This window comes from Mobula hypostoma, chromosome 5 (assembly GCF_963921235.1).
Source record: "Mobula hypostoma chromosome 5, sMobHyp1.1, whole genome shotgun sequence".
Classification (NCBI taxonomy): domain Eukaryota; kingdom Metazoa; phylum Chordata; class Chondrichthyes; order Myliobatiformes; family Myliobatidae; genus Mobula; species Mobula hypostoma.
In genome coordinates, this window is record NC_086101.1 from 29,690,330 (window position 1) to 29,834,508 (window position 144,179).

At 44.0% G+C, this 144,179-nt stretch overlaps 2 protein-coding genes across 2 annotated transcripts; one reads left to right on the top strand and one right to left on the bottom strand.

The window, feature by feature from the left end:
- Positions 1–5,523: 5,523 nt before the first annotated feature.
- Positions 5,524–95,633, bottom strand: LOC134347303 (nuclear factor 7, brain-like). The gene is made up of 14 exons (XM_063049702.1): positions 95,537–95,633; positions 93,550–93,619; positions 68,058–68,511; positions 66,003–66,098; positions 63,652–63,885; positions 57,703–57,725; positions 56,837–56,952; positions 53,241–53,782; positions 37,961–38,425; positions 30,025–30,120; positions 17,095–17,325; positions 12,428–12,450; positions 10,881–10,999; positions 5,524–8,336 (listed from the first exon to the last, which is right to left on the bottom strand). The coding sequence occupies exons 3-14, from the start codon at positions 68,469–68,471 to the stop codon at positions 7,813–7,815; spliced, it is 2,883 nt and encodes a 960-aa protein (XP_062905772.1). The 5' UTR covers positions 68,472–68,511; positions 93,550–93,619; positions 95,537–95,633; the 3' UTR covers positions 5,524–7,812.
- Positions 95,271–113,154, top strand: LOC134346718 (nuclear factor 7, ovary-like). The gene is made up of 6 exons (XM_063048278.1): positions 95,271–95,974; positions 97,120–97,215; positions 105,916–106,149; positions 106,240–106,262; positions 106,340–106,461; positions 111,486–113,154. The coding sequence occupies exons 1-6, from the start codon at positions 95,540–95,542 to the stop codon at positions 111,509–111,511; spliced, it is 936 nt and encodes a 311-aa protein (XP_062904348.1). The 5' UTR covers positions 95,271–95,539; the 3' UTR covers positions 111,512–113,154.
- The last annotated feature ends 31,025 nt before the right edge of the window (positions 113,155–144,179 follow it).

The following is a 144,179-nucleotide window of genomic DNA, read 5'->3' on the forward strand; positions in this document are numbered from 1 at the left end:
TTGGCGAGGAGACGGAGACGGACTCATGTGGAGCGTCTGGTCGACCACCGTTGTTGGTCCCAGGCGGCCGGTCGAGGTGGTCCGAGGGGTCGCAGGTGAAGAAGAAGGGTCCTGAGCTCCAACTGTTTGTGCACGAAGAGATTGAACTTTGATAAGTGTGGCGCCTTATATTTTCCTTTTATATTTTATTCTCTATTAATTATATAGTTCCAGTAATATCTATAAACTGTAAATCATTTAATTGTATCTGGTGTATTGTCTGTTATTTGGGTGGGGTGGAGTACATCACACAGCAGCCACACAAACTAATTATTCAGTTAGGCGGGGCTGAGGGCTGTTTCCCTGGACGACGGCGAGCCGAGCGACCCTAAGGTTGGCCAGGGGGCGGGGGGGGGGGGCTATACAGGCAAATGTCCTTGAGAAATATCAATAACCTGTGAGCAGTCTTCATCTCTCTCTCTCTTTTAAAAACAAACTATTGGTGTTAAATAACTCTCTCTCTCTCTCTCTCTCTCTCTCTCTCTCTCTTTCTCTCTCTTTTCAAATGCACAGTTAATAGGGGTAATTCAGGATCCCGTCAACCCAGGCTTGCACCCTGAAGAGGACACAGTCCACCACAGGCGCAAACCCATGATCCCCTTCGATCGACGGCTGCCTATTACTACAAAGTGACGTCAGTATATCTGCTTCCACCAGGCTCTGAGGCAAGGCTGTCCAGATATTTATTTAATTAATTTATTTAGGGATACAAAACCAAATATGTTTTTCCGGCATTTGGAGTCTTATAGGCCATCAGGTCACTGATTTAACCCTACACAACTTACAATGACTAAGTAATCTAGTAACCGGCAAGTCTTTGGACTGCGGCAGAAAACTGAAGCACCCGGAGGAAACAGGCATGCATACGGGAAGGGGCGTAGAAACTTGCTTATTCAAGATAATTATACTGCACACCGACGCCCGAGCTGCAATGGTGTCGTGCTACCGGGGCACTCCAATTTATTGATATCAACTTATCAATGGGTGAAATAAATATTCTCCAATCTACTTAAAATCTAACTCCCGCTTCAGGCCTGTCTTCTGCTCATGAAAACTCTGACAACTGCCAGCTCTTATCACAGCACTTACTCATTTGTATACTTTAACCAGGTCCTGTCATTCTGTCAGCTAAATCAAAAAGAACCCCAGCCTGTCCTACTCTCCTCAGTGATGATCCAATCCAGCTGGTGTTACATCATGGCGAAACTCCGATGCTTCAGGTGAAATGCCATTTTCCATAAAATTGCGGGGACTAGAACTTGACTCAGAGGGTTGGCCGGCCTCACGCTCTGTATTTCTGTACCATGACCTCGATACACTCATATTCTGTGGCCCGTTTAATAAAGCCAAGCAACACACACAAAAAAAAATGCTGGTGAACGCAGCAGGCCAGAAGCAGCATCTACAGGAAGAGGTACAGTCGACGTTCCAGGCCGAGCCCTTTCCTGAGGTCGCCAACTACTCTGTCTTGTCTTTTTCTAATTTATCTAAATGTGCTGCCACTTCATTTACGTTTCTTGCTGATTTCAGGGATCCCTGGACATTTACACCAACTCCCGTTGCTTCCTAACGCTGTAATTTGCTATTCCTTGCGTTTTTCTTACTCACTATGTTTGCCTTAATAGATTTTTTGAATTGCGGCACCGCTCACAGGGTGGGATTAAACTAAAAGCAATATCCGCATGTCCGATACAACACTGATATTTGTCTGCTCCAGATAGCTATTAAATACAGAAAGACCACGGGCGTTGATGAAAGAAAATTTATCAACATCTTTCCCTGCATGGAAAAGAAAATAAAACTCGCATACCCCAAATTTCCTACTCAGCCGCAGAAAAAGCAGCCACAATATTCATCACCGACCCCCTCCCCGCCCCCCACACACACACATAACGATCCCTGATCCCCGACCACCTCGTCAAAAAGAACAACGTCAGTGGCACCAACCCCCATTTTGCTAATAGTCTTTTGACTAGTCCTTATTCATATCCTCCCACACTAAACCAAGGTTATCTATACACCATAGGGGACCCTACCTCGAAAGTTGAAAAAATAAGGTTCATGAGTCGCCCCTTAATTTTTTGCCAACCTAGGGTGACTCCTTTGATCAGCTTATACCTATCTAGGTGTTCAGTCAATGGAATAAGAGATTGTGACAGCTGTCGTAAATTGACAATAATGTCATCATTTATGTTTATTTCTCCTACCTATTTTAACATGCGGAATAATAGCGAAAAGCGTCCAGTTCGAGGATATCAAAAACCTTTCAGAACACCACCCCCACCTCCAGTACACACACACACACACACACACACACACACACACACACACACACACACACAATCTCCTCAGCAGAGATGTTAATGTTCAGTAGAAGAAAATCATCAAATTCTGGTGCTTGAATAGCCCTGGTATCATTATTTTAAAACTGAACTAAATTTAGTTGTTTTTTCATCCTCTTAATTTACTTCTAAATTTCTTCATTTCTTCGGCAGATTGTCTGCATTTATTTCAGCAACAGTCAAAGATAAAACTGATTTGTCGATTCTGATTTTCACATAGAATATCAAGAGTGATGAAAGTGTGAGTTTGTGTCTACTTTCAATGCAACACCTGTTACACTTGCAGGCTTGTTCTTGTATCGCTATTTAGTAGATTTATCTTATGTTCATTTATTTCTCAGGACATATTTCATGCCTATTCCTAATAATCTTGGAAATGTAACGTTGAGCCGGCTTCACATACCGTTCCAATCCATCCGCTGAAATTACAGTCACGTTATTGCGAGCAAATTCCTGATGAAGGTTCAACCAAGAAACAATTCAGAATAAATGCCCTTTCACTCTGGATGTGTATGAAGACAGTAGATTCTTGAATCAAGGGAACCAATCACCTTAGATTTCATGGTAATCGATGACAATACCCGAATCAACATTCCAACAGTAATAGGACATCTAGCCTATTGTGTCTAAAACATGATTGTGTCAAAGAAAGAAATATTGCTCATTATATAAGGATTCATATTGAGTAGAACTACTAAACAAGCTTCTTCACTCTGTGACATATAAATTGCTGTTTTACAGTTACAGACGACAGTACTATAACAGATCCCTCTACCACTTCATACTCACTGTCAAAGACACCAGCAGTGTGCTGGATGTTGAAGGTTGTGAGGGAAGGGAAGTGAGTGTAGTTACTATTATAGGCGGCAAGGTGCTCAAAAAGCTGAAAGACCAAAGAGTACTTAAGTCACCTGGACCAGATGAGTGGCACTCTGGGGTAACGGTAGAGATTGTGAGGGCATTAGTAATGATCCTTCAAAAATCATTGGATTCTGGCATAGTGCCAGGCAACTGGAAAATGGAAAATGTCACTCCACTCTTTAAGAATGGAGGAAGTCAGCAGAGAGGAAATTATAGGCCAGTTAGCCTGACGTCAGTGGTTGGGAAGATGTTGGAGTCAATTGTTAAGGATGAGGTTATGGAATACTTGGTAACAAAGGACAAGTTAGGACAAAATCAGCATTGTTTCCTTCAGAGAACATCTTGCCCGGTGAAAACGATTTGAGGTTACACATAGGACGGATAAAGGGAAAGCAGTAGATGTTGCATATTTGGACTTTCAGAGGGCATTTGACAAAGTGGCACACATGAAGTGGCTTACCAAGTTAAGAGCCCATGGAATTACAGGGAAATTACTGGCATGGTTAGAACATTGGTTGATTGGCAGGAGACAGTGACTGGGAGTAAAAGAATCTTTTATTGGTTGACTGCCTAGTGGTGTTCTGCAGGGGTCGATGTTGCGACTGCTTCTTTATCTGTTGTATATCAATGTTGGAAAATGCATGTTACACACTTTGGCAGTAGAAATAAATGTGCAGATTATTTTCTAAACGGGGAGAAAAATCCAAAAATCTGAGATGCATAGGGACCTGGGAGTCCTTGTGCAGAACACCCTAAATGTTAACTTGCAGGTAGAGCTGGTGGTGAGGAGGGCAAATATAATATTAGCATTCATTTCAAGAAGTCTAGTATACAAGAGGAAGTATGCCATGTTGAGGCTTTATAAAGCACTGGTGAGGCCTCACCTTGAGGACTGTAAACATCTTTGGGCATTTCATCTAAGAAAGGGTATGCTGGCATTGGAGATGGTTCAGAGGAGGTCCACAAGCATAATTTTGTGAATTTTATCATAGAAGAGACATGTGATAGCTCTGGGTCTGTACTCGCTGAAACGTAGAAGGATGAGTGGGGATCTCATTGAAACCTTTCGAATGTTGAAAGGCCTAGACAAAGTAGACGTGCAAAGAATGTTTCTCATGGTGGGAAGTCTAGGACAAGAGGGTACATCCTCTGAAAGAGGGGTGTCCATTTAAAACAGAGATGTGGAAAAATGTCTTTAGCCAGAAGTTGGTGACTGCAGAATTTATTACCACAGCTAGCTGTGAAGGTTAGGTCGCTGGGTGCATTTAAGGCAGATCTTCAGAGGTTCTCGACTGGACACGGCATCAAAGGTTTCGGAGAAAAGACCAGGAAGTGTGGCTGAGGAGGGGAAAAAAGGATCCCCCATGATTAAGTGGCGGAGCAGTCTTGATGGGCTAGATGGCCTAATTCTGCTTCCATGTCTTATGGTCCTGTTCAATAACACAGCCCAGAGCCCTTTCATTCACTGCGTACAATCTCATCTGGTTAAGCAAAATGCACCACTTCACACTCTTCTGTGTTAATTTCCAACAGCCATCCCTGGCCAACTTACCGAATTTATCCATATCCCATCGTACTCTCAGACACAGTTCTGCGCTGTCAACTACCCTACCATTTGGTGTCTTCTGCAGCATACTGAACCATTAAAATACATGATAAACAATAAAGGACAAACACTCCCACTGACTAGATGCCTATCATGCAACTGCTGAAGAAAAATATACATTCAAATTATTTAAATCAGAGAAAATGAAAAAAAGTTATACATGTGTTTCAAAAAAAGTCCATAAAATAGACATGCAATAAGATACATTGCTAACAATTGACAGGGCCTGGGCTACACACACCAAATGCTGGTGGACCTCAGCAGGTGAGGCAGCATCAATGGAGAGGAAGAAACAATCAATGTTTTGGGCTGAAATGCATCATGAAAGATCTCAGCTGAAAATGTTGACTGTTTATTCCTCTCCATAGATGCGGCCTGACCTGCTGAGCTCCTCCAGCATTTTGAGAATTTCTCTGGATTTCAGCATTTAATACAAGTGTGTGTGTGTGTGTGTGTGTGTGTGTGTGTGTGTCTGTGTCTGTGTCTATATATATATATATATATACATGAATGTAGGCATTGTGAACCTGTGGTGTCCACTGAGACTAGAAGTTACCACCTTACTACTGCTGGTAAATGAAGCACATCACTACGTCAGTGTGTTTTGATTTGAGCATATCAACTACACAAATTGTTAATAGATCAAACACCATTGGAGCCAATAATACAGATACAGCATAAATTTATTTGATTAACACCTACATGCAGAGGTCACACTGACTACACTCGAACATTTTATATATTTTATCATGCCCAGTCCCCATCCCATCCAGCTGACTGTACTTTATCCTCATTCCCTGGGTTACATGACTATATTCATTTAATATTACATCAGTGATATTATACATTGGCTGCTATATCCAGTTCAAGTTCAAGTTTATTGTCATTCAACCACACATGAATACAGCCAAACAGGGTTACTTCTGGGGCCAAGGTGTAAAACACAGTACTAACAGTCATACACAGCAGAAGGCACATATAAGATAGTAGTAAAATACAGTCACACAAAGAAATATAGTCGAAGTCCCAGAGTCCATGAATGATGCAGCTGTCCGCAGCCTTCTGCTGAGTGAATACTGTGGGTTGCAGGGTATCATGAACTCCAGGATGGATACCACGCCACACTGCCTGCAGCACTCTAGTGCAGCACTCAACTCCTTTGCCTTTCCCTGGGTAGCTGCAAACAGGCTGCACTGTGGCTTGTGGCTTAGACCTTGCTATGATTGAGGCCACATCGCTCCCCCGCCACTCGCCAATAAACCAATGAATTGGACTTACAGCGTTCCACAACACCAATATACAACGGGGTCTTGCAATAACAAGAAAAGTGACTGAAATGATCATTCACTGTTAGACTGCAATCTTCAACTAGATGTCCCAAACTCTTGAAACATTTGCTGAAATTCATCCTGTATCCCAACATTTCTTAAGATACATTCAAGGCATTTCTAGTGTACAAAATTAAAGTGAAGCATAATCAAATGACTGTTTACATACTCAAATCATCAACAAACCTAGTTTCCAAAGAAGACTATTAGGTGCTGGTGCATAGGGTTAGCATTCTCGAAAAGACCTACTTCTCTAACGAAGTACATCCAACAGTGCTTGAGGCAACAAGGCAACCAGCTCTGGATGGCATGCTGAGTCAAGCCAGTCAACTTTGCAGAAGAACTGGTCACCTTCCTTCTAAACCTTTGGAATAACAAGTGGCGTGACAGAGAGAGTCAATGAAGAAATGCTTTGGATTTGGAACTTTTGGGCTTCTGAAAGCCACTAAATAAGGCACACAAGTCTGCCATCAATATTCAAAGCTCTGAAATTAAGGAAGCAGTTGCAATATGGATAGAAAATTGGCTTGGTAACACAATACCAAGTATTCAAGACTTTTTAGAATGAAGTTACCTAGAGAATCTACACTAGGATCAGTGCTTTCTTATTTTATTTAATGACTTGGATGTTGGTGTGTCTGATACAATTTCTATATTTGAAGATGATACAAAAGTGGCAGTGTGGCGAAATCTGAGGAGGATAGTAACCCATCAAGAACACCAATAGACAGGGAGAGAAGGATTACAAACAAGAGAAAATTTGCAGATGCTGGAAATGCACGCAACGCACACAAAATGTTAGAGGAACGCAGCACGCCAGGCAGCATCTATGGAAAGGAGTACAGAGGACGTTTTGGGCATAGACCCTTCATCAGGATTATTCAATATATATGGAACATAGCATACAGAATGTAATGTGTTATATTACTGCAAGGTGAATAGAGTGAGGCAATATCAAATAAAGAATAATTCTAACCGGAGCAGATAAACAGGAAGGTATAAGGATATGTGTACAAAATTCACCAAGAGCAGGTTGGGTATGTAATTAAAAAGACAAAATCATGGGCAAACTAAAATTACAAAAAAAACCTCTTCAAATGCTGGAAATCTGAAAAAAGCAAAAAATACTGAGACACTGAGGCCCCTTCCTATCCCCTCACTGGTTTAGCATTCCAAAACACCTATGAAATCACTGTTTGAAAGGATGTTACAGTCCTGGTTTATAACCAGGAAGTCATAGGTTACAGAATAGCTACACATACCACATAACACATTATGCTAAAGGATGGTTGCACACTCCATTGCCAATTGCAGAGTGTTTAGGAACAAAGCATTGAAAATCAGTCTGTCTGACCAGTGTGCGAACTTTTAGCATTTAATACACATTTAAGTTGGAAAAATAGAAGTAAATGAAGTTGGATCAAATACTTAATGTTAATTGATCCGATACATGTTAGAAAAACACAATAGAGAGATTTGAGACATGGATTTCAACAGATAAGGATCTTGGCATCTAATAATGTAATTAATATTGCTTACACTAGCTCACAATGTGGGAATCTGTTCAACACTGAAACATTGCTTATCCTCGGAGGTGGATCAGTTTCAAGTGACTCCCTGTAAAAGCTAAATAAACCTAAATGTTTAAGTTGAATATTTGCAATGGATCAATATTACAACCTGTTAAGAAGAAAGGGTAGAGTTTCTCAGTGAACTTGTCCTTGAAAGTGTACAGATGTGACATGTCATCAGCATTGTACAGTGATAGTTGGCCTGCTTCATAGTCCAGATAAACTCCCAGCCTACTGGGCTTTACTTTCACAGGGAGTGCAGTACGAGGTGAAATCATAGTGGTGTATTCCTCTCCCAGGCGCCACAAGGCCCAGACTCCAGCTTTAGGCTCAGGTGAGAATTCCTTCTTCCTTGGCACAGACTCCTTCACCACGCCCACGCTCCACATGCTGTTCTTTCCCACCTCCAGTTCCCAGTAGTGCCTCCCTGTTGTGAAGCTCTGCTGAGCCAAAACACTATGCCAATTTGTGAATCGCTCTGCTTTGTCAGGGACCTTCTGCTTATCACCGAGTCTCATGGCTGTCTGGTCGCTGGAAAGGACAAGTTTTGGATGCGCAGTATTGGGATTCAGCTTCAGAGCAAATGGAACTAAAGAAGACAAATGTTAGCATTCTCATGAGGACAGCTGATACAAGTTGACATCAAACATTTTGACAACATTCAGTGGCTGCTTAGACAGTACCAGCACAGCTAATGAAATTTTAAAAAAAACTGCTGTTGCTAGAAATCTGAAATAGAAACAGAAAATGCTCGGTGAATCAGCTTCTCTCTTTTCAGTTCTAACCTGGAATGTTGATTGTTTTCTTTTCTCTCTAAGGATGCTGCCTGACATGCTGAGTGTTTTCAGCATTTTCTGTTTCTAATGCATGCCTCCCAGTACACAGTGGGTATTTTTTTTATATATTAGCAGTGATTCCCTTGTGTAATTTAATAATATTCAAACCGCCATAAGCACATGTTCTCTGTCTGTTCAGCTTTCCCTGCCAAGTGTCAAAACCACTCCCCAGTTCTTACCAGGATAGCACTGGCATGCTTCTCCTGCAGGATGTGGGAGATCAGGAAAAAGTCCAGTGACCCTGAGGACTAAATGTGTGGGAAATGCATACAGCTGTAGCTCTTCACCAACTGTGCCAAAAAACTGATGCTGGATACACTTAACAACATCTGGGATGCTGACAGCATCAAAAAGGAGTCTACTTGATGTGGTTACAAAGCTACTCATTGTTAATGGAAGAATTCCTAACAGTGTGGAAGTACAGAAGGATTTTGGGGTTCAACTCCATGGACCCCTCAATGCTGCCACACAAATGCAGAAGGTATTTTGTGTACTACCATTAATTAAATGAGAGATTGATTTCAAGAGCCACAAGGTAATGTTGCAGCTGTATGAAACTGTGGTTAGATCACAATTTGAATATTGTGTTCATTTCTGGTCACCTCATTGTAGGAAGGTGTGCAACCTTTAGAGAAGATTTACTTACATGCTGCCTACATTCGAGAACAGGGCTTATGTGGAAAGTTTAAGTGAGCTATGGCTTTTTTTAATTTAAAGTGGAGGATACGAGGTGACTTGATAGAGGTGTAGTGCATAAGGTTATAAGAGGTATAGATAGAGTGGACAGCCAGCAGCTTTCTCCCAGAGAGGCAATAGCTAATACCTGATGACATTCTTTCAAGGCGAGTGGAAGAAAGTTGAGGGAAGATGTCAGAAATAGTTCTTTTTATACAGAGAAGTGCATGGAATGCTCCGTGTGGGATGATGGTTGAGGTTGGTACATTAAGGATATTTAAGAGATAGGCATATGGAGGGTTATGGGCTATGTAGGAGGGAAGGATTCAAGTGGTTCCCCTCCCTCCCTCCTAACTCAGAAGGAGCATGTTTAAATAGCTGACACAACATCATTGGCTTAAGGGCCCACACCGTGCTGTTCTATTCTATGCTTTATGTTTAAGGTATTGGCTTCAGGTAATTGGGTCAGAGAACACTACAGCACAGAAACAGACCTTTCAGGCCACGTAGTTCATGCTGAGCTGTTATTCTGCTTAGTCCCATCTATGTATCTGAATCATAGCCCTCTATTCCCTCCCCTCATCCTTGCACTTATCTGGACTTATCATAAATATTGCAATTGAACCCACACCCAGTGCTTCCACTGGCAGCTCGTTCTTCACCCACAACTCCCTGACCAATCAGGAAAGATAGAAAGGGTAGGCAGGTAGTGCAAGATTCCCCTGTGGCCATTCCCCTCAAACACAAGTATACTATTTTGGATACTGTTGGGCAGTGGGGATGAGGAATAACTGATCAAGAGAAAGCAACATCAGAGCCAGATCTGTGACACCAAGACTAGCTCTGAGGTTCAGTGGGAAAATGAAAAGGCAGACTGGAGGTAATTGAAAGGAGACTTGTTGGACAGGGTGGCTGACAGAAGGTTCTGTGGTTGCCGCAGGGGTCGGGGTTGTGTGTTGCCTTTCTCATGCCAGAATCAAAGATAAATCAAAGGGGTTGTGGAATATTCGAAGAAAGTTAAGTAAGAGGTTAAAAAGCAGGACCACAAGGGTAGTAATCTCTGGATTACTCTCGGTGCCATGAGGAAGTCACCTGTATTAGAGAACGTTTGCTATAAAGAGAAGACAGACAAACTAGGTTTGTTTTCTCTGGAGAGTTGGAAACTGAGAGTTGACCTGATTAAAGTTATTAGAGGCATAGATAGGGTAGACAGTCAGAGCCTATTTCCCAGGAGAGAAATGCCAAATATTAGTGGGTATAGCTTTAAGGTAAGGGGCAAAATTTAAAGGAGATTTACATAGCCAGTGTTTTTCACACAGACTGTATCTGGTGTCTGGAATGTGGTGCCAGGGCAACTGGTGGAATCAGTAATAGTAGCAACATTTAAGAAGCATTTAGACAGATGTATGAGCGGGCAGGGTATGAGGGAGGACTGACCATGTGCAGGCATATGGGATTAATTTGGATTGGCATCATGCTTGGCACAGATGTCAGTCAAAGGGCCTGTGTTGGTACTTTGGCATAGTCAGTCACAGCTCTGCCTATTATTTAATTCTTCCACCAAAATCCCATTCATTATCTCAATGCCATAATCCCTTATCAATACTAGAAGATATTTTTACCTGGATTAATCACCTTTAGCATCCGCTTCCACATGCTGTATTGAATAGGGCCACTGAAATCACCTTGGCAGAGGTCAACAGAAACTCTCTGGGGTTTTTTGAACTGCAGATCAGAACACCTGCATTTGAAATAAAGAATATCACTGTGATGCTAAAAATCGATTAGCCTTATAAAGATTACTCAGGGCATCAGTAAATCAGCACTAAATCACTAGTTTCTTCACCTCAGAACATTGTTGGGATGCTCACAGACTCTACACAGAATTCTCCAACATTTAAGCACCACAATTTAAGGAGAAAATATTCACACTGGGAAAAATGGACATAAAATAATGCCTCTCATCACTGTCCAACAAAGTAACTTTGCACAGAGCTGAAAATGTGGATTTGGAAATGATAACATTAAAAGGAGAAAATGTTGTAAATATGTAACAGATGTCATGTGCACATAACGCTTTACTGCAAGGAACTGTTATTAGATATCAACTTTTACTGGCTGAGCAGTTTTACTATTTCCTATCAATATACAGATTTCAGAAAGTTTACATAGAGAAACATATGGGAAGATATAGAAAACAAATATTTCTGCCTTACAGAGAAATTGGCTTATGGACAATTCTCAGGATGGAACAATCAGCTGGAGGAACTCCGGTGGCTGAGCTTAATTTGTGGGAGGAAAGTAAGTGTCAGTGCTTTGGCTGAAACCCTGCATCAGAACCAAGGATCAGGATCAATAACCTGATGCAGGGTTTTGATCCCAAACACCAATGTCCTTTTCTCTCAAAGCTGCTGCTTGACACAATGTGTTCCACCCGCTGTTTATCTGCTGCTCCAGGTTCCAGCTTCTGCAGTCTCTTGTGTTTCAGAAATGGTGAAATTCTGTAACATGACAACCGAACATATTTTTCTGAAGAGAAGTCTGAGGGGAGATTCAATAGAAGTATGTGAAATTATGAGCTATCTGGACAGAGTTAATGGCAAGTAGGAGATACGTTGGTGATGGGGTTGAAGATGGAAAGTGACGGATATAAAATAAAGTGGAAAAAAACTAAGGATCGCAGAAGGAAAAGTTATTGAACTTCTGTTATAGATGGCATGTTGCTGGAACATGGAACAGATGTGATACAGGTATCTTTTACTGTGGCGTTCGAGGGGCACTTGGATAAACATATGCTGGAAGAAACTTTGTAAAGGTATGGATAAACAGCCAGCAGGTGGAACTAGTTGCTCTGGTACAGAGACAATGCAGATGATGAACCTCCTTCTGTGCTGTGCTGTTACAAAAAACACAAGACATGCTGAAACCCATCAGAAAGACAGGCAACATCCATGGAGAGACAAAGAGGAATTTTCCTAATCTGTTCCAGTTTTTATGAAGGGCCATTGACCTGAATTGTTGAACCTGTTTCCTTCTGCTTGGTCTGCTGAATTCTTCAAACAATTTCTGGTTTGACTTGGGGTACTCATTCACTTTGTATGTCCTGCCACATACAACAATATAAAGGACAACTAATTTTTACCCAAATATGGTCAAACAGAGCACTTACCTGCCAAGAGTGGATTTAAGATCCTGAAAGAGAAAATAAAAGCTGTTACAAAGATATGTCAAATACTTAAACAGTGATGAGAATGATTCACCAATTTAGTCACTCTAAAACTGAGATTTAACTTTTAGTTGGGACACAATATATGTTTAAATGCTCAGCAAGGACCTGGACTCATTGCAATTTGCCTATCGCCACAAAAGGTCAACGGCAGATGCAATCTCAATGGCTCTTTACACAGCTTCAGATCACCTGGACAACACAAACACCTCTGTCAGGATGTTGTTCATTTACTATAGCTTAGCATTTAGTACCATCATTCCCACAATCCTCTTTGAGAAGTTACCAGACCTGGGCCTCTATACCTCCCTCTGCAATTGGATCCTCAGCTTCCTAACCAGAAGACCATAGTCTGTGTGGATTGGTGATAACATCTCCTCCTCGCTGACGATCAATACTGGTGCACAACAGGGATGTGTGCTTAGCCCACTGCTCTCTATACACATGACTGTGTGGCTAGGCATAACTCAAATATGATTGATAAATTTGATAGAACCATTGTTGGTAGAATCTCAGGTGACGTCGAGTGGGTGTGAGATATGTCAACTAGTGGAGTGGTGCCGCAGCAACAACCAGGCTCTGAAAGTCAGTAAGACAAAAGAGCTGATTGTGGACATCAGGAAGGGTTAGACGAAGGAACACATACCAATTCTCATCGAGGGATCAGAAGTGGAGAGAGTGAGCAGTTTCAAGTTTCTGGGTGTCAAGATCTCTGAAGATCTAACCTGATCCCAACATATCGATATAGTTATAAAGAGGGCAAGACAGTGCATATTCTTCATGTGGAGTTTAAAAAGCTTTGGCATGTCAACAAATACACTCAAAAACTTCTATAGATGTACCATGGAGAGCATTCTGAAAGGCAGTATCGCTATCTGTTATAGAGGGGCTACTGCACAGGACCAAAAGAATCTGCAGAAGGTTGTAAACCTAGTCAGCTCCATCTTGGGTACTAGCTACAAAATACCCAGGACATCTTCAAGGTACGGTGGCTCAGAAAGGCAGCATCCATTATTAAGGACCTCCAGCACCCAATGCATGCCCTTTTGTCACAGTTACCATCAGGTAGGATACAGAAGCCTGAATGCACACTCAGAGATTCAGGAACAGCATCTTCCCCTCTGCCACCCAGTTCCTAAATGGACATTGAACACTACCTCACTTATTTAATGTATATGTATTATATCTGATTTTTGCATGATTTTTAATCTATTAAATATACATATATCATAATTGATTTACTTATTTAAGTTTTATTATTTATTATTATTATTATTTTTTCTCTTCTATATTATGTATTGCATTGCAATGACACAGCTGAGTACACAAATGTCACATCACATGCCGGTGATAATAAACCCGATGCTGATTTTGAATCTCTGGAATACTCTACCTTGGTGAGTGTTCAAGCTGGATTATTATAAGCATCTAAAGTGGAGGAGGTTAAAAGTTTGATGAATTGAGTAACCTCTGGAGAAGTAGCACAGAAGAAGATGTAATATTATCATAGGTAAGCCATAATTATATTGAACGGACTGGACCTACTTCTATTTTCTTGCATATTCAGTAAATACTGTTTTGATACAGAATTCCTTTTATTATACTACCCAACAGATTTTATCCAACTGGATTTACAATTTTTTGGGGAATATATTTCAGGCTTCCTCATGGTGACTTTTGATGAAGTCAATGCAAAGACTCAAATTTCATTGGGAGATTGATTAGGAGCTGGGTGGGATTAGATTAAAGCTAAGTGAAAGAAGTTTGAAATGAAAAAGAAAATCTACAGATGCTGTAAATCTAATATCAAAAACTGGAAAATAATTTAAGTGCTGAGTAGATCAGGCAGCATCTGTGGGGAGAAAAACTGTTAATATTTCATCAGAATTGGGAAGGATAGAAAACAAGCTGGTTCTACTTTGCAGAGGAAGTAGAGGAGGGATGAGTAGAAAAAATGGAAATCAATCTCTCTGACAGGGTGAGACAAGGCAACATGTGCAATCAAGTAGCCACTTGGATTGGATTATGCTTTTTGTAGAGAGCTACTAATGGTAAGGCTATGAGACATATACAACTGGCCACATTATACAAATATAACAAGAAAAACTGGGTTAAAGTGATATAAAAAATGACCAGTTATGATGGAAAGAGAAAAAAAACAGTGAACAACTTACCTAAAGATTGAGAATTCAATATTAAATCTGAAAGGCTGCATTATTCCCAGATGGAAGATAGGTGGATTTCCTCAACTAGTATTAAACCCTGATCTAATATAGCAGATATTCATAGATAGAAGGGTCAAACTTGGCATGAAGACTGAGGATTCAAGTGACAGGGAACAAGAAGCTCAGTGTCATTCCTACAGATCATACTCAGGAGACTTTGTAAAGTGATCACTTAGTCTGCATTTGATTACTCCAGTGTAGAGGAGACCCTATTGTGAACATTGTGTTGTTAGAAGTGTAAGTGAATCATTGCTTCACCTGGAAAAGACTGGGTTTCTAAATGTTGGTAAGGAAAGACGGGGGAAAAGCAGGATCTGCACCTTATTGAGTTGTGGGAATGTGGGCTGGGGGAGTGGAAATGTAGCATGACAGGAAGTGGTAAGTGTGGAACAGAAGAGATTTACCAAAAGTTTCATGGGGAAGAAATGGACATTTAATGTTGCAATTTGTCTAAGGTACTGTCTGAAAAGAGTGGTAGGATGCGTTTCAATGCAAACTTTCAAAGCAGAATTGGATACATGTCTGAAAGAAATGTACAATCAGGTACAAAAAATAGAATAGAACAATAAACAGGCTCTTCAGCCCACAGTGTCTGTGCTGAACAGGATGCCAAATTGCTGAAAATGATGCTCAATTAAACTGCAGGCAGCTGCACAAGAACAAACAAGAGAAAATCTGCAGGTGCTGGAAATCCAAGCAACACACAAGTGCCCGAGTAACTCAGCAAGCCCGGCAGCATATATGGAACAAAAGTATACTCGATGTTTTGGGCTGAGACCCTTCAGCAGGACTGGAGGGAAAGAACCTGAGGAGTTGGTTTAAAAGGTTGGGGAAGGGAGAGAGAAACACTAGGTGATAGGTGAAACCTGAAGGGTGAGAGATGAAGTAGAGAGCAGGAAAGTTGATTGTTGAAAGAGGTACAGGGCTGGAGAAGAGGGAGTGTTCAGATTTCACCTATCAGCTTGTGCTTCTCTCTCCTCTCCACCCCTACCACCTTTAAAATCTACTCCTCAGCCTTTTTTCTCCAGTCCTCTGAAGGGTCTTGGTCCAAAACGCTGACGGTACTTTTTTTCCATATATGCTGTCTAGCCTGCTGAGTTCCTCCAGCATTTTGTGTGTTGCAAGAGAACAAATCTGGAAGAAAAGACTTCCAGCTAAGCTGTTAGATTTTGAACTTAATTAACCAGCCTGCATGATGGGAAGTGGATAACTTCAGCTTGGTTACCAGCTGAACTGACAAGCAAATTAGAAAAAAGTGATTGGCAGGTCAACTTTTTTTGGAACTGCACTTCCAAAATGTGCAATTCAATCCCTAAAACTATTCGGGATATAAACTTAGTTCGTAATTTCAAACACCACCTCAAAATCTATTTATTTAGCCTAGCTTTTAATGAACACCTTTTTTGTCTTTTATTTTCATTTACTTATTTTTATCTTATTTTCATGTACAGCAGTTTGAACTACATTGTCCATATGAAAAGTTCTCTGTAAATAAGTTATTATTAATATAATTTTATTTTATCTCAGCTCAAGCTGGTAAAAGCTGAAGTACAGGCATAGCCAAGCACACTTATTTCTCAATTCACAGCTTGAATGACTCGTGAGGAAGGTGAATGTAATGTTGATGTTCATTTCAAGAGGACTAGAATATAAAAGCAAGGATGTAATGCTGAGGCTCTTGTGAGGCCTCACTTGGTGTATTGTGAGCAGTTTTAGCTCCTTATCTAAGCAAGTATGTACTGACATTGGAGAGGGTTCAGAGGAGGTTCATAAGAATAATCCCAGATATGAAAGGTTTATCATATGAGCAGCAATTGATGGTTTGTGGCCTGTACTCACTGGAATTTTGAAGAATGAAGGTGAATCACATTGAAACCCATCGAATACTGTAAGCCCTAAATAGAGTGAATGTGAAGAAGATGATTCCTTGGTGGTGGTGTCTAAGATTAGAGGATATAGCACCAAAATAGAGGGATTTCAATTTAGATCAGAGATGAGGAGGAATTTCTTTAGCCATATGGTGGTGAATCTGTGGAATTTATTCCTACAGGTGGTTGTGGAGGGCTGGTCACTGGATGCATTTAGGGCAGATGTTGATGAGTTCTTGGTTAGTCGGGGTGTGAAAGGTTTAAGAAGGTGGCCGGAGAATGGATCTGAGAGGGAAACGGATCAGCTATGATGTAATGGCAGAGCAGACGCGATGCTCCTATGACCTATGGTCTATAGTTCTTTGGTTTTTAAAATGTGTTGGAGTAATTGCCAACGGTCTGGAAAGTCTATCAGTCTGGCCCTGCAAAAGCTCTGAACATTGTCGACTAATATAGTTTTACTGTTTAAAGGACTTCAGAAATAGCAGTTAATTTACTAACTAACAGTAGGATATACCTGCAAAAATTCTGCATCTTCCAGACTCAGTTTTCCTTGCATATCTGAAACTGCTCGTTTAAAGGAACTGTGCTGTTCAGAGATTCTCTTCAAGTTTTCCTTCTTTTGTTCCAATATGGTGTTCGCCTTTTGCTCCAATTTTGTCTTTAAGCTCTTTTCCTCCTGATGCAGAAACTCGTGCAGTTGCTCGAACTTGGACGTAATGTTCTGCTGCAGTTTCACAGATTGTTTCTGATGGAATAAACAACACTCATTTATCCATTGAAAGACAAATTGTTCAGTGGTTGAATGCGAAGAATGTCTGATGCAATAAGTATGCATGGTGGAGTGCAGGAAATTAGAAATGCACAGTACGTCAGGACTGGAAGAGTGCACAAGTATATGAAACTGGAAGGGATTTCTAATGTTTGGTAACATTTGAACACAAAGGAGATTTACAGGGAGGTGGGAAACAGGGGTGATAGTGCTGAAGATGAGGTGGTTGGTTTTTCTCACAGAGTCAATGTGTAGTTGGAGTCCCAGCAAGGACAGGCTGATCATAGGGTAAAAATACAGTCAACAGGATGAATTGCAGTGTAAAAGGTGGACAAAATCAAAAAGGGTGAATACAGGAGCGAAGGTGTTATATCTGAATGTGCAGTGTACGGAATAAGGTCGATGGACTTGTAGCACAGTTACAGATTGGAAATCTTGATGTTGTAGACATCACTGGATCATGGCCAAAAGAAGATCTTAGCTGGGAGCTTACTGTCCAAGGATACACATTATATTGGAAGGACAGGCAGGAAGGCAGATGGGGTGGCGTGGTTCTGTTGGTAAAAAAATGAATTAAATTATCAGAAAGAGATGATATATGGTTGCAAGTTGTTGAATCATTGTGGCTAGAACTAAGACACTGCAAGGGTAAAAGCCCTCTGATAGGAGTTATAAATAAACCCCAAACAGTAGTAAGGATGTGGCCTACAAGTTACAATGGGAGCTAGAAAAAGCATGCCGAAAGGACATTGTTACAATAGTCATGGGGAATTCCAATATGTCGGCACAATGGATGGTACAGAATTTCAAGAAGAGGAAGTTCTAGAATGCCTACAAGATAGTTTGTTAAGAGCAGTTTGTGATTGAGCCCACTAGATTATTAGCTATTCTGGATTGGATGTTGTGCAATGAACTGGAAATAATTAGGGAGCTTAAGGTAAAAGTACCCTTAGGGGCAGGTGATCATAATATAATTGAATTCACTCTAAAGTTTGAGAAGAAGAAGCTAAAGTTAGATGCATCAGTATTACAGTGGAGTAAGGGAAATTACAGAGGCATGAGAGAGCAGATTGGAAAGGAACACAGGCAGGGTTGATGGCAGCACTGCAATGGTTGGAATTTTTGGAAGCAACTCAGAAGGCACAGGATATATACATCGTAAAGAGGAAGAGGTATTCAAAAGGCAAGATTACACAATCTTGGCTAATAAGGGAAGTCAAAGCCAAAATAAAAGCCAAAGAGAAGGTATATAATAGAGCAAAAATTAGTGAGAAGTTAGAGGATTGGGAAGCTTAAAAACCAAATGAAGGCAACTAAAAAAGTTAATAAAAAGGTAAAGATTGAAGACAAAAGTAAGCTAGGCAATAATATTTTAGAGGATACTCAAAGTTTCTTCAGATAAAATAAGCCCTAGTCAGCATGGATTCTTCAAGGGAAACACTTACTTGGCAAATCCGTTGGAGGCTCTGCTGCGCATGAAGGCAAGAAAAAGAATGGCGGAGCTCTTGTAGTAGGGGACTCCATGGTAAGGGGAATAGAAAGCAGCTTCTGTGGCTGCAAACAGCAGGACTTCCGTGTGGTATGTTGCCTCCTGGGTGCAAGGGTCAGAGATGACTTGAAGGGGCTGCAGGGCATTCTGAAAGGGGAGGGTGAGCATCCAGCTGTCGTGGTGCATGAAGGTACTAACGATATAGGAAGATAGTGGGATGAGGTCCCGCAAGCTGAGTTTAGGAAGTTAGGAGATAAATTAAAGAGTAGGACTTCAAAGGTAATAATCTCAGGATTATTACAGGTGCCACATGCTCACCATTGTTGGAATAGCAGGATAGCTAGAAAGAATATGTGGCTTGAGTGGTGGTACAGGAGGGAGGGTTTCAGATTCTTGGGCCATTGGAACCGTTTCTGAGGGAGGTGGGACCAGTATCGTCCGGATGGTCAATGTCTGGGCAGGGCCAGGATCAATGTCCTAGGGAGATTGTTTGCTGGTGCTGTTGGGGAGGTTTTAAACTAATATGGGAGCGGGATGGGAACCCACACAGAAAAGAAGAGGGAAGCGATGCAGTGACCAAAGCTAGAGTTAGTGAAGAAGAAAATAAGAGTAGAGTGCATGAAAGTAAAAAGCAAAAATCGTATAGGTTACTAGACTCTAAAAGGACAATGCGTCTAAGGGCACTTTATCTAAATGCCCGTACTTTTAGAAACAAGGTTAGCAAACTTGTGGCACAGATCAGTAACAAGGCATATGATTTAGTGGCTATTACAGAAACCTGGTTGCAAGGTGGAGATGACTGGGAATTAAATATCCAAGGGTATCAGGTAATATGGAAAGATAGGCAGGAAGGCAAAGGAGGTGGGGTGGCACTCTTAATTAAGGATGAGATCAGGGTGATTGTGAGAGATGATATAAGATCTACAGAGCAGAATGTTGAGTCCATCTGGGTAGAGATTAAGAATATTAAAGGAAAAAAATCACTGGTGTGAGTTGTGTATAGGCCATCTAATAAAAATATTGCAGTGGCAGAGGTGATTAACCAAGAAATAACTGGGGCTTGTAAGAATGGAACGGCAGTTGTCATGGGAGATTCTAACTTCCACATAGATTGGGTGAATCAGGTTGATCAAGGAAATCTTGAGGAGGACTTCATAGATTTGAATCCGTGATGGCTTTTTTGAGCAGCGCATTAGTGAAAATGCTATCTTAGAACTAGTCCTGTGCAATGAGACAGGTAAGATTAACGATCTTATAGTCAGGGATCCTCTTGGAAAGAGTGATCATAGAATGATTGAGTTTCACATACAGATGGAGGATCAAATAGTTAGATCTAAAACTAGTGTATTATACTTGAACAAGGAAGACTACAACAGGATGAGGGAGGAGTTGGCTAATGTAGATCGGGAGCACAGGCTATTTGGTAGGACAGTTGAGGAACAATGGAATACTTCCAAAGATATTTTTCACAGTGCTCAACAAAAGTATATTCCAGTCAAAAGTAAGGACAGTAAGTGTGGGGAGAGCCAGCCTTGGATAGCTAAGGAAATAAAAGATAGTATCAAATTAAAAGCTCATGTGTACAAAGTCGCAAAGAGTAGTGGGAGACTGGAGGATTGGGAAAACTTTAAAAAGCAACAGAGAGCAACTAAATAAGAAATAAGGAAAGGGAAGATAGAGTATGAAAGTAAATTAGCACAAAATATTAAAACCGATAGCAAAAGTTTTTATAAATATATAAAGCAGAAGAGGGTGGTTAAAGTCAACGTAGGTCCCTTGGAAGACAAGAAGGGGAAATTAGTGTTGGGTGATAAGGAAATGGCTGAGGAATTGAGCGACTATTTTGTGTCGCTCTTTACGGTGGAGGACCGTCTAATATGCCAAAGAATGATGTTATGGAAGAAATGTGAGGTGAGGACTTGATAAAATCAGTGTCACTAAAGAGATAGTGATGAGCAAGCTAGAGGGCCTGAAGATAGATTAGTCCCCTGGTCCTGATGGGATGCATCTCAAGGTGCTGAGGGAATTGGCGGAGGTTATAGTAGATGCATTGGTAATCACTTACCAAAACTCTCTAGATTCTGGGCAAGTCCCAGTGGATTGGAAGACAGCAAGTGTCATGCCAGTTTTTAAAAAAAAGAGGTAGGCAAAAGACGGGCAACGATAGGCCAGTTAGCTTAACATCTGTAGTTGGAGAAATGCTTGAGGCTGTCATTAAGGAAGAAATAGCAAAACATTTAGAAAGAAGTGGTTCCATTAGACAGATGCAGCATGGATTCAGAAAGGGCAGGTCCTGTTTGACAAACTTACTGGAGTTCTTTGAGGATATAATGAGTGTAGTGGATAGAGGGTAACAGGTGGATGTCATATACTTGGATTTCCAGAAGGCGTTCAATAAGATGCTGCACAAGAGACATACGGATGAATGGAGCTGGAGGAAGTGTATTGGCATGGATGGTGGATTGGTTAACCAATAGAAGGCAGTGTGTTGGTATAAATGGGTGTTTTTCCGGTTGGCAGTCAGTAGTGAGTGGGGTGCCACAGGGGTCAGTGCTGGGCCCGCAGCTGTTTACCATTTACATTGATGATTTGGAAGAGGGGACTGAGTGTAGGACAGTAAAATTTTCTGATGACACTAAATTGAATGGAAAAGCAAATTGTACAGAGGACGTGGAGAGTCTGCAGAGGGATATAGATAGATTAAGTGAGTGGACCAAGATCTGGCAGATGGCATACAACATTGGTATATGCGAGATCATCCACTTTGGAAGGAATAATAGAAGATCAGATTATTATTTAAATGGTGAAAGATTGTAGCATGCTGCTGTGCAGAGGGGCTTCGGAGTGCTTGTTTATGAATCGCAAAAAGTTGCCTTGCAGGTATAACAGGTTATTAAGAAGGCAAACGGAATGTTGGCCTTCATTGCTAGAGGGATTGAATTCAAGAGCAGGGAGGTCATACTGCAACTATGCAGGGTACTAGTGATGCCTCACCTGGAGTACTGTGTGCAGTTCTGATCTTCATATTTGAGGAAGGATATATTGGCTTTGGAGGCAGTGCACAGAATGTTCACCAGGTTGATTCCAGAGATGAAGGGGTTAACCTATGAGGAGACATTGAGTCACCTGGGACTATACTCTCCGGAATTCAGAAGCATGAGAGGGGATCTTATAGAAACATATAAAATTTTGAAAGGGACAGATAAGATAGAATAGGAAAGTTGTTTCCATTGGTAGGTGAGACTAGAACTAGGGAACATTGCCTCAAGATTCAGGGGAGAAGATTTAGGATGGAGATGAGGAGAAATTGCTTTTCCCAGAGAGTGGTGAATCTGTGGAATTCTCTGCCCAGGGAAGCAGTTGAGGCGTCTTTACTAAACATATTTAAGATACAGTTGGATAGATTTTTACATAGTAGGGGAATTAAGGGTTATGGGGAAAAGACAAGTAGATGGAGCTGAGTTTACGGACAGATCAGCTATGATCTTATTGAATGGCAGGGCAGGCTCGATGGGCCAGATGGCTTACTCCTGCTCCTATTTCTTATGTTCTTTGAAGAAATAACAAGAAGGATAGACAAAGGAAAATCAGTAAATGTTGAGTCCATGATTTTCAGAAGGCCTTTGATAAGGTTCCACACATGAGGCTGCTTAATAATCTACAAACCTGTGCTATTACAGGAAATATTTCAGCATGGATAAATCATTGGCTAATTGGCAGGAGAAAAAGAGTGGGAATAAAGGGAGACCTTGCTGGTTGGCTGTCGGTGACTAGTGGTGATCCATATGAGTCTGTCTTGGGACCAATTCTTTTCACATTGTATGTCAAGGATTTGGATGATGGAATTGATGGCTTTGTTGCAAAATTTGTAGATGATTTGAATATAACTGGAGGGGCAGGTAATTCTGAGAAAGTAGAGAGGCTACAAAAGGACAGACAGATTAGGAGAATGGGCAAAGAAGTGGCAGATGGAATACATTGTTGGGAAATTGTATGGTCATTCACTTTGGTAGAGGAAATGAAAGGGTTAACTATTTTCTAAATGGAGAGAAAATACAAAAATTTGAGGTGCAAAGGGATTTGGGTGTTCTTGTGCAGGATTCCCTAAAGGTTAACTTGCAGGTTGAGTCTATGGTGAGGAAGGTAAATGTAATGTTAGCATTCATTTCCAGAGGACTAGAATATAAAAACAAGGAAATAATGCTGAGACTTTATAAAACACTGCTGAGGCCTTACGGTGTATTGTTAGCAGTTTTGGGACTTTTATCTTAGAAAGTATGTGCTGAATCTGGACCGGGTTCAAAGGAGGCTCCCGAAAATGAATCCAGGATTAAACAGCTTATCATATGAGGAGCATCTGAAGGCTCTGGGCATGTATTCACTGGAATTCAGAAAAATGAGGGGTGATCTGATTGAAACCTATTGACTGGTGAAGGCCTTAATAGAGTAGATGTGGAGAAGATATTTCCTATGGTGGAAGTGTCTTAGTCCAGAGGACACAGCCTCAGAATAGAGAGGCATCCTTTAAGAATGGAGATGAGCAGAATTCCTTTAGCCATAGAGTGGTGAATCTGTGGAATTCTTTGCCACAGGCAGCTGTGGAGGTCAAGTCTTTATGTATATTTAAGGCAGACGTTAATAGCTTCTTGACTGGTCAGGACATGATGGGATACAGGGGAAGGCAGGAGATTGAGGCTGAGAGGAAAAATGGATCAGCCCTGGTGAAATGGTGGAGCAGACTATATGGCCCAAATGGCCTAATTCTGCTCCTATATCTTATGGTGTTATGATCTTATGGGTTTGGAGTTACGTACACAGAAATTCATCGGAGCTGTAATGCAACATGTCTAGCAACTTGTTATTTACAGCATTATGTACAGAGTTCCATTCCTGTCAATAGAATTCAAAAACTTTTGCTGAAACGAATGGAAAAGCAATTCAGCATATTCTAAATCGCATCATTGTCTCTCAAATTGAATGAAGCAACAACCTGATGTCTTTTCAAAACTATAATGTTACAAAAGTCTTACTTCACTCTATGTATGCACAGTGCATGCAGGACAGATGGATAAAGTAGATAAGAAAACAGATTAAGAATAATTAGATTGGGAAGAATTTATTAAGGTCAGCTAGTATTAAAGAGAAGTTTGTTCAGAAGGTAAACCTCAGACTCTGTCCACAAAAAGAGATGTTTGTGTACTCGGAATACAGACACTGTACAGTAGCTGGAATACATATACTAGAACCTCGCAAGGCATTGATGATTTCACAACTGGAGTCTCCAACACAGTTACAGCATCTTTGTTTAAGGAGTGATATCGTGGACATAAAGGCAATGCAGAAAATGTGAACTAGATGCATTTTAAATTGTTACATTATTTGGGAAGATTAAGCACATTGGGCCTTAGAATTTTGAAGCATGGGAGGAGGTTAACGCATGATTTTATGGGGAGATGCCAACAGGGTGTTTTCTCTCATGGTGACAATCGAGAACAGGGGACAGACTTTCAATCCAAGGGGTCACCAAGTGAAGAAGATAACGAAGAGTTTTATTCCCCTTGAAGGGCTGTCATTTTTTTGAATTCTGTAGTCTAGAGAGCTGTTGATTTTGTTTCTATGAACTCTGTATCTCACAATCCATCTGTTTGCGACTCTGACATCTGACAGCCTACCTGCACTGCAGTTTCTGCGTTCTTTGTACCACCTTGATGCACTAATATTTCGAAATGATCAGGATGGATGGCACGAAAAAAAATGTTTTGTATTGTGGTAAACATGACATTAGTACACCAAGTTCCAACGGGATCCTGTACCGTTAAGTACATTCAAGACTGAGATAGATGGAATCATGTATTACTGGCAGTCAAAAATTTATGAACAGTGTACAGCAATTGGAGCTGAACAAAATGTTACACTGGCTGCATTCTTTTAGAAGAGTGAGGCACTATCAATGGACCACATGGCCCATTTCTATAAATGCCCTATGACAAGGGTCCCCAAACTTTTTTTGCAGTGCGGACCGGTTTAATATTGACAATATTCTTGCGGACCGGCCGACTGGGGGGAGGGAGTGTGTTCAAGTTGGGTTAAACTCACCTCAACATGTCTTTTACAGTTAGGGTTGCCTACTTTCTCACTCCCAAATAAGTGACAAAAGTAGCTGTCAAATATGGGACACTTGTGTTTACCCCGAGAAAGACTACCATGACCACGAAGCCTTGCACAGGCACCTGTGTGCACATGCATGACGTGTGCGTATGTGACGTGCACATGCGCGTACATGCCTATTTTTTTCCCACAGATTGGTTTTGGCTGAATCTTCCTGACTACACTGTGCGTACATTATTTCTACTATATATAGGCTGTGTATTTATCATATCCTTCCTGCTTTTACTATATGTTAATGTTATTTCAGGTTTTATGTGTTATTTGGTATGATTTGGTAGGTTATTTTTTGGGTCTGGGAACACTCAAACATTTTTCCCGTATAAATTAATGGTAATTGCTTCTTTGCCTTATGCCATTTCGGCATGAAAGGTTTCATAGCAACGCTCTACCTTAGCGGGGGAAATACGGGACAAGGGCAGTCCCGAATGGGACAAACCAATTTAATCCAATATACGGGATGTCCCGGCAAATACGGGACAATTGGCAACTGTTCTGGTTAACAACAGATGGTGCAATCCGGGTCATATTACGATCGAGGAACGTGTTTGTAGACCAGATATTGAACTTTTTACTGTTGGACTTCGGCCATATTCCACCGAGATACAACACTGGGAGTTCGTTCCTGTCTGTGGCCATCGAACTTGCAGCTCCTCCCATGGAGGGTCAGACACACTGAGCCAATAGACTGGTCCTGGACTTATTTTCCATCTGGCATAGTTTGCATTTTTTTGTTTGATTGTTTGTGGTTTTTGTATTGCCATATTTATGCTCTATTCTTGGTTGGTGTGGCTGTAACAAAATCCAATTTCCCTCGGGATCAATAAAGTATATCTATCTATCTAACTAACCCTATGTTCAAGTTTAACAGTGCGTGACAGGGAATGAGGAAAGGTGCAGCTGACACATATCGTTTCCTCGCGGCCCGGTAGCACATACTTTGCGGCCCGGTGGTTGGGGACCGCTGCCCTATGATTCCCAAGTTGTGTGGTTGGAATTGGTGTTTCTAATTTGATTAAAGCAAAACAGTTGTGTAGATACAACATGACCAGCAAGCACCACATACCAGATTAATAGTAGTGATGATAGTAAAATCCTGACCTCCGGAACTGTCTTTGTGGAGATACTGCATGTTCTCCCTTTGAACTGGGTTCCCCTGGGTGCTCTGTTTCTCCCCCTTATCCCAATGATGTTTAGATAGATAAGGTAACAGAAATTACACAAGTAAATATTATTAAGTAACAGAAGAAATTGACAAGGCTGTAACTGAGAAGTCTGTGATAGGGAGCAGGGGAGATTAATGACAGTAAACTCAGTGATAAAGTATTAAATTTCTTGGCATAATTATTGAACCAAACAGTTCCCTTTACAGTAGACGGTGCTTGTATAAATTTAATACAGGCTTTGAAAATGTTTAAATGTTTTTGGTTGCATGAGCAGGTTAACATTATTTGGCAAAGCAGCTGGAAGTACCAAGGAATTTAAATTGAGAGTGAGTTCTTTTGTTCTAGAATGTTTTCCCAAAATCAAGGAGAAGTTGATGCATTAACAAAAGGGCAAGGCAGCATAGTGCTACATCCTTACAGCTCAAGTAACTCAAGTACAGTGCTGCATGTGTTTGCATATTCTCCTTTTCATCATATGGGTTTCTGTTGGGTGCAAAGGTTTCTTCCTACACCCACAGACATACTAGAGCATTAATTGCAAGTGGGGACGTTATGAAAATCAAAAAAACAAAACTTGGCCATGGAATTCTGAGATAAAAATGGAAAATGGTGGACGGACTCAGGCAGCATCTGCAGAGAGATGAACAAGCTGGAGGCATTGTGAAAGAATTACAAAATTGGAGACAAGTGGATGGTGCTGTAACACAGCAAATAGCATTGGTGCCTCAATTCTCCAGAGACTCATGTTCAATTCTGACCTCCATTTGCATATTCTTCCAGTGTCAAGTGGGATTTCACTTCGTGTTCCAGTCTCCCCCCACAAAATCAATGGTACACAGGCTCATGGGTTGATTGGTCACTGCAACTTGCCTCTGGTGTGTAGCGGTATGGTAGAATCTGGAGGGGAGTTGATCGGAGTTGGGGAAGAATGGTGGGATGTTATATATGGGTGTTCAATGACAGCATGGTAATAGTGAGCTGCAAGGTCTGTTTCTGTGATGTACATCCCAATGATTCTGTTTAGGTCAAGTGAAGAAATGGTGGGGAAGGGTGGATAGGAAAACTGGAATATCCCTGATAGGGTGACACCAGCTTTTTTGTGGGGATCAGACATTGATGAGGTAACCAGACTGTGGGCATTACAAAGATACAACATTAACAAAGGCACTCAAAATTTATGAGATGAGGGAAAATAATAAAATAACAAGGAATGTTAAACCTTAAATACAAAATTATAGGAAGTAATAATCAAGTCAGGCCACATCAATGGACAGAGACGAACTGAATTATTATTCCAGATAGAAGCCTTTGGCAAGCTTTTCTATCTGGTCTCGATATAAACAGAACAAAGATGCCTGAAGCTGTTGAATTTGATACTAAAGCTATATATCATAGTAGTCATAGTCATAGTCATACTTTATTGATCCCGGGGGAAATTGGTTTTCCTTACAGTTGCACCATAAATAATTAAATAGTAATAAAACCATAACTAGTTAAATAGTAATATATAATTATGCCAGGAAATAAGTCCAGGACCAGCCTATTGCTCAGGGTGTCTGACCCTCCAAGGGAGGAGTTGTAAAGTTTGATGGCCACAGGCAGGAATGACTTCCTATGATGCTCTGTGTCGCATCTCGGTGGAATGAGTCTCTGGCTGAATGTACTCCTGTGCCCAACCAGTACATTATGTAGTGGATGGGAGACATTGTCCAAGATGGCATGCAATTTGGACAGCATCCTCTTTTCAGACACCACTGTCAGAGAGTCCAGTTCCATCCCCACAACATCACTGGCCTTACGAATGAATTTGTTGATTCTGTTGGTGTCTGCTACCCTCAGCCTGCTGCCCCAGCACACAACAGCAAACATGATAGCACAGGCCACCACAGACTCATAGAACATCCTCAGCATCGTCCGGCAGATGTTAAAGGACCTCAGTCTCCTCAGGAAATAGAGATGGCTCTAACCCTTCTTGTAGACAGCCTCAGTGTTCTTTGACCAGTCCAGTTTATTGTCAATTCGTATCCCCAGGTATTTGTAATCCTCCACCATGTCCACACTGACCCCTGGATGGAAACAGGGGTCACCGGTACCTTAGCTCTCCTCAGGTCTACCACCAGCTCCTTAGTCTTTTTCACATTAAGCTGCAGATAATTCTGCTCACACCATGTGACAAAGTTTCCTACTGTAGCCCTGTACTCAGCCTCATCCCCCCTGCTGATGCATCCAACTATGGCAGAGTCATCAGAAAACTTCTGAAGATGACAAGACTCTGTGCAGTAGTTGAAGTCCGAGGTGTAAATGGTGAAGAGAAAGGGAGACAAGACAGTCCCCTGTGGAGCCCCTGTGTTGCTGATCACTCTGTCAGACACACAGTGTTGCAAGCACACGTACTGTGGTCTGCCAGTCAGGTAATCAAGAATCCATGACACCAGGAAAGCACCCACCTGCATCACTGTCAGCTTCTCCCCCAGCAGAGCAGGGTGGATAGTATTGAATGCACTGGAGAAGTCAAAAAACATGACCCTCACAGTGCTCACTGGCTTGTCCAGATGGGTGTAGACACGGTTCAGCAGGTAGACGATGGCATCCTCACCTCCTAGTTGGGGCTGGTAGGCGAACTGGAGGGGAATCTAAGTGTGGCCTGACCATGGGCCGTAGCAGCTCCAGAACAATTCTCCCCATGGTCTTCATGATGTGGGAGGTCAATGCCACCAGTCTGTAGTCATTGACGCCACTGCGGCGCAGCGTCTTCAGCACAGGGACGAGGCAGGATGTCTTCCAAAGCACGGGAACCCTCTGGAGCCTCAGGCTCAGGTTGAGGACATGGCGAAGTACTCCACATAGCTGAGGGGCACAGGTTTTGAGCACCCTGGTACTGACACCATCAGGTCCTGCAGCCTTGCTTGGGTTGAGACGTTTCAGCTGTCTTCTCACCTGTTCAGCTGTGAAGCCCACCGTGGTGGTTTTGCGTGGGGAAGGGGTATAGTCATGAGAGCAGGGTGGGGGACTGTGAGGAGGGGTAGGAGAAGAGAGTGGAATATGTGCGATGGAATGTAAGGTTTTGTTCCTGAAGCTTACATTGGGGCTTAATCTAGCAATTGAGAAGGCCACAGATAATTTGGTCAAAGTGGGAATGGTTGGGGAATTAATTTATTAGGTGAAAGAAAACTCAGAATTGGCCCTGTGAACTGGGTATGGGCTCCCACAACATGGCCATTTAACTGCGGTTGTGCCTCTAGCATAGAGTGAGCCCTACTGTAAAAAAACACACTGCATGAGATCAGAAGGAATCAGGTGAGCTGCATTTTAAGTCTCTGAAAGGTGAGAAAGTGAGTAAAGACATGTTCTGCATCTCATGCATGTCATGAACAAAGAAACTTGTAACTGTTAGATGAGGGTAAAGAGATTGTAATGCAAATGTTAGAGAGGAGAAGTTGTTGAACTACAGAAAATGGAAATAAGGGAGTAGGGTAAATGAGTTTGCTCTTCTGCTCGGCGGTGCAAACAATGACCTCCTTCTCAGTCACTTTAAATAAATAAAGACAGAATAAGGGACAAAAAAACAGCACTGTCACAATGAGCCAAATGGTCACCTCTAACATGGTAATCCATGGCTTGAGCTCTATCCAGTTTACGTATTGACTGGCCATTGTTACCGTGGACATGAAAATAATGCATTTAAATAGGCTACAATGGATTAAATGTAAAATGGGCTGCAAGAGAAATCAAACTGATAAAGAAAAATAAACATTTACCTATTTCTAGACTGAGTCAATAATCTCTCACACAGACCATTAGACAACACAGTACTGGTTTTATTTTAATAGTTTAGCTTCTCATTTTTTTTCTTACCTTCAGATTATTTACGTCTGTTTCTTCTTCATCCAGACTTCTACAAATCTCCTGTAATTGTTCATTGAGTAAATCTATCTCCTTCCGCAGAATTCCCTGGTAGAAGAGATGTTTGGAGAAAATCACCACTCTTCGGACAGACTGAATATTTTAATACACACAGCACTTATGGAAAAGAGTAAACAGTTGACATTTCGATCCGAGACTGAATGTCGACTACTTACTCTTTTCTATAGGTGCTGCCTGGCTTGCTGAGTTCCTCCAGCATCTTGTGCATGTTGCATAGATTTTTAGCACCTTCAACATCTATTTTCCATGATCTCAAAGATCTTCCCCAATGATTATGTGGAGCAGCTAGTAACGGAAATTAGAACAACTTCAGCAACCAGGCTCAATCCTGACTTTTGGATTCAATTGTGGAGAGCTCTACTTGTGAGCAGGTGGGAGTTCCCTCATTTGTCCAAGTTTTCCTTCACATCCCAAAAAGAGTTTTGGTTGGTGGGTTAATTGGTGTTTGGGTGAGTGGTTGAATCTGGAGGGAGCTGATGGGTGTGTGGGGAGAAAAGATTATGAGAAAACTGAGTGGGGAAAGGGATAGCTCTCTGTGCTGGGATAAACTCAGTAGACTGAAAAGGTTTCCTCCTACGTTGTAAGGGGAGATGGAATTTCCAGTGGTAATTAGAACAAAATGATCAGAAAATTGATGAAGAAAAAGGGTTAGGAAGATCTAAGAATGTAAGACACAGGACCTGGTGTAGGTAACATGACTCCTTGAATCCAGCCTGCTATTCCATAAGATCACGACTGTTCCGATCTTGGCCTGAGCACCAGTTCTGATCTGGCCCATCGAGTCTGCTACGCCATTCAATCATGGCTGATCCTTTTTTTCTATCTCCTCCTCAACACCAGTTCCTGACCTTCTCCTCGTAACCTTTGATGCTATGTCCAATCAAAAACCTATCAATCTCTGCCTTAAATACACCCAACGACCTGGCCTCCACAGCAGCATGTGGCAACAAATTCCACAATTCACCACCCTTTGGCTAAAGAAATTTCTCTGCATCTCTGTTTTGAAAGGGTGCCCCTTTATCCTTAGGCTGTGCCCTCTTGTCCAAGACTCTCCCACCATGGGAACTATCCTTTCCACATCTACTGTCAAGGCCTTTCAACATTCAAAAGGTTTCAGAGATCCCCCCCTCATCCTTCTGAATTCCAGTGAGTACAGACTCAGAGCCATCAAGTGTTCCTCATATGATAACCCTGTCATTCCTGGAATCATCCTTGTGAACGTTCTCTGGGCCCTCTCCAATGCCAGCACATCTTTTCTAAGAGGAGGGGCCCAAAACTGTTTATAATACTCAAGGTGCATCCTTCCTTTCTAGATTCCTATCATCCATGCCTCTCCTTAAAACTAAAATCTCTCTTGCACATATTATATAACCTTTGCTCTCTGTAGTCATGAATTCCAAAGTCATGACCTTACCTGCTTTAATAAAGTCACCTCTCACTCTCCCACTTGCGTAGTACTAGAGATTCAAATCAATTCAACTATTACTCAGAAGACAACTGCTTTCATGCAGTAATTTAACAAACAAATATTACTTAAACTGCCTTCACTGCAAGTATATTACCTCTTTAAACGTGACCACAACAATTGTACAGAGTACTCCCAGTGTGGTCTTACTACAGATCATGGGGCACATAAGAGATAAAAAGTTGCAGGGCGACAGGAAAATAAGGAGAGAGGGAATGAGACAAATGGATTGCTGAGTTGGGAGTTTTATAGACACAGTGGTTTGAATGGAAATCTTTTATTTCAAACTAAGCCATTGAAACAATCACTAATACTCTGCCCTCTCAGCTTCTGGTTTGCAAAGTTTCCTTTTGTGTATGAAGTCACTCTGATCTCTCGCTATAACAATCTCTTTCCTTTAAAACAATGTTTGTCATTTTTCTATTTTTCTGACTAAATGTTCTCACTTTACCCTGCATTATTTTGCATCTATCAAATTTTATTCCCTTGCCTATTAGCTACTTCTCAGAGGAAGTTAAGTAGGTACAGAGATGTTGGGGCAAGATTTTTACGCAGAGTGGTGAGTGCGTGGAATGGGCTGCTGATGAAGGTGGGTACGATAGGGGTCCTTTAAGAGACTCCTGGATAGGTACATGGAGCTTAGGAAAGTAGAGGGCTGTGTGAACCCCAGGTAATTTCTGAGGTAAGGACATGTTCAGCTTTTTGGGCCGAAGGGCCTGTATTGTGCTGTAGGTTTTCTATGTTTCTATGTTAACTTCTGATGAAAGGGACCAGACCTTTTCTTTTAGCATAAGCTCCAATACCAATTTCTATTATGTACAGTGGAACTTTCTGACTGGTTGCATCACAGCTTGATATGAGGCTCCAATGCACATGATCACAAGAGGCTGTGGAGGGTTGTAGTCTCAATCAGTTTCATCATGGGCACAACCCTCCCTACCACGTAAAGCGCTGCGCTAACCACTACACCCCACCAAAGCGGCACATGGGATGTTCTCCTTTCATTGAAGCATTGAGTTCAAGAGTCAGGAAGTTATAAAAATTTGATTAGGTCACATCTGGAGTATTACATTTAGTTCTGGTCACCCCATTAAAGTAAGAAGCAGGAGGTTTGGAGAGGGTGCAGAAAGGGGTTTCAAGGATGCTGCATGGATTAGAGGACATGTGCTATGAGGAGATATTGGACAAGCTTGTTTTCTCTGGTGAAGGCTGTATAATGAATGTCTCTGCTAGAGTAGACAGATGGTAGCTCTGATGTTTGAAATATCTAACACTGCAGGGTATGTCTTTAAGGTTAGAGGATAAGTTCAAAGGAAATGTATGGGGCAAGGTTTGTTTAACGGTACAGTGGTGAGTTCCAGGCATGTGCTGCCAGAAGAGTTGTTCAAACATGGTGTAGGTTTCAGATTTAAATTCTGATTTATTTATCACATTTGCATCGAAATATATAGTGAAATACATTGTTTGTGTTAGCAACGAACACACTCAAGGATGTGCAGTGGGAGGGTGGCAACGTGGAAACATCACCACACATGATTAAAAAGGTGTTTAAGAAGGAGATCCTTAAGAAGCTCTCAGATAGGCACATAAATGTACAGGAAATGGAGGAATACAGACAACTTGAGGCAGAAAGGATTAATTTAGTCAGGCATTTAATTACGTCATGGGCCAAAGGGCATGTCCCTATGCTGTAATCTTCTATATTGCATGTACAAGATTTGCAGGGGAAAAACTCAGAATTCAAACCCATCAAAAAGAATAAAATCCTATGATCCCTTTTGAATTGTTCTCCAAAATACACCAGGAGGTGCCATTATGTAACAATAAGGTATATTCTAATAATGCTGTTCTGTTGAACCATTGTTATCCAAAAGTAAAAATGCTGCAGATGCTGGGAATACAAGGGAAAATCAGAGAAAACAAGAAGTATTCAGCAGCTCAAGCAATATCTGTGAAGAAGGAAAATAACTTAAAGGTAGGGATGAGTTTGACTTTTCTCAGTTTAAAAAAACATAGATAAAATGCAGTGATGCAAGTGAAGTGAACTAAAGAAATTTATTTTCTAGAGTGGAGACTCAGCATGACTGAATGACACAAATTGATGATGCTGGCTAAATGAGGTTGCTGAAGTTCTGTAAATAAGAAAAATTGTATCTGTAAACTTGTCATCAGGACAAGATGACTGAAATCACCAAAGGAGGTAAGACCATAAAACATAGGACCAAAATTAAACCATTCGGCCCATTGAGTCTGCTCTGACATTTGATCAGGGCTGATTTATTTTCCCTTTCAACATCATTCTACTGCTTTCTCCCACGGTTCATTCATTTATCCTTCCTACAGCTCCCACTTTCATTCTTACAGGGAACAATAACCTCAGAATGTTTGTTGAGGCTCAAGTTCAAGTTTCCTCCTGCACTATCTCTACATTCCTTGAGCTGCCTCATTCACATTGACACCCTCTTGCCCTGGCCACAAACCAGATTTGAAGTAGTTATTCTAATGTGTGCGACACCTTCTTGAAACACAGTGCCCTAGTAACACTCTCCCTCCCTGATGCATGGCCGTGTTTGAAGCTCGGATTCCAGGTCTCCAACTTCGAGCCAGAGTTCCTTGCGCAAACAACATGAGCATAAGACCACAAGACATACAAGCAGAATTAGGCCATTTGGCCCATCAAGTCTGCTCCACCATTCAGTCATTACTGATCAATTTTCCCCTCCTCAACTCCTTCCCCTGTGCTGTAGATGAGATAATCAGAAACTCTAATGGCATCCACCAGTTCCCAAATCACACAACACTACAACACATCACCTGATCCCGTACCACTGCTTTACTTAAAGGGGAAATACATAATAGTGAAGCTCTGATACTGAAGCCTAGAAGTCTAGAAATCATAATCTAAGCTTATGATTTATGACAAGGTGGCTCTTGACCTCACTCTGTTTTGTTCCAGGCTTCGCTCTATTGTCTGCTTGCTCTGCACTTCTCTTTAATTATAACAATATTGTCTGTATTTTGTTAATGTACGACCTTAATGCACTGTTGTGTATAAATGGATTGTATACAGTATATGACAGATGCAACCTCCCTGACTCACCACTCTGCTTGGAGAATCTAGATAGATGGCTGCAGTTTATCAATTGCAGCTTGGCATTCAACATCATCATCCCCACAGTACTATTAACCTAGCCTTAAAACCTTGCTCTGTACCTTACTCTGCAAATGGATCCTTAACATCCTCAAAGTTCAAAGTTAACATGCAACCCTGCAAATCGTTAGCATGAGGGCATATTCAGTTAAGTCAAGAAACATAATAGAATCAATGAAAGTCTGCACCCAACAGGATTAACACATGACCAATGTGCTAAGGACAAGAAACTGTGCAAATATTAAAAAAGAGGAAATAATAGTCATCAATCTGTCTGAGTTCTGAGGCCTTCGTCAGTCAGAGTTGACCATCTATATTGCATCCAAGCTGTCTAGATATGCAAGCCTGGGCAATACGATATGGAGAGCAAGCTGTTGCCCATGTAGCAAGCTCCCCCTTTCCACACATCTGATGAATTCAAAGCAGAGTCCAATACAGTTTGGTATCAGATTAATCACAGAAATTGTCAGTCAGTGTTGAACTCAATGTAGGACTGCCTTAGGGACTCCAGCTCTGGAGTTTTCCCTCAGGGTTTACTCCCGAAGCCTTCCCCATAAGTGGGTATAACCACAGTAAGCAATAAATATCGAAGCATGAGATGAAGAATCCTTGGAAGTGAGTCCATAGGTTATGGGAATAATTCAGTGATGGGGCAAGTGGCAAGTGAAGTTATTCCCACTGGTTCAGAGCCTGATGTTTGAGTGTAATAGCTGTTCCAGAACCTGGTGGCATAGGTCCTGAGGCTCCTATACTTTCTACTTGACGACATCAGTAAGAAGAGAGCATGGGCGAGGTAGTGGTGGTCCCTGATGATGGATGGTGCCTTCTTGCGACAACACTCTGTATAAATTTGTTCAGTGAAGGGGATGACTTTACCTGTGATGGACTCGGCTGTATGTACTACATTTGTAAGATTTTCCATTCAATGGCATTATTGTTATCATACAATGTCATGATGCAACCATGGTGCTCTCCACCCTACATCTATAGAAGTTTATCAAAGTTTTAGATGTTATTCCTCATATTCACAAACTTCTAAGGAAGTAGAGGCTTTCTTTGTAAATGCACATACACATTGCCAGCTGGTGGTGTAGCGGCATCAGTGCTGGACTTCGGAGCGAAGGCTCCCGAGTTCGAATCCAGCCAGCTCCCTTGCACGCTTTCCGTCCGTGCTGGGTTGAGGGTCGAGCTAGCAACTCGACCTCGTAAAAGTAACAAAGCCTGCTAAATAAACACTATCATCACGGTGTCCCAATGACTCCACTCGGAGCTAAGGGCTTTCTTCTTCTTCTACACATACGTGTTGAGCCATAGAGAACACAAGGTACTCCACCTTTGATCCCCTAATGAGGACTGGCTGGTGGGTCTCTGGTTTCCTCCTCCTGAAGTCAATAATCAGCTCCTTGGTCTTGCTGACAATGAGTGAGAGGTTGTTGTTGTGCCTCCACTAGGCCACGTTTTCAATTTCCATCCTATATGCTGATCTGTCACCTTTGATTCGGCCAGCCACAGTCGTGTTACCAGTGAACTAAATATAGCTTTGGAGCTGTGCTTAGCCTTACAGCCATAAGTATAAAGCAAGTAAAGCAGGGGCTAACTACTCAGCCATGTGGTGGACCTGAGTATATGGAGATTGTGGAGGAGATATTTCTGCCAATCTGAACTGACAGGCGTCTGCAAGTGAGGAAATCAAGGATCCATTTGCACAAGAGGTATTGAGGCCAAGGTCTTAGAGCTTATTGATTCGATCTGAGGGGATAATTTTATGGAATGCCGAACTGCCTCAGAGACTGAAAACACAGGGTCATCAGGGGCTGTGGGAGTTCACATCAGGAAATCATGATAGGTATTGATCAGTAATATCTCATCCCCACTGATGATCAACACAGGCAAACATCACATTGAGTGATTAGCCCACTAGTCTACTTCCTCTGTACTCATGACTCTATGGGTAGGAACAGCTCAAGCACTACAAGTTTGCTGATGATATTACTGTTTTTGGCAATGAGTCAGTGTGTACAAGTGAGACAGGATTGAGTGACGTCAGAACAGCAATCTCACCCTTAGCACCTAGAAGGCCAAGGAAATGATTGTGGACTACAGCAAGGTGAAATTGGGAAAACAAACATCAGATCTCATTGAGGGTTCAGCAGAGGGAAGGCAATCAGATTCAATTTCCTGGGCATCAGCATCTCAGAGGATCTATCCTGGGCCCAAAACATTGATGCAATCATGAAAAGGGCACATGTGGCTGTATTTCATTATCAGTTTGAGGCACTTTGGCATGTTACCCAAGAGTCTTCTAAATTTCTACAGATGAACAGTGGACAGCATACTGGCTGGTTGCATCACAGAGTGGTATGGAGCGTCCAGTGCGCAGGACCGTAAGAAGCCATTGAGAGTGTTATACTCAGCCAGCTCTGTCATAGGCACAGCACTCCTCACCACTGAGACAGCGCCTCAGTAAGGTGGCATCTGTTACTAAGAACTGACACATTCAGGATATGTCCTCTGCTCATTACTGCCATCAAGGTGGTAGAACAGGAGCCTGATGACCCATGCTCAGCAATTCAGGAACAGCTTCTTCCCTTCCACTGTCAGATTTCTAAATGGTCACAAACTCATGAACTCTGCCCTAGTATTCCATTTATTTATTTTTGTAAGTTATAGTAATTTTATGACTTGCACTGTACTGCGACTAACAAATTTCATATCAATGATAAAAAATCTGAATCTAAAGTTTTTCACTTTACTTTGGTACATGTGACAATAATAATCCAATATACCACACCAGTCTCTCCATTAGAAGCCAAATTTTGCTCAGGACTATATGCTTTTGTAGATTGAAGTCGAGTTTATTGTCAGATGGTCAAATATCGTGAGGTAGAGAAACCACTTGCCCCAGCATCACAGGAAAGCGAGTTTTCCACTGTACCTGTACTACACCTTACTTGTGCTTATGAAAATAAACAACTTGAATTGCCGTGGATTGGAAAATTAAATGACCACTGTACTATTTCCGCTGTGTGTAGTAAAGGGGAACAACTGAAGGGGGAATAAATAAAAGAAACGCCCAGTTCACCTTTGCTTCACAGATGCTGCTGAATATTTTTGCTCCAAATATATATTCCTCCAATTTTGTTTTTGCTCCTGATTCCGGCGGCAGGAGAATAAAACGGGATCAGCGCAGGATCCATGTGTAGGTTTTGCTGCGGACTGGCTCGCTAGGAAATTTTATCATGTATCCTCACCTTGTAGTGTTCGGCGATCTCGCCAACGGGACCGGTGTGGTGACCCTGGTGATTTCTGGAGGTCACGCACACCACGCAGATCAGCTTCTGGTCATCACTGCAGTACAGCTTCAGCCTTTCGTCGTGCTCCTGGCAACGGAGCTCCGGCTGTGCCGACACCTCCTCTAGCTTCAGCTTCATGACGTTTTCCACGATATTGGACACGAACCGGTTCGGTCTGAGTGTTTTCTGGGGCAGCTGAGCCCGGCATTGGGGGCAAGAGGCCGGCCCTCTGTTGGATCCCCAGTGCCCTAAGATGCAGGCCCGGCAAAAGTTGTGACCGCAGTCTACTGTCACCGGCTCAGCGAAGTACTCCAGACATATAGGACAAATCGCTTCATCTTGCATCGACTTCAGCACGTCCAAATTCGCCATTTCTACGTCCGACTCCGGGATCGGGGAATTGTTGCTTTTACTTTCGTTGTACTAGGAAGTCAGCTGCTTCCGGGTACGATTCACTGCACAGATCTGAAAACAAAAAAAAAGTCCCAAAGAAAGAGGGAGCAAGTAAACATCTATAAATGTTGTGTGGGTGACAGATGGAGTACGAGAAACTTGGAGAGAACAAAGGGTGGATTGGTGTAAATGTTAGTAAGGAAGCCAAAATATGTTTCAGTGTTATGTGACTGCGCCTTTGCACTGCACCAAGGGCACTGAAACCTCGTCCGGCCACGTTGCTAATCAGTGAGTCAGTCAGCACGAGAGAGAGCATGACCTTTCCGTCTATGCTGGCCAACATCCCTTTAAATTACCTTTTCTATCCATCCACCTTGTCAGAGGTCTTCAAACATTGTGATTGCACCTGCCTATAACGTTTCCTCTGGCAAATCGTTCCATTCGCTCACTATCAAACATTACCCCTTAGGTCCCTTATTTTCCCTCTCTCACATTCGTCCTTCCCGCCTCGCCCAGTATTTGACTTCCTTACTCCACGATAAAGGATAAGAATGTGACTTTAACTCCACTAATTTTTATTTTTGCCCCTCATGTAAGATCGCTCCTCGGCCTCTGACACTCCAGGGAAAACAGTCCTAGCCTATCCAGCCTTTCCTTATGACTCCAGTCGCAGTAACGTTCTCATGACCTGATCGCAAATTCGGTTCCACATTCCTGTCTACAGCGCCCTCGCTCCTGTCTCTTGATAATCGCTTGCGACCGTACCCTTTGCGAGAGAGGTCCAAGAAGTCACAGTCTTCTTAAGAGAAAAATAAAATCATCTGCACCGGAATAGTTTTAAACAGCGATTCTTGGGTTCTGGTTCCTCAAGGGAGACCGTGGGCTAAGGGACACGGTAGAAAGAGGTTCCGGGGACTGAGGGGAGATAGAGGTTCCGAAGGGTGGGGGGAAGAGACAGAAGTTCCGAGCGATGAGGTCGAGGGGAGTCAGAGTACCCAGGGGCAGAGGTGGGGTGGGGAAGAGAGGTCCCGTGGGTTGAGGCTAAAACGAATGATGCTGAGCCAGTTTTCACTCCCACAAGATGATTCCCCGTCATCATTTAATTAACCGTGCACTAGGACCCAGCGGCTGACCGTCAGTGCACCGGTAGTCGGCACTGCATCAGGAAGTGGGCGGGGGAACTAATATTCGACTCTGATTGGGGAGGCACGGCTGGTATTGCTTGTCAGTGGGAGAGGCGAATACGATCAGGGTCGGACTTTGAAGAGAGGAAGAGTCGGAGGCCAGTTACTCAGGGCGGGCGGGGGTGGAGAGAGCGGTGAGAGGGTGGGGGAGGGTGAGTTCAGGGTGGAGGGGAGGGGACGGGTGAGGGTGATGTGAGGGATGAAGGTGAGGAAATGGGGAGGGGTGAGGGCAGTGAGGGGTGAGGGGAGGGAGGAGTGAGGGGTGAGGGGAGGGAGGAGTGAGGGGTGAGGGGAGTGAGGGGTGAGGGGAGGGAGGGGTGAGGGGTGAGGGGAGGGAGGGGTGAGGGGTGAGGGGAGGGAGGGGTGAGGGGAGGGAGGGGTGAGGGGTGAGGGGAGGGAGGGGGGAGGGGTGAGGGGTGAGGGGGGAGGGGTGAGGGGTGAGGGGAGGGGTGAGGGGAGGGGTGAGGGGAGAGGGGAGAGGGGAGAGGGGAGGGCGGGGTGAGGGGTGAGGGGAGAGGGGAGGGCGGGGTGAGGGGAGAGGGGAGGGCGGGGTGAGGGGTGAGGGGAGAGGGGAGGGTGGGGTGAGGGGTGAGGGGAGAGGGGAGGGAGGGGTGAGGGGAGAGGGGAGGGAGGGGTGAGGGGAGGGAGGGGTGAGGGGAGGGGTGAGGGGAGAGGTGAGGGGAGAGCGGTGGGGAGGGGGTGAGGGGAGGGGGTGAGGGGAGGGGAGGGGTGAGGGGAGGGTAAGGGGTGAGAGAGAAGGGTGAGGGGTGATGGGGAGGGGAGGGGTGAGGGTGATGTGAGGGATGAAGGTGATGAGATGGGGAGGCGAGGGATGAAGGTGATGAGATGGGGGGGCGAGGGGTGAGGGGAAGTGGAAGGGGAGGGGGGAAGTGGGAGGGGAGGGGGAGAATGGGGAGCAGACAGGGAGGATGGGGAGGGGAGGAGAGGGGGTAGGTGGGGGGAGTGTGGAGGGGTGAGAGGAAGGGGAGGGGTGAAAGGAAGAGGGAAGAGTGATAGTGAGGAGAAGTGAAGGGTGAAGGGTGAGGGGGAGGGAATGTTCGGGGAGGAGGAGAGGAGGGATGAAGGGGAGGAGCAGGGAAGGTAGAGGGAGTGGAGCAGGAGAGTGGGGGTTGAAGGGGATGAGGAGTGGGAGGAGGGGAGTGGGGTAGGGTGTGAAGGGGGAATATAGAGGGGAAGTGTGGAGCAGAATGTGGAGGGGTGAGGGGGAGTGGAGGAGTGAGGGGATGGGAGGGATGAAGGTGAAGAGATGGGGAGAGGGGGAGGGGAGGAGAAGGATTAAGGGAGGGGTGAGGGGTGAAGGTGAGGGAAAGTAGGGGCAAGAGGTAAAAGGAGGGTTAGGGGTGAGGGGAGTGGGGATGAAGAGAGGAAGGGTGAAGGGAAGTGGGAGGTGAGTGGTGAGAGGGGAAGGGGTAAGGGTAGGGGAAGGGCAAGTCAAGGGGAAGGGGAGAGCTGGGGTAAGGGGAGGAGATGGGAGGGGGAATGGGCTGAGGGTAAGTGGAGGAGGAGCAGTGGAGGGGTGAAAGGAAGGGGAGGGTAAGGGAAGGGAAGGGCGGAGGTGAGGGGAGGGGAAGAGGAAGGTAAGGTGGAGGGAGGGGAGAGTGGGCGGTAAGGGGGAAGGGAAGGGGACGGGAGTGGGGAGGTTAGAGGGTGAAGGGGGAGGGTGGAGATGTGAGGGGATGGGAGGGATGAAGGTGAGGAGATGGGGAGAGGGGGAGGGGAGGAGAAGGATTAAGGGAGGGGTGAGGGGTGAAGGTGAGGGAAAGTAGGGGCAAGAGGTAAAAGGAGGGTTAGGGGTGAGGGGAGTGGGGATGAAGAGGGGAAGGGTGAAGGGAAGTGGGAGGTGAGTGGTGAGAGGGGAAGGGGTAAGGGTAGGGGAAGGGCAAGTCAAGGGGAAGGGGAGAGCTGGGGTAAGGGGAGGAGATGGGAGGGGGAGTGGGCTGAGGGTAAGTGGAGGAGGAGCAGTGGAGGGGTGAAAGGGAGGGTAAGGGAAGGGAAGGGCGGAGGTGAGGGGAGGGGAAGAGGAAGGTAAGGTGGAGGGAGGGGAGAGTGGGCGGTAAGGGGGAAGGGAAGGGCCGGGAATGGGGAGGTTAGAGGGTGAAGGGGGAGGGTGGAGATGTGAGTGTGGAGTGCAGTGTGTATGGGTGAGGGGGAGGGGAGGGGTGAGGGAAGGTGTGAGGGTGTGGGGACAGGGAGGGGAAGGAAAGGGGGAAGGGTGAGGAGCAGTGGGGCGGAGGCTGGATGGGGAGGGTGTAGTGGGGAGCGGTGAAGGGAGGGAGAGGGGAGGGGGAGTGTAGAGCTGTGTTTTTACTGGATCAGCTGATTGATTCTTCCCAAGTTTTCTTTTGTCTGTTGACTCTATTTGGCAGTTGTACACCGCAATATGGGAAAAGTGGAAATGTTCTTTTGGGGCAAAAAAAGGGGAGGGGAGTGCAGAGGAGTGAGGGGAAGGAGGGGGAGTGGGGATGGGGATGGGAAGGGGGAGTATAGGGTCAAGGGAGAGGGGAGGGGAGCAGAGTGGAGAAGGGGGAAGTGAGTGCTGTAGTGGGAGGGGGCAGTGGGCAGAACAAAAAGAGGATGGGGAGTGGGGAGGAAGAAAGGGGTGGGGAGGGAGGAGGGGAGGGAGTTTTGATGGGGAGAGGAGAGGGGAGTGGGGATGTGAGGGGGGCAGTAAGGGGAGGGGTGGTAGGGGAGGAGGAGTGGGGATGGGAGGGGGAGTAAGGGGAGGACGAGGTGGGGATTGGGGGAGTAAGGGTAGGGGAGGAGGAGGGGATGGGGGAGTAAGGGAAGGAGGAGGTGAGGGTGAGGGGTAGTAGAGAGGTGAAGGGGAGTGAAGAGGGAATGGAGTGGTGAAGGGAGAAGGCAGTGCAGCAGTGTGAGGGGCAGAGGGGAGGGGGAAGGGACGATGGAGAAGGAGGGAGGAGAGGTGGAGAAGAGGGGGTTAGAGGGGAGAAGGGGATGGGGAGATGGCAGGGTTGAGTGGAGGAGGGGAGGCGGATGGAATGGGGGAGAGGGGGATGGTGAGTGGGTGGAGGTCAGGCAGGAAGGTGGAGGGTAGGGGGTAGAGGGGGGATGTGAGAGGGGTGGGAAAGGGGGAAGGGGAGAGTGAGGGGAAGGGCAAGGTGTAGGGGTGGGGAGGGGATGGGAGGGAATGGATGGGGAATGGGCAAGTATGGGAGGAGAGGGGGAATAGGAGGGGAAGGGTGTAGGTGGAGAGAGGAGAGGTGGGTGCTGGTGAAGGTTTGTGGGGATGGGTCCATGGAGGGGTGTTGGAGGTTAGGGTTAGGGATAGGGTATAGATGGAGGTGAGGGGTTGGAGGGGAGAGAATTGTGGATGTTAGGTTTGGAGATCTAGGCAAAGGGCTGGAGGAGAGACGGTTGTGGAGGTTAATATTCGGGGTAGGGTTGGGAAATGGTGATGGGTGGGGAGAGAGGATGGGGGTCCTGGTGGGCAGAGGGGGTTCTTGCTGTGGATGGTCTTTGCCTGGTCTGCTTGAGGAACAGTTGTTCTGGAGCACCATACTACTGTACATCTACCTGTAGGATAGTGTGGGGTGCTCCTTGCGTTGGTCTACCTTGTGGGGTGTGTGGATCTGTTATGAGGGATGTATGCGGCTGTACATGACTTCAAAGAAGACGTACCTTCTCTGCTTTGTGTCGTTTTCAGTGATCTATTTTGTACTATGGTGCAGTGGTACTCACATCTATGGTGATGAAACACTTTTGAGAGGTTGGTTCTGCCCAAGCAACGACCTGGAACCCCCACTATAATAGATCTACAGTGGATATGATCTCACTGGCTCTTCACATGATCTTCGATGTCCAGGACAATACTAATACTTTTGTCAGGCTGCTGTTTATTGATTGCAGTTTAGTGTTTAACACAATCATTCGTACATTTCTGATCAAAAAGCTTCAAAACCTGGGCCTCCGTACTTCCCTCAGCATCTCAATCCTCGACTTCTTTACTGGAAGACCTCAGTCTGTGCGGATCAGAAATAACATCTCCACCTCGGTGACAATCAGCACATGCATATCTCAATAATGTGTGCTTAGTCCACAGCTCTACTCTCTCTACACTTATGACCGTGTGGCGAGGCACAGCTCAAATGCCACCTATAAATTTGCTGATGACACTAAAATTATTGGCAGAATTTCTGATGTTGACAAGAATGTGGACAGGAGCAAAATAGATCAACTGGTTGAGTGGTGTCACAGCAACAGCCTTGCATTCGAAGTCAGTAAAACCAAAGTATTGATTGTGGACTTCAGAAAGATTAAGATAAGGGAACACACTCAGGTCCTTATTGAGGGATCAGAAGTGGAAAAAGTGAGTAATGTCAAGATCCTGGGGTCAATATCTCTGAGGATCTATCCTGGGCTCAACATATCAATGCAATTACGAGAAAAAGCACAACAACTGTTATATTTAATTAGGAGTTTGGAGAAATTTGTTACGTTACCAAAGACACAAGACGCTTGGAAATTTCTACAGATGTACCGTGGAGAGCATTCTAACTGGCTGCATCACTGTCTGGTATGGAGGGGGGGGGTGGGTGTGCGCTGCACAGGATCAAAAAAAGCTGAAGGAAGTTGTGAACTCAGCTCCATCGTGGGCACTTTTGGCCCTAGCGTCCAGGGCATCTTTAAGGAGCAATGCCTCAGAAAGGTGGCATTTACCACTGAGGATCTCCACCACCCTGGAAATGCCCTCTTTTCATTGCAAGCATCAGGAAGTCCATAAGACATGAGAGCAGAATTACACCATGCAGCCCATTGAGTCTGCTCCATCATTCCATCATGGCTTATCCCGGAATCCACTCAACCCCAAACACCTGCCTTCTCGCCATATCCTTTGCTGCCCTGACCAAACAGGAAACAATCAACTTCTGCCTTAAATATATGCACAAACATGGCCTCCAGCTCAGTCTATGGCAGAGCAATCCACAGATTTAATGCTCTCTGGTTAAAAAAAGTAAAAATTCCTCCTTGCCTCTGCTCTAAACAGTCGCTCCTCAATCTTGAGACTGTATCCTCTAATTCTAGATACCCCCACCATAGGAAACATCCTCCACATCCACCCTATCTAATCCCAGAACAATCCTCATGAACTTCGTCCGGACTCTCTCCACCAACAACATGTCCTTTCTGAGATGTGGGGTCCAAAACTGTTGAAAATACTCCAGGTGTGGCCTGACTAATGTCTCATTCAGGATCGGCATTATATCCTTGCTTTTTTTTTCTATTACCCTTGAAATAAATGCCAACATTGCATTTGCCTTCTTTACCACAGATTCAACCTGTAAATTAGCCCTTCTGAGAGTCTTCTGATGTTTGAACCTTCTCCCCATTTAGATAATGGTCTGCACTATTATTCCTTTTACCAAAATGCATTATCATACATTTCTTAACACTGTATTCCATCTGCTACTTTTTTTGCCCATTTTTTTCAATTTGTCTAATTCCTGCTACTTACCCCTCCACCTATCTTTGTGTCATCTGCAAACCTTGCCACAAATTATCTATATTATCTATATCATTGACAAACATTGTGAAAAGTCCCAATACTGAACCCTGAGGGACACCACTAGTCACCGACAGCCAACTAGAAAAGGCCCCTTTTATTCCCACTCACTGCCTCCTGCCGGTCAACCATTCCATTATCCGGTATCTTTCTCATAATGCCACAGGATTTTATCTTGTTAAGCAGCCTGAGTGGCACCTTCTCAATGCCTTCTGAAAATCCAAATTAATGAAGGTGGTACAGGAGTATAAAAGCACACACTCAGTGATTCAAGAAAACAACCTCTCCCTCAATATCGCAAAAACAGAATGCAGAACAAAAGGAAAACAGTGTAGAATATAGTGTTTATACATGTGCGTAGTGCAAACCCACGTATATTTGAAGTTCAAAGTACATTTTGTATAGCTTTATAAAGTGTTTAGAAATTACACAATCTGGAGATTTGTCTGCTGGAGGCACAGGCAACCACAAAACTGGAAATACAAAATAACTACATTTTTAAAAAGACAAACATCAATTATGGGTAGAGGAGGGAGGGAGAGAGTGGAAGTGAGAAAACAAAAAAAAAAATCATGTAAGCAATAAAGCAAGCATCAGCATTCAGAAGGAAATTGAGTCCATAAACCTGGAGCCTGGAGCAGCAGGAGTACGCCCAATAGTCTCAGTTCATCATACAGAGGGGCCAATCGTAGCAAAACTTGCAGACACTAGATCCAGAGCAACTGGAGCACAATACAGCCTCACCGCCAAGGAGAGCACAGTAAAACATCATGTAGCAGAACAGACTTGACACCCTCCTCCAGTCCTGCTAACATGTCGTTTCAGTCCATTTAGCTCAGTGTTTAAATTGCCCAAGCACGGGCTTATTCCCCGCAGCCGGATTGGGGCCCACCGCAGCGATAAACACTGGGCCACTTCTGGCCCGTACTCGACCCTTTCAAATCAGTGGGGTGCTTAGATGGATCAAACCTTGCTCCCAATTTAGCAGGATGGGCTCCAAAACAACTCCGCTTCAACTTTTCTTCACTCCACTCGTTCCAATTTTGTTTCTGACTCCAACTTCTCCTGGAACATGCTTCGACCTCACTCCTACTCTGTTTCACACCCGCACGCCTCGACTCGGATCAGGCTCGCCTCCTCATAGTTTGTGGTGATTGGTTACCACTACTTTCGGTGTAAGAAGTGTGCATTTGTGTGTGTGCGCAAATAACCACATGCATGTGTGTATACGTATGTTCGTGGAACCCACATACAATCTGGGCACGTAAGAATGAGGAATTCTGCAGATGCTGGAAATTCAAGCAACACACATCAAAGTTGCTGGTGAACGCAGCAGGCCAGGCAGCATCTCTAGGAAGAGGTACAGTCGACATTTCGGGCCGAGACCCGAAACGTCGACTGTACCTCTTCCTAGAGATGCTGCCTGGCCTGCTGCGTTCACCAGCAACTTTGATGTGTGTTGCTACAATCTGGGCACTTGGTTTTCACAGCTAGCCTGGTCTCCAATACCCTCTTGCTTCCTGGCCAATCAACCAAGGCCTTGTTTTGACCAGGCACCATGGCAACTGATGAGCAGAAAGCATCCCACATTAACAGAATTCAAATTAGATACTGCCCCCAGCCTCAGCATTCAGTGTTTTCACAGAGACTGACACTGCACCCTCTGCACAACAACTCTCTCTCCAAGTGTTTACCCGGGCCCCACCCTAACACTTTCATTACATTCTGCTTTATTTTCCTCTGTCTTTTGTTACTACTTATTTCTCTCTGTTTGGGCACACCTGGCAAGACGAGCATTTTTCATTCATCCGTGATTGCCCTTGGGAAGGTGTAGGACCCACTGCAGGTGTTTCATATAATTTGCAAATAGCACAGGGCACATTATGAATCCTATTATTTCATTAAAACTACCTTGGAATGAAAAATGAAAGAATAGCTTCTGAAGTTATTTCCGATGTTCCCCAACTTCCCTCATTTGCCCATCACCTCAGACTCATCTGGATCCACCATCTCTCACTCCACCCCTTACCTCCACCTTTTAATTATGGGCTAGCTCTCCTCCACCTTTTAATCCAGTCTTGAGCAAAAACATCAATTGTTAATTCCCCTTCAATACATGCTGTCTGACCTGCTGAGCTCCTTCAATGTTTTGAGTGTTTATTTTTGAGTCTCTTGTTTGTTGATTTTTGGGGTTTCTCACTCCTAAGGTACAGTCTCCCCACCTTTATCTGTTACTTCTCATCTCAAAATCATCAGTCGTCCCCAGCCACCATACTCTTTTAACCACCGTTGATTTTCAAAGTCCTCATGTTTGTGAATCTGGAATAAGATCAGGAAATGCTGGAAATGCAGGTCAGGCAGCAGCTGTGAAGAGTCCTGGCAACATCCTTGTGAATCATTTCTGCACTCCTTTCTGATTTTGATGTTCAACTTTACCCAGACAAATGATCTTCAACTTTGGTGCTGGAGTTTCTGAGTGATTGGGAGAGGCTGGCCTTCCTCGGTATTTATTGCTTGGAAAATATGTAAACAAGGAGTGACCTTAAAGAAGTGTTTAAAATTATGAGAGATAAGGTGGATGGTAACAGGGTGTGTGAGTCCAAAACTATAGGATATAGGTTTAGAGAGAGAAGGAAAAGAATGTAAAAGGTAACTTACGGGCAAATTTTTAATGCAGAGGGTGTGAATAAATGGAATGAGCTTCCAGAGGAGGTGGTTGAAGCAATTACAGTAGTATCATTTAAGAAGCAGTTGAATACGTATATGAGAGGGCAGGGCGTGGAGGGATATGGGCCAAATGCAGGAAATTGGGATGAGCTAGGATATTTATATGGTCAACATGGAATGGTTGGGCCAAAGAATCTGTACTTTTGCTGTATTGGTTTATGAATCTTAAAATGTTTAAATTACAGAGGGATGGAGTTCAAAAGGGAGTGAATGATATATGATACTGGTTGTGAGAGGGTGGTGTTGGCCTGTTGATCATGGCTGATCTACCCATTGAAGGTATAAGTAGATGGATAAAAGGATTTTTAGAAAACGAATTAAATTTGTGTAAGGTTGTGACACTCTCAATTTCCTGTCCATTTAGTTAAGAGGTTGTACTGCATAGAAACAGCCCTTCCGCACACCAAGTTTAAGATGACCTATTTTGCCCTTCCACATTAATCTCATCTGCTCGCATTAGGACCACATCCCGCTATGCCTTGTCCATTTAAGCATTTGTCTAAACGCCTATAAATTGTAGTGATTGCATCTGGTTCCACCACATCTTCTGATAGTGCACTTCATATATGATCACTCATTGTGTAACAAGAATTGCCCCTCTGATCTCCTTTGAACTCTGCTCTCTTGCTTACTTAGAATATATATTTAAAAAAAACCCTAAAATCATTAATCATTTGAACAGGCTTTTCATTCAATTTTTGGTACCATCCAATAGCACTGGGGCATTGATCTCCCGTATTTTAGGTTATATGCTGATCCTTCAGTGATTCGCTACTGCCATCTACTGGGCGGTAGTATATTTAATTCAGCCACCATTGTTTCAATTGCTCTCAGGAGCTCTACTCTATATGCCGATCCTCATTGACTTCATCCAAATTAATGACTTTAGCTTGATGCATACATCAATTACTTCCACTTTAGTGTCAGGTCCTCCTCTCTTATTTGATGTTCCTAAAGCATCAGATCATTTGATCAACATTCAGTATTGGATGAACAAAACATCATTCTAACTAAAGGACCACACATCAAAGTTGCTGGTGAACGCAGCAGGCCAGGCAGCATCTCTAGGAAGAGGTACAGTCGACGTTTCAGGCCGAGACCCTTCGTCAGGACTCAATATTCTAACTAAATACTGGGAAGACTCCAGCTGTGTATTTAATCTCTATCCTAACATCACTATATCCCTGAAATTGGGCTAAACTACTTGCGGCCAGGTGTCACATTTGATGTTCTGTTGATTTGCATGCTTCATATTTACTAGCACTTACAAATAACTACTACCAGATTCCGATTAATTGGGACACGTCAGGACCAGTACATTTTGGCCCAATTAGGCAGCTGCCCCAATTTGCCAGTTACATGGAAATTATGTATTTAAATAAAACACAGAGCACAGAACTCTATCAATACTACTACAGTGCTAAAAAAAACTGTATTAGTTCCTACTAGTTATCGGAGGACTCCATCCAGTGCATTTGATTGACTGTAAATGAACAAAATCAGCACAGACACCTAGTGTAAATAATGGACTGCTTTCATACAATTTTCAATGATTGCATTATCAAAATCTTCATTTTCATTGTAAAATTCAAGATGACCTTCAATGCCTTCAAATTTTTCAAAGTCCCTAACTTGTTGAGGTAGTGAAAGAATTTCATTTTTCACTCCCAGCCATTTCTGGGATCTCCAAGCTCAAATGCTTAAAACGTCAGTGAGCAAAATAGTTTGAATTGTCTTTCTGCTTAGTTCTTGCCAACTATTAATGACAATCACCACTTTTGAGCAAAACCACACACAGCTGCAGCTACATGGAAACTGTCTGCAGTAAGCTTGGTATAGTGTCTAATGGCCACACAAATCACGTGCCTGAAATTGAAATATCTTTATTGTCATTGCATAGTACAATTTGTCATGCACCAATACAGTGAAAATGAGTTTACAATGCTCTAATACTCAATGCTATAAAACATCAAATAAAATAAATAAACAATAAATAAAATCAAGTGATCAGCCAGTACAAGCAATAAAAGAGTGCAACTCAGAATCATGACAGTCATAAAACCAGTATTAAAGTAGCAATATAACAAATTAATGGATGATGCTTGATCGATTGGTTCAGAGCAATTATAGCTCTGGGGAAAAAGCTATGAAGGAATCCTGACTATTCTTTTAAAAACGCAAACACGAGGAAATCTGCAGATGCTGGAATTTCAGGCAACACACATAAAGGTTGCTGGTGAATGCAACAGGCCAGGCAGCATCTCTAGTAAGAGGTACAGTTGACGTTTCGGGCCGAGACCCTTCATGAGTCCTGATGAACGGTCCCTGCCCGAAACGTTGACTGTACCTCTTCCTAGAAATGCTGCCCGGCCTGCTGCATTCACCAGCAACTTTTATCTGACTATTCTTTTGATGAGTTTTGGCTCAAGAGCTGTCCCAAAGAAGCAGCTGCCCTGATTAACCAATGGCCCAATTAACTGGAGTCCATTGTATTTCCATCATGCATCTACACCCAAATCTTTTTCTTCAGCTCATCTGACACTGAATCCCTCAGAGATCAACAGGGCCCTGGAAGGTGCTGTAGAATATAGAGGTCCAGGGCTACATGTACTGTGTTTGTGTGTGTGTATCAATGAAAGTGGCGACATGGGTAAACAGAGTCATGAAGGCAGCATAAGGCACACTTCCCTTCAGCGGACTGGTATTGAGTACAGGGATGTCATGTTGCAGCTGTTGAAGACATAGGTGAGACTGCACCTGGAATATTATGTGCAGTTTTGATCACCACATGATGTATGGCTATAATTAAGTAGTCAGGGTGCAGAAAAGATTCACAAGGATATTTGCTGAAATTGAGGGCTTGACTTACATGGAGAGACTGAATAGGCTGGGATTGTTTTCTGTGGGGCGTAGGAGGCTGAGGGGTGACTTTATTGTCACAGTTCTTTTCCAAGAGGAAATATTTCAAGCAGCCCAGAGGGGCAAGCTGGTGGGTATATGGAATGAGCTGCCAAAGCAGTAGTGGAGGTGGGTGCAATTACACAGGGATATAAAGTTTTAAAAGCTTATGGACCAAATGCAGGCTAATGGGACTAGCTCTGGCAGCCAAAATGGTTGGTATAGTCAATTTGGGTGGAAGAGCCTGTGTCTGTACCTTATGACTAATACAATGTGTTCCTGCTTAGCATTGCACAGTTAAATGTTCAGCAATCATTTTCTGTAAATCATAAGGGCTTGAAGAACTACTACTACTACGTCGACTCAGGCCTAGGGGGCTGACGTCGGGCACGATGATGGACTCTTCACTTTTCCCTCTCCCTCATCAGTGTGTTCAGCTCATCGACATTAGCCGCGCCGCTGTCTTCTAGGAGCGTGTTGACCACAGTCTTGGGAAGGCGCCCAGGGTTCATCCTCCCGTGCTTGGGCTCCCATATGATGACTAGGCTGGCAGGTAGCTCGGGGTGGTGTAGACAGTGCCCCGCTAGTTGCAGTCTATTACTGTTGTACTCTGATGTGTTTTACCAATTGTCAGCCTCCAAACAGAAATGGATGTCTTCCCTCAGTATGGACTAGTCAGGACCAAGGGCCTGTTCCTATGCCTTCTCTCTGAATCTGTTAGTTGGAACCACAGTTACTTCAGTGCTAATCTGAAACAAAAATGCTACAGTGCTGCATTTGGATTTGGTAGTCTTTAATTCTTTCCGTAGAGGCTATGGTTACATGACAGCAAAGTGGATCAGGTTTCATCTAACTGGGCTTAAGGGTCCTGCATGGTAACACGCTTCTGTTATTGAACACACACACACATCCAGGCAGTGGAGTGTATTCCAGCTCAACCATTGACCTTCCAATCCTACAGTTTTTCTTAGATTTTGGTGGATATTAGTCAGTTTGGTAAATACAGGAAAAGTGAAGCTGGGAACAGTGGGTTTGTGTTGGACTGGTCACACGGAAGAATGATGAGACAGATTAAGAAAAGAAAGTGCAGGACTCTCGTATTGGAAGATGAATAGAGCTATGAAAAGTAACTGAAAATACTAGTGACCTGAGAAAATACAGGGGTAAAAGGAAGGGAATCTCCTGTGTAATCTGGGCGGCTAAAGGACATAGATTAAGTTGGGGATGGAGAGGAGAAGAAACGTTTAATGGGGATTTTGAAAGTAATGTCTATTTATTTTTAACAGAATGATAAGTGCCTGAAGTGCACTTCTGGGAGGTGGGTGGGTGCAGTGAAGTGAAGTAGATATGATAGCATTGTTAAGGAGGCATTTAGACAGGCACATAAACAGGCAGGGAACTGAGGGTAATCTTTATCAACATAATTTCAATTACAGAGACATCATGGACCAAAGATCCTGTGTGGCACTAATCTTTGGGGTGACCTGATAGAAGTTCATAAAATAAGAGGCATAAGTGGACAGTAGGATCTCATTACCAGGGTAAAAATGTCAAGCACTGGAGGACATGCATTGAAAGTGAGATGGCGTAATTTTAATGGAGATGTGCAGGCAAGATTATTATTTTTTTTTAAAAAAGCAGTGATAAGTGGCCAAGGAAGTATTCGATGTAGATACAATACTGGGATTTAACAGGCTGTTAGATAGGCACATGAATATGCAGGCACAGTATTGGAGGGATATAGATCACCAGTAGGCAGAAGGAACTTGGTTTTATCTGGAATGAAATTCAGCACAGACATTGTCGCTGAAGGCCCTGTTCCTGTTCTGTACGTTCTAATGAAAAGCTGAGCAGCAAAAGGGAAGAAATTTCAGAATGGCAACCATAATGGGGATGGATATGGATGGATGTAGAGATACACACTGATTATTTGCCAGGAAAACTTTATTGATCTTTGCAAGAACTACACTCCCCATCTCAACATAACCTGCTTTGGACAACCTTTCTGAGGTCCTACAACAGTCCAGTCATCCCAGGAATGCTCCTCGCCAGCCGTGATACTGAAGGATGGTATCAAGTGTAGCCTCTGGTTTCAATCTCACTTTGTACCTGAAGACCCAGTTATTCCAGACAGTGGCATTGACCCATGAAGCCTACAATATGCACAGCCCTTCCTCACCAGCAACCCACTCCCCAACTCCATACAATCTTCAAGTCCTTATCATTAGAAATGGAACAGCATCAGCTTGTCTCCTTGACTGCGGTAAACTGCTGCAGGGCCTCAGCTGGTCATCCAGCGACCATGGGAGCAAAGAAACGATCCAAAAACGATCCAAAAACTTGTCAGACATTGGTTTTTAGGTAATTGTCAGCAACATTTTCAATGCTCAGTGCCAAAAGTGAAGAGCCCAAAGAAAAACCCCAGGTTTTGTTTACTCATCCGTATGAACAGAGGTCACCACCACCACCCCACACCCCAGGAAAGTCAACCTCAGCACGGAACATGGTTACGCAGCCTGAGTGGCTCGCAGCTGCCTTCCTTCTTGTTGTGGGGGTTGAAGAGTGGAAAAAGTTTCTGTGTGAACCTGTCCCGCAAGGTGTAGAGGTGGCACAGGCTGTCGGCATCGTAGAAGGAAAGCTGACCTTCCTCGTAGTCCAGGTAAACCCGGATGGCACGTGGCTGATGGCGAAGGGGGAGACTGCGGGCACCTGGCCCGTCCAGGTTGACTAAGCTCCCTCTGGTCAACTCTAGCACCCAGTAGCCCTCCTGTGGCATGAGCGGGCCAGTGACCAGCCGGTTGGCTGACTCGCTGGCCACCCCGAGGACGCAGGAGTTGTTTCCCCCCAGCTCTACATCCCAGTAGTGCCTCCCCGACTGGAAGCTGCTGGTGGCCAGCACGCACAGCCAGTGGTCGAAGCGCTGTGGGCCCAGTGTGCACTCCCGCCGACTCCCACCATCCACCACGCTGCAGAAGTTCTCAGTGAGGATGAGCCGAGGGTGCGCAGTCCTGGCATCCAGCTTCAGGGACTCTCGGGCTGAAAGGTACAGGGGCTCAGTCAGTAAAGACTATCCATCACTGAGCAGCTCAGAGTGCATCAGTGGGAGATCACCCATTTCCTCCACTCCCCACCTTGTTACCAGAGAGCACCCACCCACTGACTCACCGATAGTGCACAGCCTTGGAACCTCACTCCATTACCCGAGACCCTCGCAGTTCCGTCACTCCAGAGGTCACTGAATATAACATCCTCTCCCACTCTATTTCCCAATTACCCGAGACCTTCACTGTACACCATTAGAGAAGTCACGGAGTGTAAAACTGGAGTTTCCCAATTCCACCCCTCCCCAACCCCTCAACTCTATACCCAATATTCCCAACATTTAACCATTCACAGTGTAACAAAGAACTTGCTGGAGGACTGAGTAGGGTGCAACTGTGGAGGAAAACAGACTTGTCAACATTTTGGATTGAGACCCTCCAGAAAAAGATGTAAGGGGAGTCAGCCAGTACACAGAGGTGTCGGGAAGGGCTGCAACAAGAGCTGTCAGGTGATAGGTACCAGGATACTGGGATGTTGCCTGGAATGGAAGGCTCATTTCCAAAGACTGGACAGGCTGGGTTTGTTTTTACTGGAACATCGAAGGCTGAGTGTAGAGTGTAGAGAGTTCTTTACAATAATGCAAAGCAGAGGTAGACGAGGTGGTCAGAATATTCTTTCTTGGTGCTGGTGTCTAAAACACGTTTAAGATGAGTGGGAAGAAATTGAAAGATTTAAACACCAGGTTTTTCCCCCACACAGAGTGTGGTGACTACTTGGGAATGAACTGTTAGGGGAGGTGATGGAGGCAGATACAATTGCAATGTTATAAGAGGCATTTGTACTGGGATGGTAAAGGAGGGGGATGTGGGCCCAATGCAGGGAAATGGGATTTGTGTCAATAGGCATTACAGCTGGCATGGACATTGGGCTGAATGGCCATCTGTGCTGCTTTGTGACTTTCTTGTCCATGGTCTGTCCATCACCTTGTTTCTATTCATTATCAATATACCCAATTCAACCCTAACATTTCATTCAAATCCCCTCCCCAATTCTTGTTCCTAGGGAATCAGGCAAACTTCTCCAAATGAGCATTGCATCCCAAATTTGCTCTATCCCCTCTCAAGGACCTTTAGGTGGCCCCCACAGTATGGTGGCCAGAACTGGATACAGTGTCATATGGCCTATCAACAGCGTGCTGACAATGTTTGATGTAGCCAAGAAACTTAGGTAGATAATAAAGCTATTTTATCAGCTGCAGGAGAACAGGAGGTGGTAATCAGGAGGTCTCCCTCATGTTTGACCTGGTGCCATGAGATTACAAAGGGTCTGAATATTTTGTGCAAGACTTCCGGGATTACTCCCTCCTTCTCATCTCACATCTGGGCACATTGCAGCCCTTTCTGCTTACTGTTCAATTCAATTATTTCAGATTGCCACTGTTTCCAGTTAATGTCATGTTAGTCTATCATATGCAGCCTGATCTGGAGCATATTCCCAGCATTGTTACATTTCATAATTTTTGCCACCATTTTTGTTAAATGCATCTCGCAGTTGCAGAGGCATATCCTTCATCATTCTTACTTGAATCACCCACAGACAGATCAATGAATAATAACACCTTCGCTATCTTCCTTTTCATGTCACTGTCAGCAAATGTGACTTCTAACTCCATCCTATGCAGCCACCCCGCTTATTCTCACAATCTAAGTGTGACCCTATTCAATTTCACTTTTGTTTTCCAACTTTTCCCTTAAACATTAACTGTTTCTCTCCAGATGTTGCCTGACCAGCTGCGTATATCTGGGATTTTCTGTTCTGGTTTCACCATCCAAGACAAATTTGATTAGCACTCTCTGTCACTGTATGCACTCACTCCCTTGCTTCTGCCACCAGGACATTAGTCAAGCATCTGAAGTGGGACAGAGTACAGCACCAGAAAGGCCCTTTGGCCCATCTAGTCCATGACAAACCATTTAAACTTACTCCAATTGTCTATAATCCTCCATAGCTCTACTATCAATGTACCTATCCAAACTTCTCTTAAATGTTGAAATTGAGCTCACATGCACCACTTATGCTGGCAGCTTGTTCCACACTTGTGACCCTCTGAATGAAGAAGTTTCCCCATATGTTCCCTTTAAACTTTTCACCTTTCACCCTTACCCCATGACCTCTAGTTGCAGAACCACCCAACCTCAGTGGAAAAAGCCTGCTTACATTTATCCTATCAACACCTCTCATAATTTTGCATACCCCTATCAAATCTCCCCTCAATCTTCTATGTTCTGAGGAACAAACTCCTAATCTACTCAACCTTTCCTTATAACTCAAGTCCCAATAACATCCTTGTAAATTTTCTCTGTATGCTTTCAATCTTATTTACATCTTTCCTGTAGGTTGATGACCAAAACTGCACACAATACTCATCAACATCTTCAACATAACATTCCATATCCTGTACTCAATATTTTGATTTATGAAGGCCAAAGTGTCAAACGCTTTATTCAAAGACCTTATCTTCCTGTGATGCCACTTTCCATCAATTACGGACCTGTATTCCAAGATCCCTTTGTTCTACAGCACTCCTCAATGCCCTACTTTCACTGTGCAAGACCTACCCTCCTCGGTCCTACCGAAGTTCAACACCTCTCACTTGTCTGAATTAAATTCCATCTGCAATTTATCAGCTCATTTTTCCAGCCGGTCCAGATCTCGCTGCAAGCTCCGATAGTCTTCCTCGCTCTCCACTCTACCACACCACCAATCTTTGTGTCATCTGCAAATATGCTTAACCAGTTAACCACATTGTCATCCATCTCACTGATGTAGATGACAAACAACAACAGAACCAGCACTGATCCCTGCAGTACTCCACTACTATCATCCTCTGGCTTCTCCCACAAATATGAATGCCAAATTTCCCAAGGATGAACGTGCTTTCACTGGGTCATGGCTCATGGCTCCTTTAAAACCCCCATGCCAAGGATAAACTAACAGTTTGCACTCACCATCACCACCCCCAAATAACCTCAAAGCCCAATCACTTACCCGGCACAAGTGTTTTAATTTCATCCCAGATCTTAACATAGCGGAAAGGTGTGATGATGGAGTCAATGTGGAGGTCAGTGGGAACGTCTGCTGGTGTGATCTGATTCTGCTTGCACCTGGAGTACAGGAGCGGGGAGGTTTTATGACAGAAGGGAAGTTTGCAGAAACAAGGTTACACAAACTTATCCACGCCTGTCTTGAACCTGAGCCTTGAAACATATAGCCTTCCAGCTCTATGGCCGCTTCCTCTACACGAATTCAGACAGCAGGGTCAGAAGGAGGAAGTACTCAGTCAAAAGCGCCTGCCAAACTCAGAATGCGCTCAAATAAAATGAGAGTAAAAATGTTTATAAATATACGCTACAGCTAACATCTTTATTGCTGGACCCAATCATTTCAGAGGACTCCAGGAAATGTAGCAACCAAACTGTTCACAGTTAGTGCCATTAAATATGATAATCCAGATTTTGGAAAGTGGTTAAGGTATAAATACTGGTGAAGAGTTCGCTGTGGGATCTTACACATGGACAGACAAGGCCTTAGTTTAACATGTCATTCTGTGGGAGTGTCAGAATGGATCCTTTCCTCAGACCTCTAGGAGATTGGGCTTGTAGATTACTACAAAGTGAACCTCAGATTATGTTACATACGCTCAACAGTCACTATCAAACAATCGGAAATGGGAGCCCTTCATGGACCACTAGGGTCTGGCTAATAATAAATAGGGATGTGACTCGGGCTGAGTCCATTTCTTTCAAGTAGATTGAGGAGTGAATGTGGAGGGCTTTCAGGGTTGAGATCTCTCCTGCACATCCACCAATGTGAATTAATGAAGCCACGTGCAAAACACGACAGTAGTCACGTACCTGTCCAACAGCTGCTTGATATCCTAGAAAGTTAAAAAGAAAGTTTTATTGCTCACCAAAGGATCATTCAACTCAAACAGAATACAGTATTTATGACATGAACAAGAAACTGATGATGGGATTCCCATGAAGAGATATTTAAATAAAATAATCAAAGTTTATTCACATAGGTGATGGGAATGTGAGGAGTCAGGAGAGAATGAATAATGAATGGTCATGAATGGCTGAGTCAGGATCAGATGTCGAAAGAGTGCCCCAAAATGTAACAGGCAATTAAGCCAAGGGAAGCACCCCAGTTTGTGGGAGGACATCCAAAACCCGTGAGAAATACACAGCACTTCATTTGGAGTATGTGTACATGTGTGCCAGCATTATTGGATCTATGACCTGTGTTGGGAATCTCACAGGACCTTGGAGCCACCAGCCAATGTAATGGAGTGAAGGCTACAGCCCTCTGCAGCATTAAGGGGGCAAAAGCAAACACAATTGGAGCAAGGTGTGTGCAAGGGTCCCTGAAAAAATGGCAGGGGGGGGGGGTAGTCAGTGAGGAGAGCTGTCAGTGATGTGTCTAAAGCTGGACTAAATTCCTTCCGAAAACCAAGACCTTATTTCTATTACATTTGTGCCCAAGACCAACTTATGAGAAGTTTTCCCAGTCAAAAATGTCAGTACTTCATGATTCAGGAATTCCTTGAATTTTCAGGGGGAAAAGCCTAAGCGTTTTTCCTGTTTGCAGTGAGCCCAGGCACACATCAGCAACAGATACAATAATTGAACTAATCTCTCACAGCCCACCATACTATCCTTCGGTATTCATTGCAATATTTCACTTCAGAGCTCAGCAAGGATAGAATTCTTGGATCTACCAGGGCAGAGACTGATTGATTCGTAGATATTTAAACTCTAGGGGACTCACAATTTATGAAGGGAAGCATAAGCAAGGCAGAAGACACAACTTGATTAGCCGTTATCTTATTGACGACTGGGGAATCAGGCTTGAGGGCTCAATGGCCGACACTTACTTGATATTTTTTGGTGGGTGGCAGGCATGAGTAACACAATGGACCAGGACAGAATGTGAAGAGTTCATTTTCAACCGTACACGTACACACAGAAACAAATTCTTATAAACAGCCTTTCGTTGATATTTCCATTCCTGTTAAATTCATGTATTGCTGTGTTTGTGTGCTTTCATACAGCCATTAATGCACACACTTTCCCTTATAACATGCACAAAAACCCCAGCATTTACACCCTATATTATAAATAAAGATCTTGCATTCACTATCAGAACAATTTCCCAGAGGTTAATTAAGAACTGTGCCGATTGATAGAGCAAAAATCTGCTCTTTGCTGCTAATAGGCTTACTGCAACACTCAATGTTCACAATCAATTACAGTTACTTTTGGAAGAACGCTTGCCTTTTTCTGTCAACATAGCTTGCTATCTATCGCAAAGGGATGGAAGATGATTAACTGAGACATAGCTGGGTCAGTGGTGTGGCTGGTCAGGGTACGGCCTCAGTTATAATGGTAGTTCCTCTCTGACCTTGGGTTCTGTCTGTAGAGAGTTTGCACATTCTCCATGACCACTTGAGTTTCTGACCAGGTTGCTCAATTTTCTTCCCACATCTCAACGGCGTGTGAGTCAATAGGTTAATTGGATGCTTTGAGTTGCATCCTGTGTGTAGGGGTGGTAGAGTCTGATGCAGTTGATGTGAACATGGGGAGAATAAAATGGTATTAATCTAGTATGAGTATCTGTAAAGGGGTTTTGGTTAGCACAGACTCATTGGCTGAAGGACCTAATTTCCTGCTGTATGGATCTATAAAACAAGGAAAAGGTGAAAAAGCACCACGCTGAGTACTGGGGTCATACGGTATAGAACAGACCCTTTGGCCCATCAATTCTGTGCTGACCATCAACCACACATTTACAATAGCATACATTAATTTTTATTCTCTCCACATTCTTAACAATCCTTCCCTGATTCTTCCACTCACCACACAAGCCCGCAATTTATTGGGGCCAGTTGACCGCACATCTTTGCGATGTGGAAGGCAACTAAAACACACCTGGGAAACCCACGTAGTCATAGGGAGAATGTGCAAACTCCACACTCACAGGGCCAGAAGTCAGAAGAGATACTAGGGTCCCTGGAGCTCAGAGGGAGTGGTTCTACCTGCTTCAATTCTATGCTGCCCAATGACATTAACTTTGGGGAGATGTTAGGTCCTTCTCAGAATCAATTTTAATATCACTGGCATATGTCGGGAAATATGTTGTTTTGCATCAGTACTATACTGCAATATATAATAAAAGACATAATTTACAGGAAGAATATATTATATAAATTAAAGTAGTAGTGCACATGGGCTTATTGTCCATTCAGATCTCTGTTATCAGTGAGGAAGAAGCAGTTCTTAAAATGTTGAGTGTGTATCTTCAGGCTCTTCCATCTTCTCCTTGTTGGCGGCAATAAGAAGAGGGTATTTCCTGGGTGATGGAGGTCCTTATGACAACGCTAACTTTTTGAGGCATTGCCTTTTGAAGACATTCGATGCTGTGAGGCTTGTGCCCATGTAGTACTGGCGAAGTTTAAAACTTCCTGCAGTTTTTTCCCAATCTTGTGCATTGGCCCTTCTATACCCCTCCATAGACAGTAATGCAATCAGTCAGAATGCTTTCCATGGTACACATGTAGAAATTTGCATGAGTCCGTAGTGACATAACAAATCTGCTCAAATACCTAATGAAATATAGTTGTGCCTTCTTTCTAATTGAATCAATATGTGGATAGCTCTTTAGAGACGTTGACACCCAGGAACTTGAAACTGCTCACCCTGGTGTGTTCCCTCAAATTCCCCTTCCTGGTCCACAATCAATTCCTTGGTCTTAGCAATATTGAGTGCACCTCCATGACACCATATGAAATTCAGCCACATTATTTGTGTCAACAAATTTAAAATTACATTTGAGCTGTGCCTATTTACAGTTGTGGATGTACATAAAATAAAACAATGCATCCTTGAGGTGCACCAGTGTTGATTGCATGTTATTTCTGATCTGCACTGAAAGTGGTCTCCCAGTAAGGAAGTCAAGGATCCAGTTGCAGAGGGAGGTACATACGTACTGGTTTTGGAGCCTCTTAATTAATATCGACTGTATGATGGTGTTGAATGCTGAGCTGTAATCAATCAACAGCAGACTGACTTAGGTATTACTATTGTCCAGGTAATCCAAGGCCACATGAAGAGCCAATGAGATTGCATCCTCTGTAGACCTATTGTGGTGAAAGGCAAATCGCAGCAGGTCCAAGTCCCTGCTTAGTGAGAAGTTAATTCTGGCCATGACCAACCTCTCAAAACATTTCATCACATTAGATACGTATGAAAGCAACTGGGTGACACTTATTGAGCACGCAAACACGAGGAATTCTGCAGATGCTGGAAATTCACACATCAAAGTCGCTGGTGAACGCAGCAGGTCAGGTAGCATCTCTAGGAAGAGGTACAGTCGACGTTTCAAGCCGAGACCCTTCGTCAGGACTAACTGAAGAAAGAGCTAGTAAGCTTATTGAGGTAGCTCACCATGCTCTTTGTGGTATCTGGTTGTCCTTTTGAAGTGGGTTGGAACCTCTGACTGAAGCAGTGAGAGATCAAATAAGTCCTTGAATGCTTCCACAAGTCGGTTGGCACAGGTTTTCAGTGTCCTACCAGGTACACCATCAGGGTCTCGTGTTGGAAGGGTTCATCCTCATTGAAGATGTTCTGACATCAGCCTCTCAGACAGATCACAGAGTCACCAAATGCTGCAGGAATTTGCACAAGTGTAATTTTATTCTCCATTTCAAAGTGTATATGAAAGGCATTGAGCTCACCTGGGAGTGAAGCATCGCAGCCATTCATATCAGATTTTGCCTTGTAGGAAGTAGTGACCTACAAACCCTGAGAGCTGACCTAATTCCAATTCCTCCTCTAACTTTAATCAGAATTGTTTTTATTTTGCTCTTAAAATAGCCTTCTGTAGTTTGTACCTGGACTTCTTGTATAGTTCTGGATCACTGGTCTTGAATGACACAGATCTAGCTATCAGCAGACTACAAGTCTCTTGGTTCATCCGTGGCTTTATAGTTTGGGTATGTCTGGTATGTTCTCGAAGATATACACTCGTCCACATGGGGCTTCATGATGTTGATGACAATAGTGGCGTATTCCTTCAGATCTGAAGATTAATCCCTGAAAATTGTCAAGACACTGTTTCAAAGCAGTACTGTAAGCGCTCTTCCATCTCCCTTGACCATACTTTCTTGATCCTCATCACTGGTGCAATGGTCTTTCATCTAAGAATTCTACTCATAAGGGATTTCTAACAGAACAAATGGAATGAGCTGGGCAGGCTAAGACTTTATTCCTTGTAATGTAGATCATAAAATATACAGTTCGGGTCTTTATCCCGGGGAAGTGGACCTAAATCTATCGGGCATAAGTTTAGGTCAGATGTGAAAGATTTAAAGCAGACTTCATGGGCAATTTATCCCCACAGAGGGTGGAGTTTATATCGAACAAGCTACTTTTAAGGTAGGTACCAGATGAATAGCATAAAAGCATTTTGATATACACGCAAATGGGGAGGGGGGTAAGTTAAAGGAGTATGAGCCAAATAAGGGACTAGTTTGGTGGCAGTTTCCATGGTAACACACACAAAATGCCAGAGTAACTCAGGTTAGGGAGCATCTCTGGAAAGCAGTAAATTGTCAACATTTTGAGCCAAAACCTTTTATCGAGACTGGAAAGGAAGGGGCAAGAAGCCAGAACAAGGTGCTGGGGGAGGGGATGAAGCCAGGTGAGTAGGGGAGGGAAGGATGGTGAGAAGCTGGAAGGTGAAAGAGGAAAAGCTGAAGAAGGAGGAATCTGATGGGAGAGGACCATGAGAGAAATGGAATTAGGAGGGGCACCACAGGGAGTTTATAGGTAGAGGAGGAAAGGAGAAGAGGGGAGCCAGACTAGGGAATGGAAAAGGAGAGAAGGGGGAGGGGATGATTTCTATGCTCTATTACCTATAGATTCCTGAAATTTAACTAATATCAGACAGCAACACCACTGGATTCCTTCGGCCCTCCCCAGTTCACCAGTCAAATCTGTCTCCCATCTCACCCCCCTCTCCTTTTTGTTCCACTCCCTGTCTCTCTTCTCCACTCTCTGCTGACGCAGAGGTTCTTCCTGAAATGTTGGGAACGTGCTCTCCCCAAACACATGCCGCTCGACCTACTGAGTTCCACCAGCACTGTTGCTCTAGATTCCAGCACTGGAATTCTCTGCAATTGACGGGTGTAGGATATCAGTGAAGGATGTCTGCTCATCATTGTATAGAGGCAGCTCGGTCACTACTTCACACTGAGAGTGTTAAAAGGATTGTAAACATTACAGGGTACCAGCGTGGGGGAATGGTTTGAATTCCGGGACAGAGAAAAGCCCCAAGACAAAAGGACATGCAGCCAGCCAGGGACTGCACTCAGCAGACAGGCCCCAAGACTCAGCAAGAAGCACTCAGTCCAGACAGAGTGGTTCCAGCCTTAGTAAAACCCAGCAGAGCTCAAAAGATGACAAGGGCCAGCTGTACTGTCAGAGATACTGGCCTTTGAAATGAGACATCTTTGAGGCAGGCAAAAATCACAATGTCAGACATGCCATGGTCAACATTAATTAACTGACTAAGATACTGCTGTGCACCAGTTGATGGCTACTACACTCGCTATACGGTCACATTTAACCTCATATTGCTGTAAAGATGAATCAGGGAATGTCTCAAAATCAGCAGGAGGAGCATTTTAATGCAAGCTTGTTTTTTTTTTATATAATCCAGAGAAATTGACTCAGAACGTGCTTAAAGTAAAGAACAAAGTTGAAATCCATCGCATGTCAGGTGGACTGCCCGTTACCTCTCACCTGAAGCAGCTCTTGCGGCTCTTTGAAGCTCAGTTGTACCTGCATATCTTGATATGCTTGCTCGATCCTGGAGGCACCCTGGCAGACCTTCACCAGGTCCTCTTGCAAGGGCCGAACTGTCTTGCAGACCTCTTCGTCGATCTTTGCCTCAAGCTCCTGCTTCTTCTTATCGAGGAACTGATAGATGCTGGCTAGATCAGCCTTAACCTGCTCCTTCAGCAATTCACCTTCCTCCTGCACAGAAATAGCAACCTCAATACATTTCACTGCAACCAACTTTCACCAAGCCAAAGATAGCTTCAGACCAAACTGATTTACTTACATCTACATGTATCAGGATTTTGCTATGGTGTGCTGTCATATGCAACAAAAACATTAACAATTACAGTGGATAGCAGTTAATTTGGACATTTCAGGACCAGTGCATTTTGGCCCAATTAAACAGCTGCCTCAAATAGCTGAAGTTTCATGGAAGTAGTTTAAAAGTATAACAAAGATACGCTACTGTTTAATTAAATAAATTATGGATTTAAATGAAATACAGAATAAATAGGAATACCACCAATACTATTACAGTACAATAAGACTATTATTTCCTCATTGTTACTGACGGAAGAGCTCATCGCTGCTGATGAATTGTAGCTATTCAACGCTTCCTACTGGTTCCCCTCCCCTACCTCTCTCACCCAATACAATAACCCAACCTCCCTTATTTGATTCTGCGCTTCGCCTTCGTTTCGTATCACTGGACATCATCTGCAGCCCTTCATTGCCTCCACTTTTCACTACACATCCTCTGTCACTACTTCCACTCTTCCCTTCTCAACCTGCTCATCACCTCTCCTTACCTATCACTTGCATACTCCTGGCCCAGCCTCTCCCTTCACCACATCATGCTGTCTAACCACCCCCCCCCCTTATCTTTCAATCCAGATGAATGGCCTCAACTCAAAACATCAACTGCCAATTTCTCTCCATTGATGCCAAAACCAGCTGGTGCAAATCTTTGATGATGAGATGTTGCTCTCTTGAGGCAGACCCTCTTGCAGATGTGACTGATACTACTGATGGCAGGGAGGGATATGCCCACGATATATTGGGCTGAATACATTACCCACAGCAGCTTCCTACATTCCTGAACATTTAAACTGACAAACTAGACCATGAGGCAATCAGTCAGGGTACAGTCAACAGTATATCTGTGTGAGTTTGTTCGGTGACATGCCAAACCTTAACCCTGTTAAAAAAAAAAGTAAAGGAGCTGATGCACCTTCCCTACGATTGCATGTATGTGCTGGGCCCAGGACAGGTCAATCCAAAATGTTAACACTCAGGAATTTAAAGCTACTCTCTCCATTGCCAATACCCCAACATAGACTGCTGAATGTTACAGCAAAGCCTTTTCAATCGCAGCTACCATTAGGCAGGAGGTATAAGAGGCCTGAAGTCCCACACCACTGGTACAGCAATTTCCTTTCAACCATTCGGTTCTTGAAACAACTTGAAGTAACTCTAATCACTACACTCCATCAGTTTGTACTAAGGGCCGCACAGTGGCATAGCGGTTAGTGTAATAACTTTACAGCACCAGCAATTTTCCAGTAATGTTCGGTTTTTGCCAGTGTCTGTAAAGAATTTGTGGTTCTCCTATGACCATGTGAATTTCTTAACGGTGCTCCGGTTACCCCTCACATTCCAAATAAGCATTGTAATGGTTAGAATTAGTAGGCTGTGAGCATGCTTTGTTGGCGTCAGAAAAGCTGCAACATAATCCTTGCTGATTTGAGGCGAACAACACAGATCAAGCTAATCTTTCTTTCTTTAAAATAGATTTAGTTTTTCTGTTTAACATTGTTCTGTGTTTTTTCTGCAACATTTATGTTTTTTTTCTTGGAAATGCTGCTTACCTGATACTATTGCCTGTCAAGCTGCTGTAAACAGAAGTGTAAGCACGTTTTTCCATTGCATCTGTCCCTACCTGTACTCCTGCACATGACAATAATCTAGACTCTTACTTTTAGATTCTGCCTGACCTACTAAGCTCCTTCAGTTTTTTTTTGCACCAGATTGCAGAATTAGTTATTTCTTGCGTCTCCAGATTTCTCAATGTGCCTATCCTTAATGACCTACCTTTTATTGAGGCTGGGACCTCCAGTTCTATATACATAAGACAGGGAAAACATGAACTCTGTATCAATCCCATGAAAGTTTTATATCGTTCACTAAGATCACCTCTTGTTTCTCCAAATTCAGGAGTATATAGGCCACTCAGAAACTATTGCACAAATCTTCTGTACCCAGAGAGCCAACGAATACAACACCACCACCTGGTGCAAGGGATTGATTTTCACCTTGATTTTGGATATCTTTGCTTCTTGCTGGCTTTGACATTGACCTGCCTGCTCCCTTTGGGCATGGAGAAAATCCTTGGCTTTTTCCAGCTTTTCCTGGGGAAATAATATACTGTTTTAGTTCCAACTCTAACAGGTTACTGAGCAGATTAAGTTACTAACACACAATATCCACAATCAGAATGCCACAAATACTTAGCAGAACAGAGTCTGTCAATGAATGAAAAAGTGAACTGAAGTTTACAGCTTTTAATCTTTAGCCGGTTGCCAGATTAAACCACAGTTCAGAAAAACACCAAGTAAAGTGATGGCAAGGGATGTGACGGCAATTTCTCCTCATTTTGTCTTTTGGATGTGACCATAAAACCATAAGACACAGAAGAAGAATTAGGCCATCTGCCCCATCGAGCCTGCTCCACCATTTAATCATGACTGATCCTCTTTTTCCTCCTCCTCAACCCAGTTCCTGGCTTTCTCCCCGTAACCTTTGATGCCATGTCCATTCAAGAATCTATCAATCTCTGCCTTAAATACACCCAACGACTTGGCCTCCACAGCAGCGCGTGGCAACAAATTCAACACCCTTTTGGCTAAAGGAATTTCTCCACATCTCTGTTTTGAAAGGCCACCCCTCCGTCCTGAACCTGTGCCCCCTTGTCCAAGACTCTCCCACCATGGGAAACATCCTTTCCACCTCTAATCTGTCTAGGCCTTTCAACATTGAAAAAGGTTCAATGAGATTCCCCCCCTCATCCTTCTGAATTCCAGGGAGTACAGATCCAGAGCCATCAAACGTTCCTCTTTTAATAACCCTTTCACTTGGCTCTAACTAGGCTTTGCCGCAGGTGCCCATGAACACATGAAAATAGCAGTAGGCCCCTTAAATCTGTGACACCATTCAACATGATAGTGGTTGATTCATGCCCATTAATGGATTACTCTTTCAATTATTAGTCTATCTGCAGTTCATATATATTTATCCAACCCATTAATGAATTGATCTTTCAATTATTAGTCTATCTGCATTTCATATATATCTAACAGCCTGACTTCCACTATCCTCAAGGCTGAGTTCAAGAGATTTACCACTGGGAGAAGAAATTTCTATGCTCCTCAGTTTTAAATGAGAGGCCATTATTTTGTAGTTATGTCTTTGTCCATACTATATCTCACACTCAAGTTTCCTGACTGCCTTACACTCTATCTGTATATCCACACCCTCCCTGTATTGCATCCTACTCAGTACATCCACATTCTTCCCATTATCTCTATCTTTCCTAGGTATGCCTACCCCTGCCACATTGCCATATCCTGCTTACACCAGATGCATATCTCTCAATATTCACCTCCAGAACCAGTAACTCTCATATCTGCCCTCTTTGACCTTGCTTTGGTTATCTACATCCCTCCAACTGCTGGAGATCGGGGAACTGTGGATAGCAAAGACAGTTGTCAAAAGATACAGTAGGACATAGCTCAGTTGTAATTATGGGCAGAAAAGTGGCAGGTGGAGATTAATCTGGACAAGTGTGATTTGTTGCACTTTGGGAGGTCAACTAGAAAGAGAACATTCTCACCAAATGGCAGGACCCTTAGGGGAGAGATTGAGGCTCAAGCATCAAAGTAGCGACACAAGTAGATATGCTGGTAAAGAAGGCATACAGCAAGTTTGTCTACACATTGCTGGCATTCAGTATAATAGTAGGAATCCATGGAAACCTTGGCCCCTTCCAACAACAATATTTACCACCATTTACAAATTACCTATTTTTCTGTTTTGGCTAATGTTGCATTTACTCCATCTGACATGCCTTTGCTCACTCACTCAGCTGGACGATGGGCTATGAAGGTGGAAAATTTGAAGACAATATTCCCTCAAAGGCTATTCAAATCCCACTACTTACCAACCTTACCACTTCCTACCAGCTGCCTATTCCAATGCCCGCAGTTAATTTCCTTCCAAACCACATTCCGCCTACCTTGTGCATAACCCCGCCCCCCCTCCAGCTTCATGAGCCATCCCCCTCAGTCCTTGCATAACCACAACCCACTTACTCTGTACAGGACAGAAGCCTCCTCGATGGGGATGACTCTGTGACCCCTGTGTTCACTGGAGCATGAGCAGACCACACAGAGGAGGCCCTGGCACCCTAGACAGAAGAGCTTGTGTTTCTCCTCGTGCCTCTGACAGTAGAAGGTGGGGTTCCCCCAGCGGGGCTCCGGCTTCAGCTCCTTCACGCCTTCCACGATGTTGGCCAACAGCCGGTTGGGTTTCAGCCTCCTCTCCCTGAACACTTTCCTGCACTCGGGGCAGGAGTAGAAGGCTTCGCCCTGCTCCCAGCTCCGTGAGATGCACAGCCGGCAGAAATTGTGCTCACATTCCAGAGTGACCGGCTCCTGGAAGAAGTCCAAACAGATGGAGCAGGTGACCTCACTGAAGAGTCTACCAAGAGGTGGAGCAGCAGCCATTTTCTAAAGGTGAGTCTTCTGTGCTACTGTCCTTAAAAATCTGCATATATAAAAAGAATCCTTATTTAATGCCCTTTTGTTTTTTTTTATTTTAGATGACATGAAACTTTATTGTCATACACCTACAATTGCTTGGACAGATTTCCCCCCCACCCCCCATGTCCATCTGCAAGTTTACAGATGACACCACTATAGATGGCTGAATCTCAAGTGACAATATGTTAGAGCACAGGACAAGATTGAGAGCCTCATGGCATGGTGTCATGACAACAACCTTTCTCTCGATGTCTGAACAGATGAGCTACTCATTGACTTCAGGAAGGGGGGGGTCAGTGCACAAAATCCTTTTTAAATCAATGGCACTGAGCTCACAAGGGTGGAAAGCCTCAATCTCAGAGTGAATATCACCAATAGCCTGTTGTGTTCCAATTACTTAGATATGACAACCAAGAAAACACACAGGCCAAGATGGCCTGTAGTGCCTCAAAAGGACAAAGAAATTTGGCATGCTCCCTTTGGCTCCACCAATTTTCATAGATGCACCAGAGCAGCATCCCCTCTGGATTTATCACAGCTTGGTAGAGTAACTGCTTTGCATTTGACCAGGGGAAAATTCAGAGAATTGTGGACACAGCTCAACAGATCTGTGGGAAACATCCTGCATCCCCTGGACCCCATCTACTCTACACATCTTGCTGCCTTGTTAACACAGGCAACATAAGACTCCACCCATCCTAGGCATTCTCTTCTCTCCCTCCCATCAGTAGAAAATACAAAATCCTAAAAGCTTGTACCACCAGACTCAAGGACAATTTCTATCCCATTGTCATAAAACTCGTACAATGAGATAGGCTCTCAAACTACCTCATTGTGACCTTACACCGTATACACCGCCTGCAGTGCACGGTTTCTGTAGTTGTAACACTGTCAGGCATTTTATTGTTTTCCCATGTACTACCTCAAAGCAATAAAGCAATCTTTACAAATATCATGTGTAACAACCCGAGAAAGGTTTCACTGCTACTGTAAAGGTTTCTCTGTAGCGCAGTGTTTGGGTTATGACTGGAGATAGCGGGGTCTTTGGAATGCGCGCTGGCCAATGAGGGGAGGCGTTTTTCTCTCGTGTGCTCAAGAGAAGGTTTCACGGTCTTTTGTTCAGCAGAAGATGCTGGAATGGGGAAGTTGTAGACTGCAGGACGGAGTTGTCTTGGAATGGGGTCAGGAGTCGACAGGGAAAAATCGATGGAGAATGAACAGATGGGAAAACAGTGTGCTCCAACGTTGCGTATTAGTCTTGTTTCATGAGAATGGGCCCTTTATCTTTACTAACTCTACAGTCAAATTAAGAATTATAAAGCTCAATCATTTAATTGCATATTGTGTACTGTTTGTTATTTCATGGTACTGATTTGTAACAGGGAAACACATCACACAGCATCCACCCAAACAAGATTTCTCAGCCGGAGGCCGTCTTCCACTAGATTAACGCCGCTAGCCAAACCTGAGGGTTACACTTGCAAAGCAAAGCTGTTCACCGTACCTCACTATGTGACAATAATAAACAAATTTAAAATTCAGTTGATGTGCTTTTTTTGTTTCTAAGTATCCATCTAGATCAGTGGACCCCAACCACCGGGCCACAAAGCATGTGCTACCGGGCCGTAAGGAAACAATATGAGTCAGCTGCACCTTTCCTCATGCCCTGTCACGCACTGTTGAACTTGAACATAGGGTTGCCAACTGTCCCGTATATGCCGGGACATCCCGTATATTGGGCTAAATTGGTTTGTCCCATATTTCCCCCGCTAAGGTAGAGCGTTCCTATGAAACCTTTTGTGCCGAAATGGCATGAAGCGAAGAAGGAATTACCATTAATTTATATGGGAAAAATTTTTTGAGTGTTCCCAGACCCAAAAAATAACCTAATAAATCATAGCAAATAACACATATAACTGAAAATAAATACGTAACACTAATATGTAGTAAAAGCAGGAATGATATGATAAATACAGCCTATATAAAGTAGAAATAATGTATGTCCAGTATAGTCGGGCAGATGAAGACATAGCTGATAGTGGGGGAAAATTTGGCATGTACGCACATGCGCACGTCATGCATGTGCACACAGGTGCCCGTGCAAGGCTTCATAGTCATGGTAGTCTTTCCAGGGGCAAAGTGTCCCCCGGTCGGCCGGTCCATAAGAATATTGTCAATATTAAACCGGTCCGTGGTGCAAAGAATGTGTTGGGGTCCCCTGCTGTAGATGGAGCATTCAATGAAGCTAAGGTCCTCTCTGTTTGGTTGGTGTTAAAGATCTTTCTCCAAGTTGAAGAAGTTGCCCCATCCAGTGTTTTATTTCTCAGCCTACGTCACCAGAAAAACATGAAGGCATTAATAAAAATGCAAATACTGGAATTCTGAAACAAAACAAAAATGTTACATCCAGGTTCACATGGATGCAGGAAATGAAAGGGAAGCGAAGGCAATATTTCAAGACAAGAAACTGGGAGAGAGAAATTTCTACCACTATCCGTAAGGAGTTGGCACATTCTCCCCGTGTCTGTGTGGGTTTCCTCCAGGTGCTCTGGTTTTTTCCTACTGTCCAAAGATGTACCAGTTTGTAGCTTAACTGGTCATTGTAAATTGCCTGTGATCAGGCTCGGGTTAAATTCGGGGTTGCTGGGTGGCACGATTGGAAGGGCCATAGAAACATAGAGAGCCAACAGCACAAAACAGGCCCTTCGGCCGACAAATCTGTGCCGAACATGTCCTTACCTTAGAAATTACCTAGGGTTACCAATAGCCCTCTATTTTTCTGAGCTCCATGTAGCTGTCCAGGAATTTCTTAAAAGACCCCTATCGTACCTGCCTTCACCACCGTTGCTGGCAGCCCATTCTATGCACTCACCACTCTCTGCGTAACAAAACTTACCCCAGATATCTCTGTACCTACTTCCAAGCACCTTAAATTTGTGTCCTCTCTTGCTAGCCATTTCAGCCCTGGGAAAAAACCTGGGAATATCCACATGATCAATGCCTCTCATCATCTTATACATCTCTATCAGGTCACCTCTCATCTTCCGTTGCTCTAAGAAAAAAAAGGATGAGTTCACTCAACCTATTCTCATACAGCATGCTCCTCCATTCAAGGCAACATCCTTGTAAATTTCTGCACCCTTTCTATGGTTTCCACATCCTTCCTGTAGTGAGGTGATCAGAACTGAGCACAGTACTCCAAGTGGGGTCTGACCAGGGTCCTATATAGCTGCAACATTACCTCTCGGATCTAACAACTCAATCCCATGGTTGATGAACACCAATGCACCATATGCCTTCTTAACCACAGTCAACCTGCGCAGCAGCTTTGAGTGTCCTATAGACTCGGACCCCAAGATCCCTCTGATCCTCCACACTGCCAGGAGTCTCACCATTAATACCATATCCTGCCATCATATTTATCCTACCAAAATGCACTAGCTTACACTTATCTGGGTTGAACTCCATCTGTCAGTTCTCAGCCCAGTTTTGCATCCTATCAATGTCCTGTGTAACCTCTGACAGGCCTCCATACTATCCACAACACCTCCAACCTTTATGTCATCAGCAAATTTACTAACCTATCCCTCCACTTCCTCATCCAGGTCATTTATAAAAATCACGAAGAGTAGAGGTCCCAGAACAGATTCCTGAGGCACACTAATTGTGACCAACCTCCATGCAGAAAATGACCCGTCTACAACCACTCTTTGCTTTCTGTGGGCAAGCCACTTCTGGATCCACAAAGTAATGTCCCCTTGGATCCTACGCCTTCTTACTTTCTTAATAAGCCTTGCATGGGGTACCTTGTCAAATGCCTTGATGAAATCCATACACACTACATCTACTGCTCCACCTTCATCAATGTGCTTAGTCACATCCTCAAAAAATTCAATTAGGCTCGTAATGCACAACCTGCCATTCACAAAGCCATGTCAACTATTCCTAATCATATTATGCCTCTCCAAATGTTCACAAATCCTGCCTCTCAGGATCTTCTCCATCAACTTACCAACCACTGAAGTAATTTCCTGGGCTATCTCTACTCCGTTTCTTGAATTAGGGAACAACTTCCGCAACCCTCAAATCCTCTGGAACCTCTCCTGTCCCCATTGATGATGCAAAGATCAACGCCAGAAGCTTGACAATCTTCTCTCGCGCCTCCCACAGTAGACTGGGGTACATCTCGTCCTGTTCCGGTGACTTATTGAACTTGATGCTTTCCAAAAGTTCCAGCACATGCTCTTTCTTAATATCTACATGTTCAAGCTTTTCAATCAGCTGTGTCATCTCTACAATTACCAAGATCCTTTCCGTATTGAATACTGAGCAAAGTATTCATTCAGTACCTCTGTTATCTCTGCCGGTTCCAAACACACTTTCCCACTGTCACACTTGATTGGTCCTATTCTCTCACATCTTATCCTCTTGCTCTTCACATACTACTAGAATGCCTTGGGGTTTTCCTTAAACCTGCCCACCAAGGCCTTCTCATGGCCCCTTCTGGCTCTCCTAATTTCTTTCTTAAGCTCCTTCCTGCCAGCCTTATAATCTTCTAGATCTCTATCATTACCTAGTTTTTTGAACCTTTTGTAAGCTCTTTTTTCCCTTCTTGATGAGAATGACAACAGCCTTTGTACACTATGGTTCCTGTACCCTGCCATCCTTTCCCTGTCTCACTGGAAAGTACCTGTGCAAAACCCAATGCAAATATCTCCTGAACATTTGCCACATTGCTTCCGTATATTTCCCTGAGAACATTTGTTCCCAATTTATGCTTCCAAGTTCTTGCCTGATAGCCTCATATTTCCACTTACTCCAATTAAAGGCTTTCCTAACTTGTCTGTTCCTATCCCTCTCCAATTCTACGGTAAAGGAGATAGAATTGTGATCACTATCGCCAAGGTACTCTCCCACTGAGAGATCTGACAGCTGACCAGGTTAATTTCCCAATACCAGATCATGTACAGCCTCTCCTCTTGTATGCTTATCTACAATGACCATGAAGCCTTGCGCGGGCACCTGTGTGTGCATGCGTGTAGGTGCCAATTTTTTTCTACAAATTGTTTTTGGCGATTCTGTTCAGTAGGGGGTGTTAATCACGACCGGAATATAGGTGATAAGTGGCTAATGCACTCAATTTCATTTCTAAAAGGGTTTATCTAATGAATTTAATATTAAACACACAGCACGTATTTTCCTCACAAGAATATAGTGATAAGTCAATTATCCTGGGAGGACAGGGGAGCTTGAAGTAAGTGTTGAACGAACTTCCAGTAGAAGTGGTAGAGGCAGGTTTGATATTATCGTTTAAAGAAAAATTGGATGGGTATATGGGCAGGAGAGGAATGGAGGGTTGTAGGCTGAGTGCAGGTCAGTGGGACTAGGTGAGAGTAGTGTTCGGCACGAACTAGAAGGGCCGAGATCGCCTGTTTCTGTGCTGTAATTGTTATATGGTTATATAAGTCACTTACAAGTCAATAGCATCATAACATTTTAAGTAATATTTGGATATTAAACACACAGCACATATTTTCCCTGTATGAACATATAAAATCACTGCAATACACCAATATTGCTGAATCAGTGGGAGCCTTGGGCTTGTTTCCCTGCATCAAGATGGTGCCATCGAGGGGTGATGGGAGACAGTGATACTCGAAGGGGGTTCCTTATGTCCTGTCTATTCCACAATTTAGTTTTCGTTGCATTCATTGCAGAGGTATGTTGGAAATAGAAGCAACGTTTTCAGTGCTTTCGTGGCTATCTCAGGATATTTAGCCTTGACTTTGATCCGGAATGCCAGCTGAGATGCTATGCCAAACATACTTTTCAGCCCGCCGTTATTTGCAAGCTCGAGGAGTTGATCTCCTTCCCGCGCTGACATGGATGACGTGTGGGTAATGACCTGACGTGTGTAATGACCTCGCGTGTGTTCAAGCTCAACAGTTCGTGTGACAGGGAATAAGGAAAGGTGCAGCTGACTCATATCGCCAAATCGTATCGTTTCCTCGTGGCCTGGTAGCACATGCTTTGCGGCCTGGTGGTTGGGGACCACTGCCATACGGGACCGCCCTTGTCCCGTATTTGCCCCGCTAAGGTAGAGCGTTCCTATGAAACCTTTCGTGCCGAAATGGCGTAAAGCGAAGAAGCAATTACCATTAATTTATATGGGAAAAAAATTTGAGCGTTCCCAGACCCAAAAAATAACCTACCAAATCATACCAAATAACATACAAAACCAAAAATAACACTAACATATAGTAAAAGCAGGAATTATTTGATAAACACACAGCCTATATAAAGAAGAAATTATGTATGTATAGTTGGGAAGATTAAGCCAAAACCGATTTGTGGAAAAAAAATCGGCACGTTGAGTTGAGCTTAACCCTACCTGAGACCCCCCCCGCGCCCCCCCCGGTCAGCTGGTCCGCAAGAATATTGTCAATATCAAACCAGCCCGCGGTACAAAAAAGGTTGGGGATCCCTGCTCTAGGGAGATGCCAATCAATATTTAGGAAATTAATATCTCCCACCACGACAACCCTGTTATTATTACACCTTTCCAGAATCTGTCTCCCTATCTGCTCCTCAATATCTCTGTACTAAAAAACACCCAGTAGTTATTGACCCTTCCTGTTCCCAATTTCCATCCACAGAGGTTCAGTAGACAATCCGTCTATGACTTCCTCCTTTTCTGCAGCCTTGATGCTATCTCTGATCAGCAACGCCATGCTCCCACCTCTCTTGCCTCCCTCCTTGTCCTTTCTGAAACATATACAGCCTGGCACTCTAAGTAAGCATTCCTGCCCTTCAACCATTGAAGTCTCTGTAATGGCTACATCATCACACCTCCAAGTACTGATCCACACTCCAAACTCATCCGCTTTGTTCATCATACTCCTTGCATTAAAATAGACACACCTTACACCATCGGTCTAAGTGCAACTCTTCTCTATCACCTGCATATCCTCCCTCCCGCAGTGTCTGCAAGCTTTCTCTATTTGTCAGCCAAACACCCCTTCCTCTGTCTCTTCAGGTCGGTTCCCACTCCCCAGCAATTCTAATTAAAACTCTGCCTAAAAGGTCTAGCAAACCTCCCTACCAGGATGTCGGTCCTCCTCGGAATCAAGTGAAACTTAGGTCCCAATGATACAGAAAACTGAATCCCTGCCCCCTGCTCCAATCCCTCAGCCACCTATTTATTCTCCACCTCACTCTATTCCTATACTCACTGTCATGTGGGCCTTCCTGCTGGAACTATCCAGCAGGTCAGGCAGCACACAGGACAGTAAAGAACAGGAACAAGCCCTTCAGCCCACAATGTCTGCATTGTGTTTCCAGCTGCCTGCACATGATCCATATCCCTTTTTGATCCTAACCTCTTCTCTTCCTTCATTGCTGTAGTTTTGCACTGAAGATACCAATAAACTGATAGTTAACATAATGCTTAACCTCATTCATCACCTCACGAGCTTCAAGCGAAGTGTGCAGCCTGGAGACAGAGCACAAGCCCGTGCTGAGTTCCCATTTCTCGCCGATTGAGGTGCCGGGGAAGACTGAAGTCTGTGAAGGCAAGAGCAGAAGCAAGCGGGTGCTCAGTGCCATCTGCCTGTGGGTGACTAGTTGCCCTCTTGCTGCTCCCAGATGAAAGTGCCAATGTCCAATCAGCCTTTCTCCCCCTCCCACTCGATGCTACCGGAGAAAGGTGAGGGAGTCACGGGTCTTGGCCTAGGCTTGATCGATGCAATTTGTGGATTGGACTCTGTAACTCACATTGTGGTGACTTTCTGGATGCTCCATTTGTCACCATTTTGATCGTGGCGGACTGGCTTTGCCGCCTGCAGTTCAAAAACAGCACAGCGCTGGATTGACTGAACTGAATATGCCTGCACTGTTTTGATGACTTTGGGTTTGATGTTTTGTATTGTGTTTTCCACTCCTTTTTTTGAAGTTTGCGTGATTTGTCTTTTTTTTGGTTATACTTTTCTTTTAATGGGTTCCATGGTTTTCTTCCTTTTAATGGCTGTCTGTGGGAAGACGAAACTTGGGTTGCACATTGCATACATACTTAGATAATAAATTTACTTTGAATTTATTACAGCAAAAATAAACTAGCTGTCTTGGAAATTGAAAACAGTTACTGCGAGCAGTGGAAGCACTCAGTTGTTCACACAGCATCTGTGGAGAGTTAAACAGATGGCAAATTTCAAGGATTCTTCTCCTGCATGGTGTGTAAGGCTTGGTTTCAAATGCGGAAAAGCCAGACCCAGGCATGTTTTGAGCGGCAGAGAAAGCTTGCAGACACAACTTCGCCATGCAAGTATTTAGTTTCAAAAAAATTTATTTGAATACATGAGAAATATGCAATCCACTGAAATAGAACAGTAATCACATGCACGAAGAGAAAGCATGTTCAGAAGATTTTGAGTTTAAACACAAAAAAAAATCTGATGAAGGTCACTGACCTTATTGGAAAATGCAAATGCACACATTGTATTTTCTATGTATTACAGTATTTACTTAAATATATTACATTATTTACTCAAATGGACACATTGTATTTTCTACAATATTCTCTATGTAACCACTGTTAGCTCATTAGAAGGTATTCACTATGTAGCCATGACTTTTGACCTATTCACTACTAATTCATGAAGAAAACTAGAATGAAACCAAGTAGAAAGATAATGGTGGCAGGTAGGATGATGAAATATGTGGCAGTATGTCAATACAAGACCAATTACGAAATAACTGTGGTTAGGGATGAGAAGACACCTGGTCTAAAATGTAAACTAGGACATAATTAAGTTGGGGAATAAAACAATAGTGGAAAGTCGAGAGCGGATATATTGATGATATGTAATCACAGGCCGACTGGATATGATAATGCAGATAAGATAGGAAAATTGCTATAAAAATGCTGTGTACAAGCCTTGATGGGCAGTCAGCTACTAGCTTTCTGATTGTCTCAGCTTTGATTTGCAAATTAAAGTTTAAAACGTCTTGACGAGTTTTCTGCATCTCCTTGTCGTTTGTGAGAAATGAGAAACCATGACAAAATTGGTGTCGGATAGAGACCCGCGAGGAAGGGAACAGCAGATTGGGACGCTTCCGGGTCCCTCGGACACCCTCATGGGGCTAACAGAATTAAGGATGCACCCAAAGAAAAAAGGTGAGCGCTTTTTGCGATAATTTGGGCTAAGAATTCTGTTGGTTTTGGGGGGTCTCGGGGACTCAGAAGTGTGAAGCAACTGCCGAAGGGTCTCTCCGATCCAAAGAATCTGGCAGAATTGGGGATAAAAGGAGGCTCAGAGGATTAATCAAGAGCACGGCAGTGGGGGTAAGTACGAATAACGTAATAATAAGTTAAGTAAGAAAATTCCACGTGGTGTTGGTAAGTCCCTGTGGATACCGGTTCACACGAAACGAAGGGCTGAACAGGCAGGGAAAGAAAAGAAAAAAATCCTTGTGACTTCCGGGTCATCAAGGGAATGGCGGCGTAAGGAAAAGTTCTCTCGACAAAAAAGAAGGTAAACTGCCCCAAAATCGAATTTAGACAAATAATTAATATTGCATAACTATATTAATAAAAGGGGCAAGGATGATGTCTAGAACAAGAATAAAAAGTCCGCTTCGAAGGCTGATAAATATAAAGAGATGCAGCAAGGCGACGGGCCTAGCTCCCCCACGGCAAGCCAGGACGGAGATAATGAGGGGGAATCGGTGACTCTGTCTTTGATTCTCGGAGAGATTCGCGAGTTCCGACAAGATAACAGCAAACAGCTGGAAGATATTAAAGGAGAAATAGTAAAAACTAACTCGCGGATAGATGAAGCCAAAGCGAGGATTGTTGGAATTGAAGAGAAGCTACAAAACGCCGAGGAAGTGATAGCAGAAATGCTGAAGCTACCAGACCAGCTCCAGTGGAAACTAATAGATCAAGAAGGCCGCTCGAGAAGGGAAAATGTGAGGATCTACGGAGTTCCCGAAGGAACCGAAGGTAAACCCGGATTGATGATTCCCTTCGTGGAGAAGCTGCTTAGAGAGAACCTTGATATACCGGCCGCAAAAGACCTACAGATAGAAAGGGCTCACCGCGTGTTGGCACCACAGCCTCCGGCAGGCGCCCAGCCCAGATCGATTCTGATCAGATTTCTCAGTTACAGAATGACGGAAGAGGTGCTTAAAAGAGCATGGCAAAAGAAAGGTTTCATGTGGAACAACTGCAAAATCAGTTTAGACCACGACTACGCACCGGGGATTCTTGCCAGACGGAAGGAATATACGGAAACATGGAGAGTCCTGAAGGAAAACAACATCAGATTCCAGACCCTGTATCCAGCTCGGCTGAGAGTCTTTTACGACGAAGGGACAAAAACTTACGCTACGGTGGAGGAGGCAACGTTGGACCTGGCGGACCGGGGACTACCTATTAAAGTTATCACCCAACCGGAGTCGCTACTGGAGAGGATTCGGCAGAAGTCGTGGCAGTTAGTGGGGCGAGGACGCTCCACTCGAACCAGAGTGTCAAACTACAAGGAAAAGCTGCAAATATTCAGACGCGAATGTACAGAGAATACAGATTAATTAAGAGAAATGACTGAAAAGAGTAAATCGGACTTAAAAGTAAAATGAAAACTGGTAACTGAAAATAAACTAGGCGGAATAACTTGAATGATAGCAATATGGTCGAGACATAAATAGGAGAAAATTCTCTATGATTATTCAAACTGTTGAGGGCCCTCTAACACAGGGTGAAGATAGAGGTTATCCCTCTGAACTGAGGCGGTTCGGTGCTCAGGCCTCACTGTGGGAAGTCGGGAAAAATTTTCAAATGTTATACGTTCAGAAATGTCTAGGGTGTGGTTATATGTCTTGGTTTACTGTTGAGAAGGGATTGCTTACTGTTTGGTTAGAAAAGGAGAGTGCTTTTTTTTTACTAGAGAAAAATGCAAACTGAATTGGTAAAAATAATTTCCTATAATGTTAATGGAGTTTTGAATCCAATTAAAAGAAATAAGATTATGTCTAAATTGAAAAAAGAGAGGGCACAAATAGCTTTCCTCCAGGAAAGACATATGAGCCAATCTGAACATGGAAAATTAAAAAGAATGGGCTTTAAGCATGTATTTTATTCATCATATAAATTGAGTCACAAAAGATGGGTAGCTACTTTAATATCAAGTACTCTTAATTATGAACATATTTCAGAGACTAGAGACAAAGAAGGACGGTTTGTAAAAATCACAGGAAGAATAGAAGGTACAGAAATAACATTGCTGAATGTTTATGCTCCTCCAGGTAGTGAATGGTCATTTTATAGACACATTTTTGACCTAATGGTCAGTTCTCGAGGGGTAGTAATTTGTGGAGGGGATTTTAATATTAGATTAAATCCTATATTTGATTCTTCAAGAATAGTTACTCAGAATAAACCTCTGACTCGGAAAGTGAATTCATTGATGGAGGAGTTGGGAGTTATAGATGTCTGGAGGGAATTACACCCTACTAGTAAAGATTATACATATTACTCTTTCCCTCATTCAGCCTATTCAAGGATAGACTATTTCTTTATCTTTAATACAGATAGACTCAGGATAAAAAACTGTAATATTGCAACAATTGATCTGTCGGATCATAGCCCAGTCTCTATGTCTCTAATCCTGGAAAGGAAAATGAGGAAAACACTATGGAGGCTAAACTCACATATACTCAATAACCCAAAAGTAATGGAGAGATTAAGGGGAGAAATCAAAGAATATCTAGACCTTTATGACATGGGAGAAACATCACCAGTGATTTTATGGGATACATTGAAAGCTGTACTGAGAGGGAAAATTATTTCCATTACTACTCACATGAAAAAAATCAATGCACAAAAATTAGCAGACCTTCAAGGAAAATTAAAACAACTTCAAGTTGTAGATAGCAACAAAAGTAATTCAAATCGAAAAAAAGGAAATTAGGAAATTGCAAAGTGAAATTGATGATATTTATACGTTGGAAACTCAAAGAAATTTTCTTAACCTGAGACAAAAGAATTATGAAGTAGGAGGTAAATCAGCTAGATTATTAGCATATAAATTACGAAAACAACAAGCAGACAATACAATTCATAAAATAAAGAATCCAAAGACAAAGCTTGTGGACAGTACAATAGGGAAAATTCAAGAGAGTTTTGAAACATATTATCGAGAGCTGTACTCCCAACCCCGGGCCCCCAATGAGCCCTATATAGACAGTGTATTGAATTTTTTAGATCTACCTAAACTTACAGATTTACAAAATGAAAGTTTATTAGAACCAGTAACCGTCAAAGAACTGAACGTGGCCATCTCTAGGTTAAAGGCTGGCAAGTCCCCGGGTTCTGATGGGTTTACCTCAGAGTGGTACAAGTCCCTGAAGACACAGTTAGCCCCATTACTACTTAACACCTTTAATTGGATCTTGCAGAGAGGAGAAACTCCACCTTCCTGGAGAGAAGCGATTATTTCAGTTATTCCTAAAGAGGGTAAAGATAAACTAGAATGTGGCAATTATCGGCCAATTAGTGTTCTTAATTTAGATTACAAACTATTTACATCTATATTAGCGCGCAGATTGGAAAAGCTTTTACCTGGCCTAATCCATTTAGACCAGACTGGATTTATTCAACAAAGACAAACACAGGACAACATAAGGAGAACTCTGCACGTATTAGAACAGGTTAATAAGAACGAGACAGAGACAATGGTAGTAAGATTGGACGCTGAGAAAGCTTTTGATTCGGTTAGTTGGGCATTCCTATACAGAGTGTTAGGAAGATTCGGCTTTCAAGAAAGGTTTATTAAAGTAATTCAGACTCTATATGACAGCCCTACAGCCCGAATTAAGATAAATGGGGACCTCTCTGACTCCTTCATTTTAGAGAGAGGCACTAGACAGGGATGCCCAATTTCTCCTCTCCTTTTTGCGCTATATATTGAACCACTTGCCCAACTAATCTGACAGAGCGAAATCGTAAAAGGTATCAAGGTGGCAGGGATTGAACAGAAAGTGGCGTTATTCGCAGATGATGTTTTGGTCTATCTGAGTGAACCAGAAAAATCATTTATAGGATTGTTTACACTGTTGGATGACTTTGGGAAAATATCAGGTTATAAAATAAATCTAAAGAAAACGCAGGTTATGTCCATAAATTATACACCATCCAAAAAATTGCAGGATACATACGATCTTAAGTGGGAAGCTAAATCATTAAAATATTTAGGAATAACCCTGCCGAAGGATCTTTCAACACTGTCACAGGTAAATTATGGGCCACTAATCTCAGAGATAAAAGCAGATATGCATAGATGGAATCTTATCCCCTTTTTAAGTTTAAATTCAAGGATAAATACTATAAAAATGAATATTCTTCCTCGGTTATTATATCTTTTCCGTACTTTACCAGTGGAGGTGGATGATAATCAATTCAGGGAATGGGACAAATGGATTTCCCGCTTCATTTGGCAAGGAAGGAAACCTAGAATTCGATACAACACCTTACAGTTAGGGAAGGAAGGAGGAGGTATGGTTCTTCCTTGCCTGAGAAATTATTTTTATGCCTCACAGATAACCCCTCTGTTATATTAGTGTAATAGGGAATATAAGGCTAGATGGAAGGAAATAGAATTTGGATTAACATAGAAACATAGAAAATAGGTGCAGGAGTAGGCCATTCGGCCCTTCGAGCCTGCACCGCCATTTATTATGATCATGGCTGATCATCCAACTCAGAACCCCACCCCAGCCTTCCCTCCATACCCCCGACCCCCGTAGCCACAAGGGCCATATCTAACTCCCTCTTAAATATAGCCAATGAACTGGCCTCAACTGTTTCCTGTGGCAGAGAATTCCACAGATTCACCACTTTCTGTGTGAAGAAGTTTTTCCTAATCTCCGTCCTAAAAGGCTTCCCCTCTATCCTCAAACTGTGACCCCTCGTTCTGGACTTCCCCAACATCGGGAACAATCTTCCTGCATCTAGCCTGTCCAATCCCTTTAGGATCTTATACGTTTCAATCAGATCCCCCCTCAATCTTCTAAATTCCAACGAGTACAAGCCCAATTCATCCAGTCTTTCTTCATATGAAAGTCCTGCCATCCCAGGAATCAATCTGGTGAACCTTCTTTGTACTCCCTCTATGGCAAAGATGACTTTCCTCAGATTAGGGGACCAAAACTGCACACAATACTCCAGGTGTGGTCTCACCAAGGCCTTGTACAACTGCAGTAGTACCTCCCTGCTCCTGTACTCGAATCCTCTCGCTATAAATGCCAGCATACCATTCGCCTTTTTCACCGCCTGCTGTACTGCATGCCCACTTTCAATGACTGGTTTATAATGACACCCAGGTCTCGTTGCACCTCCCCTTTTCCTAATCGGCCACCATTCAGATAATAATCTGTTTTCCTATTTTTGCCACCAAAGTGGATAACTTCACATTTATCCACATTAAATTGCATCTGCCATGTATTTGCCCACTCACCCAACCTATCCAAGTCACCCTGCATCCTCTTAGCATCCTCCTCACTGCTAACACTGCCACCCAGCTTCGTGTCATCCGCAAACTTGGAGATGCTGCATTTAATTCCCTCATCCAAGTCATTAATATATATTGTAAACAACTGGGGTCCCAGCACTGAGCCTTGCGGTACCCCACTAGTCACCGCCTGCCATTCTGAAAAGGTCCCGTTTATTCCCACTCTTTGCTTCCTGTCTGCTAACCAATTCTCCACCCACACCAATACCTTACCCCCAATACAGTGTGCTTTAAGTTTGCACACTAATCTCCTGTGTGGGACCTTGTCAAAAGCCTTTTGAAAATCCAAATATACCACATCCACTGGTTCTCCCCTATCCACTCTACTAGTTACATCCTCAAAAAATTCTATGAGATTCGTCAGACATGATTTTCCTTTCACAAATCCATGCTGACTTTGCCCGATGATTTCACCGCTTTCCAAATGTGCTGTTATCACATCCTTGATAACTGACTCCAGCAGTTTCCCCACCACCGACGTTAGGCTAACCGGTCTATAATTCCCCGGTTTCTCTCTAGTTGACAGTTTTCCTCTTCAGGCCTCAATAGCTGACAAAGGATTGATGGCCCAGTTGGAAAAATTTAATAATGCTTGGATAAATCTTACATTAAAAGTATGGCAGAAGGTGGTTAATTCATGTGGAATTAATAACATGTTAAAACTCTTTAGATGGTGTGCATATGATACCGAATTCCTTCCCAACAGAGGTGATAAAAGATTTGAGCTATGGATAAAGAAAGGTCTTACAACCTACCTCTCATTTATAGATAAAAGAGTATTACAAAGTTTCCAAATCCTGCAGGACAAACATGGCCTAGAACATAATGACTTTTTTAGGTACCTTCAAATACGAAACTATGTTAACCAGAGTTGTAGATATACAGACCTATCAACAGTAGAATTAGAATTTTTCAAGATTCTGAATTCGGCTTGCAGTTCAATACCTAGTAAATCAGTTTCTCGCCTATATAATGCACTCTCCCATGCTAAAAATGTAAATACACTGTATATTAAAGAGAAGTGGGAGAAAGAAGCGGGGTTGGTACTTTCAGAGGAGACTTGGGGGAAAATCTGCAGCTTTCAATGGTCCTCGACTAATTCTCTGACTTGGAGAGAACATTGTTGGAAAAACATTATAAGATACTTCAAGACCCCATATCAGGAAAAATATAAAGATACAAATGTGATGTGTTGGAGAAGGTGCGGCTCCAAGGAGGCAAATCATTTTCATATTTTCTGGGATTGCCCTAAATTAAGTCTACTTTGGGAAGGTATTCATAGAACATTAGTTAAGGTACTTAGGTCCCAGATACCTCTGAACTTTGAGACGCTCTATTTGGGGCATGTATTGTTCCTTGAACAGAAGGAAGATATAAAGTTGCTGCAGGCCCTCTTAGCGGCAAGTAAGAAATCAATCACTAGAAAATGGCTAAATCCAATACCACCTACATTAGAAGATTGGTACGAAATTATCTTGGAAATATTTAAAATGGAAAAGTTGACTTACTCCCTGAGAACTCAAAAAGAAACATTTTATCAAATCTGGAATAAATGGATTGAATATATAACCCCAATGCGAGCAGACTTTAGATGACTCTCCTAATGATTTATACTGCTCTTCTCATCAACACAGTAATATTGCTAACGTAAGCACCCCTAGTCTAAATGTTTGTTTTTTTTTGGAAAATAGAGAATTAACACAAGTAAAGGGAAAGATTTGGGAAAGGGATAAAAAAAAAAGAAAAAATTAAGTAAATAAGTACAGAGGGATTGGATAATTATGTCTGCGGGCAGGAACAAGCACGAACAAATTGGGATATAAACACCTACAATGGTTGGTATATAGGCTTGTATGCAACATTTTGGACCAGTGGAAATGGTCCAGAAGGGTTGTATGGAAACTATTATTACCATTTTTCTTAACAACTAATTTCATTACTTAGCCTAATAGGTTAGATTTACCACAGTACATAATTATCTATTTAAATGTTTATTTTCCTTTTATATTATCTCAATGTGTACTTAAGAATGTATAAATAATTGTAGTTTTATACATATAAAAAAATGGAAAAGGTTATACGTGTGAAAAAAGTACATAATAATTGTGAATTCCTTATCCAAATAAAAATAAAATTAAAAAAAAAAGAAAAAAATCCTCGTGAATACCGCCTTAAGAGATATGAGGGTCTGCATGGGCGAGGTGCAAAAGAGAAATCCTCGTGAATACCGCCCTAAGTAGGGGTTTGCAAGGGCAGAACGTAATAAGAGATAAAGAGAGTTTAATAGATAATTCAGACGTTGGTGAAATAAACCATAAGGCTAGGCATAGAAATAGAATTAGAGAAATAGTATTATTAAATAGGCAAGTCGTGAGATTCTAAGAATACCATAACAGAAAAAGGAAAAAGAGAGCAACATGACAGAGAAAGGAACAGCAGTAGAAATATTGAGCAGAAAATTCCCGGTATGTTGAGGTAAGATCGTGGAAATTTCAAGAAAAATGGGAAAAAAGAACTAAAGAACTGGTCACGAAATGGCCAAGAGAAGGAATGTTTGATGTAAGCTTATGTGAGGAAATGGAAGCGCTAATTAAAAATCACAAACCCAAAGATCTATCCAAGAGAGAAAAAAAGGGAACAAGAACTGGAAGTGTTAAAGCTCTTTAGGATGGAGGGAGAAAAGTTAAGAAAGACGGGAAGTATATTAATAGTAAGTAAAAAAGACACTGAGAAATGAAACGAGCAGGCTGATAAAGAAAAGGAAAAGCATAACAGGGAGCCGGCTTCGGCTCTATACCCAGACCTGAAAGACGTAGAAAAACCTCCTCCCTATTATGAGAAAGAAACCCTTAAGCAGTGTCTGATGATAACTGGAAAAGTGGATCTAAATGGAGAAATTATAGTCTGGGATACCAGAGGAAAGAAAGAATCATGAAAAGGAGGGGGAGGAACTACGGAAGGTAACAGAAGAAGACAGGGCAAAGATAGGACAGGAGAAAAGGGAAATAGTAGAAGAGATCAAAGGGTTACAGGAATTAAAAGCAAAAAGGGATAAAGAGAAATCTTTGTTATATGGGCACGGAACTGAACAGGCCAGAGCAGAAGGTGACTTGTCGGGAGAGTAAGAGTTAAGTAGCGAAAGAGAGGGTGCGGGAGAGTGTAGGCAGAGGATAGGAGATAGAAGCCTTGAAGGGGAAAAAGAGGGAGTGAAAAGGCAGATATTAGAAACAGAGGGAGAGATTAGGAAATTACAGCGGAAACTGAATTTCCAATGGGAGTTTGAGGATTTCACATGGGCCTAAGCAAATGCTAGCTCAAAGCAGAAAGGAAGAACTCCACGAGGAGGCAAAGGGAGAAAGGAAACCCCAGAAAGAATCATGTGGCAGCCAGTAAAAACGTGCTCAGAAACAGATGAGGAGTCAGGCGAGGAGGAGAGTCGGGAGATGTGTGAAAGGAAAGGGAGAATGATGCCGTTGTTAGTAAAAGGATCGGGACAAGTACAGTATATTCCTTGGGGATCCCAGGACCTTGAAGGGCTGAAAAACCACCCTGCCCAGCCTACATGAGGGTGCAGGGAAGTGGATTAGGGCCTTTGAGGAAGAAACCACGGGACGAATGTTGGTTATGGGAGATTTGAAGGCGCTGCTGATGAGGCTGATGGGAATCTCCAAACTACAAGAGCTGATGGAAGCGGCTGGTATACAGAATACGGACAGCACACTGATTGACAAGGCCAGATTTGACACAGTGAGGCAGAGGGTATGGGGGGCCCCTCAGGGAACTCTATCCACCCAAAATGGACCCCAAAGCCATGAAAGGGGATCCACTGGGAGACACTGAAAATCCAGCAGCCTATATAGAAAGTCAGTTCAAAAGGTGGAGACTGGAAACTGAACAAGAGGTGGAAGGCAACCCATTTATAACTTGGATGTTCTGAAATGCTGTTTTGGATGCGATGCCTTCCCAAGTTAGGTCTAAACTTGAGGAAGTGGTTGGACTGATGTCAATGACCCCACAGGAATTCAGGGGCCATGTAGTCCATGTGGTCGAGAAATATCGAAAAGACAAACGGGAAGTTGACTGACCAGCAAGAAGAAGTGCAAAGAAAGCTGATACAAATGCAGCTTGAAGAACTTAAAAAGGAAAAAAAAAAAGGCAAAAAGATGCTGCCAGCAGTGACCGATTTGAGCACAGCCGTTGAAATGAATGAAATGCCATTATATGGAGGGACCGGTTGTGCCGTAAGACAGAGGCCAGAAACCCCATGTCAATAATAAACGTCTTTGGGGGAGCTTTTCCACAAATGCCCTATCAGGGACAGGATAAATTTAAACAGCAGCCCAGAAAGGACTGGAAATCCCAAGGAGGGAGACAGAGAAGTTATGGGCAGAAAGGGCCAGTGAGGAAACAAGGGGAAAGAGAGATACAGAGATTGTGCTGGGGATGTAACCAGCCAGGACACATGAGAAGGGACTGCCCACTTAAGCCATGCGGGAACCATTGAGAGGGGAACCACAGTCTAGCCAAGGACCAGTCCCCGCAGGCCTGAGTGGACCCGTGAACCCCTGTGCAAGACATTAGGGGTGCCCAGAGAACCCAGGTGGGAAGGGACACTACCCAGTGATAACAAGGGAGGCAGAGGAGGAACCCATTGTTCAGGTTGTGTTAGAAGGGCAGCTGACACCAGTGATGATAGATACTGGAGCCACGTATTCTTGCGTACAGCCGCAGTATGCCCTTCACCTTCCCATGTCAGGAAAATTTATTAAGACTGCAGGGTTCTCGGGGAAAACACAGTTGACACAACGTACAGCTCCAGTGAGATTAAGGATGGGCAGCAAAGGAATAGTTTTGCCGATATTAGTGTCCAAAGGAACTCTGATTAATTTGCTAGGCAGAGATGCCCTATTAAAACTAGAATTAAAATTAGAATGTACCAGAAGTGGGTTGAGTGTGGAAAGAGTAAATGCTCAATTACTAGTGCGGGAAGTCAAGAAAGCTGATGTCTTTTGGATAGGAGACATAGAAGATCAGATCTGGGAAACCTGGGAAAAATGGAAAAAGACCGTGCAGGCTATATTGCCCCAGGCTGTAGCGCGCAAATCCGAGTTACATTGCACAGTGATTTTTGCCGAAACTCAGAACAGAGAGTTAGAGGAGAGATGGTACAAGGAGGCAGGTAACCGGCAGCACCTAAGAGGAGAAGCTATAATAATTGGGAGACAAGGGGCAGCCCTGCAAGTCAGGTGGAATACCTTCTTGGAGAAATGGTACAGGATACCGGAAGCTGAGCCCCACATAACGCTGCTAGTAAATGAGGGGCATCAGTCTAAAGACCTAGGACCCTTAGCAAAGCACGCTAGAACCGTGGCGGTGTGGAGGAAAATTATGCCACAGGTGTGGGTATCAGGAGACAACAACTACCTTAAAATAAAGGTAGATATTGATATGGTAGGAACAACAAAGGAGGTCGAAGTAATTCCCCAACCACACATGACGTTATTGGGAAAGGAGGAAGGCCAGCAGAGAGATAACAGGGTGGATAAGTTACCATCTATTCTGTGGTCACAACATGACACAGATGTAGGGCGAATAAGAACAGCCAGTCCGCTAGAAATAAAGCTGAAAAAGGGAGCAGTTCCACTCAGGAGACCACAATATCCCCTGAAACCAGAGGCAGAAGAGGGAATAGCGCCAACGATACAGGGGCTACTGGAGGCAGGAGTAAAAAGGATAGACAGCCCATGTAATACCCCACTGTTACCTGTCCTTAAAGCGGATAAATCTAAATGGAGACTGGTGCATGACTTGCGAGCGGTGAATGAGGTAGTGGAGGACTGGCCAGCGGTAGTTCCCAATCCACACACGCTTTTGACTAATGTTCCGCCAGAAGCGGGCTATTTTTCAGTGATTGATTTGTGTTCGGCTTTTTTCAGCGTTCCCCTGGCAGATCAGTGTCAGTACCTATAAAGGTAGATATAGACATGGTAGGAACAACAAAGGAGGTTGAAGTAACTGCCCAACCACACATGACGTTATTGGGAAAGGATGCAGCACTGAGCGTCATAGGAAGTCATTCCTGCCTGCGGCCATCAAACTTTACAACTCCTCCCTTGGAGGGTCAGACACCCTGAGCCAACAGGCTGGTCCTGGACTTATTTCATAATTTACTGGCATAATTTACATATTACTATTTAACTATTTATGGTTCTATTACTATTTATTATTTATGGAGCAACTGTAACGAAAACCAGTTTCCCCCAAGATTCATAAAGTATGACTATGACTATTTGCGTTTACATACAGAGGCAACCAATATACCTACACTAGAATGCCGCAAGGATTTAAACATTCACCACACGTTTTTAATCAAGTGTTAAAGGCGGACCTAGCGGGCAAAGTACATTGATACAGTATGTGGATGATTTGTTCTGAAAGTGAGGGACAGTGTGTACACAGGATACCATAACCCTTTTAGAGAGACTGACGCATGGAGGGCATAAGGTATCTAGAAAGAAGCTGCAATTTTGCAAGCAACAGGTAGAATACCTAGGTAGAGTGATATCCAAGGGAGCGAAGGCGATAGCGCCGGATCAAATTGAGGCTATAACTAAAGCTCCCAAGCCCCAGACAGTGGGGCAGATGATGACATTTCTGGGACTGACAGGATATAGTTCAGACTAGATTGGGGAATATGCTGAAATTGTAACGCCACTAAGGAAAATAATGAAAGAAGCAGGAAATACAAGCTTGAGGAGTAGTCTACAGTGGAATGAGGAGGCGGAAGTGGCTTTCAATACTATAAAGCAGGAATTGCAGTCAGCCCCAGCATTAGCTTTGCCTGACTACGAGAAGGCCTTTCATCTGTACGTATCCAACCGACAGGAAGGTTATGCTGCTGCAGTTCTAACGCAGGAGACGTTGCAGTTCTAAAGCAAAGCAACCAATAGCGTACTACAGTGCGAAACTGGATGAGGTGGCTCAGGGGTACCCACGTTGATATCAGGGATTGGCAGCACTATACTATGCATATGAAAAGGCATCATCCGTAACCATGGGCTATCCTGTGATTCTGTACACATACCACAAGGTAGCAGAATTACTGGAAAGAGGGAAATTCGTGTTGACACCAGCCAGGATAGCAGCATATCAGATGCTACTGACATTTCCTGATATAACTATACAGAGGTGCACCACCAGTAACATAGATGATTATGTCCCTTTAGGGTATGAAGGAGAACCCCATGATTTTCTAGGGAAAACAATGGCATTCGCTAAATTGAGAGCAGATTTACGATCAGAACCATTAGAGGACAAAGATAAAAAGGTCCTGTTTGTAGATGGCTCTTGTTACAGGGATCACGATGGGAATCACGCAGGGTTCTCAGTAGTGCAACAGGATCAGGCAGACTTCAAGGTCATCAGAACAGAGGCTGGCCCCCAACCGTGCTCCGCCCAGCTAGCGGAAATCAGAGCTTTGACGGCAGCGTGTGAAATGATGGAAGGAGAGAAAGTAGATATCTATACAGAATCAGCATATGCTCATGGAGTGTGTCATTTGTTTGGGCAGTGTGGAAACAGAGAGGATTTAAAAAGAGCAATGGAGATCCCATATAGCACTGTCAGCAAATTTTAGATCTAATAAAAGCACTGATGAAACCTAAAGCACTGGCTATAGTAAAATGCCAGGCACATAAAAAAGGAAACGATGTAGTAACAAAGGGAAATCAAGCTGCAGATGAAGCAGCCAGGGAAGCGTCTGGGTGTACACCGCTGTTATCGCACCCCAGGTAAGTCTAGAGCCGGAACCTATGGTAGAGGACCTAATTGAAATACAGGGAAGGGCAACTTTGGCAGAACAAACACTGTGGAGACGAAGGGGGGGGCCAAGAAGAACCCAGAAGGCCTATGGACCACGGAAGATGGCCTACTGGTAGCTCCCACCCCTTTACTGACTATCCTGATTTCAGAAGCACATGGGATGGATCATTGTGCAAGGGGAGAAGTAATAAGGAAAATAAAAAAGGACGGATTTTGGTCGCCTTATTTACAGGCTTCAGTAGACCATATATTGTCACAGTGTGAGGTATGCGTGCAGAATAATGTTGGGAAAGGAAATTACAACCCCAATAGGTCATATACCAGTACCCGAAGGGCCATTTAAACACCTAGTGATTGACTATGTAGACATGATAAAAAACAGTAAGAGGGAAAAGATACATGTTGGTGGTAATCGACAGATTCAGCAGATGGGTAGAGGCAGTACTCGCGAAAGATCAAGGGGCAGGAACAGTGGTGAAATTCCTGACAAATGAAGTGATCCCAAGGTTTGGGATACCGACAGAAATTAGCTCAGACAATGGTTCAGCTTTCATCCAGAAAGTGGTCAAGTTAGTACTGCAAGCACTGAGAATAAAGCAGAGATTTGGATGTGTGTATCACCCTCAGTCGCAGGGTGTGGTGGAAAGAATTAACAGGACCTTAAAAACCAAACTAAACAAAATCTGTGCAGATTCTAAACTCAACTGGGTCGATGCACTACCGTTAGCGTTAATGAGTTACCGCATGCAGACTAATCGGATGACGTGTCTAACACTGCATGAAATGCTAACCGGAAGGCCCATGCCAGTGCCCCAGTGGAGAGGACCATATAAAGGGCCTAGTTTGGAACAACTGGAATTGGAATTAAAACAATACATGCCGAAATTAACTATGATACATAAGTCTATTTATGCACAGGAAAAACAGAAAGAGCCAGAGATCGATCAAGGGGAAGGACCAATCCAGCCAGGCGATCAGGTCTACGTGCGAGCGTTTCGAAGAAAGTGGAAGGAACCCAGAAGGGAAGGGCCCTTTACACTAACCAAAGCATCACCCACCGCTGTTCAAGTGGAAGGACGCTCCACCTGGAATTATCTCAATCACTGCACTCGAGCAATCCCGCAGGTAGACAGGTGGGCCACCTGAGGTAAGTGGTGAAGAGGAACAAACAGTAGGGGACAGACAAGAGCAACAAGAAGCTGACACTGAACCGCAGGAACTTGACCGAATAATAAGCGAAATTTTTGGTCCTGAGGACAGGCCCGAAGACCCTAAGGATGGGGTTATGGATGGTAGTACTCTTTCAGATAATGGGAACGAACTGTGGGCGACCAGTCTCGCCCCTCGGGATGATGCACACAGATACTCTTGTGCAGATTTGAGACCATTAATTTGGCAGATGTGGCATGGGACTGTTAGGATCCCACAAAACCTGAGAGAAAGGAGTAAGAGGAGCACAACGGTTACCTCCGTACCATGGTACCAGAACATGTGGTACCAATGGGCACATTATACAGCAGGGATGAAGAAGAGGCAGAATTGTTATCTGTGCTCAAGGGCAAGCCCGGTGCAACACGTAGCCCCCATGCCTTATAACTCCTCCACCTCCACGCAATGGCGAAAGGAGCGGAGGGGGCAGTGTGCGCTGCAGTGGTCAAGTGTAGTCAAGACCTGCAGTATGGGAATTCCTTATTGGTGTACGTTATACCAGGCTTCCTCACAGTTTGATCAAAACAAGCTTGCCTCTAACTGTAATTACAGCAGACCGTGGGCTATAAATAAAAGAAGCCAGACACCCACATTGGGAAAGCTTAAAATGCAGGAACATTTGAGTTATGAATGTTTCACGCGGATGGGTGACCTCTCGGTTGGGCATTTCAGCGGCAACTGTGTTAAGACTTGGGATGTAACCTCAGGCCGAAGACACAAGACAGGTACCCCTCCACCCGAGGGTGCACTGAACGCCCAGACCATCCAGTTAGCAGATACCTGGTGGCTGTGTGGACAGGAGGGAGGTCTGAGATCCACGCTTCCCCTTAATTGGGCGGGTACATGTACGCATGTTATGCTGATTCAAGAAGTTGTAGTATCCCCTGAAATACAGTTTGACACCTCAAGGCAACAGACACTAAAACGGAGGAAGAGAAAATATGAGCCCGACCTGACGATTCGGATCGACAGTATAGGACAGCCGAGAGGTATACCTAATGAGTTTAAGGCAAGAAATGAGATTGCTGCTGGCTGGGAAGCACTTAATCTGTGATTAGGGTTAGCAAGAATGTTGAACGGATAAATTATATATATTATAATCAACAGAGATTCATTTACTACACCGATGATGCACTAGAGGCCTTGGGGCAGCAGCTAGATGTAACCAGTAGAGTGGCGTGGCAAAGAGGGGTTTGTGCAATGTTTGGGGAACAGTGCTGTACTTTTATACCGAATAACACTAGTCCGGAGGGATCGTTTACCAGAGCAATGAGTAAACTGAAAAATCTAAGAAAGGAAGTTAAAAAAAATGCAGGGTTTGGACACCATTCTTTGACTGGTTAGATAGTACACTAGGAGGATGGGGAGAATGGCTGATCAAGATTGCAATAACCATTGGTATTGTATTGCTAGGCTGTGCAGTCATTCTGTGCTGTTTTCTTCCATACCTCAAGTCACTTGTAGTGCGTGCTGCAATGAAACGGTTTCTGATGCTCCTGGAAATTATTGGGTCGAGCCCTATGGAGAAAGAAACACTGATGATGTATTCGTACAGTCTACAAGACACGCAAGACGAACAGTTGATGAAATATATGGGGATTAGACTGTGAAGGCTCCTGAGTCTTTTTCCCTGTCTCAGATACGAAGGGACAGGTATTTGGCTCAGCAGCCTAGGGAGATAGGGAGAGAACACTGAGTCCTAAGCGAAGGAAATTATAGTTTAACCCAAATTTGGGAGTAAAATGCTGGGCTTTATTTGAGCTTTTTGTGCATGGACTCTCAGTGTCTCTCTCTGTATGAGACCCTGTGGATCTCAAAGGGGATTATATTGGAAAATGCAAACGCATGCATTGTATTTTCTATGTATTACAGTATTTACTCAAATGTACACATTGTATTCTCTATAATATTCTCTATATTACCACTGTTAGCTCATTAGAAGGTATTCACTATGTAGCCATGACTTTTGACCTGTTCACTATTAATTCATGAAGAGAACTAGAATGAAACCAAGTAGGAAGATAACGGTGGCAGGTAGGATGATGAAATATGTGGCAGTATGTCAATACAAGACCAATTAAGAAATAACTGTGGTTAGGGATGAGAAGACATATAGTCTAAAATGTAAACTAGGACATAATTAAGTTGGGGAATAAAACAATAGTGGAAAGTCGAGAGCGGATATATTGATGATGTATGTAATCACAGGCCGATTGGATATGATAATGTAGCTAAGATAGGAAAATTGCTATAAAAATGCTGTGTACAAGCCTCGACGGGCAGTCAGCTACTAGCTTTCTGATTGTCTCAGCTTTGATTTGCAAATTAAAGTTTAAAACGTCTTGAAAGGTTTTCTGCACCTCCTTGTCGTTTGTGAGAAACGAGAAACGAGAAACCACGACAACCTGAAACATTTAAAGCCTTTGCCACCGCTCAGATTTGCTCCGCTTGGTGCTTATGTTTCATTGACAGTGGTATTCTGGCTAAGTGAGAGTCACGGAACTTGATTCACGCACAGGCTTGATCCCCACTTGTGGCTGCTCCCTGGGCCCGGGCCTCCAACGCTGTTTCACAGCCTGGAACTCCGAGTTACTATTTAAAACGCTAGATTTCGCAAGGTCATTTAAAAAAGTTACTCAACTCTTCAATTTATTTTATCCCAAACCCCCGAGTAATTTTGCATGGAGTTTCGATTAAAATTGTGGTGTTTAATTATAATTAGAAGTACCGAGGCTCACAGAAACATTGCAAATAAATTTACTATTTCTTTCGCTAAGCTACAAATTACTCGGCCGTGCATTTTATTTCAATGGAACGGGGTCCTTCACAGCCCGTGTGCACTGTGGAAAGGACAGTCCACGCGCCATTTCACAGCTTTGCAAGTTCGAGTTTCGGACACCGCGATAACCCGACAACGGCTGCTCGTGTAGTATCTAGCTGGGGATAACGAACTGAATTTCAGTTGCTCCAAAATTACTCCTGAACTTTATTTTATTTACAACCCACTTACCTCCCTACTACCGTTTGCTCCCACTCAATTGACAGCGACAGACCCCTCTCCCGGAGTTAAATACGACACAGCCAATCCCCGAGAGACGCCACGGTCCCGCCCCCTATCACCGCCACAGGCACTGCCGTCCCGCCTCCTTTCGCTGCCGGAGGCGCTGCGGTGTGTAATTCTGGGTTCCCCACTGAACCCAATTATTTTAGCAAAGACGTTCAACACTAATATGCAAAGAAAGCTGAGATTTCAAGGCGCATTAACTATTTCCAGGGACACACAATGTTTTCCTGCAGCTTCTGTTGGAACTTAAATTCAGTAGTAGTTGGATTCACTGAGGAAACAAACGTAATTTATCTTTCTGAACCACGTGACGTCGTTGAAGGGCGGAACGTATTTGGGAAAACAGAACTGAAAGTTGGGAAGGTACATACAGTATGTCTGAAGAACAGATCGGCACCATGGCGTCTGAGAGTGAGATGGACGGTTTAATTGAAGAGTTAACGTGCCCCATCTGTCTTGAGATATTTGTTGACCCGGTATCTGTACAATGTGGTCATCACTTTTGCAGACCCTGCATCGCGCATAGCTTGACGCAGTTCCCTGAACAGAATACTTGTCCCCAGTGTCGTCAAATCTTCACTGAAGTGAACACCAGGTCTGCTCGGAGGCTCGGCATCATTGCGGAGCAGGTTAAGGTGTTGAATGCGAAGCTGGCGCATGAGAAGCAAGAACCTTGCTGTGAGGAACACGGGGAGAAGCTGAAGCAGTTCTGTTTAAAGGAACGAGAAGTTATTTGTGTGGACTGCTGGGACGTCCGGCATCAAGGTCACAAAGTCATCCCGATGAAAGTAGCAGTCGGGTTGTACAAGGTAATGGGTCACTGCCGTTGGAATAACACCTGAGCGTAGTCAAAGCGAAGGATATTGGTGTCGGTTTATCATTGTTACATGTACCAAGATATAACAAAAGGAAAACGGAATATAGTACTACAGGTATCTTGAAAGTACCCACTTCCAGGCTCAATGACAGCTTCTATCCTGGAAGTGGGTACTTTCAAGCGTTATTATCTTCTAGCAGACAGGGGAGAAGAGAGAATGATCGGGGTGTGGGATCATTATTTCTGCTGGCTACTTTCCAGAGGCAGCAGGAAGTTGACAGTTAATGGAGCAGAATCTAGATTGAATTCTGTAATTTCTTGCAGTCTTGGGCAGAAATGTCAAATATCAAGAGAAGTTTATTCTTATTTAACTACATGTACTCATATAATGTATATAGAAATGAGCTGTTACTTCAAATCCGTGTAAACAAACGAAAACTTATGAAGGTAAGGATAAAATCTACAGATGAATCACATAAAAATAACAAACTAAAGTACATTAATATTAAATGTTGTAAGGCACGGAGCAGATCAACCAGTGCAACTTCGAATATGATCTGGCCGGGATTTCAGTAGCCTAATGGCTTGGGAGAAGAAACTGTTCCCTATCCTGACCAATCTTGTTTTTAAGCATCATAGTCTCCTGCCTGATGGTAGAATGTCAAAGAAGATGCTGGATGGACGAGTGGATCCTGAAAGTTCTATCTCCCTCCACTGCTACACTCCTTCTGTGTCTGTGCACTGCTCTAGATCTGGCCTGCATATCTTTGTTTCCATTGGTCTTTCAGTTGCCTTATCTTTAAGCCCTTGTATTTGCATCCCTCAGCCTCTCTACATCTTTGTTATCATTTATGATCATTGTCATTGGTTTGGTATTGGATTTTATGGGAATGTAGCCCTGTGAATTGCATTGGAATGATTTGCATGCTCTAATGATGACATATGTTGGCTGTGTGGACATTACCTGTATATTGCTATGTGCATGAGTAAACCTTGAGCCTTGGTGTATAACCATGCATATGCTAGCATATACTGCCATATCTAAGTAGTTTACACAGTTGACAACTGCTGAGACTAGATTTCCAGTTTTGCTGAACTCTCAATTCCATCAAACAACTAAAATACTTAATGTTTCAGAAAGCATTCAAGGAAGTTTTGCCTTTGTTCGAAGGAGAACTGCAAATGGTTAATGAAAACAAAATGAAACAAGAAGGGAAAGTGAGCGAAGTGAAGGTAAGACTGAATTACACTGATACAAAATTTTGATTATTTATTGCAATAAGACTGATATTAATTTGCTACGCAAACACGAGGAATTCTGCAGATGCTGGAAATTCAAGCAACACACATCAAAGTTGCTGGTGAACGCAGCAGGCCAGGCAGCATCTCTAGGAAGAGGTACAGTTGATGTTGCGGGCCGAGACCCTTCGTCAGGACTAACTGAAAGAAGAGCTAGTAAGAGATTTGAAAGTGGGAGGGGGAGGGGAGATCCAAAATGATAGGAGAAGACAGGAGGGGGAGGGATGGAGCCAAGAGCTGGACCCGTGATTGGCAAAAGGGATATGAGAGGATCATGGGATGGGAGGGACAGGGAGAAAGAAAAGGGGGAGGGGGGAAAACCCAGAGGATGGGCAAGAGGTATAGTGAGAGGGACAGAGGGAGGAAAAGGAGAGAGAGAGAAAGAATGTGTGTATATAAATAAATAACGGATGGGGTACGAGGGGGAGGTGGGGCATTAGCGGAAGTTTGAGAAGTAAGTGTTCATGCCATCAGGTTGGAGGCTACCCAGACAGAATATAAGGTGTTGTTCCTCCAACCTGAGTGTGGCTTCATCTTTACAGTATTGGAGACCCGACGCAGACTGGGAGATCGTTTCACTGAACACCTATGCTATGTCCGCCAGAGAAAGCAGGATCTCCCAGTGGACACACATTTTAATTCCACATCCCATTCCCATTCTGATATGTCTATCCATGGCCTCCTCTACTGTAAAGATGAAGCCACACTCAGGTTGGAGGAACACCACCTTATATTCCATCTGGGTAGCCTCCAACCTGATGGCACGAACATTGACTTCTCAAACTTCCGATAAAGCCCCACCTCCCCTTCGTACCCCATCCGTTATTTCTTTATATACACACATTCCTTCTCTCTCTCTTTTTTCTCCCTCTGCCCCTCTCATTATTCCCCTTGCCCATCCTCTGGGTTCCCCCCCTCCCCCTTTTCTTTCTCCCTGGGCCTCTTGTCCCATGATCCTCTCATATCCCTTTTGCCAATCACCTGTCCAGCTCTTGGCTCCATCCCTCCCCCTCCTGTCTTCTCCTATCATTTTGGATCTCCCCTCCCCCTCCCACTTTCAAATCTCTTACTAGCTCTTCTTTCAGTTAGTCCTGACAAAGGGTCTTGGCCCGAAACGTCGACTGGACCTCTTCCTAGAGATGCTGCCTGGCCTGCTGCGTTCACCAGCAACTTCGATGTGTGCTGCTATTAATTTGCTACTCAGGTTTTCCTTGGAGGTGAATTCTTGCAGCTCAACTACTTACCTACATTGAAAGCATCTATTTTAAAGAGTAAACAGTGGGTGGTACTTATTGTCTTTCCAGGATTTGTTTCTGTTGCATAAAGTTCTGTAAGTAGTTCACAGTCATTTAAGATGATATACCTTTAAAGTTTCATTATTTTGACAGAGGAATTGCAGAGACCAGTTCATCTATTACAACACACATTCTGGCTCTTTCTCACCCTTTTCTTCCCCTCACCTGCCTATCATCTCCTCCTTCTCTTTCTCCCACGGTCCATGCTCAGCTTCTATCAGATGTCCCTTCTTCATCCATTTGCCTTTTCTTCTCTAAGCTTCTCACTTCATTCCCTCTCCCTCATTGACCCACCTCCCCCCCCCACCTAGTTTCTACTTCTTTCCCTCCTCCCACCTTCTTATACTGATTTCTTCACCCTTCCTTTCCAGTCCTGATGAAGGGTCTCAGCTTGAAACTTTGACAGTTTATTTCTCACCATAGATATTGCCTGATTTGCTGAGTTCCTCCACCATTTTGTGTATGTCGCCGTGGATTTCCAGCATCTCTTGTGTTCATGATTTGTGCATTGCAAGTTCACTTGATCCCAAAGTAATAAGGACTAGATAGATTGATTTTTCTGTGCATAGCTGGTCAATGAATTAATGTTGACCAGGGTGCCAAGGACAACTTGTTTGCTTTTCTTCACTAACAACAGTTGATATTTGTCATTCAGTTGAGGATCTGTGTGAGATCTCTGTGAAGCCTGTGACCTAAAACTTAGTCTTAAGTTAGTGCTGGTTTTAACTCTAGAATTAAACAAAACAAAAACAAGTTTTTTACTCCACTGTATTTTTTGCAAAACTTAGAAAGTGCTAGCTTGTGGAGTCATTAAAAATAGCAAAGAGAAAAGCTGCACAGGAGCAGGTCTTTCAGTGTTCTTGTTCTGATTTTGTTCTTGTAAACATTTGTGTAATTTATGGTTAATTTTGTTTTTACTCGTAAATGCGTCAAAAATGATGCTATGTGCTGTAATGCTGCTGTAGGTAAGGTTTCCATTGCACATGTGCATTTACATTGGCATGCAAAAGTTTGGGCACCCCGGTCAAAATTTCTGTTACTGTGAATAGTTAAGTGAGTAAAAGATGAACTGATTTCCCAAAGGCATAAAGTTAAAGATGACACATTTCTTTAATATTTTAAGCAAGAAAACTTTTTTTATTTCTATCTTTTACAGTTTCAAATTAACAAAAAAGGAAAAGGGCCCAAAGCAAAAGTTTGGGCACCCTGCATGGCAGTATTGAGTAACACCCCTTTTGACAAGTATTACAGCTTTTAAACGCTTTTTGTAGCCAGCTAAGAGTCTTTCAAATCTTGTCTGGGGGATTTTCGCCCATTCTTCCTTGCAAGACGCTTCTAGTTCTGTGAGATTCTTGGGCTGTCTTGCATGCACTGCTTTTTTGAGGTCTATCCACAGATTCTCGATGATATTTAGGTTGGGGGACTGTGAGGGTCATGGCAAAACCTTCAGCTTGCGCCTCTTGAGGTAGTCCATTGTGGATTTTGAGGTGTGTTTAGGTTCATTATCTTGTTGTAGAAGCCATCCTCTTTTCATCTTCGCCTTTTTTTTTACAAACGGTGTGATGTTTGCTTCCAGAATTTGCTGGTATTTAATTGAATTCATTCTTCCCTCTACCAGTAAATGTTCCCCGTGCCACTGGCTGCAACACAAGCCTAAAGCATGATCGATCCACCCCCATGCTTAACAGTTGGAGAGGGGTTCTTTTCATGAAATTCTGCACCCTTTTTTCTCCAAACATGCCTTTACCCATTGTGGCCAAAAAGATCTATCTTAACTTCATCAGTCCACAGGACTTGTTTCCAAAATGCATCAGGCTTGTTTAGATGTTCCTTTGAACCTTTTGAATAGAATTTTATAGATAATAGAGAAGGGCTGAATGGCTACTCCTATTTTATATGTTCTTGTGTTCTATAATCATAGACTGTGGTGATAATCCTTAGACTCTTGTGGTGCCAGATATGTAGACGTAGATTAGGGCAATTGGTCTCTGGGTCTGTCCCTGACTGTCCAACAATTCTGATGACACGTTAGTACCAGATACTAGGAGAGAAAACCTGCCCACTATGAATGTGCAGATCATGAAGTATCAATTTATACTAGTCCCATTTACTGACTCTTGGCTTACAGCCTTCTGTGGTTTGATAGTTCAAGGATTTATCTCGATACTACTTTTAATGTTGTGAAGCTATCATTGGCTCCCTGGGCATCATGTTTGGGTAACTTTCTCAGACATGTGATTAAAATTTTAGTTAGAGATATGGCTATCCAACTGTTTCCACCTCTGTCAGACTCACCCAGGAGGTCTGAGCTGTTCCTTTTGTCCTGGTGAGATCAGAATCAGGTTTATTATCACCGGGATGTGAAATTTGTTAATTTAACAGCAGCAGTTCAATGTAGTACGTAATCTAACAGAGAGAAAAAAAATAATCAGTAAATAAATCAATTACATATTGAATAGATTTTAAAAAAATACATGCAAAAACAGAAATACTGTATATTTTTAACAAAGTGAGGTAGTGTCCAAAGCTTCAATGTCTATTTAGGAATCAGTTGGCTGAGGGCAAGAAGCTGTTCCTGATTCGCTGAGTGTGTGCCTTCAGGCTTCTGCACCTGTAGGAGGGAGCAGAAGATGGCGGCGCAACGCAGCGCGCGTGGCCGTTCCCAATTGATACCGATATGTGTTAACTAGGGGGCCGTGCACAATCTTCATTTGATGGAGACAGCCGTGAGAAGCACGGAGGAACACCTGAAGAAACTTCTGAAATGCCCGCTTCGCTGCCGCTGCTACTGTGTGATCGAGAATCTCTGGATGGGAAGGCCCCAGATCCTCGGCTTTGCCTATTGCCGGGGTCGGGGTCGAAGCGCTCGGCAGAGATGGTGCTCGGTGCTCGGAGTTTTCGGACGGACTCGGGTCGGACTGTGATTGGATGCTTCCAGGATGCTGCATCGGCAAGTTTGCGGCGCTGGAGGTTTACCGTATGCGTGAGATGATGGGAGTTTCGAGAGACTTTGAGACTTTTACCATGCCCGCCGTCTGCTCTTCTCAAATTACGGTATTGCTTTGCACTGTTGTAACTATATGTTTAATCATATGGTTTTTGTCACTTTTTAAGTCGGTTTGTCATGTGTTTCTGTGATACCATTCTGGAAAAACATTGCATCATTTCTTAATGCATGCATTACTAAGTGACAATAAAAGAGGACTGCGTGTCCTCATAATCTAAATCTAAATTTAATCTAAATCTTACCTGATGGTAACAGTGGGAAAGGGCATGCCCTGGGTGCTGGAAGTACTTAATAATGGAAACTGCCTTTCTGAAACAACGTTCCCTAAAGATGTCCTGGGAACTTTGTAGGCTAGTACCCAAGATGGAGCTGACTAGATTTATAACCTCCTGCAGCTTCTTTTGGTCCTGTGTAATAGCCCCTGCATACCAGACAGTGATGTAGCCTGTCTGAATGTTCTCCACAGTACAACTATAGAAGTTTCTGAGTGTGTTTGTTGACATGTCAAATCTCTTCAAGCTCCTAATAAAGTATAGCCACTGTCTTGCTTTCTTTATAAGTACATCGAGGTGTTGGGACCAGGTTAGATCCTCAGAGATCTTGACACCCGGAAACTTGAAGCTGCTCACTCTCTCCACTTCTGATCCCTCTATGAGGATTGGTATGTGTTCCTTCATCTTAACCGTCCTGAAGTCCACAATCAGCTCTTTCTTCTTAATGACATTGAGTGCCAGGTTGTTCCTGCGACATTATTCCACTTGTTGGCATATCTCACTCCTGTACATCCTTTCATCACCACCTGAGATTCTAACAACAATGGTTGTATCATCAGCAAATTTATTGATGATATTTGAGCTATACCTAGCCACACAATCATGTGTATATAGAGAGTAGAGCAGTGGGTTAAGCACACACCCCTGAGGTGCACCAGTGTTGATCGGCAGCTAGGAGGATATGTTATCACCAATCCGCACAGACTGTAGTCTTCCGGTTAGGAAGTCAAGGATCCAATTGCAGAGAGAGGTACGGAGACCCAGGTTCTGCAACTTTTCAATCAGGATTTTGGGAATGATGGTATTAAATGCTGAGCTATAGTCGATGAACAACAGCATCCTGGCATAGGTGTTTGTGTTGTCCAGGTGGTCTAAAGCCATGTGGAGAGCCATGGAGATTGTGTCTGCCGCAGACCTATTGAGAAGATAGGCAAATTGCAATGGGTCCAGGTCCTTGCTGAGGCAGGAGTTCAGTCTAGTCATAACCAACCTCACAAAGCATTTCATCACTGTCGATGTGAGTGCTACCGGGTGATAGTCATTAAGGCAGCCCACATTAGTCTCCTTAGGCACTGGTATAATTGTTGCCTTTTTGAAGCAAGTGGGAACTTCTGCCCGTATCATTGAGAGGTTGTAAATGTCCTTCAATAGTCCCGTTAGTTCGATGGCACAGGTTTTCAGAGCCTACCAGGTACTCCAAGCTTATGAAAGGTGTATTTAAACGCTAACATAGTTTTAAAGAACTTCAGCTTTCCATCGTTTCTGCTGATACCTAGGAGTGGGGATTCAAGAACCCTTGAGATTATCTATATTGTTGTAGTCAGCAAGTGAAGTGTCACATCAGTTTGTCCAAACTGGTCAATAGCACTTGAGCAGATAAGAGCAATTAATCCTTCAGGTGCTTTTTAAAGTACTGGATTACTGAGCTTCTGGTCACGGTAGCAGATAATAGTGGTGAAAAAAGATTCTCTTTATTGAGATAATGCATCAACTTCCATCACCTTTGCAGCCAGTGAATTGCAGACCATATCAGTTGCACTAACTGCAAGGGCTCTGTTCCTGTAAGAGGAGTGATGTGGTTGGACACAGGGTATATTCTATTACAAAAAAAACAAAAATGCTTTTAATTTTCAGGTTAATCTTTCATGCCAAGGCACCCGACAAATCACACCTGTTCTGTGAAATGGTGCATAATTTAAGCACCCTTAGGAAAGTTGTAGATTTACAGTGCCTCTGAGAATTATTTACCCCCTTTAGCAAGTTTTCATGTTTTGTTACTTTACAACATTGAATCACAGTGGACTTAATTTTCCTTTTTTGACAGTAATCAATGGATAAAGACCTTTCCCTGTCATGTCAAAATAGATCTCTCGAAAGTGATCTAAATTAATTACCAATATAAGCCAGAAATTAATTGATTGCAGAAGTATTTACCCTTTTTAGGATGACAAACCAAATCTCCGCTGGTGCAGCCAATTGGTTTTAGAAGTCACATAATTAGATAAATTGAGATCACTAGTGTACATTCAAAGTGTTTAAATTAGTTGCGGTAAAAATACACCTATATCTGGAAGGTCCAATTGCTGATGAGTCAATATCCTGGCAAAAGGTACACCTTGAAGAAAAAGGAACACTCCAAGCAACCAGGAAAAGGTTGTTGAAAAGCAAAAGTCAGGAGATGGATACAGGAAAATTTCCAAGTCACTGAATATGCTTTGGAGTACAGTTAAATCAATCATCAACAAATGGAAAGAATACAGCACAGGTGTAAATCTCTCTAGAGCAGGCCGTCCTCAAAAACTGAGTGACCATGCGAGAAGGGGACTAGTGTGGGAGGCGACCAAGAGACCTATAACTACTCTGGAGTAGTTACAAGCTTCAGTGGCTAAAATGGGAGAGACTGCGCATATAACAACTGGTGCCTGGGTGCTTCACCAGTTGCAGCTCTATGGAAGCCACTGTTGAAAAGAAAATCTCACATGAAATCCCATTGGAAGTCTCAGAAAGCATGTGGGAGACTATGAAGTGAACTAGAAGAAAGTTCTATGGTCTGATGAAACCAAAATTGAGGTTTTATGTTTAGTGTAAACCAAACACGGCACATCATCAAAAATGCACCACTCCTACTGTGAAGATGCTGGTGGCTGCTTCATGATGTGGGGATGTTTTACTGCAGCAGGCCCTGGAAAGGTTGAGAAGGGAGAGGATAAAATGAATGCATCAGAATTCGGGGAGGAAAACCTGATGCAGCCTACAAGAGAACTACAGGTTGGGAGAAGATTTGTCTTCCAGCAAGACAACGACTCCCAAGCTTAAAGCCAAAGCTACACAGGAATGGCTTAAAACAAGGAAGTTAATGTCTTGGAGTGGCCAAGTCAGACCCTGGACCTAAATGCAATTAAGAATTTGTGGCTGGACTTGAAAAGGACTGTCCACTCATGATTTCCACATAATCTGACAGAGCTTGAGCAGTTTTGTAATGAAGTATGGGGAAAATTGCAGTGTCCAGATGTGCAAAGCTGATGGAGACCTATCCACACAGTCTCAAGGCTGTAATTGTTGTAGGATGTGCATCTACTAAATACAGACTTGAAGGGGGTGAGTAGTTATGTAGCTAATGATTTTGTGTTTAATAATTGTAATAAGTTAGACCAATTTGGACAAACTTGTTTACACTTTGACAAGAAAGAGTCTTTTCTATTAATCAGTGTCAAAAATGCCAAATTAAATCCAATGTGGTTCAATGTTGTTAAACAATAAAACATGAAAACTCCAAGGTGGAGGGAGGGGTGAGTACTTTTTATAGGCACTGTAAATAATGAATCTAATACGACTGTCACCATGGTATCTGTCAACTAAACAAAGGGCAGAAGACTATAAAATATAGTAGAAGAATTAAGTCTTTCAGCCCATCGCATCTGCTCCACCATTCAATCGTGGGCTGATTTTTTTTCAACCTCATTGGCCTGCCTTCTTCGCATAAAATTCATCCACCTGACTGCTCAGGAACGTATCAATCAGTGCCTTAAATACATCCATTGACTTGGCCTGCACAACCCTCAGTGGCAACAAATTCCACAGATTCTCCACTCTTGTGATGAAGAAATTCCTGCACATCTAATCTCTAAAGGAGTATCTGTTTGGCCTGAGGCTGCACCCTTAGATCATAAGCTCTGGTACTAATGGAAATGTTCTCTCCACATGAAACCATTAAAACAGGGACTCTACAATTGACAAGTTGATCATGTGGAGGTGGTAATAGCTGACAACCATTCTGTGTGTCTTCTGATCTTGGACTGTCAAAGAAGTGATAGCTAAAAGCATTCACATTGGTGAAAATGTTTTACCTTATCTCTGGATGTGCACAAGACTGCCTTGCTTTGTATAAACAGAAAGAAAGGGTATGTGAAGCACACTGGGAAAGTGAATGAGCCTCATCCTCCCTATTTTCTAGCTGAATAAAAAAGTTTCTGTTTGATAGACTGTATTAATGATTATCTTGTTCCAGAACAGTAGAATAAATATTCATCAAGAGTATTTCCTTTCAACAATCCTGCAGGTGCAAGTGGATCAGCTGTCGGAAAGAATTGGACGAGAATTTTCGAAGATGCACTACTTCCTGGAAGAGCAAGAAAAGGCTATGAGATGTCAGCTGAGAGAAAACAAGAAGAGGACACTGAAAAGACTGGACACCATAGTGGCAGGAATTAACAATGATGTATCAACTCTTGAGGAAAGAATTCTGGAGATAAAATCAAGACTAGAGATGAATCAAACAGTCAAGATACTCAAGGTAGCCATAATATTTTTAAATATGTGGCCTGGATTTGGAATTTGCATCAATTTTGTTGCTAATGCTGTTTTTTCTTTTTCTTCTTCTTAGGATGCAGAAAACCTCCTGACAACGTATGTCCTATTTCATTATGTGGAGCGTGCTATATTGTTTTAATTTTATTGCTTACCTGGACTATCCCTGTTCCCAGATGTGATGTCCAGTGCCAGGAGGTGGAAGAGTTCGACATTATGTTAACCAGTAATATCCTTGATGGGCTTTTGCTGCCCTTTCTCAGAGTGTGGGAGGATATGAGGAGAATAATCGAGGCAGGTAAGATTGGAACTGTTCGTCTGTGTCTGTGTCTGTTTGTATGTGTGTTAGCTTGCCTATGTGCAGTTTTTCCCCTGTATACAGAGGCTATGTGGGAGAGTTGGTGCTAAGGAATTGAGTACAATACAGGTGATGAGATGATCAGGTACTGATTTAACAGCTACTCAATCTGGAAAACCTGCCAGTGCCCCAAATAGTATTTCTAAAATCTCTTCCTGTCCACTTGTAGTCAGGCTGAGATTTACCAGTGCTTCCTAAATTATTTCAGGAGTATTAAATGGAATGTATTCTTGAGTATGAGAAAGATCTTTGGCATGTTGTCTTCAAAAAAAGTTCAATAGTTCTTCCTCCGTTCGACCCAATATTTATCACTCTGGCAACCAAACTGAAATAGATAACCTGATTAGCTGCACATCCCAGGATTATGGAGCATGTTGTGAAAAGTGGATACATTTCTGTGCACAAAATGTGTTGCAGCATTCTTTCCTGAAGGTCAGGCTTGACAAATTGGTCATAAAGCAAGTCAGCCCCCGTAGGCTGTGGACACTGTAGGAGCTGAGCCAGAGCAACCATATTACTGCATGCAGACTGGGCCGATTGAAGCTGTCAATATGAGGGATGGAAGGTTGGAAGCAATATTATTGGGTCAACTATATAGTATTGGCGGAGAGGGTACTTGATAGTGTTTGTGAAGAAGACATGATATAGGAAAGTACCATGAATGATTAGTGGAATAAATCAGGGATTATGAACTCGAGTATAATAATGAGTGAAGATGTAGTTGAAGATTGCAGAGCTATAGTTGGAGAGATGAGCCGAAAGTGATTGATCAAGGATTTAGGATGAATGAGGAGATTGGTGGTATTGCGGGGGGGGGGCGGGTAGTGGTTGTCAGTACTGGTAGGGTACCTGATAGTTTAGGTAAGTTTCTTTCTCTGAGAATGTGGTAACTAGAATTCTCACAATAGTCCAAATGTGGATGAACCAAACTTTTATAATGTTGTGCCATTACCTTTATTCCATGTCCCAGTAATGAAGGCCAGTAATCTCTATGCACTCTTCACCAGCCTTTCTACCCTTTCTTCCATCTTTTATGATTTATGGACATGTACAAAAGTCCCTCTGATCTTCAGGACCCTGTCTTAGAAAAGGAATGAAATGTGTTAAATTGAGTTACAATCACAGTATTATTATTTTCCCAGCCATTATGGTTTTCTTTTGCTGCAGTAACATTGCTTCACTCAACTTCATTTGCCCCACCACTGATATATTCCCTTAACCTTTGAACTGACTTTTGAGGACACTTCATCTCATTCTCAATATTTATTGTTTGTTTATGTATTATTATTTATTTTTAAAAATTTGGGCAATTTGTTGGCGTTTGCACACCGTTGGAGCACCCAGTTGGTGCAGTCTTTCAATAATTTTTATGGTTATTATTCTATTATAGATTTATTGATTATGCCCACAAGAAAATGAATCTGTGTTGTATATGGTGACATATATATATTACCTTGATAATAAATTTACTTTGAACTTTTATTTACTGAGGAGGAAATTCTTTAGCCAGAGGGTGATGAATCTGAGGAATTCATTGTCATGGATGGCTATGGAGGCCAGGTCATTGGGTATATTTAAAGAGGAAGTTGATAGGTTCTTGATTAGTAAAGGTGTCAAAGGTTATTAGGAGAATGTGGGAGGAAGTGGTTGAAGGGGACAGCAAAGCAGCCAAGATAGTATGGAGGAGCAGACTCAATGGTTCCAAAGGCATAATTCTGCTTCTATTCTTATGGTCTTATTTATATATTAAAGTAACAATCTTTATTGTTATATCAGCTTTCACTGATTGTATGATGTTTCAAGGTATATTACAGTCGGAAGTAGGCATTGCTCAATTTATTGGTTGATTAATTGCGATACAGTATGGAGAAGGCCATTCTGACGCTTTGAACTGCACCACCCAGCAATCCCTGATTTAACGCTAGTCTAAACACTGGACAATTTACAATGACCAATTAAACTACCAGGCAGTATGTCTTTCGACAGTGGGAGAAGTCCCATGTGGAGAGGTCATGGGGAAGACAGCAGGCAGGCAGTAGGCTTCCGACTACCAATTAATTGAACTGCAGCTGACTCCAGGGGGCTTTGTCATTTGGACTAATTTGAATTATTACACATTCAAATGTATTTGTCACTTAGTCCTCTGTGTAGTGTTTGCTTGAATATCCCTCGAGTATGGCAGAGTGAACTAGTTTGCTGAATTTTGCACTTTTCTTTTTATGATTATAGTGGCTATGTTGTTGTTGTTGTTCGTCCTTCGTACTCGAAGGTGACCATGGCTTCAAAGTCAAATGGGAGATTGGTGGCTGTGGGTCCGGAGGTGACTGATGAGGCCAATTCGGGCCCTGAAGGCTCGCCCACATGTGGGACACAAGTGGGTGGGTGCTGTCGTGGCAGTGGATGCTGCTCAGGCTTTGCGCACAGCACGCTTTCGTTGCACCTCGATGACGCGCCTGACCTCAGCTGCACGGGCTCCTGTGGTAATCTTGCTACGCCAAGCTGGACGGTCGAGGGCAAGTGTCTCCCACGTGTTGATGTCGACACCCAGGCCTTTGAGGGACGCTTTCAGGCAGTCTTTGTAACGTTTCCTCTGCCCCCCCAATGGAAACGTTACATAGTGGCTATAATGTTATGATCATGCGCATATGACTCCATACCCACTGATGAATGTGTAAGCTAAAATTCCACTGATGTTTCTTCAGGACCACATAGTCACTGAAAACATAAGCTGGAGAAGACATAAGCATTCGCTGCTGATCAATACAATGATAGCTGATTTCTGTGCGCTCGGCCCTTACCTCTTTATGCCTTGTGTAGAAATGTATAACATATTCAGTGACTTAGCATCCACCAGCTTTTCTGCAGTGGCGTCCACAAGTTTATAAGCCTGTGAAAGTGGAATTCTTTCTTCATCTCAGTTCCAAATGTCTTGCACCATATAATGATTCTGTGATTCTCTTATTCTAACCTGTGACCTGCACCCACCCCCTCCCCAAGCCTGGGGTAGTTTTTCCAACATCCTATCTGTGAAGCAATCGTTACAGTTTTCTGTTAAATATGCACTTTCTCCAAACAGAATACTTGAGTTGTGATCTCACTAAGGCTTTATGTAATGTAGCAATTCATGCTTGTTCCTGCATTCAACACAGCCTGTAAAGAAGGCCAATATATTGCAGCGCCTACACAATTGATTCCAATGACCACTAGTTCCCATTGTCCCAATTTCCCCACTCTATTACAAGTCGATAGAGTGCTTCAGGAAGTATATCCTGTTTAGCATTCATTAGTCAAGAGACTGAGTTCAAGAGCTGCAACAGTTGCAGGTCTATAAAATCCTTATTAGACCACGCTTGTAATATTGTGTTCAGTTCTGGTCACCACATTTTAGGAAGGATGGGGGTTCCTTAGAGAGAGTGCAGAGAAATTTACCAGAATGCTGACTGAATCTAGAGCTTTGCCTCATGAGGATTGGTTGTGCATTCTAGGGCTTTTCTCTCTGGAGGGAAGGAGATGAAAGATGACTTGGTAGAGGGGTACAACATGGCATGGGGCATAGATAGAGTGGACAGCCAGAAGCTTTTACCAAGAGCAGAAATAGCTAATACATGGGCCCATGATTTTACAGTGATTGGAGGAAAGTATAGGTGGGGGGATGATGTCTCAGTTTTTTTTTTATATATAGAAAGTATTGGGTGCATGGAATGCACTGCCAGGATGGTGGTAGAGACATTTACATTGGTGGCACTTAAGAAATGAATGTATAGAAAAATGGAGGGATATGGAGGAGGAAAGGATTAGATTAAACTTAGAGTAGGTTAAAAGGTTGACACAACATCATGGGCTGAAATGTTCTATATTCTGTCACTATTTGTCACCTTGTCCTGCATTGAGAGTTTTAGATATATGAATGGTAAGGTGTTTTGGTAATAGGGACTTGAGGGAGTGGTAAGGATGAGACCCTAGCCTTTTGGATTGTCTCACAAAAAAAGGATATTCTCACATTTATCTATGTTATATAGCATCAACCATATACTTAACATATCAAAATTGCATTGAATGTGTTTTATCTCCTCCTTATAACTTGCATCCCCATTTCATGTCATTTATATTCTATTCTTTCATCTACAACGATTGATGTACTGTATATCGTGAACATCTGAGGCCACTGGCAGTGATACCTGCAGTACCCGACTGCTCAGTGGCTGTAACCTGAGAAAATCTCATTTATTTCCACTCTGTTTCCTTCCAAAATCTCAATCCCAGCCAATATGTCACTCAGTGTGCTTTAATTTTACACACTAAATTCTGACTTGACACTTATCCAAATCAACGGGACCAACTGGTTCTCTGTAAATATTTCAGCAGTTTCTTCCTGACTATCTCCAGTAGTTAAGTCAACCTAAATCCATCTTCATCAACATAAATCTTTAAATCCTCTTTTGTCTAAACCCACTGTTGCCACATGCTTCAATATGGGCTTCAGCATTCCTCACTACTGTTGTAAGGCTAAGTAATCTGTATTTTTCTCCATCTTTAAATAACGAGTTTACATTTGTCACCTTTAACACTGCAGAAACTGTTTCACTACCTGAAGTATTATACAACCTTCACTCATCCCGTGGTTCATACTTTAGCCACGAGACCAGCCAATCTGTAAGAATCAAAAAAAAAGTTTTATGGGCTCAGGGAAGAGGGCTTCTCACCTTGTACGGGAACAATGCTTTTACAGATATGAAGGCGAAATGTGTTGGGCAATAGGCACTGGGAAAGTGGTGTAGATTCAAAAGAAGGATACCTGTTTCAAAGCCTCTACAATGGGAATCAACAATTGATGAGCTGCCTCAAATGTTCTGTACTGGATTTCGTCAAGAAGGAGCTGACAAAGTAGCAATTATCTGTTACATTTCTTTTTTCAATCCCTTTCTGAAGGAGATTAATGCTTTCCTTTTTGTGTTTTATTTCAGTCCCTAGATCGGGAGACAGTAAATGAGCAGCTTTTTATTTCCTAACGTCATCATAGTGTAAACGATGATGAAGAATTGGATGATTTTCCTGATCCCCAGCCAATTTTAATGGATTCTTGTGTGCTTTGAGTTCATGATATTTCACATCAGGCAGGTGCTATTTTTGGAGGTGGCTGTTGGAAACAAAACATTTTGGGTTGTAGAGGGTATCCTCACTATATCTTTACGTGGGTACTGGGACAGAGGTTTGGTTAAAGAGTATGACTACAGGGCAGAAAAAATGAATTAGTCCAATTTCCATTAAAAGGAAGCCTTGGAAACTAGGGATTTATCTAGACTATTAGAGTGGGAAGATACCGATTGCACGTCTCACCTCTACACTTCCACCGATGTATTTCCAGGGAAGCATTTAAAAATTACGCTCACAAAACATTTGAACCAATTGCACTGCTTGCACTTCAATGATTTATCTTTAGGGAGAAGTTTTGATTTGATCAGGATTTTAAAACAGCTAGAATCTCTTTCGTTACCTGCTTTATAATCTATCGAATGTTCAGTTTCATTGACTTTATCAGTGCTGACTGTTGGGTGTGCGATATGTTGGATGGGAGTATCCATTTGGTGCTAGTTACTATTTTACTAATACTGGTGCTAGTTACTATTGTACTAATACTGATAAATTACTATTTCTTACTTAGCTGATATGTGACATGCCTATTTAAGGTGATAATGTGTTCAACAGGCTTAACTGGTATTTTCCAATATAATGGGGCTGCAAAATTTAAAAATAGTTTTATTCCTGTTTATGGAACATGCTTTATCATTAGTGAGACACTCCTGCAATTGAGCGATGCTATATGTCATTGTCGGACAACATAGAAACAGGCCCTTTATTCTATACTAATCTGAATTTTCAAACAGCAGCTGCCAGAAAGAAAATTTATATTGCTTAGTAAAAATATACATTTGTGTTGTATAGGGTCAGTATTGGTCAGACAACAGAAATGCACCACTTCTCTTTAAACTTGAGTTATTTGAATTTTTATCATGTACAGCACACAAAATAATACTAACCCAATAATATTAACAGATAAAGTATTCCGTAGATGTACTCATTTGACATATTTGGGAAATGGGCCTTTAAAAGGAGAGAAGAAAAAGACAGAGAGCTATAGTGACATCAGTTTCAATTGCACAGTGTGCTGTTATTTGCACAGTTTGTTGTCCTCTTTGCTTTACCTGATCGTTCATTGATCTTTTTATAGTCATTATTCTACAGATTTGCGAGTATGCCCACAGGAAGAAGAATTTCAGGATTGTATATGGGTCATACAGCAGATGTACTCTAATAATTAAATTTTCTCAGAACTTTGAACTTTGAATTGCAAAGGGAATAGAGAAAATTTTCTGTGCTTGCACGCGAGATTCCAAGATGGTATGTTGCCTCCCTTGGGATCAAGGATGTCTCAGTGATGTTGGGATATTCTAAAGTGGAAGAACATATGCAGAAAACTAGATCAGGTCCTATAATCTGAATTTAAAGAATTCAGAGCAAAATTTCTTCAACAGTAGTAACCTCAGGATTATTTCCTCAGCAATATGCTTGTAAGTACATGGATATACTGGATGGATGCAGAGTGTTGAAGCTAGAAATTTAGATCCCTGTGACATTGGGACCAGTTTTGGGAAGGTGGGATCTGTACTCCAGACATCTGTTCAGGCAGGGTGGGAACCTCTTGTGCTGCCATTCGTGAATGCTGTTCAGGATGATTTAGATTAGGATGATAGAAGAATGGGGAAACTGAGTGGGGAGGCTTAGGTGGCATAAACGAGTATAGAAACAAAAGTCATGAAACAAAACCGCAAAAATAGAAGGCAAGGAACAAATAGGACTATAGTGCAAAAATTGCGAAGACGACTTACAATATCAGAAAGACAAGTTGCAAACATTGTATTAGTCACACACATAGATGAAAGTAGTTGCTATTACAGAAATACTGATATAACAGGATGGAAACTAGTCATCTAGGGGTATTCAATAATCAGACAGTACATGTAAAAAAATGGAATTAAATAGCCCTAGTGAGGAAGGAGAATCCAGATATGTTATGGATTGAACAATGGGAAAAGGGCAGGAAATCCACATGGATCGTACAATGGTGATTAAACAGAGTTGAGAAGGAACATATGTAGTTATTAAACAGGAAATTGTAGTCACACAATAAGATACAGTAGGATATTTACAGATCTTGTGTCAAAACGGTGGGGTGCTGGTGGCAGATCCAAATGCAAGACACAGACACTGAAGTACTATGAACAGGACTTGACTAGAGAGCTGGGACAAGAACACAGACTTGGGCTAGGACATTGGCTAAGCAACAGGACCAGAACCAGGAACTGGGAACTAGGAGCCTGATCTTGGACTCCCAGCTAGAGACTGGACAAGGACCCAGAACCTAGGTCTTGTCCCAGGCTCGGACTCCGGAACGAGGGCAGGACATGACGTGGCTACAGGACTGGGCATGGCTTGGGTTCCTCAAGGCGAGGACATGACGAGGCTTGGGTTCCTCGATGTGATGTGACGGGGCTTCTGTTTGGGTTACGAGCTAGAGACTGGACAAGGACCCAGAACCTGGTCTTGACCCGGGTTCGGACTCCAGAAATAGGCGAAGACATAACGTGGTCTTGGAAGAGAGGAACCTTGGAATACAAAGACGGAAACCTTGACTTGGTCTTGGGGAGGACTGGAACACAAAGCCTTGGTCTAGAGCACGAGAACACGGAGCTTTGGACTTGAGAGACAGGAGCATGGAACATAGAGCTGGGACCCCTCCTTGGGAACAGGACATAGGGCCGGGACTCATACACAGAATGCTGAACACAACGAGACGGTTCCCAACATTAGGTTGCGGCAAACGGCCAGACCTACCTTGCAAAGGCGTGGATAGAGATCCCAACATGAGGTAGCGGCAAACAGCCAGACCTACTTAGCGAAGGCGTGGACACCGAGACAGTTCCTAACACTAGGTAGCAGCAAACAGCCGGACTTACCTAGCGAAGGTGTAGACACAGAGATAGTTGCAACTCAACGATAGACAGTTCCTAATCTTGACATAGCAGGGATTAGGCCTCAGTCTGGTGGCTGAACTTGACAAGGTTGCAGGCAAGGCTCCAGACACAGGTTGCAGGCAAGACTTCAGAAGGAAGGGGAATGGAAGGGAACAGTCCAACCTCAGGGTAACGGCAAAGACGGCCTGGCTTACCCAACTGAGGCCAGGACAGGAAAGGACAGATCCAACCGCAGGGTAACAGCTAAGACGGCTTGACTTACCCCACGGAGGCGAGGACAGGATACTGACGAGACGAACCAGCTACCATACTCAAATCCAGGGCCACTTATATTCCCAGTCCCAAGGCAAGCATCAGGTGCCTATGATTAAGCCCAACTGAAACAAGGGACAACCAGAAGACCTGGAGTCCGGAGTCCTCAGACCGGACCGTGAACTGGAATGCGGACTTCACGGACCAACCATGCTATCTTGTCAACAGTCATTATGTGAAGACTTTAATATTCATAGAGATTGGGGAAACAAATTGACAACAATACTGCAGGGAATGAATCCAGTGAGTAATTTTGAATAGTTTTTTAGTTGAAACAATATGCTAAAAAGTTGAAGATAGAACATGCCATCCAAAACTTAATGTTGCATTGTGGCAAATAATTAATGAATATAACTTTAACAGAGTTCTGTATTAACATAGATGATTAAAGAGTTAACTTTCTGCAGATTGCTGAAAGAAGCATTGAAGGCGAAGGGTAAGAAGTTGTTGGATGGATTGGGAAATATTAAATGTGGGCAACTGCTGGCACTTGAATTGCAGTTGTTCATTCCACTCTGGTTCAAAAATGGGAAAGGTATCTCAACCATGGCTTACAGAAAAAAATTGGGGCAGTATTCGATGCAAAGAGGTTAAGAAATATAACATATCCCAAAATAAAAGAAAGAATTAGGAAGCATTTAGAATTTGGCTGAGAACAAAATTAAGGAGAGGAAGTAGTTGATGGAAGAAATTAAAGATTGACTTGAAAAGCTTCTATATGTTAGTGAAGAGGAATGGATCACCGAAGGCAAAGTAGGTCCCTTAAAGTCAGAACTGTGGATATTTAAAAAGAAATGTTAAACAAATTAAATAATCTTTTTCATCTGCCTTTACAATGGGAACTATATCTAACTGGCAAACACATTGGAGAACAAAATACATTGAAAGGAACTAAATGAAATTAACGTTGGTTGGGAAATGGTATTACAAAATTTATTGGGATTGCAAAATCCCCTCGCCTGATATTTATATGCTGGAGTATTTAAAGAGTGGATTTCAAAATAATAGCTACATTGTGAAGCAATTTTCAAGATTCTGTAGACTCTGGCTCGTTTACAGTATATACCCCAGTGCCTACAAAAAATGGAGTGAAAAGTAACAGAATACTTTTGAAAGGCCTAGTAGTTGTGGTATTTTAAAACTTTCTGAGTTTCTTCGATATAACCCCACATAGAATATCTGTGAAGAGTTGAAATACGTGAGATTAGCTGTAGGTTACCATGTGACCAGAAGCAACAGAGATATAGGAGCAGAATTGAATCCATAAGACCATAAGGTATCAGAGTAGAAGTAGGCCATTTGGGCAATGTGTCGTTCCCCCCCCCCCAACTCATTTATCATGGTTGATCCAATTATCCTCTCAGTCCTAAACTCCTGCGTTTTCTCCATATCCCTTCATGTCATGACCAGACAATGATGTCATGGTCGGGTCCGTGAAGTTTGCATTCTGGTACATGGTCCGGTCCACCGATTCGTATTCCAGGTTTTCTGGTTTTTCCTTCTTCTTTTTGGGTGCTCTAATTGAGGCACATGATTCTTGTTTAGGAAGACACATAAATACCGCTGGAGACCGGGGCTTGGCTGCTGCATCGTTCCTATCCAACCCCCTGTCTGAATCCCTTCTCTGCATTGCCTTGTTTCGCCTGTAGCCTTGCCTTGCCTCGCCTGTAACCTTCGCCTGCACCGCTGTCAAGTTCAACTGCCGGAGCAGGATAAGAAAATGTCTGCCGTTTTTTGGAACTATCTCTCTGTGTCCACACCTTCGCTAGGTAGGTCTGGCCGTTTGCCACTACCTAGTGTTGGGAACCGTCTGTGTCCACGCCTTCGCTAGGTATGTGTGGCCCTTTGCCGCTACCTAGTGTTAAGAACTGTCTGGTTTTGTTCAGCATTTTGTGTATGAGTCTAGGCCCTTCGTCCTGTTCCCAAGGAGGGTTCCCGGCTCTGTGTCCTGTGTATGAGTCCGCGCCGTACGTCCTGTTCCCATATGTTCCATGTTCCTGTCTCTCCCTTGACCAAGGCCCTGCGATCCTGTCTCTCCCTCGACCAAATCAAGGTTCCATGTTCTCGCCCAGCCCCATGCTGGAGTTCGCTTGTCCTGTCCAAGAACCTCGTCTCTTCGAAGCCACGCCCTAGAACCTCGTCTAGTCGAAGCCACGTCCTAGAACTTCGTCTAGTCCAAGTCACGTCCTAGAACCTCGTCTAATCCAAGCCAGGTCCAAGAACCTCGTTTAGTCCAAGTCCTGTCCAAGGCAGGCTTTGTGTTCTCGTCCTCTTCATGTGCCTCGGAAGTCCTGTAACCATGTCATGTCCTCGCCTAGATTCGGGGTCCAAGCCCGAGTCAAGATCCAGGTTTCGTGTCCTTTTCCAGTCTCTGGCTCGGAGTCCTTGTCCAGGTTCCAAGTTCCTAGTTCCTAGTCCAGGTCCTGCTTTCCTAGTCAAGTCCTAGCCCAACTCTGTGTTCTTGTCCCAGCTCCCAGTCTTCATCTAGTCCCGTCCCTAAATCTAGTCTAGTTCCTAGTACTTCAGTGTCTGTGTCTTGCATTTGGGTCCGCCATCAGCACCCCCCTTTATAACAGAACAGTCCAGCCAGACTTGGACCCAGTGACACATACACTGTCGTTAAACTATCGCCATCCTGGGTCCTCTCTTGCTGAATGCCCCCCCCCCACCCACCCAGGTCGCCGACTATCCTGGAAAGCCTGTTGGTCGCCAGGAGGCTCCCATCCAGGGAGAGGGGCGGGCAGTGTCCTGGTCTGGCCCGTGAAGTCTGCATTCTGCTTCACGGTCCAGTCCATCAATCCGTATTCCAGGTTTTCTAGTTTTCCTTGTTCTTTTGGGTGCTCTAATTGAGGCACATGATTCTTGTTTGGGCAAACACATAAATACCTCCGGAGACCAGGGATTGGCTGCTGCATTGTTCCTGTTCAACCCCCTGTCTGAATCCTTTCTCTGCCTTGCCTTGCCTCGTTTTGCCTCGCCTGAAGTCTTGCCTCGCCTGGAGTCTTGCCTCGTCTTGCCTCGCCTGAAGTCTTGCCTCGCCTGAAGTTTTGCTCGTCTTGCCTCGCCTTGCCTCGCCTGTAAGCCTTTCCCCACCTTGCCTCGCCTGTAACCTTCGCCTGCACCGCGGTCAGGTTCAACCGCCGGAGCAGGAGAAGGAACTGTCTCTCCGTGTGCATGCTTTCGCTAGGTAGGTCCGGCCGTTTGCCGCTACCTAGTATTAGGAACAGTCTGTGTCCACGCCTTCGCTAGGTAGGTCTGGCCGTTTGCTACTACCTAGTGTTAGGAACCGTCTCGTTGTGTTCAGCATTCTGTGTATGAGTCCCGGCCCTATGTCCTGTTCCCAAGGAGATGTCCCGGAACTGTCTCTCTGTGTCCACGCCTTCGCTAGGTAGGTCCAGCCGTTTGCCGCTACCTAGTGTTTAAAACCGTCTCGTCGTGTTCAGCATTCTTTGTAGAGCCCCGGCCCCAAGTCCTGTTCCCAAGGAGTAGTCCTGACTCTGTGTTCGGTGTATGAGTCCCGGCCCTAAGTCCTATTCCCAAGGAGGGGTCCCGGCTCTGTGTTCCATGTACCTGTGTTCCTGTCTCTGAAGACCAAGGCTCCGTGTTCCCGTGCTCTCGACCAAGGCGCTGTATTCCCATCCTTGCCAAGACCAAGGCTCTGTGTTCTGCGTTCCTGTCGTCCCAAGTCCAAGGTTCCGAGGTTCCTGTCGTCCCCAGTCCAAGGCTCGGCTGCTCCTGAGTACCAAGTCAAGGCTTCGTGTTCTCGGCCTGTCCCTGTGCTTCGTCCTGTGCTGGATTTCCCTCGTCTTGCCCAGGAGTCTCTCGTTAAGTCCTATAGCCTCACCCAGTCCTGCCTCCCAAGACCACGTCATGTCTTCGCCTAGTTCTGGTGTCCGATCCCGTGTTAAGATGTAGGTTCTGGGTCCTTGTCCAGTCTCTGGCTCGGAGTCCGAACCCAAGCCTTGTCATGTCCCCGCCTCGAGGGACCCGAGCCCCGTCATGTCCCCCGCCTCGAGGGACCCGAGCCCCGTCATGTCCCCCGCCTCGAGGGACCCGAGCCCCGTCATGTCCCCCGCCTCGAGGGACCCGAGACACGTCATGTCCCCCGCCTCGAGGGACCCGAGACACGAAGAATCTAAGCCCGAGGAACGCAAGCTATGTCCAGTCCTGTCGTCACCTCATGTCCTCGCCTAATTCCGGGGTCCGAGCCAGAGTCATGACCCAGCTTCTGGGCCCTTGTACAGTCTCTAGCTGGGAGTCCAAGCCCAGGCTCCTAGTTCCCAGTTCCTAGTACTGGTCTCGCTTGCCTAGCCAATGTCCTAGACCACGTCTGTGTTCTTGTCCCAGCTCCTAGTCGGCATCCAGTCACGTCCCTAACACTAGTCTCTAGTCCTGTCCTGTTCCTAGTACTTCAGTGTCTGTGTCTTACATTTGGGTCTGCCACCAGCGCCCCCCCCCAACAATTTATGACGGGAAGATGGCCGAGGATGCCGATCCTGTTGCACAAGGTGCTTTGTCGAGATGAAGGGCTTCAAGGCGGACGGACCAATACTCTAGTGGGTGAGCTCGTTTGTTCGACATGGATTTTGAGCGACATTCCGAAGGTGGTGTGGGCTTTCACGCAGACCATGGGTCTAGCGCGAGTTGAAGACAGTTGCGAGATGAGCTCCAACGTGTGCACATTTGGACTTAGTTAACTGTAAAGGGACAAACATAAAAGTTGCTGGTGAACGCAGCAGGCCAGGCAGCATCTCAGGAAGAGGTGCAGTCGACGTTTCAGGCCGAGACCCTTCGTCAGGACTAACTGAAGGAAGAGTGAGTAAGGGATTTGAATGTTGGAGGGGGAGGGGGAGATCCAAAATGATAGGAGAACACAGGAGGGGGAGGGATGGAGCAAGATTTGGACAGGTGATAGGCAAAAGGGATACGAGAGGATCATGGGACAGGAGGTCCGGGAAGAAAGACAAGGATGGGGGGTGGGGACCCAGAGGATGGGCAGGGGGTATATTCAGAGGGACAGAGGGAGAAAAAGGAGAGTGAGAGAAAGAATGTGTGTATAAAAATAAGTGTAGCCCCCCCCCCGGCCACCTTCAGGGTCGCTCGGCGCGCTGTCGTCTAGGGAAACAGCCTCGGCCCCGGCAAACTGGGTAATAGTTTGTGTGGATGCTGTGTGAGGTACCCACCCCGTCTAAATAACAGAAAATACACCAGATGCAATAAATGATATACAGTTTATAGATATTACTGGAACTATATAATTAAAAGAGAATAAAATATAAAAGGAAAATAGAAGGCGCCACACTTGTCAAAGTTCAATCTCTTCGTGCACAAAAACCGTTGGAGCTCAAGGACCTTCTTCTTCACCCTGCGACCCCTCGGACCACCTCGACTGGCCCCCTGGGACCAACAACGGTGGTCGACCAGACGCTCCACACGAGTCCGTCTCCGTCTCCTCGCCGAACGTCCCGCTCGGGGTCTGACCCCGTTAGCGGACTCACAGCACCTTGTCCATCCTCTGTCTCGCTCTCCCGCCTTCTGCCCCCAAACCCCGCGCATACAGTATCTACAAATACACCAAAACCAGAACAACTATCCCAATTGGTTAATAACGTATTTCTTATCACCCTCCAAACCACAATAAACTGCTAGCGCAAACTATCTCAGCGCTTAACACAACAAAGCCGCATTCCCCGGATTAACATAACAAAGACACCATTTTAATTAGCCTCCCCAGTAACATAAAAATCGAAACCCCCTTACATAAGTAACAGATGGGGTACGAGGGGGAAATGGGGCATTAGCGGAAGTTAGAGAAGTCGATGTTCATGCCATCAGTTTGGAGGCTACCCAGACGGAATATAAGGTGTTGTTCCTCCAACCTGAGTGTGGCTTCATCTTTACAGTAGAGGAAGCCGTGGTAGACATGTCAGAGTGGGAATGGGATGTGGAATTAAAATGTGTGGCCACTGGGAGATCCTGCTTTCTCTGGCGAACAGAGCGTAGATGTTCAGCGTAGCGGTCCCCAGTCTGCGTCGGGTCTCGCCAATATATAACAGCCCACATCGGGAGCACCGGACGCAGTATATCACCCCAGCCGACTCACAGGTGAAGTGTTGCCTCACCTGGAAGGACTGTTTGGGGCCCTGAATGGTGGTAAGGGAGGAAGTGTAAGGGCATGTGTAGTACTTGTTCTGCTTACACGGATAAGTGCCAGGAGGGAGATCAGTGGGGAGGGATGGGGGAGGGACGAATGGACAAGGGAGTCGCGTAGGGAGCGATCCCTGCGTAATGCGGGGGGGGGGGTGGAGGGAAAGATGTGCTTAGTGGTGGGATCCTGTTGGAGGTGGCGGAAGTTACGGAGAATAATATGTTGGACCCGGAGGCTGATGGGGTTGATAGATTGTTCCACAAAGCCAACAAAAAGGCAGGCAACAAACAGGAATTCTGCAGATGCTGGAAATTCAAGCAACATACATCAAAGTTGGTGGTGAACGCAGCAGGCCAAGCAGCATCTGTAGGAAGAAGTGCAGTCGACGTTTCAGGCCGAGACCCTTCGTCAGGACTAACATAAAAAGGCAGGCATAGCTAGGACCCATAGGGGTGCCCATAGCTACACCTTTAGTTTGGAGGAAGTGGGAGGAGCCAAAGGAGAAATTATTAAGAGTAAGGACTAATTCCGCTAGATGGAGCAGAGTGGTGGTAGAGGGGAACTGATTAGGTCTGGAATCCAAAAAGAAGCGTAGAGCTTTGAGACCTTCCTGATGGGGGATGGAAGTATATAGGGACTGGACATCCATGGTGAAGATAAAGCGGTGGGGGCCAGGGAACCTAAAATCATTGAAAAGTTTAAGAGCGTGAGAAGTGTCACGAACATAGTTAGGAAGGGATTGAACAAGGGGTGATAAAACCGCGTCGAGGTATGCAGAAACAAGTTCGGTGGGGCAGGAGCAAGCTGAGACAATAGGTCGGCCAGGACAGGCAGGTTTGTGGATCTTGGGTAGGAGGTAGAAACGGGAAGTGCGAGGTGTGGGAATTATAAGTTTGGTAGCAGTGGATGGGAGATCCCCTGAGCGGATAAAGTCGGTGATGGTGTGGGAGACAATAGCCTGGTGCTCCTTAGTGGGGTCACGATCAAGGGGTAAATAAAAGGAGGTATCCGCAGTTGTCGCTGTGCCTCGGCAAGGTAGAGGTCAGTACGCCAGACTACAACAGCACCCCCCTTATCGGCGGGTTTAATAATAAGGTTAGGATTAGTGCGTAGGGAGTGGAGAGCAGAGCCTTCCGAAGGAGTAAGGTTGGAATGGGGACAAAGTGCGGTGAAGTCGAGACGGTTGATGTCCCGTCGGCAGTTAGCGATAAAGAGATCCAGAGCAGGCAGAAGACCAGCGCGGGTTGTCCATGAAGAAGAGGAGGGTTGAAGACGGGAGAAGGGGTCATCGGTGGGGGTGGAAGAGTCCTTGCTGAAGAAGTAGGCTCGGAGACGGAGACGGTGGAAGTGAAGTTCCGCATCATGGCGAACTCGGAACTCGCTGAGGTATGGGCGAAGGGGTCAAAGGTGAGGCCCTTACTGAGGACAGAGCGCTCTGCCTCCGACAGTTGAAGGTCGGAGGGGATGGTAAAGACCCGGCACAGATGAGAGCTGGGATCAGAGGGGGGAGGGGGGAGGCTGGGGGTGTCAGTGGAGAGGGGATGGTTGGGGTGAGAGGAAGATGGAGCCTCTGAGGGCCCAGGAGCTGACGGTGGGATCTGAGGGAGACGGAGTTGCAGAGTGGTGGTGGGGGAAGGGGAGACGGGAGTCACAATAGCAGCACATAAAGACCCGGCCTGGAGTTCAAGGCTGGAGTCGCAGTTGGTGGTTGCGCAATCACTTTGAATGTGTCAATGGTCGTTGCTGGAGTCCGGGTTTTGAATATGCCCCGAGGTGTTGGAGCCGGCGAGATCAACGGCAGAGGCAATCTGAAGTTCATGCCTGCTAGTTTCATGGCCAACAGGCTCTGGAGTCCGTAGATTTAGGATCTTGCGATCTTTGCCTAACATGACAAAGTCAAAAAAACGGCGATTGCAGGCGTGAATCCGACGGAGGATGAAATAACGGGTAGGACCATTACGGACGGCGAAGAAAGTGTCCCGAAGGTGTGGAAGGGTCTGGGATAGGGACACCAAGTACCTCCTCACGGTTTTATCCCCCCTTGTTCAATCCCTTCCTACCTATGTTCGTGACACTTCTCACACTCTTAAACTTTTCGATGATTTTAAGTTCCCTGGCCCCCACCGCTTTATTTTCACCATGGATGTCCAGTCCCTATATACTTCCATCCCCCATCAGGAAGGTCTCAAAGCTCTACGCTTCTTTTTGGATTCCAGACCTAATCAGTTCCCCTCTACCACCACTCTGCTCCGTCTAGCTGAATTAGTCCTTACTCTTAATAATTTCTCCTTTGCCTCCTCCCACTTCCTCCAAACTAAAGGTGTAGTTATGGGCACCCGTATGGGTCCTAGCTATGCCTGCCTTTTTGTTGGGTTTGTGGAACAATCTATGTTCCGTGCCTATTCTGGTATCTGTCCCCCACTTCTCCTTCGCTACATCGACGACTGCATTGGCGCTGCTTCCTGCACGCATGCACAGCTCGTTGACTTTATTAACTTTGCCTCCAACTTTCACCCTGCCCTCAAGTTTACCTGGTCCATTTCCGACAACTCCCTCCCCTTTCTAGATCTTTCTGTCTCTGTCTCTGGAGACAGCTTATCCACTGATGTCCACTATAAGCCTATTGACTCTCACAGCTATCTGGACTATTCCTCTTCTCACCCTGTCTCTTGCAAAAACGCCACCCCCTTCTCGCAATTCCTCCGTCTCCACCGCATCTGCTCTCAGGATGAGGCTTTTCATTCTAGGACGAGGGAGATGTCTTCCTTTTTTAAAGAAAGGGACTTCCCTTCCTCCACTATCAACTCTGCTCTTAAACGCATCTCCCCCATTTCACGTACATATGCTCTCACTGCATCCTCCCGCCACCCCACCAGGAATAGGCTTCCCCTGGTCCTCACCTACCACCCCATCAGCCTCCGTGTCCAACATATTATTCTCCGTAACTTCCGCCACCTCCAACAGGATCCCACCACTAAGCACATCTTTCCCTCCCCCCCCCCCGCATTCCGCAGGGTTGCTCCCTACGCGACTCCCTTGTCCATTCGTCCCCCCCATCCCTCCCCACTGATCTCCCTCCTGGCACTTATCCGTGTAAGCAGAACAAGTACTACACATGCCCTTACACTTCCTCCCTTACCACCATTCAGGGCCCCGAACAGTCCTTCCAGGTGAGGCAACACTTCACCTGTGAGTCGGTTGGGGTGATATACTGCGTCCGGTGCTCCCGATGTGGGCTGTTATATATTGGCGAGACCCGACGCAGACTGGGGACCGCTTTGCTGAACACCTACGCTCTGTTCGCCAGAGAAAGAAGGATCTCCCAGTGGCCACACATTTTAATTCCACATCCCATTCCCATTCTGACATGTCTATCCATGGCCTCCTCTACTGTAAAGATGAAGCCACACTCAGGTTGGAGGAACAACACCTTATATTCCGTCTGGGTAGCCTCCAACCTGATGGCATGAACATCGACTTCTCTAACTTCCGCTAATGCCCCATCTCCCCCTCGTACCCCATCTGTTACTTATTTTTATACACACATTCTTTCTCTCGCTCTGCTTTTTCTCCCTCTGTCCCACTGAATATACCCCTTGCCCATCCTCTGGGTACACCCCCCCCCACCCTTGTCTTTCTTCCCGGACCTCCTGTCCCATGATCCTGTCGTATCCCTTTTGCCTATCCCTTTGGCTCCATCCCTCTCCCTCCCGCCTTCCCCTATCATTTTGGATCTACCCCTCCCCCTCCAACTTTCAAATCCCTTACTCACTCTTCCTTCAGTTAGTCCTGACGAAGGGTCTCGGCCTGAAACGTCGACTGCACCTCTTCCTAGAGATGCTGCCTGGCCTGCTGCGTTCACCAGCAGCTTTTATGTGTGTTGCTTGAATTTCCAGCATCTGCAGGATTCCTGTTGTAGCTGTAAAGGGCCCTTTTTTTTTTCTTTTTCCTACTAACTGTTCAGTAAAGCTGAAATTTGTAAATATACTTTCTTGATAATTGTATGCAGTGTACAGCCCATTATTTCTTGCCTTCGGGTGACTGCATGGGGGCAGTAATTACACAATATTCAAACAGATTGGGGTTCGGGTGATTGAGACATCTCAACCTCCCGGCATTGATGGGATCCACGTCATATGGACCCGAGACGTACAGAGCCTGAAGAATGGTGGTATTCTCACTGCTGAGTCCGGTGAATGTTAGCAAGGAACTAATGAGCCGCATCTCTCGAGACGCCGGTGAAAAGAGTTTTCAACTGTAGTGACAATGAACGGTAACGAGAGCATCTTACCTAATCACTGGATCTTCACTTGAATTGCCAGTAAATGACCATGGAGAAAATGTTGGTAAATGGCAATAGTTTGGATGCTTGAAAACATATGGTGGGCTGAACAGTCTGTTTCTGTTCTAAGTATATGCCTATGTAAATCTAAATTAATTATCAATCAATAGCCGATACACTTTTACTGGTATTTAAACAGCGGTTGTGAGTCATGGAAATGCCAGTTGCAGTAAAGCCTTAGCGAAGTTTGCATTCTTGATCCTCAGAATTCTGGTATCTAGTGCAGAGATCTCAGCTCAGCGGACTTTAAAATTTATATCCTTGTAATTTTTGAAAATGTAGCAGTACATCAATAATGTTTATGAATTGAACTTCGTTATTTCCTTGTTTGTTTGCTTTGTAGTGAAGGGATACTACTAAGTCAGCGCTGGGTGACTATGTAATCAGCCAGGAGTTGAATATAGAAATTGGGCTGTGTTCAGTAATGGAATAGTAGGGATGACTGGGAATAATACATGATTAATTGAAACACCTGGACTACATTCATTTTTGATCCAGAGCTTTCACATCAAGATGACCGAAACAGCGAAGCATCATCTCCCTGTTTATATGACTCTCAGAGAACTAGCATTCAGCAATCATAAGCAATATATGTTTGCTCACATCACATGTACTACAGCTGTGAAGATCCCTGCTGTTTGCGGTGACACTGTGGTGTCTGTCTTGGCGGCCAATGTCAGGTTGTCTTTCAGGAGTATGAACCGTTACAAGGCGGCGTGCTCCGATGTAGTGCTTGGTAATGCTCTGATTACTTGTGCGAACCAACTGGCCTGAGTATTCAAGAACATAACTGAGATAGGGCACAGTTTTGAGGTATTTGGAAGTGGGTATAGAGGAGATGTCAGGGGTAATGTGTTTTACGAACAATGGTGTGTGGAATGGGCTGACGGCGACGGTGGTGGAGACAGATACAATACGGCCTTTAAGAGACCCTTGGGTAGGTACATGGAGCTTAGAAAAATAGAGGGCTCTGGGTAACCCTAGGTAATTTCTAAAGTAAGTACATGTTTGGCACAGCATTGTGGGCTAAAGGGCCTGTATTGTGCTGTTGGGTTTCTATGACATTTTCAACCTCTCACTGCTGTAGTCGGAAGTTTCCACCTGCCAGTGCCTAAAAGAGTAGTGTGAATACTGTCCAGTATCTACTGTGATGCAATACTTAGAGAGTGTGGTCATGGGTAGAATGAACTTCTGCCTCAGCAAGGACCTGGATGCGCTGCAATTCTTCAATTGCCACAATAGGTCTGCTGCAAATACAATCTCAACAGCTGTTCTCATGATCTTAGACCACCTGGACAATAGAAACACATATGCAAATGCTGTTTGTTGACTGTAGCTCAGAGATTAACACCATTATTCCCACAGTCCTGATCGATAAACTACAAAACCTGGGACTCTGTACCTCCCTCTGCAAATTGATCCTTGGACTCCCAGTGGAAGACCACAATCTGTGCGGATTGGTGATAATATCTCCTCCACACTGACTATTAACACTGGAGAACCTCAGGGGTGTGTAATTAGCCCACTACTCTACTCCCTCTATACCCATTATGGTGTGGTTGGGAATATCTGAAATGCAAACTACAAATATGCTGATGATACAACCATTGTTGGTAGAATTTCAGATGGAAATGAGAGGGCGAGATGACAGATGGAGCGAGATATATCAGCTAGCTGAGTGGTGTCACAGCAACAACGTGCACTCAATATCAGTACGATGAAATAGCTGATCGTGGACTTCAGGAAGGGTAAGACGAGGAAGTACAAGCCAATCCTCAGAGGGATCAGAAGCGGGAGGGTGAGCGATTTGAAATTGTTGGGTGTCAAGATTGCAGAGGATCTAACCGGGTCCAAACATATTGATGTATTTGCAAACGTATATAGAAGGCGAGACAGTGGCAATATTTCATTTGGTATTTGACAACATTTGGTTTGTCCCCAAAACACTCAAAACACTACAGATGCACCGTGAAGAGCATTTTGCAGGCTGCATCACTGTCTGGTATTGGGGGAGGGGGGCGGCTACAAAAATTGTAAAATTATTCAGCTACGTCGTGGATGCTAGCTTTCATAGCATCCAATTCATCTTTAAGAAGCGCTTCCCGGGAAAGATGACGTGCATTATTAAGGACTCCCATCATCCAGGGCATGCTCCCTTGTCTTTGCTACTGCGAGGAAAGAAGTACAGAAGCCTGAAAACATACACTTGGCGATTCAGGAACAGCTTTTTCCCCTCTGCCTTAAGATTCTTAAATGGACATAGAACTCATGAACATTACGTCACATATATATTAAATTACATATAATAAATTCATATATTATTTCTGTTTTGCACTGTTTTAATCTTTTAAATATAAACATATATATATATACTTCCTGTAATCGATACACTTATTTATTTTTACTTTCTATATTATCATGTATTGCTTTTTACTAGTGTTGCTAAGTTAACACATTTGTGTGAAGGAAATGCATTGTTTCTTCAGAATCACTACAAAGTATAGTACAACAGTGCTATGCTATTGGTGTGAATCTATCATTCCACTGCTCTTCACAAAAACAAGCTACATTCTAAGCTGCTCTCCCATTGTTACCCATGTATGTATCATTAAAATTCAGTCCCGGCCTTCTCGATTGTCATTTAGCAATTTACATACTGAAATTGGACAAACAAATATGAGTGCACCCTGGGGAGGATGGTGTTTGTGATGTGATGGGCTCTGTTCAGAAAAGCACAGCTCCGCAGTTTGGCGATCACCTGAGTTTTAATAACATCAAGAAATTTGAATTTGCTGATCATCTCCGCATCAACTCCTCAATGAACAAAGACTCATGGAACCCCGATTTCCTTTTTCTGAAGTAATTAGTCAGCTCACTGGTCCTGCTGACGTTGAGTAAGATGTCGATATGCCACCACTGAGTCAGGTTTTCGATCTCCCTCCTGTATGCTGATACATCACCACCTTTGATTCGACCTACGACAGTGGTGTCATCAGTAGGATTTAATATCTCATTGAGGCTGTGCTTATCCATACAGTCATAAGTGTAAAGTGAGTAGAGTGGGGGACTAAGAACACAGCGTTGTGCTGCAGAAGATCGTGGAGGATATGTTGTTACCAATCTGAAGTGACTGTGGTCTACAACTGGGGAAATCGAGTATCCAATTGTATATTGAGGCGGGTCTAGAACCTATTGACTAGTTTTGAGGGGATGATGGTATTCAATGCTGAGCTGCAGTCGACAAGGAGCATCCTATCGTTTGCGTCTTTGCTGTCCGGATGTTCCAGGATTGAGTGAAGAGTCAATAAGATGGCATTTGCTACGGACCTTTTGCTCCGCTAGGGAAATTGGAGTAAATCTAAGTCGCTTTTTTTGTACGAGTTGGTATGCTTTATCACCAATCTCTCAAAAGACTTCATCACTGTGGATACAAGTGCTACTGGGCAATAGTCATTGAGATAGGTTACCACGCTTTTCTTGAGTATCGTTATAAATGAAGCCTACTTGAAACAGGTGGGTACCTCAGACAGCCGAAGCGAATGTTTAAACATCACAGTGAAAATTCCAGCCAGTTAGTCACCACAGCTCTTTAGCACTTGACCAGGTACCCCGTCTAGGTCGGATGATTTTCGTGGGTTCACCCTCCGGAGAGACTGTTCGCATGCCGGCTTTGGGGACTGAAAGCATAGGTCCATTGGGGACAGTTGGAATTCGTGATGTTTCCTTCATGGTTTGACAGTCAAAGCGAACAGAAAAGGCAATGAACTCATCTGGAAGCGAAACTCTGCTGCCGCCGATGTCGCCTCATTTAACGTTATAAGTGGTGATAGTATCGAATCCTTGCGACAAATGCCGAGCATCCTTCGTTGATTCAACTTTAGTCCGGAAATACCACTTGGCCCATGAGATGGCTTTCTGGAGATTGTATCTGTTTTAAATTTTCTTGGCTACCCAACATGAATGTGTCTGAGTTGGTTCTCAACAGATTGCGATCGCATGGTTCATTCGTAGCTTCTGAATGGGAAAGGCTCTGAATAATTTTTGTGGGGACACACTCGTCTACAACTGTTTGAATAAAGTCCCTGACTTCCACAGTGTATGCATTCAAATCACAGACAGGCCTTGAACACACCAATCCACTGAATCGAAATAATTACTTAGCCACTCTTCTGCCTCCCCCAACCAGATATTTTTTGTCCCAACCTCTGGTGTCATAAGGTCGGGGGGGGGGCGGCGGCATTGATGGCGGACCCAAATGCTCAGGACACAGACACTGAAGTCCTCGGAACAGGACTCGGTGTGTCAAGAAAGCAAGGGAAGTGGGGAAGAAAGGACGCTGGACATTGACACAGGCCCTGGACGAGACTAGGATGCATGGCCTGGGCTAGGACATGGACAGGGAACACGGAACCCGGACAAGAAACTAGGAATAAGGAGCCTGGACTAGGGACATGGGACTCCGGAACTAGGGCTTGGACAAGGACCAGGTACCTGGGTCTTAGTTGGGACTAGGAACCTGGATCTTGACACGGAACCGGAATCCGGGATTAGGCTAGGACAAGACGTGGCTAAAGGTCGGGACGTGGCTACAGGACTGAACGTGAGACTCCTGGACAGAACGAGGGAACTCCAGCACTGGACAAGGGAACTCTAGCACAGGGCTCGGCGATGTACTCTTGGGATGAGCGAGACACATTGACAGGACGAGAAAACAGGGCCTTGGTCTTGGGAGACAGGAACCTCGGAGACTTGGTCTTGGGAGACAGCAACCCCGGAGCCTTGGACTTGGAGCTCAGGAACATGGAACACAGAGCCGGGACCCCTCGTTTGGAGCAGGACATAAAGCCGGGATTTGTACACAGTGCACAGAACCAGTACCCCCTCCTTGGGAACAAGATCAAAGCCCGGGGTCTTTCTATACACAGAACACTGAACACGAAGAGACAGTTCTCCACTCAGGTTAGCGGCAAACGGCCGGACCTACCCAGTGGAGGCGAGGACACAAAGAGACTGTTCCCAAGAGAAGGTAGTGGGAAACGGCCGGACCTACCTAGCGAAGCCGAGGACACAAAGAGACAATTCCAAACAACGACAGACTTTTCCTTATCTTGACACAGCAAGGCCCCGTCTTCATTTGGCGTTCAACCTGACAGCCTTACAGGCGAGGACGCAGGCGAGACTTCAGGCGAAGGCTGCAGGCTTTAGGTTTCAGGCAAGGCTTCAGAAGGAAGGGGAAGGGAAGAGAAGAGAACAGTCCAGCAACTGAAGCTGAACCCAGGAGCTGTTTATGTAGCAAGCCGAAAATGAGAATCATGTGCCTCAATTAAGGCACACAACAGAACAAGGGAAAACTGGAAAACCTGGAATAAGGGTCGATGGACCGGACGGTGAACTGGAATGCGGACTTCAGGGACTGGACCATGACATCTGGAGCTTCTGCCAATATGCAGGGAGGAGAACGACAGCCAAGTGATCTGACTTACCAAAATGTGGTTTGTCCATGGAATGGTGGGTATTTCTTATTTTTTTAGAACTGTGGTCTAGTCTGATGGGACATTTCAGCTACCGGTTATATGTTTATAGTAACTGGGCAGGATTTTTTTTCAAACAAGCCCTAATGAAGTTCCGAATATGATTTGAATTTCGTCGGGATGGATTTTTGCCTGATTTGTGACGGCATCCCGCAGCATCTCAAGTGCTTGATTATAGTCTGTCGCTAGCGGTATGTAAACTGCGCTCAGGATTATGGAGGAGAAATCCCCAGGTACATAGAACGGACAGCATTTGACCATTAGGTGTTCAAGGTTGGGGGAACACGAGTTTGACAAAACTGCCATATCGGAGCATTGCCAGGGATTTATCAGGAGCGTTGGAGAATGAGGGGAGGGTTAATCGAGGGATACAAAATCATTTGGGATATAGATAAGTTAAATGTAAGCAGGCTTTTTCCTCATATGGTGAGTGAGACTCGAACGAGATGTCATGGATTAAGGGTGAAGGTGAAATATTTAAGGAGGCATGGGTGTTATCTTCACTCCGAGCGTGGTGAGTATGTGGAATGAGCTTGCCCGAAAGTGGTGAATGCGAGTTCGATTTGGACATTTAAAGGACATTTGGAAAGGTATTGGGATGGGAGGACTGGGGAAGGCTATGATCCTGGTGTAGGTTCATTGGACGAAACGAATTAACGGTGCTAAATGTGCGGCACGGACTAGATGGGCCAAATGGCCCGTTTCTATGTTATACTGTTCTATGATTCCATGATTCTGTGCAAATCATGAAAGAGATCGATATAAAGAAGCCAGAAAGGAACTCATGAAGGGAATTAAGAAATCCAGAACAGTACATGAAATGTTCTTATAAGTAGGATTAAAAAGATTGATTTTGCTGTCTAAGGAGATATTATGTAGAGTGGATCAGCATCGCCGGCACCTTTGAGGTATACAACAATAGCTCATTGGGATGTGTAAACCTCTTGCACATGCAGGAAAGATATTCCTCTGTCTTGACTGCCACAGACGCAGAGACAAAAGCCATAGAGAAGTACAGCGCAGAGGTAGGCAACTCGGCCCCTCTATTCCATGTCGAAAACATTTAAACTGCCTACTCCCAACTACATGGGGACCACAGCCCTCCATATCCCTACTATACAGATATCTATCCAAAGTTCTCTTAAACGTTGATGTCGACCTTCTATAGATCACTGATGCTAGCAGCTCATTTCACTCTTTTTGGGTCCTCTGAGTGAAGAAGTTTCAGAACATGTTCCCCTTAAGCTTCTCACCTGCGATCTTTAAGCTATGACCTCTGGTTGTAGTGTGAAATGTGAGGAGAATGTTATGAGAATGCAGGGTGACTTGGACAGGCTGGGTGAGTGGGCAGATGCATGGCAGATGCAGGTTTATGTGGATAAATATGAGGTTATCCACTTTGGTGGTAAGAACAGGAAGGCAGATTATTATCTAAATGGAGTCAAGTTAGGAAAAGGGGAAGCACAACGAGATCATGGTCTTCTTGTGCATCAGTCACTGAAAGCAAGCTTGCAGATACAGCAGGCAGTGAAGAAAGCTAATGGCATGCTGGCTATATCAAGGGGAATTGAGTATAAGAAACAGAGGTTATTCTGCAGTTGTACAGGGCCCTGATGATACCACACCTGGAGTACTGCGTGCAGTTTTGGTCTCCAAATTTGAGGAAGGACATTCTTGCTATTGGGGGAGTGCAGCGTAGGTTCACAAGGTTAATTCTAGAGATGGCGGGACTGTCATATGTCGAAAGATTGGAGCGACTGGGCTTGTATACTCTGGAATTCAGAAGGCTGAGAGGGGATCTTATTGAAACATATAAGATTATTAAGGGATTAGACATGCTGGAGGCAGGAAGCATGTTCCCGCTGATGTGTGAGTCCAGAAACAGAGGCCACAGTTTAAGAATAAGGGGTAGGCCATTTAGAACGGAGTTAAGGAAAAACTTTTTCACCCACAGAGTGTTGAATATATGGAATGCTCCGCCCCAGAAGACTGTGGAGGCCAATTCTCTGGATGCTTTCAAGAAAGAGATGGATAGAGCTCTTAAAGATAGCGGAATCAAAGGTTATGGGGATAAGGCAGGAACTGGATACTGATTGTGGATGATCAGCCATGATCACAGTGAATGGCGGTGCTGGCTCGAAGGGCCGAGTGGCCTACTCCTGCACCTATTGTCTATTGTCTACCACAGTTGAAAAAGCCAGCTTGCATTCACCCTATCTATCCCCTCCCAATATTGTATACTTCCATCAAATCTCGTGTCAATCTTTTAGTTTCTGAAGGATACCGTCCTAACCTATTCGATGATTCGTTATTATGTAGGTCCCCCAGACCAGGCAACAGCCTTGTAAATTTTCTCAGTACGTTTTCAACCTTGTTTACGACCTTCCTGGAGGTAGGTGACCAAAACAGCACACTATCCTGATTGAGCAGTTGCACCACCTGGGCCTCTGTACCTCCCTCTGTAATTGGATCCTCGACTCACTAACTGGAAGACCACAGTCTGTGTGGATTAGTGATAACATATCCTCTTCGCTGACGATCAACACTGGCGCACCTCAGGGGTGTGTGCTTAACCCGCTGCTCTACTCTCTGTATGCACATGACTATGTGGCTCGGCATAGCTCAAATACCATCTACAAAATTGCTAACGATACAACCGTTGTTGGTCGAATCTCACTTGGTGACGAGAGGGCGTACAGGACTGCGTTATGCCATCTAGTGGAATAGTGCCGCAGCAACAACTTGGTACTCAACGTCACGAAGACGTAAGAACTGATTGTGGACTTCAGGAAGGGTAAGACGAAGGAACACATACCAATTCTCATATAGGGATCAGAAGTGGAGAGAGTGAACAGCTTGAAGTTCCTGGGTGTCAAGATCTCTGAGATCTAATCTGGTCCCAACACATTGATGTAGTCATAAAGAAGACAAGACAGCGGCTATACTTTATTAGGGGTTTGAAGAGATTTGGCATGTCAACAAATACACTCAAAAACTTCTATATTTGTACCGTGGAGAACACTCTGACAGGCTGCATCACTGTCTGGTATGGAGGGGCTACTGCACAGGACCGAAATATTGGGCACTAGCCTAAAATGTACCCAGGACATCTTTAGGGCGCGGTGTCTCAAAAAGGCAGAGTCCGTTATTAAAGACCTCCAGCACCCAGGGCATGCTCTATTCTCACTTTTACCGTCAGGTAGGAGATACAGAAGCCTGAAGGCACACACTCAGCGATTCAGGAACAGCTTCTTCCCCTCTGCCATCCGATTCCTGAATGGACTTTGAAGCTTTGGACACTATCTCACTTTTTAAATATACTGTATTTCTGTTCTTGAACATTTTAAAATAATCTGATTTGCTTCAGGGTAACAACTCTCCTCCTCTGTAATCTATACAAGGTCGACGAAGTTGATGCCCCTTTGCCTTACTGCTATAGACACCGTGTTCGTCTACCAAGTAAATGTGGATGCAAAGAATGCATTTAAGATCTCCCCCATCTGTTTTGGCTCCACACATACATTACCATTCTGGTCTTGCAGTGGACCAATTTGGTCCCTAGCAATCCTTTTGCTTTTGACATACCTGCTGAATCCGTTAGGATTCTCCTTCACCTCGTCTGCTAGAGAAATTTCATGCCTTCTTTTAGCCGTACTGCTTCCTCTCTTAAATGTTCTCTTGCATATCTTGTACTCCATAAGCACTTCATTTGTTCCCACTTGCCTATACCTGCTATGGGTCTCCTTTTTTCTCTTAACCAGGGCCTCATATCTCTTCAGAACCAAGGTTCCCTACATGTGTTATCTTTACCTTAATTTTGTGACAGGCACATACAAGCTTTGTACTCTTAAAATTTCATTTTAGAAGGCCTCCCACCTTTCAAATACATCTTTGGCAGAAAACAGCCTGTCTTAATCTACACTTGCCAGATTATTTCTGATACCCACGAAATTGGCCTTTTTCTAATTTAGATTGTCAACCCGTAGACCAGACCTATATTTTGCATATTTACCTTGAAATTTGTAGCATTATGGTCACTGGATGCAAAATGTTCCCCTACACAAACTTTTATTAACTGCCCTGTCTCATTGCTAATAGCAGATCCAGTATAACCTGCTCTCTCGTTGAGACTTCTACGCACAGACTCAAAGATTCAAAAGTTTCAAAGGTACATGTGATGTTAGAGAAATGTATGCAATATACATCCTGAAATGCTTTTTCTTCGTAACCGCCTACAAAAACAGACGAGTGTCCCCAAAGAATAAATTACAGTTAAATGCTAGAACCCCAAAATCTCCCCCGGCTTCCGTCCCTCCCGCGCCTAAACAGCAGCAAGCAACAATCACTGCTCCCCCCACCGGCCAATAAAAAAGGATTGGCACCCGTCACCGAGCACTCAAGCGTGAGCAAAGCAACAGCAAGGAAACAGACTTGCAGTCCTCCAAAGACAACTTGTTCGCTGCGTTCTCTTTACAAATATCTTCTTCTAAATCGCTAGGACTGTTGGTGGTCTGTAATATAGCTCCATTATTATGGTCATACATCTCTTATTTCTCAGTTCCACCCTTAACGCCTCACTAGTCGAGTTCTCTAACCTTTCCTGACAGAGCGCTGTCGTGGCATTTTCCCTGACTAGTAATGCCACCCCTTCTCCGTTAGTCCACCATGCTCTGTCACATGTAAAACAACGGAACCCCAGAATACTGAGCTGCCAGACGTGTCCCTCCTGCAAACAAGTCTCACTAATGTGGCTACAACATCATAATTTCAGGTGTTGATCATCGTCCTTGCGTACGATACTTGCATTGAAGTAGTGTATACACAGCTCTGGCCACTGGTCGTACCATGCTCAACAATTTGATTCCCGACTTGTCTGATGTCTTACCAACATCTACCTCCACGAACTCTCCATTAACTGTTCTGGCACTCGGGGTCTCATCCCCCTGCAGCTCTGGTTTGAACTCCACCGTGCAGCACGAACAAATGCTCCCACCAGGATATCAGACTCCCTCCAGTTCAGGTGCACACCATCTCTTCTATAGATCTCACCTTCTTTGGAAGAAAGCCCAATGATCCAAAACTCTTATGCCCTGTCTCCTGTACCATCTCCTTTGCCACGTATTAAACTATAATCTTCCTAGTTCTGGCCCCACTAGCACGTGGTATGGGTAGCAATCCTGAGACTCCAACCCTAGAGGACCTGCCCTTTAACCTAGCATCTAACTCCCGAAACTCCCAATGTTGAACCTCGTCACTTGTCTACCCACATCATTGGTGCCTGCAAGGACTTCAACATCTGGATGTTCACCCTCCCACTTAAAAATGCTATGGCTCGACCAGAGTTATCCCTGACCCTGGCAATCGGCAGGGAAAACACCATCCAGGAATCTCGTTCTCGCCCACAGAATCTTCTGTCCATTCTCCTAACTAACCAATCCCCTATCATCACAGAATGCCTCTTCTTCCCGCTTCCCTTCTGGGTCTCAGAGCCAGACTTAGTACCAGAGATCTGACCGCTGTGACTTTCGAATATTTGCTTAACATCCCCCCCCCCCCCCGCCAACAATATCCAAAGTGATACACCTGGTAAATCAGGGGATGTTGAGGGGAATGGGGTACACAGAGGTCACAGGGGTACACAGGAGTCACAGGGGTACTCCGTGACTGGCTCCATAACCCCTTTGGCCTTCTGACTGTCAGCCAGCTTCCTGTGCCCTGCGCCTTGTGTATAGCTAGCTCTCTATATGTCCTACCTATCACCCCTTCAGCCTCCCGAATGATCCGGAGTTCATTCAGTTCCAGCACCAAATCCTTAACGCGGATTGTTAGAAAATGCAGCTGGATGCATGTCTTGCAGATGTAGTCGTCAGCGAGATTGGAGGTTTCCTACCGTCTTCACATATAGCACAAGAGGAGAACTTCACTATCCAACCTGGCAGATAGCTGAGCAGATATAAAGAAAAGAAGGAAAAAAAACCTTAACCTAGCGCTTTTATTTTCTTTGCTCTCGCTGACAAATCCTCGAAGAGCTAAAACCTCACGATCACCAGTCCGACTCTGTCCACTCAGGCGATGACCGCTGGTCTTGCTCCTGCTTTCCTTTAACTTGTTCTTGCTAATCAATCACAAACGCGGTTCGGTTGCTGATCTAAGCTCTGTTACGCCGCCGTGACCAGCTGCTGCCTTTTTCTACTCGGGTAGTGCACCTGAGTGAAATCCTCTCAATCTTCCGATGTCTGCTTGGTCGCTGGTCAAAGCTCAATATATATTGGCCAATAAAATTAGAAAAGAGGTGGGGAGTCACTTCTATTCCAACAGAGGGGAAAAAAGTATCCGGCATTCTCTATCCCGGAGGCCATGCCACTGTTTATGCAGAACAGAAATTGAAAGGTTTATTTGAGTTAGTAGAAAGGGGGGCAGTATTGAAAAATGCAGCCGACTTAGATCAGGTATGGGTATTTGAAGGCACAGCTGTGTGGAAAGTACAATAGTTGCTCCTGAACCCATGTCTACATTTTAATCAGTCATAGACACCGCCCGCATGAAGTCGCTCTATCTATCTCCCGGTATAGTGCTTCTAATCACACAATTACCGCCTTTATCTGCAGACTTTAGTTTGTGAGCGCAGTTAGCTAATGTGGGACATTGTCGACTCTGATTTATCTGACCGACGGACAGGTGTCATTTGACTCGTCTTGGATATCTTCTTAACCTTTTGTCCTCTAAATCTGCCCGTGAAGTCAAATGGAAAAATCCCCTTGGCCTAGCTTTTTTTCTACAGCGCATGGACATCAGCGAGTTCGACCGTTGGGAAGAAATTAACAAGAAAAGAGCTTTATACAGCGGGCGTCGTGTCAGAGTAGGAGGGCTTTGGCTCAACCGGGCTTTAGCGATAAAGGGTCCAGGCGAATTAAGTGACTTTTGAAGAATAGCAATAGGAAGTATATCTGGGAGGCCAGTGTTCTGCACTGGGTGTCGGATGTGTGATGTCCGGGAGACTCCCAGATTTCCGGACGGCCACATCTGCGCCAGGTGCGTCGAGCTGAAACTCTTTAGGGACCGGGATAGAGAACGGCAGATGCAGCTGGATGACCTTCATCTGGTCAAGGAAAGTGAAGAGGTGATAGAGAGAAGCTATAGGCAAGTAATCACACCGGGGCCTCGGGAGACAGATAAGTGGGTAACATTCAGAAGAGGGAAGGGCAAGAGTCGGATACTAGAAAGTACCCCTGTGGCTGTACCCCTTAACAATAAGTACTTCTGCTTGAATACTGTTGCGGGGACGACCTACCTGGGGGAAGCAAAAGTGGCCGCGATTCTGACACAGAGTCTGGCCCTGTGGCTCAGAACGAGAGGGAAAGGAAGAGTTAGCAGCAGTGATAGGGAGCTCTATAGTCAGGGGGTCAGACAGACGATTCTGTGGCGCAGGAAAGAAACACAGATGATAGTTTGCCTCCCAGGTGCCAGGGTCTGGGATGTTCCTGATTGCGTGCACGATATGTTGAAGTGGCAAGGTGAACAGCCAGTGGTCGTGGTACAGATTGGTACTAACAACATAGGTAAAAAAAGGGAAGAGGTCCTGTAACTAGAGTACAGGGAGTTAGAAAAAAAGCTGAGAACAGGACCACAAGGGTAGTAATCTCGGGACTGCTGCCTGTGCCACGCGACAGTGAGTATTGAATAGAGTGAGGTGGAGGATAAATGCGTGGCTGAGGGATTGGAAGAGGGGCCAGGATTTCAGATTTCTAGATCATTGGGGCCTATTTTGGGGCAGGCGTGATCTGTACAATAAGGTTGGGATGCACTTGAATCCGAGGAGGACCGATATCCTGGCAGGGCGGTTTGCTAAGGCTACAGTACTGGGGAGGGTTTAAACTAGAATTGCGGGAGGGTTTAAACTAGAATTGCTGGAGGGTGGGAACCGAACTGAAGAGAAGGAGGAAGGGGCGGTTGGCTGACAAATAAAGGAAACTTGTAGGCAGTGTGAGAGGGAGGATAGGCAGGTGATGGAGAAGGGGGTGCGCTCGGACTGATAATTTTAATGCAAAGAGTATCATGGACAAAACGGATGAGCTTAGAGCGTGGATCAGTAGTGGAAGCTATGACGTTGTGGCCATTACAGAGACCTGGATAGCTTCGGGGCAGGAATGGCTACTTAGAGTGCCAGGCTTTAGATGTTTCAGAAATGACGGAGTGTGTGTGTGTGTGTGTGTGTGTGTGGGGGGGGGGGGTGATAAAAGAGTTGGGGGCGTGGCACTGCTAATCAGAGATAGTGTCAGGTCTGCAGAAAAGGAGGAAGCTATGTAGGGATTGTCTATTGAGTTCCTGTGGGTGGAAATCGCAAACAGGAAGGGGAAAATAACTACTGTGTGTTTTTTAGACCATTCAATAGTAACAGGGACATCGAGGAGCAGATAGAGAGACAAATTCTGGAACGGTGTAATAATAACAGGTTTGTCGTAATAACAGATTTTAATTTCACAAATATTGTTTGGCATCTCCCTAGAGCAAAGGGAGTTAGATGCGTTGGAAATTGTTAGGTGTGTTCAGGAAGGTTTCCTAATACATTATGTAGATAAGCCCACAAGAGGAGAGGCTGTACTTGATCTGGTATTGGGAAATGAATCTGGTCTGGTGTCAGGTCTCTCAGTGGGAGAGTATTTCGTAGGTAGTGATCAGAATTCTATCTCCATTACGATAGCATTGGAGGGGGATAGGAACAGGCAAGTTAGGAAAGCGTTTAATTGGAGTAAGAGGAAAAGTGAAACTATCAGGCATGAATTTGAAAGCCGAAATATGGCAAATGTTTAGGGGATACCTGCGTGGCGTTCTGCATAGGAACGTTCCGATGAGACAAGGAAATGATGGTAGGGTACAGGCACCATGGTGTGCAAAGTCTGTTGGAAACCTAGTCAAGAGGAAAAGAAAAGCGTATGAAAGGTTAAAAAACCAAGTAATGAAAGAGATCTAGAAAATTATAAGGCTATCGGGATGGAGCTTAAGAATGAAATTATGAGAGCCAGAAGGGGCCATGAGAAAGTCTTGGCGAACAGGATTAAGGAAAACCCAAAGGCATTCTAACATTATGTGAAGAGGAAGAGGATAAGACATGAGAGAATAGGACCAATCAAATGTGACGGTGGAAGAGTGTGTATGGAACCGGAGGAGGTTGCAAAGGTACTTAATGAATACTTGGCTTCAGTATTCACTACGGAAAAGGACCTTGGCGACTGTAGAGATGACGTACAGCGGACTGAAAGGTTAAGCATATAGACATTAAGAAAGAGGATGTGCCGAAGCTTTTGAAAAGCATCAAATTGGATGTCACCGGGACCGGGCGAATTATACCCCAGGCTACTGTGGGAAGCAAGGGAGGAGTTTGCTAAGCCTTTAGCAATGACCTTTGCATCATAAATGGAGACGGGAGAGGTTCTGTAGGATTGGAGAGTTCCGGATGTTGTTCCCTTATTCAAGGAAGGGAGTAGAGATAGCCCAGGCAATTATAGACCAGTGAGTCTTCCTTCAGTGGTTGGTAAGTTGATGGAAAAGATCCTGAGCGGCAGAATTTATGAACATTTGGAGAGGCATAATATGATTAGGAATAGTCAGCATGGCTTTGTCAAAGGTAGCTGGTGCCTTAAGAGCCTGATTGAATTTTTTGATCAACACATTGATGAAGGTAGAGCAGTAGATATCGTGTATATGGATTTCAACAAGGCATTTTATAAGGTAACCCATGCAAGGCTTATTGAGAAAGTAAGGAGTCATGGGATTCAAGGGGACTTTGCTTTGTGGATCCAGAATTGGCTTGCCCACAGAAGGCAAAGCGTGGTTCTTGACGGGTCGTATTCTGCATGGTGGTCGGTGACCAGTGGTATGTGTCAGGGATCTGTTCTTGGACCCCTTGTGTTCATGATCTTTATAAATGACCTGGATGAGGAAGTGATGGGATAGGTTAGTAAATTTGTGATGACACAAATGTTGGTGGCGTTGTGGATAGTGTGGATACTGTGGAGGCCTGTCAGAAGTTACAGAGGGACATCGATATGATGCAAAACTGGGTTCAGAAATGGCAGATAGAATTTAGCCCAGATAAACGTGAGGTAGTTCGTTTTGGTAGGTCAAACATTTTGGCAGAATATAGTATTAATGGTAAGACTCCTGGCGGTATGGAGGATCAGACGGTCCGAATCCATAAGACACTCAAAGCTGCTGCGGAGGTTGACTGTATGGTTAAGAAGGCACACAGTGAATTGGCCTTCATGAACCGTGGGATTGAGTTCAAGAGCCGAGAGGTAATTTTACAGCTATATTGGACCCTGGTCAGACCTCAATTGCAGTACTGTTCTCGAACGGCCTGTATCGTGCTGTAGGTTTTCTATGTCTCTATGTTTCCATTACATTAAACAGACTATGGATATTGTTCCTAAACCGACAGATTGGTATCGAAGGTCGAGTTAACGTGGAGGCTTACCGAACTAACGCAACTAAAAGTGACCAAGAGAGGTAGACAACGAGGGAGAGAGTTCGAGATGTGGTTTATTACCCTCACTGTTGCAGATACATTTGAACGGTGGACGACAGATAAGCATAGGTGTCCGTGTAACAGTTCCGCCACAGGCTCAGTAACGAGCCTGGACCTACCTGGTGAACCCTCTTTTATTCCATTCACTCGTGGGAATTACGGTGCGTGGAGCTGACGCATTTCAAGCAGTTAGTAAGAACTGAACGTGTTGTTAGATGGATTGTGCTCTTGTGTAACATATTTTTCCCATAAGAGAACGAAGGGTTATAAAACAGACCGTACAGCGAGACGCTTCAGTGCGAGACTTAGACTGTGGCTAAAAAAGTCTTACTCCTATCCTTGTAAGATGGAACGAACGGCGGTGGTGGATGTCACGGTGTTTTGCTATCCGATTCTTGCAATTGTCGGTATCCCTGGTAAGTTACCTTGCTGATATCTCCTAGCTTTGATTTTGATTTCTCGAATTCTATTGGACTCTCTCATTTCCCCTGTGCCGCCATAAGTGCAGCTTCATCTGAGTTTATACTCCAGCGAGGCGATTTGTTGTTACATTTTGAGACGCAATACTCTGTAGAATTCAGAGGAACGGATAATCTGCTGGAGGAACTCATCGGATAGAGCAACACTCATTGGGGCAAAGGAATTGACAACGTTTCGGGTGAAAACCTTACATTGGCCGGCTTGGAAGATTTTCGTGTCTCTGCAGCTACCGAGCACGGAGATGACCCTGACTGGGGCAGAGACAGAAAACGGCTCAGCTATCAGTCTGGCAGGATGTGGACAATAATTTTACTGACGGTTGCTTAAGATATTGGGAGGAAGCAGAGCACACTTACTTTCAACTCTCCTCTAAAGGAACATTCATAGAAACTCAATGTTGGAAGGAAACGTCCTATCCAAATTCTCCGCGGTTTTATTGGCTTCGGATGTTGAATAGTTAGTAATGAATGGTCTCGATACGAGAAGTCTACAGAGTTTCCCTCTATAGCTATTGTTTGATCCACCAAGTTCCTCTAGCAATTATTTTTTGCATTGTCCCGTATGCCAACATCTGCAGTATCTCGTGCGTTCAGCGGAAAGTTCCCGTTTTGTTTCACATATCCTAGCCAATGGTACAGGCACTGTGGCATTTACTAAATAAGTTACCAATTTTTGGATTGTTCCGAACCAGTCGATTGCTTGAGTCTATGCCGCTGAGCAGTATCTCAGGTAATTTGCTTTTTCCTATCTTGTTGCAGCGAACGTGCTCTCACTTGTGATCCTGTCCCGGGGAGTGGGCGGTCTCTCCAGAGGAGTCATTCGTTACATGATAACAATGGCAGCGGCAGACCTAATGGTCTGTATGTTTAATGTTACCGTTGGAAATGTCCTTATCTATCATTTTCCGGATTCATTCCTGGCATACACATTTACTTGTCGCCTTTCGTCTTTTATACAAATATCCAGCATGCAATTTTCCGTCTGGTCGACAGTGGCATTCACATTTGACCGTTTCCTAGCCATTTGTTGCCAGAAACTAAAATCAAAATATTGTACGGAACGAAGCGCCGCTGTGATTCTAACAATTGTGTGTGTGTTCAGCTTTTTGATCCACATTCCAGCTTATTTCCGTTACGAACCCCGTTATGCCGTTGGTGATATACAACGGGGTTGTCGCACTGTAATGGAATACGTTACCTCGCCAGCATGGAAGGCTTACAAGTGGCTTTCCAAACTTTTACTACCATTGCTGCCACTACCTCTGCTATTGTTGTTAAACTTTCTCACCGCCCGGCACATTTTACTGGTGAGCAGAGCTCGCAAAACTCTGAAGCAGCGCGGGAGCTGTGAGACCTGTGACCCCGAGATGAAGAACCGGAGAATGTCCATCATTTTGCTCTTCGCTGTCTCGGGGAGCTTTATTACATTGTGGGCTCCAGTTCTGATACTTGACATATGTTTCGAAGTCACACAAAGTTTTGCGGTCAGTGCTCCGAGGTCATTGTATCTGGCAATTAGATTCACGCTTCTGCTGATGTATTTGAGTTCCTGTACTAACACTTGTATTTATGCATTAGTTCAGAGAAGATTTCGGGAGGAAGTAAAGAAGATGATTACATATCCATTTATTACCATTGTTATGGTTTATAAAGCAATTAAGCAGCTGCAATAAATTAGAGCTCATAGCTCAGTCCCTCAGTTCACTTAACTGGTTTGCAATTTCATCTCGAGCGGATCATCCGCAGGTTTCATGAACCCCTATATCTGAAGGAGTAGCTTATTTTACTTCTGATACTGACGCTCTTCACACTGGCCTTCTCTGCCAGCAGATTGACTCCGAATAAATGAGGCTCCGCAATCTATTACTAAGTTAAAACTCCCCTTACAGTTAAAATGACTGAGATTCAGTCCTAAGCTCCGGTATTGTGGAGTTTACACGTTCTACTCATGCCTCCAGGCACTCTGGTTTCCTCCAATATTCCGAAGGAGGTTAATTGGCCGCTGTAAGTTGCCCAGCGTGTAGGTGAATGGTAGGATACTCACAGAGTAATACAAACCTGCAAGGGAATACCACTCGGTGAGGCTGGATTGTGTTGAGACGCGGCAGAGATTCCATGAGCCGCATGATCGTATTTACTATAAGAAAACATTAATGTCAAGAATTAACATACACAACGACCTCACGTGCGAATGGGCCCGCCCTTTCTCAACCCATGGCTGGTTTTCTCTCAGGTAGAGTGGATGGAAATGAAGAAAAGGCAGACCGTATAAAACTATTTATTGGCTT

Coding starts and splice junctions, on each gene's coding strand:
- LOC134346718 (XM_063048278.1), top strand. CDS start 95,540: ATGTCTGAAGAACAGATCGGCACCATGGCGTCTGAGAGTGAGATGGAC. Junction 95,975..97,119: donor TAGCAGTCGGGTTGTACAAG/GTAATGGGTCAC, acceptor TTAATGTTTCAG/AAAGCATTCAAGGAAGTTTT. Junction 106,150..106,239: donor AAACAGTCAAGATACTCAAG/GTAGCCATAATA, acceptor TCTTCTTCTTAG/GATGCAGAAAACCTCCTGAC.
- LOC134347303 (XM_063049702.1), bottom strand. CDS start 68,471: ATGGCTGCTGCTCCACCTCTTGGTAGACTCTTCAGTGAGGTCACCTGC. Junction 53,783..56,836: donor AATTAAAACACTTGTGCCGG/GTAAGTGATTGG, acceptor TGTACCTTTCAG/CCCGAGAGTCCCTGAAGCTG. Junction 17,326..30,024: donor CAGACGTAAATAATCTGAAG/GTAAGAAAAAAA, acceptor TTATTCCATCAG/AAACAATCTGTGAAACTGCA.